General features: G+C 41.2%; 9 protein-coding genes across 10 annotated transcripts in view; 3 read left to right on the top strand and 6 right to left on the bottom strand.

Moving 5' to 3' along the window:
- Window positions 1-15126, bottom strand: part of LOC113149859 — a 15870-nt gene extending 744 nt beyond the window's left edge. Inside the window, exons 1-23 of the mRNA XM_026342201.1 lie at window positions 14877-15126; window positions 14598-14684; window positions 14287-14410; window positions 14096-14198; window positions 13149-13262; window positions 12959-13075; window positions 10659-10819; window positions 10339-10485; window positions 9878-9980; window positions 8550-8678; window positions 8272-8454; window positions 7937-8190; window positions 6645-7604; window positions 5400-5496; window positions 5190-5297; window positions 3094-4410; window positions 2639-2761; window positions 2419-2547; window positions 2051-2243; window positions 1840-1964; window positions 1380-1570; window positions 1109-1242; window positions 1-981 (exon numbers count right to left, since the gene is read on the bottom strand). The exon at window positions 1-981 is cut by the window's left edge and continues 744 nt beyond it. Coding sequence (XP_026197986.1) covers window positions 749-981; window positions 1109-1242; window positions 1380-1570; window positions 1840-1964; window positions 2051-2243; window positions 2419-2547; window positions 2639-2761; window positions 3094-4410; window positions 5190-5297; window positions 5400-5496; window positions 6645-7604; window positions 7937-8190; window positions 8272-8454; window positions 8550-8678; window positions 9878-9980; window positions 10339-10485; window positions 10659-10819; window positions 12959-13075; window positions 13149-13262; window positions 14096-14198; window positions 14287-14410; window positions 14598-14684; window positions 14877-14895 — 5151 coding nt within the window. The 5' untranslated portion in view covers window positions 14896-15126 and the 3' untranslated portion in view covers window positions 1-748. The remainder of the gene's footprint in view (window positions 982-1108; window positions 1243-1379; window positions 1571-1839; window positions 1965-2050; window positions 2244-2418; window positions 2548-2638; window positions 2762-3093; window positions 4411-5189; window positions 5298-5399; window positions 5497-6644; window positions 7605-7936; window positions 8191-8271; window positions 8455-8549; window positions 8679-9877; window positions 9981-10338; window positions 10486-10658; window positions 10820-12958; window positions 13076-13148; window positions 13263-14095; window positions 14199-14286; window positions 14411-14597; window positions 14685-14876) is intronic.
- A 2786-nt stretch (window positions 15127-17912) lies between these two features.
- Window positions 17913-24432, top strand: rmdn3 (regulator of microtubule dynamics 3). The gene is made up of 12 exons (XM_026341985.1): window positions 17913-18552; window positions 19001-19190; window positions 19911-20054; window positions 20464-20806; window positions 21135-21237; window positions 21411-21471; window positions 21556-21631; window positions 21742-21819; window positions 21905-22003; window positions 22425-22478; window positions 22618-22698; window positions 22808-24432. The coding sequence occupies exons 1-12, from the start codon at window positions 18351-18353 to the stop codon at window positions 22865-22867; spliced, it is 1491 nt and encodes a 496-aa protein (XP_026197770.1). The 5' UTR covers window positions 17913-18350; the 3' UTR covers window positions 22868-24432.
- Window positions 24433-24479: 47 nt separating this feature from the next.
- rad51 (RAD51 recombinase) lies at window positions 24480-28971 on the bottom strand. Its single transcript, XM_026340692.1, has 10 exons — window positions 28844-28971; window positions 28229-28315; window positions 27942-28079; window positions 27646-27763; window positions 27454-27545; window positions 27027-27121; window positions 26771-26884; window positions 26219-26348; window positions 25976-26097; window positions 24480-25879 (listed from the first exon to the last, which is right to left on the bottom strand). The coding sequence occupies exons 1-10, from the start codon at window positions 28964-28966 to the stop codon at window positions 25756-25758; spliced, it is 1143 nt and encodes a 380-aa protein (XP_026196477.1). The 5' UTR covers window positions 28967-28971; the 3' UTR covers window positions 24480-25755.
- Window positions 28972-29895: 924 nt separating this feature from the next.
- cenpe (centromere protein E) lies at window positions 29896-49202 on the bottom strand. 2 transcript variants are annotated; one of them, XM_026341560.1, is made up of 56 exons: window positions 49026-49202; window positions 47852-47964; window positions 47655-47744; window positions 47440-47558; window positions 47221-47340; window positions 46849-46930; window positions 46669-46736; window positions 46513-46587; window positions 46342-46393; window positions 46146-46233; window positions 45291-45420; window positions 45017-45136; window positions 44332-44484; window positions 44092-44242; window positions 43864-43960; window positions 43138-43579; window positions 42977-43033; window positions 42665-42832; window positions 42469-42543; window positions 42268-42336; window positions 41771-41902; window positions 41485-41662; window positions 41246-41400; window positions 40862-41155; window positions 40468-40614; window positions 40115-40279; window positions 39865-39981; window positions 39602-39772; window positions 39319-39468; window positions 38823-39044; window positions 38627-38719; window positions 38011-38094; window positions 37784-37900; window positions 37571-37687; window positions 37254-37475; window positions 37056-37136; window positions 36733-36816; window positions 35930-36091; window positions 35585-35806; window positions 35366-35449; window positions 35091-35207; window positions 34769-35002; window positions 34439-34660; window positions 34259-34351; window positions 34083-34163; window positions 33793-33918; window positions 33512-33706; window positions 33214-33423; window positions 32877-33074; window positions 32460-32663; window positions 32098-32274; window positions 31843-31943; window positions 31588-31685; window positions 30911-31046; window positions 30482-30828; window positions 29896-30089 (listed from the first exon to the last, which is right to left on the bottom strand). In XM_026341560.1, the coding sequence occupies exons 1-56, from the start codon at window positions 49079-49081 to the stop codon at window positions 30004-30006; spliced, it is 7947 nt and encodes a 2648-aa protein (XP_026197345.1). In that variant the 5' UTR covers window positions 49082-49202; the 3' UTR covers window positions 29896-30003. The 2 variants fall into 2 exon arrangements, with proteins under 2 accessions (XP_026197345.1, XP_026197347.1); XM_026341562.1 differs by lacking the exons at window positions 34439-34660; window positions 34769-35002; window positions 35091-35207; ... (3 more) ...; window positions 36733-36816; window positions 37056-37136.
- A 290-nt stretch (window positions 49203-49492) lies between these two features.
- ddx51 (DEAD (Asp-Glu-Ala-Asp) box polypeptide 51) lies at window positions 49493-54853 on the top strand. Its single transcript, XM_026342039.1, has 16 exons — window positions 49493-49703; window positions 50031-50368; window positions 50679-50821; window positions 50933-51083; window positions 51190-51335; window positions 51470-51541; window positions 51613-51719; window positions 52320-52428; window positions 52512-52657; window positions 53101-53290; window positions 53402-53517; window positions 53602-53718; window positions 53835-53936; window positions 54040-54103; window positions 54189-54323; window positions 54676-54853. Exons 1-16 carry the CDS (start codon window positions 49681-49683, stop codon window positions 54691-54693), a joined length of 1977 nt encoding a protein of 658 aa, XP_026197824.1. The 5' UTR covers window positions 49493-49680; the 3' UTR covers window positions 54694-54853.
- Window positions 54854-55456: 603 nt separating this feature from the next.
- Window positions 55457-56891, bottom strand: smim8 (small integral membrane protein 8). Its single transcript, XM_026342040.1, has 2 exons — window positions 56639-56891; window positions 55457-55699 (listed from the first exon to the last, which is right to left on the bottom strand). Exons 1-2 carry the CDS (start codon window positions 56765-56767, stop codon window positions 55541-55543), a joined length of 288 nt encoding a protein of 95 aa, XP_026197825.1. The 5' UTR covers window positions 56768-56891; the 3' UTR covers window positions 55457-55540.
- Window positions 56892-58152: 1261 nt separating this feature from the next.
- cx28.8 (connexin 28.8) lies at window positions 58153-62008 on the top strand. The gene is made up of 2 exons (XM_026340906.1): window positions 58153-58467; window positions 59605-62008. The coding sequence occupies exon 2, from the start codon at window positions 59620-59622 to the stop codon at window positions 60424-60426; it is 807 nt and encodes a 268-aa protein (XP_026196691.1). The 5' UTR covers window positions 58153-58467; window positions 59605-59619; the 3' UTR covers window positions 60427-62008.
- A 76-nt stretch (window positions 62009-62084) lies between these two features.
- On the bottom strand, window positions 62085-79440 carry znf292b (zinc finger protein 292b). The gene is made up of 8 exons (XM_026340905.1): window positions 79235-79440; window positions 75252-75406; window positions 75008-75086; window positions 74577-74712; window positions 72294-72496; window positions 70403-70539; window positions 69973-70114; window positions 62085-69161 (listed from the first exon to the last, which is right to left on the bottom strand). The coding sequence occupies exons 1-8, from the start codon at window positions 79397-79399 to the stop codon at window positions 62418-62420; spliced, it is 7761 nt and encodes a 2586-aa protein (XP_026196690.1). The 5' UTR covers window positions 79400-79440; the 3' UTR covers window positions 62085-62417.
- A 2218-nt stretch (window positions 79441-81658) lies between these two features.
- LOC113149575 (5-hydroxytryptamine receptor 1E) lies at window positions 81659-82795 on the bottom strand. The gene has a single exon (XM_026341780.1). The coding sequence runs from the start codon at window positions 82793-82795 to the stop codon at window positions 81659-81661; it is 1137 nt and encodes a 378-aa protein (XP_026197565.1).
- Window positions 82796-139349: the final 56554 nt, after the last annotated feature.

Below are 139349 nucleotides of genomic sequence, written 5' to 3'. Positions count from 1 at the left end.
TGAGGGATGTACAAGAAATACACGACAACCCAAATGCACCAAGCTTAGGTCGAATATGCACCTGAAATGCAGTCTGCTTGTCTGGTCTAGGAACGAAGGTCTCAGGCTCAGGTCCGGTCTGGATAGAAAGGTGGCCCATAGTCTACCTGGAATATAAGCTTCATTTACAAAAAAAAGATCAAAAAAAAAAAAAAAAAAAAAAAAAAAAAAAAAGTTTCACCATGTCTGACACAGAAATCCATTTGTTCGTTAATTTGATATTGATTTATAAATATATATATTTACTTCTGTCAAATGCTTTTTCTGGAACAATGTTGGCAGACGTCAATTAAAGACCAGCTTCAATTCTAGTCTTTTCACCACAAACATTAAAATACTTAGACTTAAATTCTCAGGACATAGAAATACAGCGAACTTAAAACATTTAAAAGATTGAGGGACAATGACGACAACCGACAGGAATTTCATGACAAACACAAATTTCACTTATGCCAGATTGGTGGATCTAAATGCATCAAGTCCTTAAGTAGCAGGTCCTTAGATACCTGCTGGTGCAAGTCAGGATCCACACAGATGACCAGGGCAAAGCTGGCTCATTAAGCTAAACATTTCAAAGGCTTTATCATGGCTCAGGTAATCCATGTCACTGGCATGACGTTTCAAACTGTGCGTTTATTGCACTTAGTGAGATAAATGTAAGTGCTATGTTTTAGTGGAGTCAGGGCTGCAGACTTTACAGCAGTCTGTCTCAGAAGCACTTCCTGAAGACGATCTGTGGCCCGTACTCTTCATATTCTTCCTGACTGATCCATGCACAGCTGAATGTAGGCAGGTTGGCCAGCACTGCTCCTCCGCTCCACACCGAGAAGTCTCGGTCAGCGGGGCTGGTGACACGAACGCTCTCCCCGGTGCTGGCTGGGAGCAGGCCTTTGATCTCTAGCTGGAGCCGCTCGGGCAGCCCAGCAAGCAGAGTGTTCCCGCCTTCAGCAAGAGATAAAACACAAATCATTCAGCAAGGACTGGGAGCAAAATCAAAGCACAGAGCGGGGAGCAGCACAGCTGGAGCGCATCTTTGAGGCTTCAGACTTTAATAGAAAACAACTGTTACCTGACAGCACAATGTTTCCAAGCAAGCAGCGGCGCAGGTCAATGTCTGAGCTGAGGATCGACTTGAAGATGCTCTCGTGCATCCCATAATGGTCCCGTCCAAGCAGCTCTGGTTTAAACAGAATCTCCGGGGCCCTGGGTTGGGGGAATTGAAAAATTCTCTAACAGCAGCCTTTTGTTCAGGAGCCTGGCTCTCATTTAAAAGTTATATTTATGTAGTAGTTCTTATAACACTCCATTTCCTTCTACAGTAGGACATTATGTGCAGTTACCTGAACCGCTCTGTGCTGACGGTGACAATCTGTCCGTCTGGCATGGTGTAATACATCTCTCTGCAGGACGACCCCCCATGAGCGAGCTCAGCTTCATAGTTGAGAGCCACACAGCAGCATTTCTCCTTCATCTCCCTCACTATCTCCATCTCTGCTGTGGTACGCATGCACACCCCCTGTTCCTGCAGAAGCTTCACACACCTCAGTTATTTAGTCTGAGTGACAAGTGGATATTAGCTTACACACACAGTAAAGACTTGGTGCACAAAAACAGTTAGGCTACAGGTTTCTCACACTGCATAATATATTTAAGTTGTTTTGAAGCCATGTCTGCATTACAGGAAGTTACATGTCAGCAACATTCAACAGCATCTTCTGACAACCCAGAACTACTGATGACTGTCACTGTGATGTTCCTGAAGGATAAGTAACAAATGTGCAAAGATATCTGAATATTCACCTTTTTAAGTTGCATTGTAACATCTGCACCAGCCAGAGGGAAGCGTTGCACAGCATGAGGCAGACAGTACCCCTCAAATACAGGTACACTGTGGCTCACTCCGTCTCCAGAGTCAAACACCACACCTACAAGGAAAAGTACTATTTAAAACCTAAGGCACAAAACACATAAAGCTCAAACATGAATAAAACACATCAAATCAGCAAGTTACCAGTTGATCTTCCTGCTGCGTAAAGTGCCAGCACCGCCTGCATAGCCACGTAGGTGAAAGGAACACTGAAAGACTCAAACATAATCTCCACCATGCGCTGCCGGTTCTCCAGGGGGTTCATGGCTGCCTCTGTCAGCAGGACAGGGTGATCCTCTGGTTCCACACACAGCTGCTGGAACACATGATGCCAAATCTGAAATGAGTTTTAAGTTAGTCAAGGAAAAAAGACGCCAGTTGTCACAGTCCAGTAATGGTAAAAACACTCCAGTGACAACTTTAGACATTCAGCATTCGAAGAGCAGGATGCTTTTAAACATACCTAAACAGTGGCATCACATCTTATACTGATCATTTTAATTCCACCTTACCTGTTCCATATCATCCCAGTTGCGAATGATGCCATTTTTTATGGGGTGCTTCAGAGTTAGTACTCCTCTCATGTGTTGAGCATCATGTCCAATATAGGTCTCCCTTTCAAGGTTACCGTTCATTATTTCCTACAAAGACAACCAACAACATGAGGCTACAGGCAAAGCCAAACTTTATTCCTAAATATCTAGACTAATACATAAAACAATACATCCCTACCTCATATTTTGGAATCCCAATTATTGTTGGAAACACAACATTTGGAAGGTCCTGATCTGCAAATCCAGCTTTCATTAAACCAGAGCCAGTGTCCAGTACTATGGGGGTATTAAAATATGAAACCTGCAATTAAAGTGAACAAATTCAAGTGGTCAGCCTGCACAACACTGAACATGGACCAGAGAAAGCAAAGCAGATCTAAAAACAAAATGATAAACTGATATCACAGCAAGAGCCTTTGATTACTTTTACTGTCAAGTTGTTTTTTGTTCGCTAAATTAGCATAGATTATGGGTATGTAGGTTTGGCTACAAAAAAAAAAAAAAAAAAAAAAAAGAAAAAAAAAAAAAAATATATATATATATATATATATATATATATAAAAATAACTTTACTAGCAAGTTTCTATACACAAGTCAAAAATGACATCTGATTTCAGCCTTACAGAACCATACCTCTCTTATATTGCTGTTTAACTGGACTGGAATCCCATGTGACCCAGGGCCTGATACCCTCATGACGTCAAAGCTCTGAACACCATCAGGCAAGTCTTTGTTGAGCTCCTCTTTTCCACCGGGGTCAAACTCTAGAGGCTGATCAGGAGCCAGCTGGAGTTCTGACTGTAGGTGTGTGTGCTCATCTGTATGAGACAAATTCTTTATGTCCATTGTTGGGTGTAAATCTGTATGAGGCAAACTCACAGGTGCTGCTGACGTTTCAGACAACTGGTTCAGTGACTCCATGTGTTTCTCTGGGTGGTTATTGTTATTGTTGTTGATGTGCTCCTTTACATTTGGATTGAGAGTAAAGTTGTGACTCACAGCTGGAGGCTCATTCTCTGGCAGAACCTCAAGTGCTTTATCTAGTAGATCAAGTGACACGAAACCCAAATCCTGAGCAGCTGAGGACAGAGCTGGGTCAAGCAGCTCTGCAGAATGAGGGGTTTGATGTTCTGCGAGTTTGGTCAGAGAAAGTGAAGCTTCTTTTGGACTGGGCACAAGAGGGAGGATGGATTTTCCCCCAGGGTCAAACGCACCATCATCTGGCCCCATTTCAGGGGTTAAAGGTTCTAGTTTGCACTTGGTAGCATTCCCCACCTCTTCAGAAGGTTCTTTCAGTTCCAGGGAACCAGTTATTGGCTTGGCTTCAGAGCCCGTATAATACTGACACTGAGGCACACCGTCATGTGGTGTAGCCTCTTTGACAACATCAGGACCCATTTCTGTCTTAAATGTATCCTGATTCTGGTCCAACGATGCTGAGCGAGTTCTCTGTGAACCGTTACTGGTCTTTGATAAAAGCTCATTACAGAGACATTGGTCCTCTATAGTTTCAGCTCTAGCCTTCTCCATTATAGAACATTTTACAGCCTTTCTGCTTCTCTCATTGGGAGTTTTCTTTGTACCCTCATTGTCCAAACTCTTCTCAAGTTTCTCCACCTCCCTTTTCTCCTTTTCCATCTCCAACCAGAACATCATCCTCTCTTTGCTCACATTTGACTGTTCAGTGCAGGAACTCTCAGGTTTGCTCCCTGAGAGTTCGTCGATAGGGTTTTCTTGAGAGCATTGGAGCTCGTGGATCTTCAAGTTCTCCTTGACGATCAGCTCATCCAGGACACAGATTTTCTTTAGCTCTGTCAGCAACTCCGGCCTGCTGTAAGGTGCTGCTGTATCTGCTTCAAAAGCCTTGATTTCACTTGCAGATCCAGCTGACGAGTCAAGAGAGTCCTCAAGGCCAAAAACACCAGCTTCAGTTAACTCACTGGATGACATCTTTATTAAAGAAGAAGAAAAAACAAAAAAAACGGTGGGTAGCGTTAAAGTAAAATGAACAAACTGCTGATTTACACTGGTGTTCTAAACCACAGTTCAATAAAAGGTAGACATAGAATTCTTAACAGAAGCTGCTATTCCATTAGCTGTTTGGCATCATTGGCTCATGTTTGACAGAAACTCCAAGGATAGGTTTTACAGGTTTCAAGTTTGTGTGTCCACGTGAACATGATAAAGATTCATCTAGTAACTGTTACTCTTGTTCATGGTGATCATTAAAAGATTATATTTTAGTGTATGTGATGGGGACAATATTTACAGCATCATGCTTTGATGCACAATGACATTCTTAAGTTAAAAATGGGTTTCGGCAGCTTAAACTGTGCAGATCACACAGGATTGTTTTACTAAAAATACACAGACAGGCATTTTGGCAGATGGTGGATACAATTTCAGTCTTCCTACTGGGAAGTGACTGTTGCTTTAAGACACGTGAAATATAAGGAACCATGACACTGTTGCAGTTTCCTGGTTATCTGCATCAATTGGTTATGAAATGTGATCTTCACTAGTAACAACAAACAGTACTTGAGTTAAGAAATGTGTGTTGATATTTATGACTTTAGTTTCCTGATGTTTACTTTGATTTCTGAGGAAATTCAAATCATACATGGAAAAATAAACCATCCACATTCTAATAATGAAATCCAATCAAACCAAAGGTCACCAATGAGCAGCATCATAGTTTACATTTCTGATTTGATCTGAGCAGAACGTACTGTGCCCGTTTGGTCTCCACTGTAACACAGCGGCCAGATATTGTGTCCCTCCTCTGACCTCATCAAAGCCTCCAGCACAGCCTCCTGAGCCAAAACATTTTCTTCCTCCTGCACCACAGATTGCAGATGAAATCAAGTAAGAAGAAGAGCCGTCATTAGGCTGTTGTGATTTAAGAATCATCCAAACATAATAGTAATGAAATCTCTTACCTCCAGTATTTCATCAGCCCTGTCCAACATCTTCTCTACCTCCCTCAAACCCTCCTGCTCCTTCACATCCCAGTCCTTCAGGGAGAGATCAATCACACTAGGCAAAAAGGGGGAAAAAAAAAAAAAAAAAAAAAGACAGCAAAAGAATTTGGGTTATTTTAGACAACCTCAAACCACACGTGACATAAATACTGTAAGCTGTAACTTATTACATGCATATTCAACAAATGACTAATGTGACTCGACTGGCATATGAATGCAACACCTGCCGAGTTCCAGTACTTTCCACTGTGCTTGTGGTTTTGTCACCACCTACAGCAGGGAGGTGACAAATACAAATTTGAAAATACACCTATTAAACATGCGCCATCAGATCATATGCGGACAGTGCTAAAATACATGTACACAGCCGCCAAGACAAATTGTGATGTGCTCACTGACACCTCTTGTCCTGGTGGTCTGGGATTCATTTGACCACATCCCTTTTGTATTCTGAACACTAATGCATCACCATGAGTCCCTGACAATGACATTATGATCATCAATGCAGGATGTGGTGGTGTGCAGCAATGGTCCGAATAAACAATAAAGCAGTATGGAGATTAACACTGATGTGCAATGTGGTTGTGTAGGTGAAAGGAGATACCCAATTTCCAGGACACTTGCTGACTGCTATTGTAACTGGGCCGTTTATGAGAACAGAACTGAGAAAATGGGAGAAACAGACTGATGTATGTTTGCGTAGCCTTTCACCTTGACACAGCAGTAGTGAAATCTACTCTCATGAGAATTATTTGACCTAATCTGAATGTTTCAAAAAGTAATCTGTTCCACTCCAATAGTTATGACCAATTTCAGCTGCAAACTAACCTGAAGGTTATTGTTTGATAAAAGCCTGTTTAATGTTAATTGTGAAACTACTTTTGTTAACTCAACAACATTTCCGTATTACCAGCATGATTTTGATTTCTGGTACGGTCTTACTGGACCGTACCAGAAGAGAGAGTGAGTATGTATGAACGCTCCCACAAATGTGACAGACTCCCACATAGGTCTCATCAGCCAAAATGACTGAACTCACTTGTGTGGGTGTAGGATTATTCCAGGATGTATTTTTGGTGATAAAACTGCACGTGCTATACAAGGATGTAAAGACAGGTAACTTAATGCTAAGGGAAAGGTCAACCATCACTTGTGATTACAGAAGCTACTAAGGTTAGATCTGACAGCAGACAGAAGCGTTACCTATCCACAGCATCCTGATTCTGATGATGGAGGTCATATGAGTCCCAGAGAAGAGTAGGAATCCCCTCTGAGGTGCACATGGTCTTTTCCCTTTCATCTGTAATGGTGCTGGACAGTATGTTGCCAATGGGACTAAGTGCTGGATCCTCCAAATTGCTTTGTGAATGAAGCATCCAGTCCCTACTGCGCGGCCCTCTGGGCTCTGCACAGCTCGGCACCTGCGTCTGTGTAGGATCATCTCGATCTGCAGGCCTGGGGGAGTGGTTGATATTAGGACAGAGGTCTGAAGTATCATGCGACTGTGGCTCTCTAGCCTGCAGTGTTGGATTCTGTGTGATGGTGACAGTGTAGGAGTTTTCCAGATTGTCTACAGGCAAGCTAAGCCATGGATTGTTAGGTAGCGCAGCTGAGCGCTTTACTTTGATCTCAAAGTTGAGGGAATCCTCAGTTACTTTAGGGATGATCTGGATGCTAGCCCTGGACGAGTTTCCCGCAGTGCCAACGTCAAACACATCTGCAGGATCTTCATCTGAAACACTGGAGATGTCATCTTTGTAGATTTGCAGCAGGCTAAAGGCAGGTCTTACGGAGTCTCTGGCCCCAGTTGGTCTAGACTGAACCTCCATTCCTCCTCTTCTTCCCCAGGCCTCCAGCTGGCTGCTACCTGCTCCATCAAAGCCTGAGTCGAATGAGCTGAGGGAGGGAGGTTTGCCATCAGCCGACATCCCAGACACCAAAGTAGATGGAGATGTTTCGGGAACACTGGCCTCTTCCTTACTGCGTTCATGTTTGAGGTTTGACTCTGGAGGGCTGTCTTGAAGACGTTTGGCATTTCTGTGTGCAGCAGTCTGATTGACATGGTTCCTCCGTAACAACTCATACTGCCAATGTAAGGCCAGCTGGAGGTGATTGACCCCCACAGGTCCAGAAGACATTAGAAGTTTTCTCAGCATAATGCATCTGTTGAGTTAAAGAAGAAGAAAAAAATAGATGACTAATGCTGTATTACAGTATGAAAACTATTTGTCAGTCCGTCACCACTGTTTCTGCTTAGGCAATCTGTTTCATGCCCGATTCAGTGATTTATAGTGAAAAAAATTAAGTAGATTCATGAGATTAACATGTGTATGACCCTAAACCTATGCAGCTACACCACAATGCCATATGTATTTCACTTTAAAATGTCATCAACAAATGGTTTAATCTTCCACATACCTAAATAAACAATGTTAAGATTTATACAAAGACAATCACTGGCTTCTCTTTATAATCTCTTATAATCTCAAACTCACCGCTGAGACATCTGCTTGCCAGCCTGCTGGATTTCATCCTCTGGAATAACATTAGAGAGATGATCTAGATGAAGCAGCTCCTCCACACTGGGAGGGTGGTTCTTCTTCAGGAAAGTGGACAGTTTGTGCCTCCATGGAGGAATGGACCCCCAGTTCCTCCTCTGCCGCTGTGTGGGAGCACTGTCTGCATTCACACCTGACAGCAGCTCCTGAAGGAAGTTCTTGCAGAGAACCAGAGTGTACCATCTGTTGGCCTGCAAGGAGAACAGTAGGTTCAGGACTTGCACTGTGTACAGCAGTAGTCACACATTCTCAAACTGCAGCAAAGAACTTGCCTTGTTGTAGTACTGATGGTAGTGACAAACTGCCCTGAGGGTTTGGAGAGTGAAGTGCACAGCCGAGTGGAGTTTCTCCTTCAACCTTTCCAGATCCAGAACCCAGTGCTCCCTGCTCTGACCATCAAATGGCAGGATCTCAGCCAAAGTGTGGATCACATCTTCAGCACAACGAACAAGCGCCTGGCAAGTTGGAGGCAAGGGAAACAATTTTGTAGACGTGTCAAACAAACAATCTACATGCTGGACAAAGTAAAGAAACCGAACACGTCAAGTACCATCGCAGGAGTGTGAATGGAAGCCTTAAACTGGGACACCAGCATCACCGCCTTTGCAGCATCCTTGGCGATATCCATTTTGTAAGGATGGAGCTTTTCTTGAAGAAGCGTTTCGATCTGTTCTGTGATCTGTAAGCATGAGCAAACATTTAGTTAATCACAGTTGACCACTGCCACGCAGCTTTTTACAAGATTAATGAGACATTCAAACTGTTGTACTGATGCAATCACGCAGTTTTCAGGAGAAGGACTGAAGGGTACATGTTCCATTTTATTAAGATCTTTCTAATGCTTGTGCATAAGCAGGTTTGTCCTGTAGTATTGACTCCTCTGTTAATGCCTTTCCTCCAAGCTGATGAAAACTCAAATTAGGCTGAGATTACAAACATGTACATCCTTCCAGCCTGTGCCTTGATTCTTTCTGCTCTGCCATATCACATTAGTAATTTATAATATTTTTGAAAATCCAGAAGCTTAACCAGAAACATCACAAAGTAGGTGATGCCAGTAATTATCAACTACCATCTGTCTGCAAAACTGTTCAGCTTAGCAGTTACTCAAAATTATTTTAACAAAAAAAAAAAAAAAAAAAAAAAAAAAAAAAAAAAAAAAAAAAAAAAAAAAAAAAAACCACAATTACAGCCTCAGCTGCTCACGTCATGGTGCACCTCACTGAGCCTGATGTGTGTACTTATCTTCTCAGGCGTAAAGAAAACAACTAATTATGAGCATGATTAGTCAAGATTGTAACTTAACCCCATGTTATGAATTGTTTTTTGGATGAGTTCTGTCTTCAGTTTAGTGGATATTAGGAGTGAGGCTGCTGTTGAGCTGAGTTAGTTACTGTAGCTTGTTCCACCACTGTAATGAAAAACTCTCTGCACAAGGAGCTGGGTAGTATATTCATTGAGAGAGTAATTCTTTGAGATGTTGTGGAGGGCAAATGAAGGAGATGCGCTTAGCGAAGCCTAATTGGTCGTCAGTGACTTTAGCAGACTTTGTGGGTACAGTTGTTGATAAGTTGATGCCAAGCTAAATTAAAGATATGGCCAGGAATTCACTTGAGCTTCTTTTTAATGGAGGCCATCAGGAAAACTCCATATTCATGCACCTCAAATCTAACAAATTGCCAAAGTTAAACAGTCTGCATAAATGCACAGCATGAGGAATACTCCAAGAGGCACTTCCTTGATGCTTCACAGCCAGAGTTCTGATTTAACCATAGCTAACTTTTAAACTGTTGCTAAAAACAAAACACCACATTAATCACATGTTCTACCATCATAAAAACATATGCCATAACAGCAAACAATTGTCAGTTGACTCACTTGCAGTGCATCATCCCGCAGCTGGAACACCTGCAGCTGCACTCGAGCCTTAGAAAATGCCTGCTGCCACAACAGCTCCACCTTTTCCACAGCTGCAGTTATCCTGGACAAAACACACAAGCCCTTTAATAGCTGCCATCATCAATTAATTTTCATTCTAAAATACTGTATGACACTTGGTGGCTCATCCCAAATACCTTAAAATACCCAAGTCTAAGTAAATGTACTAACTGTTAAGTGCAGTGATTTGAGACATAAAAGTGAGTTATGTCCAAGTTTTCTGTAGATTAACATACATTCCTCAACTGAAAAAAAAAAAAAAAAAAAACCTCAGTCAAACTCTTGTGCAACACAGGACCATTGCAACATTGTTGTTTGGCATGCACAAGTAGTTTTACTGCCCTACAGAGGATTAAGATTGGAGTACTCTTTTCTGGGACTGAGCAGGCTGTGTGCAGTACCTGCTGTAATTCTGGAGCATGTCGAAGGTAGTGTAGGTGAAGAGGGCAGTACCGGCCATCGCCTGGTAGCATGGCTCCATCTCAGGGTGACGCAGCTTCTCCACCACACTCTCGCAGTGCTTGAGCAGCTCATCCAGCCCCAGCTCCCTGCACACCAGAACATACGTTTAAACCAGTTTGAAGATGTTGAATATATAAAAGTTAACAATGCTAATATTAGATTGCACTGGTAGTCATATTTGTGGCAAATTGGCTAGAACTGGCCTATAGCAGGAGCAGAGAAAAAAAAAAAAAAAAAAAAAAAAAAGATGTGATCTGACCTCCTGAGCTGTTGAAATTTGGCCTCGTTGGTGGAGCAGAAGTGCTGGAGCTCGCTGAAGGTCGTGGGCAGTGGCAGTCTGGACAGGGCCTGCAGGGTCGAAATGCATGACGGCAGCCGCTGAACCACAGACAGGAATTCCTGGACAAATGAATCCATCTCCTGCAAGTAGCAGCACAGAGAAAGAGCCACTTAACAAAAACAAAAATCATAATATAACAGGGGTCATATTTGCTGCTGCAACTTCTTACTGTTAAGCTGGAGTTATGCATTCAATCTTCAAAGAGACCATCCTATGCAAGTGTGAGCATTTACATCATTGCTTCGCCACTACATCACCAAAACTCTAGTTGGCAGTGGGGCTTCTTGGGCACTGGGTTGAGGTATTTTTCAATGTACTACAAAAAAAGGCAACTGAAACTGCACAGAACATGATGAAGTTGGTGCCAATACATATAGAGCAGCAGTTAGCTTTAATGTAATTACTGCATTGCAGACAAGAGATAGTTTGTTGGGGGAGAAGTTGATACAACCAGTGCATTGCGACCGAGTTGACCAATCAGTTACATGTAACTACATTTCTGGGGAGGGGCATGCCATACTCTACGGAGCAGGGTACACCCTTAAATTTATGCTTCAGGACCAATTAGTTTTCTCCCCAAAATGTAATGCATTTTTTGAGGAGAGGTGTATGTCAGGGTAGAGCATAGATCAGACAAGCATAAATTAAGCTCCCACTTTTAATATCCAATTGCAATTCTTACAATAAAGCAAGCTGATGATGGATAACTTGTACAGTTGCTCTGATCTATGCTCCACAGAGGCTGCCCCATTTGCTCAACAGCCCTAACCTAAATGTAGGTCTAGTGGAGATTATGTAGCTGCATCCTAAACAGGTCTACTATAGGCAGAGAGTTGCCATGGTTAATGAATACTGTCATCATGGATAAATGCCCCCATGGAACATGACTGAATGTATAATCTAATGGAAAGCAGAACTCCTTTCACTTGCTAATGAGGTTACACGAGACATTTGCAAGCTTCACCAAGGTAACAGACAATAGATGCAGGCCACTTGGATGGATCTCATGAATGGATTCACAAATGAAAACATCTCCTGACTGAGTGAGTTGAGCATGCTCTCCATCAGAAAGAGGCAATATTAAGTTGGAATAAATATTTTCGCTGCACTATTGTATGTTAGATAAAGAGTATTTGTGGACTACTACAGACGTAAGCAGAATAGCTGAGCATGTAGTGTCCACACACACGTGCACTACAGCTGCTGAGGAGAGCAGCACAATGTTACTCTGTGTTTAGCTCTGATCATAAGACCAGTTCCTAACTTTGACTCAGACTCAGTTGTCTTTTACAAATTGAGCAGGTCAAAATGCTCATTTATTATATTTTAGCTTATCTATCATTTAAATCCCATTGTGGCTTCTGACTTTTTGTGTCCTTATAGAAATTGACTGTGACAAGTACCTGACAGTCAAGAACAAATCAGTTTATATGTCATATTATAACAAGTTACCTGCATTTTAGCATTTCAGCACAAGTTGCTCATGCTTTGGATAAATATTTGCTACAACACAAACCTATTATACTCTACCTCTTTCTTCCAAAATGCTGAAATGTCAACACTAGCACCATGCAGAGGAGAGTTGAACTGCTCTGACTGGGGCTGTTAGCTTTACCACTGCAGTGTCCACAAAACAACGATTTGTTCATTAGCTCATCTTAGCATCTGGGCAGCCAGCTGTCATCCCCACTGTATTTAATTAAACTTCCATTGAAGATACAGTATGTAACCTTTTTTGAAAGAGAAAATAAAAATGCTGAAGCCTGTAGCAGAGTGTAGCAGAGCAGGGAGACAGAGGGCTTGGAGAAGCACAGTGGATCAATGTTGAATCTCATGCCAAAGCTAGCTGAAGTGGCATATTGTGGTCTAAAAGTAAAATAACTCTTAAAATATACTATTTACTTATTAATCAACTTTTAAAAATGCTAAATGCTTTTTTTTTTTTTTTTTAAGTCAAGTTAATCCCTACTGCTTTGGCTGCTAGTTAGTATCTAAACAATGTCCAGTACTGTTTTAAACAATGGAACAGGTCACACCTGTAGAAAATATTTTTGATCTTACTCCACAACATTATGACATACAGGATCTACCAGGTTGTGATCATTTGCACTCAGTCAGCACTCTACACTTCAAGATTAAAGGTTAGCTGCTACACAGATTTGTGTACGGCTCATGGTTTTGGTAGACAGTAGAAACTACTAACAGAAGTAGCATGTTACCTTAATGAAGGCTACCCAGCTCTGGTGACAGTAAACAAAGTAGCCGCCCAGCGACGCCGTTAGCTGGCTTCGGTCAATGTAGTTGGAGAGCTCAGAGATTTCTTTCAAATAGACTCTCTGCAAAATATGAAAATCAGCGTTACTCACTGAAGTCACATGTAGGCAAATCAGTACACGTCGTTGTAGTCACCTTGAAAGAGGCAGTGTGAGATTTTGATGGTAGTAGTAGCTTCTGCAACAGCTTGACAGCATCCTTCTTTTTGGGCTGAATTATGTACACACTGTGCACTGTCCGCTTATGCTCCTAGAAAAGAAAGGCCAGCAGAAACATTAGAACCAACAAATAATGTTGTAACTTATGCACCAAATAACCAATGCTGCTGAAGTGGTCCCTTTGAGTAGGTCAAGAGCCAATAATGCATTTCTACATTACCCATAATGCAACCAGTATTCATGCTGCTGCATTTGTTCGACTCTCCCTACCTGATAAAGCTATAAATAATATTTAAGACTGTGCACTTTTAATCTGTTACAGAGACTAATGTCTAGACAGACATCTGACACCAACAGGAGACACCCTCATACTGACTGTTCCTGCTTTAATAAATCTGGCATTTGAGAATACCAATGGACCACCACACACATAAATTAAGAAAGAAAAAAAAGGGCAATTATGAGGTTGTTTCCCCTGTCGTAGCAGTTTGTAATTACAAAATAAAATGCAATACATAAACATGCTGGTATGCACGCTGAGAGCAGGCCAATAACTACGACCACAAAAACTAGAAAGAGCAGTATTTTTACTAAGTTGTGGTTGCAAAAGTGCTGGATCTCCATATAATCGTGCTTATATAATGTCATTTCACTGAGGCATTTCTATTAAATAACCAAGCACATGAACAGTCATCCATGTGACACCCACTCCCCCAACCCCCCCCACATCCCTCCCAGTCTTATCTTTTCTGCCTCAATGAAGAATGCTCTCTTCAGGATGGGACATTCTTCTCAGGTCAAACTCGAGTCTGGAGCTGGAGTTTTACTTTTCTGTCTGTATCCCTCCACAAGAAATGACATCGCCTAGGCCACCATCCACAGCAGCAGCACCACCACCACCACCACATGCACCCATGACAATACCTCAAGCAGCAGCAGAGTCTCAGCGATGAATTTGGTCGTAAGGGGGGAGGCTTGCCTCAAATCAGCCACTACTGATGCCAGGCTCTCCTTTTCCTGCCTCTTGCTGTGGAGCAGACAATCCAAACATCAGTGCATCTTACACACACACACACACACACTCACACAGATTGGGCCCGTCTGGCTCCACGTACTTGTGCAGACGCAGAAAGTAATTTATGAAGTCCACCACTTCTGCTTTGCTGAGCTCCAGGGAGAGTCTGGCTTGTGTGTCCACTGGGAACACGATCAAATGGCAGCCATGTTGATCAAAAGCACCTGTGCAGACAGAACCCAACATTCACAGGGTTCATATGAATGGAAAGAAGAAAAAAAGCTGCAGTCTAGACACATAATGTAAAGAGCTGAAAGCTGTGAGCCAATATTTAAATATACAACTCTAAAAAAGGTGTAGAAAAGGCTCAGGCCCCGCTCAGCAGGCTCAGTGTGGTGGACTGAAACCTACCGGGGAACAACACGGCTCCAGAGTCGAGCACATGACCGGCGGGCAGCGGCGGGGAGGGGACGCTCTCCTGCGCCGGGTCCCGCACGTCTGGAAAGTTAAGAGGGGGGAGAAAAAAATAAATGTTTTGAGTGGAAACAGGCCCGGCTGGCATTTCACAGCAACAGGTCCTGTCGGTGCCGTGTGGAGGAGCGGGTCCAGGCAGAGAACCCCCTCACAGGCAGCGTCAAGGTGAGGAACACGGCAGTGACGGCACAGGTGCACCCCTCTCGCCTCACCTACCTGTAGCGTGTCGGCTCATCCCGCTTCCCTCACTCGCGGCTCATGTTCACACGCTTTGTTCTTCTTGGTGTTGGTTGTGTGAAGTGTTTCCTTTCCTGCCTACTCCTCCGGGAGGGAGGGAGGGAAGGGACGTGGCTAACAAAGAGCCCCGCGTCTGTAGGACTGCAGCGCGGGACCGAGTGGAGCGCGGCTGCCTCTCTCCGCCATGTTGACGTCCATTCACCGTCTCTCCGCCGGGACGCTGCTCGGCTCCTTTTTAAACTGGAGAGGCGGAGAAAAGCCGGAGGAGGCCGGACACAAGGCCCGGAGGACCAGAGGAGAGGACATCAGGCCCCTAGACCAGCAAACAAACAAACAAACAGTACAGCCAAGCAAAGTGTATGATTTCATATAGATATTATTTTGAATATACAGCACTTGTAATCATCTTTTGGGGACAGTGGTGTGTTCCACATTCAATTCTACATGTCACAAGAATGATATTTACATTAGCACGGGTGCATCAGTGAAAAGGAGATTTACATTTTGTGAGACAAAAAGATGTAATTCAACTCACTTAATTCATCATGTGTTCAATCTCATTAGCAAAAGTAATGACTAGATCTTTTTAGTTCTAACCATTCTTTTCATAATCTGTCTCTCACGCTTCTCCAGCTTCATGGAAATGCAATACATAATCTCTGCTGTTATGTAAACATTCCCATTCAGTATAGTTTACAAAAGGTAAATAAATAAATACAATAAGGACTTTGAATACGTGACAAACTTATTATTATGACAAATAATAGGGATGGAGCCAGATTTTTCTGAAGCTTGTGGTGGCGTGAGCAGCTGGTCAGGTCCCTTGTGCCTGAAGCATTTCCTGTGTGAGAGCTGCCAAGTGCTTCATTTCAGCTAATACACGAGTCGGACTGCATTCCTCACGGCTGTGGCATTTGCTCTCTTTGTTTAACTTAACTACGAGCTATGAATCAGTTCATTTTAAACTAACACAGGTTGCTGCTCGGTATTAATATTAGGTCGTGGACAGTGCAAAAGAGGGGAAATTGATGTTTTGATGCTCTCGTTTCCACTGTAAGGCTGTGTCTAGTCAGAACTGAATCCAAGCTATGTGGTGTGACTTAACTTTTTAACTTTAAGGAATTACTGCATGTCAATCTTATGATTGTTAAGGTCAACATATTAATTTGACTGCACATTTAGTGGCCTGTTCTGCTTCTTTCTGCCCATCTTCATAGTCTTAAAGGGTCATTTTTAAACGTTCTCTTCATTATAATGGATTCTGCGGCAGCTAATGGTGTAATGTTACTGAGTACATTTACAACGCCAATTCCAAAAAAGACATTTACAGACTGTTGTTGAAATAAGAGGGTTAGGATGCTATACTGGTAAATGTGACCATGCCCCAACTTTTTTGAAGTGTGTTGCTGCCATGAATTTCAAAGTTACCTGATTTTTGTTTCTTCTAAGTTATATAAATTTAAACATTTGATATTTTTTCTATCTATTGTGAATAATATATGGGTTTATGACATTTGCAGATCATTGCATACTGTTTTTATGTAGATTTTACAGTGTCCCACCTTTTTGTACTTAGGTGCAGTTTTGAGGGATTTCTACTTCACTAGATTATTGACATTTACTGCTGCATACTTCACTGCATTTTAGTAGCAAATACCATACTTTTACTCCTCTGTATTTATTTATCTATCACTAGTTTCTTTTCTGAATCTGATTAATAGTACAATTGTATCAAACTATACAATCATAAGGATTCACTCATCAATTTGGTAAAATGTACAACCTACCCAGCAGCATGCAAAGTAATTCACATTTTAAATATTAGATTAAAGCACCAAAACAACATAGTTAATCATTAAGTCAGTTAATATATACTCCTTCAATTCCAGAGGCAACATTAATGTTAAACACAATGATGCATCAGGACTTATAATCCAATACCGCCATCTCCCTGGTTGTGAAATGAAGCCTTTTGCATAAAGTTTCCTTTACTTTTGTTACTCCAAGTATTTTTTGAGGTAATACTTAATACTTTTACTTAATATTTTAAAGACTTTTATTTGTAATCATAATAATAGGCTAATTCTACACTGTATAACCTCTTTTATGTTGCCATAAAATATCTGAGTACTTCTTAAGCCACTGCTAGTGATCCATAGCAATGTCTGAAGCCTCAGTGTGAGAGGATCAATAGAAGCCATGTGCATTGATTGACAGCCAAGCTATGTGGTCTCAAAAACATATGGAAGGGAAAATCTCTGCACTGTTGCCAGACTGTTCACTGAGTCTGGATCACAGAAACCTTAGTCAGCACCTGTCCACACTAACATAAGGTTTTCACTAAAACAAAATATTAAAACAACGTTACATTCTGCAGCTTTAGTTTGGCTGTTTGACCTTCATTGTGCAGACTGCTATTTGTACAGATTTTAATGCTAGATTGTTGTGTTTATATCAGTTTGTTAAAGCCAAAAGATTCCTCTGTGCTCACCTTAAATCTCAAGATTTTATTGATCAATGTGCAACCTGTGTAATTTGAAAGCCTGTAGTCCTTGTACACTGATAAATGTAAAAGAATTTGGTTTCAAATTAGTTTAGATACTTTCCATAGAAATGTGCAAAAGTGATTTGTTTGAAGTGGTGTAGCATTTGCACTATGTCTGTTTCCTCCCTGCAGGTTGTTATCATTGCTCTTTATAGTTAGACACATTCTTGGCACCTGTCACTGGCAGCAAAAAGAAACACAGTGTGATTCATTTTTGTCCATTGTCTATCTTGCTGTATCTGGGTCAGGTTCACAGAACAAGCAGATGTCCCCATTAACTACCAAGCATTCAGGGGGATGTAGTCTTTCCAGCAAGTCTAGGTTCCTTCACCCAGACCAAACTAGTTATTTTCTTTTTAACTCAGAATTTTGAATTGGTATCTGGTAATCTATATCCAGCCTATATTTGATATTCCTGGCCGGAAATGGGTTGTAGCCAGCTTCTCAACGCGTTTTATTTTGTAAGTAGAAACCGGAAGATGCTCCCCATGCGCTGGCCTCGTTGACGTAGATGATGCGTTACGTTATGTTATATATTTTCATAGCATCGTTGCTGCTAGCCGACTAACGTCTTGAAATAATATACACAGTAAGGTCTTTTTTTTTTTAAATATATGTTTAAGCGAGGACCAAAGGGAGCAGTTAAACATTTGCGGCAAGCTCATTAGATTAAAGTCGTCCTTGTGTTATTGGCCAGTGACAGCGAAAGACTAGCCTGTAAGCTAACGTGCTAACAGTAAGCGCAGCGTTACTTCTTGTCAACTTTATTTAATGAAGTGAGATCATAATATTTACGTGAAGAAGCTAAAGTCGTGTCGCTGGCACCTTGAGGTCACTACAGACACTAATGGTTGGACACAAGTGAAAGTAACATCCCTAACTAAGTAACTGACGTTAACGCTGGAGACATGAACATGCCGCTGGGGAGGAATGGGTTAATCGGGCTCGCTGTTGGAGCTACAGCTGGCTTGGGCTTGATCGCCTTCATAATTTACAGAGAGATCAGTAAGAGAAGACCCCAGAGAATGGCCATGGAGAGTCGGCCAGTCCCTCGGCTGTTAGACCAGGCGGATGGTGCAGTACTACTGCGGGCGACGCTGGATGCACAGGGTGGGTTGACTTTGCTCTGCCTGGGACTGATAACTCAATAGATACAGTAAGACAGAGGTAGATGTCATTGGTAGCTAAAAGAGATTTCACGTCATGATCCTTTATCTATTTGTAAAGAACTAGGCATTTTTGCAAGCAAGATTATTGTTGAAGATTTGAGGGGTCTCAATTAAAAACACTGAGAATCCTTAAATACTGTTAAACCCTGAAATGTAATTTAGATTCATATTCTACTAAAGTTGTTGCTGCTTATTGTTTTTTTTTTTTTTTTAAATAATCTGAGACCGGTTTTACTTTGGTGAGCATGTAAACGACTCCAGCGTGTCCTGCGTCTGCCTGGAAACATTTTGGGACCTTGCAGGAGATGCTGGAGGATGTAGATATGGTGAATGGCTAAATTACAAAAAAGTCCAAACCCACACATCTAACATGTTCTGTCCCCCCTCAGAGGAGGAGGCCCAGCAGCAGGCTCTGGCAGCGGTGGAGGCAGTAGTGCAAGGCCTGTCCCCAGAGCAGCAGCTGGAGCTCAGGAACCAGTTGGACCAGGTGTTGAACTGTGTGTCCTCTCTACGCTCAGAGGTGGCTGAGTTGAGGGGCGGCCTACAGGACATTGCCCTGCAGATAATCCAGGATGTCAAGTGAGTGTCAGGGGGGCTGAGCTGGGTATTTTTTGGCTTGTCTGTCAAAACTAAATTCTGGAGATGGTATATGATGGACAGTTTAAACACTGTCTCCATTTTGGGAGGGGACGTAAAGGTGGTGGAGAGGTGCAAATACCTGTGAGTTCATGTGGACAACAGACTGGACTAAAAACGCAACACAGAGGCTGTTTACAGGAAGGGACAGAGGAAAGCCTACTTCTTGAGGAAGCTTAGTTGCCTTAGTTTGTGCAACAAGATGTTGAAAATCTCTTACCAGTCTGTTGTAGCCAGTGTCATTTTCTTTGCTGCTGTCTGCTGGGGCAGCAGCTTCAGATCCGGGGACAACAACAAACTTAATAAACTGATCAGGAAAGTTGTGCTGGGGACTTCAGTGGAACCCGTGGTGCAGGTTGTTGAGAGGAGGTGCTGAACAAACTGCTAAACATCATGGAGTAAGGCTCATATCCTCTCCACAGCCTGCTGGTCAAACAGCAGAGCAGATAAGTGATAAGGAAAGGTACAGGAAGTCATTCTGCCACCAGCCATCACCCTGTACAATGACTATATTCAGACAGTAGAGAGCTCTGCTCCAGCCTAGCCAAACCAGCTAGTGACATATTCATTCATTTATTATATTGTATTATACGCATTTCAGCATTCCCAACCCCACCAGGGTTGTTTAGCTGAGTTTGTGTGTTGCTTCTCCTCCACATTCAGAAAAGGAGTTGAGGACAGTCAGCGGGTGCGTCGGCGCCGTCACTTCATCCACAGAGAACGCACTGACTCCACCAGCTCTAGCTCCATCTACTTCACTGCCAGCCAGGGCGTGGACAGTACTTATGAAGAAACCAGTGAAGGAGGGTATGACATGGGAGTTGGGGGTTTAAAAAAGTAGTATGTTGGCTAGTTTGTCTTTTGGTATATTGTTGGTATTTTGTACTTATTTCCTGTCATTAGTTTTGCTTTAAAGGACCCATTAGGTGTCTATTTCTATCTGTATGTTAGCTCAGTGATACAAGGCAAGAGTGAATCTCTAACAAACCTTTCAAGAGGGCAGTTTTAATTGGCTTCTTAACTGGTTTAAAACATTTAGGGTGGGTTTAATAGCTCTGTTTGGGGCATTAAGTAACACTGAGCAGCTCCACTGGAGCATTTGACTGGCACCTGTCCCACTCACCCAGACTAAATCCTGCTGAACCATGGCACCACTTTTCCATTTACATAATTTTCTCAACTAAATACATGGGATGACTGTCCATGTCTTTCCCAGGTACTCCACAGCCTATGCTGAGTCGGACTACACAGACCGGGACACAGACAGAGAGGAAGGCGAGCCGGAGCCTGAACAGGAGTCTGAGGACGAAGAAGAAGAAGACCGGAGCTGTGCCACAGTCCTCACCCTCAGGCAGGAGGACTCTCAGGACGAGGACGTGGAGGAAGACAGGGGGCTGGAGGAGGAGGAAGAGGAACGTGATGAGGGGAGGTTGCAGGAGGTGACTGAAGTTCCCAGTGGGGAGCTGGCTCTCCTCCTGGCTCAGAGCGACATCCTTCACACAGGAGGAGCCAGCTTGAAGTCAGAGGGCTTTAGACTGCTGCTGGACAACAGAGCAGAGGTGAGGAACACGAATCACTGCTCACATGGCAATAGGCTGGAGCTTAGAACAATAAGACCATTAATTATTGAAGATTAGATATCGCAGCAGTTAAAGGAACATATATCATTAAAGAACCCTGAGATGTCCTGGAAAATAATCAAACATTAAATGTTAATATTTCTACTTCTATCATTAAATAATAAACAATATATTGGCAGAATAATCAGCACCACGCTGTGGGGTGAACATCTAAAATGGGTGGAAAAGTAATGTGATTACAGTAACATGTACTTAACTAATGAATGACTCCGATCACTGATGGGTTTTTATCATCCTGTATCCTCAGTATGGAGACAGCAGGGAGTTTCTATGGCGACTGGCTCGGGCTTACACTGACATGTACAATTGCACCCAAGATAAACAAGAGAAGAAGATGTATGCACAGCAAGGTATTGCACACACACACACACACACACACACACACACACACACACACACACACTCTCCAATATAGTAATCATTAATAAATCATTGTATAAGATAAGCGGACTCACTTGCATTATTTAAAAGGACACGTTTACAAGTGCTGAGCTAGGAAGTAAAGTGTCAGCTGGTGTTGCAGGTCGAGAGGAGGCGGAGCTGGCCCTGAAGAAGAACGGACTGAACGCAGAGTGTCACAAATGGTAAGACGACAGTCACTGAACCTTTAGCTAACGTTTCTGTGGTTGTGGTTCGATGCCACTGATACAGCGTGCTTCTGTCTGCAGGTTTGCTGTGCTGACGGGACTGACCTGCGAGCATGAGAGCATGCATGGCAAACTGAAGAGCAGCCACGTGTTGAAGGTAACTCTGACACATTTAGTATATTTCAAATATACTTTTAGCTCGGTTTGGTTTGGTTCTGATCGTTGGACTCGTGTAGAGAACTTTAATGATGGCTTCTGTCCACTCAGGAGCACCTGGACAGAGCCATCGCCCTCAGAGACGACGATCCCATGTGTTTCTACCTGCTGGGTAAATGGTGTTATGAGGTAAGAAGCTGGTTTAAACATCCAAACATCCAAAGTGTAAATACTGTGAACTAAAGGCAGCCACATCTGCCCCATGTTTCTGCAGGTAGCCACTCTGGACTGGTTGGAGAAGAAGGCGGCTGCTGCCCTGTACCAGAGCCCCCCCTCCTCCACACTACACGACGCCCTGGAATACTTCCTCAAGGTACACTCCCACAGACCTCGACAGTATTTACAACCCTTTATTCTTGCTCTGGTCTTACAGGGTAAATGTAACTACAGATGGAAAAGGGACAATACTAATCAAACAAAGCTCCACCCAAAGTTGGAAATCTGACTTCAGGGAGCATTTCAATTTAGTTTTCTGACTGGGAACTTTGGAAATCTTGCAGCAGTCATTTTCTCATCCGTAAACAGGAAGCACTGCATTGCACTGGATAGATTTATACACTTAACATCAACATTTTATAGGGGTCAGATTGATGTCAGATCCAGTAATGGTGTACAACAGGTTCCTAGCTGGAATCAAACCCGAAACATGGTGGTATGAGTGTTATATAAAGCACTCAGCACTCCTGGGTCGTCACTGTTCATTTTCTATTAAACGTTTTCACTCGTGTGTCCAGGCAGAGGAACTCAGTCCTGGTTTCTCCAAGACAGTGAGACTGTACATCGCAAAGGTAAACATCATCATATCCAGCCAGTCCACCACATACACACAACACATGACCCTCTAAATGACTAAACCATGGCACAATTCATCACATTTGCTGTGACTGTGAACACTGTAACACTTCAATCACGGTGTTTTACTCATAGTGTCACAAGGAGCTCGGAAACTTATCTGAGGCCACAAACTGGACTGAGCTGGCCCTGAAGACGCCCTCAAACACTAATGATGTAAGAGCACATCAAGTCCTTGAGTTTGGAGCGTTGAATACTAAGTTTGAAGGAAAAATATGTGTACATGCAGTTTTATTAGTATTCATTGTTGCTCTTTATTTCCAAGGATGAAGAAACAGCTAAGCTGGAGACTCAGCTCCGTCTCTCAGCTGACAGGAAAATCTGACCACGCTCTACTGGGATCCAGCAGATCTGGTGAGCTGCTCTAGCTAACAGTGATCCTTCAATCAGATGGGATCAAGTGGCAAATTGCTAATTCTGTCTGGGAGTCTCGCGAATGAAAACTGATGAGATGGACTCTGACGACAGCTGGAGACGTCTGAAGGTCTGCAACCTTTGCCTCCCCCTAACCTAACCTAACAAGTTACCTCTGCCTCTTCCTGAGCTCCACGTCGTGTCAGCTCTCAGAGAGCCTTCCTTTCTCCCTCTCTTCATGGATCTGTGTGTTATTCTGTCACTGTGAAATGATATGGAGTTTACTGATGTTTATTTATTTTTTGCTAACTTTATTATGGCCTAATTGAGTCCGCATCACCCAGTAAATATATCTTGTTTTGTATGTGGTTTCTTATCTATGGTGTTTTTAAAGGAGTGGTTCAGGATTTGTCCAACTGGTCTCAATCCAACACTGAGGTGCTTCTGTGTGACAGCTAGAATGTGACTACACAAGAACGTGGGGTGAGCAGGCACCTGCAGTTATTTTCAACAGTTTGACGGCAGAGGGTCGTCTTCTTCTGGCTTTTCACAAACATGTCAGAGTAAATGAGAAACAGCACAGATTAATAGTTGTGCCGGCCTGAGTTAGAGTTTTATTAAATTATTACAACTATAAAAACAGCAGAAATACTCAATCTGCAAGTAGAAATGTTGCAAATTAGCAAGCTGTCGAATAATAAGCTCAACTTTTGTACGGCGTCGTGGTTTTCTGGGCAACTGTTGTAGAGACCTATTGTCATGTAAGTATAAGCACTGTATTAAGACCAGCTTGAACATTTTCAAACCATTGCTTTATGATTTATTTGCCTAATGACTGATTAAACATGAACACATTTGAATTACCATTCAGCACCATTGTCTTAAAACTACAGGAATACTTTAAGGATCACTCTTCCCTTTAGTGATGTGTAGGTCGTTTTGCTTTCTTACAAATCCTGGAACTATCTGCATGGGCAGCTGTTACTGGAGGGACGATAGTTTATAGATTGATGCAGGTGTTTCAGCCTATTCTTTATAGTTATTATTATTCCAACATGCTTCTAACACCTGACCGTGTGATGACCTCTAAGCTGTGGGGGGTATTCCATATTTACTGCTACACTGCAGATGTGACACTGACAAATGTGAGAGTAACATGATAGGGAACCAGTTTGTTCAGGGATGTTTTAAGAGGCAACAAATGCATCTAATGAACTTGTCCAGTGAATGAAAAGTGATTGTTGTTGTTTGTATTGTGCACATTCCATCTCAGCGTCACCCACATTTCCACTGACTGTTGTACCCTAATCTTCCTTTGAGTGCATATTTGCTGCCTTTGAATTTTGTGTGTTCACATTCCTGATAATTCCTGAAAGTAAAAGTGAAGCTGCAGTATTTAATTTTATTGGTGATCTAACATAACTTCAATGGCACTTTGCATTTTCTGCAGTGAGCTCGGTGGATAAGTCATGTTAAATAAAACAATAACACTTATGTGAAACATGGATTATTTAATAAAATTCTTTTTCTTTTGTATTTCTGTCTTGGAAAATTTGTATCTTTAAATGATGTGTAACATCACGATGTGCCTCATACACAGCAAAGTGCACTACACGGCTTGTTCTGGCAGCTGTAAATCATACCCAGTATTAAATCTCAACAGTTTGTGCTACAGTTCCACTTCTGTGGGATCAGATGGGCTGCCCCTCGCTCCCCTCACAGATCTGAGCCTTGGGCCCCATCACCGTGAGCCCTGTCCTTCCTTGAATTACGTTTCTAGGTACTGACCACTACATACTAGAGTACAAGACGAGATGCTCTGACCAGTCATCACTTGTCAAAGTCGCTCAGATCCTTGTTTCTTGTTTCCAGCAAATACACTAAGAACTGACTGCTCACTTGCTGCCTAATATATCCCACCAGAAGCTGTCGGTGGTTTTAATGTGGAGATCAGTGTTTAATACTTCACACAGCATCAAGTCCTGCCATGATGCTGCAGCTGACAACTGAAACAAAGATAAAAATAATAGTAAAAGAAATTTAATTAAGTTATAAAGTTTATATACAGAAAAGTCTGGTAAAGACAAACAGAAAAGGAATAATTGAAGTTGGAAAGTATAACAGCACTGCTTTCATTGCAAAATGTGTTTAGCTGCATCCCCAGAAAACAAAGAAGAAAAAAAAAAGGGGCTGCCAAACGTCAGAAGATAGTTTTTACATTTCTGAACCAGTCCACTGATGAAACTACACAAGAGCACCGCATTCAACAAAGGAACAAACTAGAAAGCTTTTTTATCTTATCACAACTTCTCATAATTATGAGATCTTACACTCTAAATTATGAGATCAAATAATTATGGGATAAACTTGTTAATGTGAGCAGGTGTTTTACTAATTATAAACTAAAGGGCTCATCAGAAGGAAAAGTTTAAAATCTTTTTTTTTTTTTAAGTGGACGTTGAATACAATCTCATATTGAACCTTTCTGGCAGTTATGTAAATTCTGTGTCATAATTCTGAGATACCAATATCACTGTAGTGAAATAGTCTCTCACAAGAGCACAGCACATCTAACAATAGCAAGAAAAGATCTCCTTTCTCCTTTGTTGCAGTGTGACGACAGTAAACACGTCTTTTCATTTCCTCCGTGAGGACAAAGCCAAAGTCCAATATCACATTAACTCCTGACCGTCACCACTCTCCCCGTAGGGATCATCGCAGTTACCCAAGAATCTGTTGTTCTGTGTGAAGGTAGCGATGTGGGTGAAGGCTGCACATTTCAACAGTCCAAGAGTCGAGTTTGCAGGAGTGCATGAAGTCGCCTCTCCACCCCCTGCTGCTTCCTGCCTCTCCGCCCGCTCAGTCCTTAGCGTCGCCCACTCCGTCAGCATTGATGGCGAACATGGCCTCAGCCTCAGGCAGGCAGGGCGAGTCGTAGATCTTACAAATCCTCGTCTCCCCTCGGCCTTTTCTCAGGTACAGTCTGCAACGATGAGACCAATTGAATCAAAGCATCATGTTAGGATGTTACACAAAGTGTCGGCACGCTGTGGAGATGAAGACAAACTGCTTCACTCACCGTGTGGTGGAGGCATGAGCCAGAATGTTGCCCCCAATTGGTTTCTTGGGATCTGCAGAAAACATGGCTGCTCCGTCCACCTGGGCTACAACCTGGTTGGTTATCACCACGGCAACACCGAACTGTTGTGACAAAAAGGTGTGACATAAATATTCATGGTGCATAAATGTCCAATTTAACACGCATTATGTATGTGAGCACAAATCATAAGACCACTAGACTAGACTCTGAGAGGACCCAGACCTCATCTGCCAGTCTGAGCAGCATGCGCAGGAAACGCCCCAGGTGTCCCTGTCTGGCCGACAGCTCTCCTCTGCCTGAGTAGTCTGTTCTGTACAGAGCAGTGGCGCTGTCCACGATGAGCAGAGCGTACCTGACACACAGGGACACAGAGTGAGCAGTGAACAGTGGACAGGATACAGGTGCACTCTGTTTTATTGAGACAAGTGTCAGACAAAAATAAAAGCATCTTGTGTCTGTATATCTCTTAGTCAAATTAGAACTCTGCATTTAGGGAATGGAAGTAGCAAAAAGAATTGTGGGTAATGTAGTTAAGTTTAGCAAAGTAACCCCTTTGGCTGGTCCACAATAGAGTATGGATTGTGAACATATTTCCTGATCCAAGCCCTAGTGCTTGAGTCTGAGGAAGCCAGTGTCCTGAACCTGAACATTGCCTTCTGAACACCACCTGAACCTTTCACTGGTTCGTGCAAAACATTAACATCTAAGGTTATTAGCGAAAGCGTCATAAATTTTATGTATGATTATAAAAAATATCATTCTGTGCTGACTGACCTGGACTCGGCCATCATAGCTGATGCTTGATACAGCAGCTGGGTCTGGTGGTCTGTGTTGAAAGCTCGGGCGTAGGCCACGTTGTCCAGAACATCACTGCCGACCAGCCCATACCTAATAACACAGAGAAGGAACATCAAGTCAAAATCCAAAATGTTTCCCTGAGGAGGGAAAAAACACACCGGCGACCCTCACAGTACAACCAGCAGCTTTGTTGCTGTGGCCGTCCTGGTGCGTCTTCAATTAGCTGACTCACCTCTCAGCTACAGCGAGGAGCCTCTCTGGTCTGAAGGTTCCCTCTGTGTCGATGTACATGGCTTTACCTTCTCCACCCCCCTGATCGATGGGCAGCTGAAGACAGAGTTTAGAGTTTTGAAGTACTTTGTACTTTATTTAGAACAAGAAGTGCACACCTTCGAGACATGTCATAACTAGATGTCATTATAATATTTTAATTGTCTGTATAATCATTTAATATAGTTAACATTAGAAAACCTATTCAGGGACTGTTAGAGTTCAAGGACACATATTATGTGTTGAGTACCACAGAAAGTACAACAGAAAAAGTCCACAGGGTACCTTTTGATTTGAGTTTCAAGAAGTATATTCAGTTTGAATCTTGCTCAGCTCTGCCACTGAGGCTTTCTCAGCAGGAGAACTCAGCGGTCAGTTTAAGACTCTACCTGACAGGTGACTGCGAGCGTGTGGCACAGCTGGGTCTTCCCCGTCCTAAACTCTCCAAACATCTCTGTGATGGAGCCTGTTTCAATCCCCCCTGCAGGGCACACACAAAGTCAAATTTAATTAATACTTTTGTTCCCGTCTTCAAGTCCTGTGTACACCTAACAAGCACAGGTCGGTCCGGTCAAGCTGACCTTGTAGTAGTTTGTCAAGCTCTTTGGAGCCTGTTGAGATCTGGATGATCTCCGCTCTCCTCTGGTGGAACTCGGTAGCAGTGGTGAAGCCCATTGGCACCAGTTTGGCAGCTTCAGCCTGGCAAGGAAGGAAAGAATTACATTTAAAAACGAGCAGCTCAATAAAAATCCCAGCTGAGGAGAAACTCTCCTCTCCTCTTGATAAAACTATTATATCTAAACATTGGTCCAACAGTGGATTTCCTGCAGACAATTTTGGTGAAAGCTTTTGGTGACAATGGAAAACATTTTCTCACTAGGATCTTATCAGCTTTGGCCTCACTAATGCCCTTGATGTTAAGCAGCTCCTTCTTGGGTGCGTACGCCACGGCCTCAATGGTATGGAAACCCGCATCCTCCAGCTTCTTGATGTCGCTGGCACTGACTCCACATTGCTGCAGTAGGAGACAGTGGACAATGTCATATTTGAATCTTCCATCAAAAGTAAACACGCCCAAAGGTGAATCATGAGTCTGTATACTGTACCTCTTATTATCTGTACATCATTTTATTACACACAGAAACTCAAATCAACGACTCATACCTCCAGTCTGTTCAGAGGCTGTGGCCCGTAGTTTTCTTCCTCCTCTACCTCCGCCTCCACCCTGGACTCGCTCCTCATAGCCATGGTCTGAATGGGAAAACATGGAGGAGAGAGGCAAAGAAACCTCAGTGTGATCTGTGTGATAGCTGAGCCATGATGACAATACGTGTTGTCGATATTCCTCCGTTTTTCCTTCCTGATCTTAGACACTGGGTGACAGCTAAGGGAAACCTTTTTTTTTAAACTTCGACCACACTGTTCACCTAATAGTAAAGTTGTGTACTTTACGGTACTTATTTAACCGTGAGAAAAATACAGCAAGTACACCTTTTAGTATCATAATTGGTGTAACGGACATTACAGACCAGCTTTATTTACCGTCTCATTAGCATTTCTACACTTTTAGCTAATAAAGCCATTCACGCTAGCTAATTAGCATTAGCGCTGTTTTGCATCAATTCGCTACTTCAACCGTAGCGCTAACGTTACCCGCCAGCTGACAACGCTTTAACACCCAAGATAACCAAGTTCAACACACGTTAATACACACACCAGCTGTATTCTAGTGATTTGCAATCTAAACTGCTTTTGTTAGTCAGTGGAGGTTTTACCTACTTGATAGTTTAACTTTTCCTCGAACCTCTTGTTGTTCGATAACCAAAGCTCCCGCGCGCAACGCACTAGTGAAACGGAATGACGTTGCACGTAATGACACCGCCTCCTTTGTCTCATCTCCATGCTGATTGGTCGAGGGTCAAACCAGGAAATGAGCCGATCCATCCTTCAGAATAAAAGCTGAGAATGGAATTTTGAAAGCTCAAACAAGTGGTATATTGTGTAATCGACATGTAATACAGTGTAAAACATGTGTTGTGTTTGTTTCATATGCTTATTAAATAGGTTTTGTGTCATTTTTTTTTAAAAAGGAAAGTTGTTCAAGACGTTGATAAGAACAAAAAGACAGGAGCAGAGCTGGAGATGTTGAGACAAAAGACAGGAGCAGAGCTGGAGATGTTGAGACAAAAGACAGGAGCAGAGCTGGAGATATTGAGCTTCTCTTTGGTAATGTGATGACGATGGTCCATCAGAGGGACAGTCCATGTCTGATGTCTTGGAGATAAAGTCAGAGAGGCCACATTGAGGTGGTTTGGACATGTTCAGAGGACAGATTGTGATCATATCAGTAAACTGATGCTGAGGTTGGAGCTGCCAGGCAGGAGGTGGAGAGGAAAACAAAAGAAGAGGTTTATGGATGTAGTGAGAGAGGACATGAAGTTAGTGGGTGTGAGAGAAGAGGATGCAGGTGATTCGCTGTGGTGACACCTGAAAGGAAAAGAAAGAGGCATTTTCTCTTTTATAAGATTGATTAGCATGTTGCTAATTATTTTTGTAGCATTTGAGTTCATTTCTGCAGAGCAGCGCTACTTTAATAATAATGGGGGCAGGTTCTGTATACTGTTTGATACATGTCTAATTACAGAATACTACCATGTTGATTAAACATCAACTGCATGGTTACAGGTATGACAGAGCACAGTTATATGATCAGACCCAAACAAACCCTTCTCATGTCTCTGCTTACAATTTCTAGTTGCCTCATATAAAGGTACTCCACTGGAATGTGACAGGGACAACAGAACCAATAGATTTTTCAAGAAAAGCTTTATTTTTTCAAGTGTAAGAGACAGAACAGAGGAAGAAAAAGACTAGAAAACAATAAAAAGCCACAAATTGAAAGAACATTTAAAACATATAATATTGCACATGTTGACATTTTACTGGGTTTTACACATATCCTCTTGTTTTGGAGACTTAGGCCACCACTGCTCCTTCTTGTCTGCACCTGCAGCTGCATCTGCATCTGCAACACAACAGACTTTCATCAGACAAATGGAAACTCAAGTAACATATGAACATAAGGTAACGAACTGTACTGGTCTGAGTCAGCTTTGTTTCCACAGTTTGCTCTTAATAATGTGCATGAAACAGTAAGTGCTTCAGTGACCCCTCAGTGACCTCAGTGTTTATTTGTAATGAGGCAAGATTGGTAAAATCCCACCAGGTGTGCTTATGTTAGTTAAAACCCAGTGATCCCCAAACAGAGATAATCCAGCAGTTACCCTTCTCTGCATCGGTTCTGTCAGGAACATGGGAAATCTCTGGCAAAACAAAAAGCTTGGATCTTCAAGACGTGAAGAAAACATTTGGGAATGGGACAAACTAGAATGCAGGTGAACTTTGGATGCGACTTACCTGGAATGGTTCCGAGGCAGGAATTGTCAAAGAACTGCTTGGGACAGGTTCTGGACAGCAGCTCCGAGGTTCCACCCACATCGAAGAACCTGCTTTTGGGGGAGTCGAGCAGCGAGACCTTTGGGGAATCCAGCAGCTTTCTGGGAGAGTCCAGGATTTTCTTAGGAGTAACCAAGCACTTCTTAGGAGAGCTGAGGAGGTTGGTGGAGTCTGAGCTCATTGGAAAGGCCCTCTTGGTGGGAGTACATGGTGATGACGGCACATCCATCTCAGCCTTGCCTTTTACTTTCAGCTTGATGGCTCTGTTCTTCCACTTGTTGATCTCTGCCTGCTGACTGGACACCAAGCTGTGGACACAGAGACAGCCATGTCAGAAGTGCACTAAAGGTTGCGATGAATCACATGAACTTTCACACCTGATAATCTTACCTTTCCAGTTCGGTTATTTTGATTTGAAGCTGTCTGACTTCCTCCTCCAGCTTGGTCTTCTCCAGCAGAATGCTGCTCTTGACCATCAAACCCCTGGGGTAAGTCAGTCTGGCATGAAGATCCTCGCCCTGCAGGACTGAATATAACATTACTGCATTAGTCCATCAATCCTTTTGACGTTTCTTTCTCTTTCAATAGCGGCAAAGCAGCTTCATATTAAAGCTGCTTCCATCATCTTTAGGTCATTGAATAGCAATCGGTAGTTTAAAGATACCTTTTGACTCCATTTTCCCCTCACTTTGTGTGGTGTTTTTTTTTGGGGGGGGGGGGGGGGGGGGGGGGGGTTTAGGACCTCTTCAAATAGAGATGACCTACACTCCATACTGTCCCTCAATGCCTCACAACAAGCATGACCTATAATCTGTCTGTCTTAATATGTGGGAGACTCCACTATAAGAGAGGTGGAATGTCTCCGAAAAGCTGGCAGCAGCTTGACTGTGAAAGGGGATCTGTCTTTAAAAACCACAGACGTGTGTCACAGTTTCAGTCTCACAACTGTTCTACATATTGGTAGGGGAACAACATTTCTAATAATAATGTTTTATTTTGTCGTCCAGTTAATGTGTATCTATTATTAAGTCTTTCATAAAGGTCTCAAAAGAAAAGTGCCATCTTACACGACTCCTCTCCTTGCTGCTGTGCTTTCCTCAATGTCTCCTTCAGCTTCCTCAATGAATCTTCCTTTTCGTTTAACACAGTGGTCATCCTCTGGATCCTAGGAAAGGCACAAATGGGTCAGGAGAGGCAGTCTTGGAATAAATAAAATTAAATGTGATTTTTCTAGCAGAAAAAGAAAGATGGAAACTAAGGTGGTTTGTTGAGGAAATCCTGACATGACAAGGTTCAGTTAAATATGAGAAACGAAGTCTTACTCTTCTTGGTGTTTATCAGATGCTGAACTCAACTCCACCTCCATTTTGAACAGTTTCGACTGGAGTTTCTCCAACTCAAGGGCACTGGGAGAAGCTTTTTTCTGATTTTGAAAAGCATAAAAATTAATACAAAAAAAAAAAAAAAAAGAAAAAAGCTAAATCTAAACAAAAACACTAATGACAACAAGAAATAACTCAGATTATGTACAACAGTTCTGTATTATGCGCCCCTGAAGTAGAGCTCTTAAAACCCACCTCAGACTCTCGCAGTTTGCTCTTGAGGGTTTGGATCGTATTCTCCTTCTCTTCCACTTGTGCGCGACTGTCCTGCAGCTCTGTCTGCAGGAGCTGCGTGGCCTGTTTGTGGTTGGACACCCTGCTGTTGGCTTTGACCTGAGCTGCCTCCAGCTGCTCGTTCTGGGCACACAGAGCCTTGCAAACAGACAAATAGCCGTCACCAAATGACAACAGATTTCAAAGTCCCATCATTTTAAGATGAGACACTGGATGCAGCTACAAATTTACAGAGGCTGAAAAACCAACTGAGCTGTACGAGCTGTGCTTCATTATCATAGATAAGATAAGAACCGATATGAAACAGATGTATGCAGACATACTTTGACTTTTTCCTCAGTTTGCCGGAGCTGGAGAATGAGTTGCTGATTGTCCTTCAGCAGGGACAGCTCAGTCTTCAGAGGAGCTCCTTCCAGCGCCTTCAGCAGAGTCAAATTTTTACTTCTCTCTGAGCTGAGCTGAGACGCAGCCCGAGCCTCCAGCTGCTTCAGCTCCTCAAACACACAGTTCTGCTCGTCAATGATGCCCTGCAAATGGTACATGAATATTATGACATTAGAAAGACAAGCAATACCTTTACTAGGAAAAAGTAACAATGGGTTATCAGCTATGTCACATATAAATAGACTAGAAAATACACTGTTAACAAAACTGCATTGCATGGCTCGGAGCCAGCCCTTGGTACAACAGACCAAGCAAGACCAGAAGCTGTTATTAGAGTAGTAACTGTTAGACACTACCTGCAGGGTCATCTTCCTGCTGTTTGCCACTGCAGATCTGTGGTCCAGCTCACAACTCAGGATGCTGTCCATTGTGTTGTAGCTGTCCACGGCCTGCAGCTGCTCCTTGAATCTCTCCCTCTCTTTGAGCTCGGCAGCCAGCTCACTGGAGAAAGAGGTCATGTTGGCTGAGAGCTTCTCCAAAATGCTGGTCATTTTCTACAAAGCAAAGAGAGGCATCGCAGAGTGTCAGTATACGAATGCTGGGCATGAAATATACTCAGAAATAAAACACAATCATACATGATTCATTTTTATAATTCAAACTGCCTTGGTGCTTTTTTATTATTAGGCTTACCTGTAGATAGAGCTGCCTCTTGTCTAGCAGCTCTGTCAGTCTGTGTTCCCACAGTGTGTGGAAGTCCTCATCTTTGACAGAGTAGCTGGGTGCCTGCACCCTACACAGCAGCAGGTCCTGCAGCCTCCTCTCCTCAAAAACAGCCAGGTCTGTCTTCACCAGCTCCTCAAAGAGATTCCTGTAGCCCTGGGCGCGCAGCTGTAGGTGCTCCTGGAGAAGGAGAACGCAATTTCCTGAGTTATCGCCTGATCAAAGGGGTATGACCTTTAGAATTTTAAATTAGAACACGTTTACTCACTGTAATGTTTCCCAGACTCTGAACAGTCTGCAGCTGCAGCTGACAGATAGCTCTGTAGGCGTCCATGGTGGGTTTTGGAAGAGAGGCAAGATTGTGCTGCGTTAGCGTACACTGCACTCTCAGGGCCTTGTCCAAGGATTTGGAGTTATACTTGGAACACATGTCTGTAAAGTGCTGGAATTTTCTGAAGGATTCCTGGAATGATGCCAGTTCAGTTGAGTCACTGTTATAATGACATGTTATGTTAATGAAATGTGTTTGCATTATAGTGGTGAAGTTACCTGAAGCTGTCCAGTGGACTCCTGCAGCCTTGATGACAACGTCTCTTTGACTGGTTCAGTGTTCTGATCCAAACTGCCCAGCTGCTCCCTGAGTGATGAGATGGTTGTGTTCGCTTCACTGAGCAACTGAAAAGAGAAGAGAAAAACAAAACCTCAGTAACATAATATACATTTCTGTGAAGATGACACAATGTTTTAACGTGCATGGCTGTTCCAGGGCAGTCTCACAAATAGACTGGTCAATTAAGAAAGTTGAAATACATAAGCAAAAGGACCAGGTAAGAACAAACCTGCTGCAAAGCATCTGCTTTAACTTCAGCACGAGTTTGTTTCTCCTTGTAAATCTGCAGCTGCTCCTCGATTTGCTGAACCTGAAACAACGTGTGTAAAAGAACATTACACTTGGCAAAAATTCCTACAATGTCATATCCCTCTACAATTTTGATAGTAAATGCTTTGGACATACTTCCTGTCTCAGCTTGGCCTCTTGTTCTCTGTCAGTTTGCTGCTGCATGTTCACCTGTTCCTGCTCTCTCAGCTTCTCGTGGACGGCTGAGATCTGCCGTTGAAAGAAGGCACTCATTAACTGACAACATAGTGCTTCTCTTAGTTACTGGATTTACTGAACGTAAGTGTAGAAATGTACCATCTCCATCTTGTCCTCCAGCTCCTCTCTGAGCAGCTGCTTCTCCTGTCTCACTCCCTCCAGAATCTCCTGCAGCTGATCTCTCTCCTCGCTGAGAGACGTCACTCTGCGCTGCAGCTTGTCCATCTCCTCTGTGGAGCTCTGACTGCTGGCTGTCTTCTCAGCGTGTAGACTGTCTCTCTCTGCTGTAATGCACTCTAGTTTCTCTATTAAAGTAGTCATCTGCAAGGAAGGGAGACACCAGAGGCATAATTCAGTACAATTATAATCTAAATGTAATATAGATGTTTAAAAATGTGTGCAGGAGAAATAAAGCTGTCCTTCACAAACCTGACTCTGTAGTGTTTCCACCCTTTCCTCCAGCTCTGCTTTAATCTGTTTCTTCTCCTGTCTCAGTGCCTCTAGCATCTCCTGCAGCTGATCTCTCTCCTCGCTCAGAGACTTCACCCTGCAGTGCAGCTCCTCCATCTCCTTTGTAATGGTCTGACTGCTGGCTGTCTGCTCAGAGAGCAGGCTGTCTCTCTCTGCTTTAATGCTCTCCAGTTTCTCAGTTAGAGTCTGTATCTGTGAAGAAGGAAGGAGTTAGATGGATAATCCTTCTCTGAAAACACAAATTCATAACAGTTTATAATAATGGTGAGGTGGCACTGACCTGTTGATCTAAAGAGCACTCCCTCTCCTGACTTAGTCTCAGCAGATCTGAGTTTATCTGCTTCTGTTGATGTAGCTCCTCTTGGGCTGAGCTCAGAAGTTCTTCTGTTGTGGAAGTCTTAAAACAAAATGTTCACCTTTGTCAGTCAAATATACAAACATCAGCATAGAAAACCTAAAATGCTTACATCAATTTAATCATATTTACAAAACCAAATGAAAATAAATAAAAATTGGACGTAAGTTGAAATCATTTCTGGTGACCAGTTCTCTCACCGTGTTCATGTTGTGCTGCAGATCATCTTCTACCTGTTTCTTCTGCTCAGTAACAGTCTGTAGAGATGTATTCAGCTGCGTGATCTGTACAAGTAAATTGTTCCCAATACAATCCACATGCATTAGACATTTTACCAGTGTATAACAAAAGAGGTCTAGCCTGTTCAAACTACCTTTTAATCAACATATGCCGTTAGAACAGAAATACAGCATACACACCTGGCTCTGTAGTGTTTCCATCTTGTCCTCCAGCTCCTCTCTGAGCTGCTGCTTCTCCTGTCTCAGTCCCTCCAGCGTCTCCTGCAGCTGATCTCTCTCTTCACTGAGAGATGTCACTCTGCACAGCAGCTTTTCCATCTCCTCTGTGGTGGTCAGACTGCTGGCTGCCAGCCTGTCTCTCTCTGCTCGCAAGCTCTCAAGCTCCTCAGTCAAACTGTGAAGCTGTGAAAAAGAATGGACCAAATTTAAATCCGGGGAATGGTATGAATATTCTTTAAAAATTTATCCAAATCAAAGTCATTTAAATTAGATGGAAGAGCCAAGAGTCATTCTGTGTGATCTGACCTGGTGTTGAAGCTCTTGTGTCTGGAGGCTACTCTCTGCATCACTTCCACCGCTTGGTCTGCGCTCCAGCTCTGCCTTCTGACTCCTCAACATGTTGATCTCATCTTGGAGAACTCGGATCTTCTCCTGAGACACTCTGAGCTCCTCCTGGTTGTCAATCATCTAGAAGATAGTACCACCATCACTTCATCTGTACTTAAGTGAACAGTGAACTAGTTATAGACCTGGTGTACAAGTTCTGTGCACTTTCACTTAGTTTTGCATTTTTAGGTTAAGTCCCTCTGAACCAAATACTGTTCTGCACCATTCTGTGGATCATAGTGGAGCTATGGCTTAAATGTCAGAGTCAGAGTAAAGAAGGAATAATTGCATTTTGTTGTGGATGCACTCAAAAAAAATGCAAATGAAAAAAATGCCTCAGTTTGCATATTAATGAACACAAAGGTGCAAAATCCTCAGTGCGCTATTTTGCTTATTCTAAAGAGGCAGTCGTAGATAGTAGATCAGCTTATGCAGTTTTTATAAGTAAATTAGTTTACATAAACCTTTTGTAAATCAGGGCCTTTGTGTAATAATAGTAGGGGATTAACAATTCTCCAAATTATCTTACTTTCTGTTTTGGCATTTCTCTTTTTTTATGGCCTTTTGAAAAATGACTTTCCTATTGGTAAAGCAAGTGACAAGTCATCACAATATCCAGATTTCCAACATTTTATCTTGAATTGGGGTGTCAGAGAGTGCCTTCAAGGAACCGTTACAACCCCAACTAATTAATACGAAACAAACAACAACCCACAACTCACCAACTCCACATTCTCCTGAAGGTCAGACTTGAGCTGGTTAGCCTCCTCCTTGGACTTCTCCAGATGTTCCTCGAGCTGCTGAATCTGAAGCACAATGCAGGGAAGCTTTCACATTTTCAACATTACTTGATAACAAGGCCCTTATCTTCTGAGGTAAACAGCTTAATTCACAAGCAATATAAACTGTAGACCATGGAGTTAAATGAGCACAATACTGTATATAGTAGTTTGCAGAAAGCTGTGAATAAGAGAACAAGTTGCTTTAAGAGAAAACTCAAAACACAAACTAAAATTGACATAAAAATCTTAGAGATGTAACAAACCCGCACAAGCTGCTGAGCTTCTAGTTCTTCTTTCAGAGACTGTGGTTCAGAGCTGAGTTGCTGCGGAAACTCACACTGCATCTAACCAACAAGGAGAGAAGATGTTAGAGTGTAACTCCAGTTTGGCAAAGTGTTGAGCTGTTTTACCAGTATCTAAACTGCATATAAAACGTCTCATGTGAGGACCCAGGATTTTACCATCTCCATCTTGTCCTCCAGCTCCTCTTTGAGCTGCTGCTTCTCCTGTTTCAGTCCCTCCAGTGTCTCCTGCAGCTTATCTCTCTCCTCGCTGAGAGACGTCACTCTGCACAGCAGATTGTTCATCTCCTCTGCGGAACTCTGACAGCTGTTCTTCTTCTCAAACAACAGTGCGTCCCTCTCTGCTCGTGCACTCTCCAGCTCTTCTGTCAGAGTCTTTGCCTGTTTAAATAAAAGGATTCCCAAACGAGCAGTCAGAATGCTGACACTAAAGGATCAGTTTTTAGGAAACATCCTTATTTAACCTTTTAACATACCTGCTGCTGTGAATCAGAGTCCTTCTGCTCACAGAGTTTCACCAGATCGGAGTTCCTTTCCTTCTGCTCTTGCAGCTCCTCTTGAAGAGAATGTAGAAGAGTCTGAGCCTCTGCAACCTACAAATAGGACAACGTTTTGTAATTCAGAAAACTAGGTTCTAAAAAAGCCCAGTAAAGGAACAGCTTTAGTGAAATATGTTGCAACAAACAAACCTGTTGTTCTAGGCCAGCTTGTCTCTCTTGGCTTAGTCTCTCCAGCTCAGAGTTTCTTTCATTCTGCTCCTGGACTTGCTTTTGAAGTGTCTGGAGACGGTTTTCAGTCTCTGCAACCTTAACATGAGAAATTCAATTTGCAAAGTTTTCATTCATCATAGTCATAGAAGATAGAAACCTTTTACCAGCAATGATACTGAGACCTCAAACTTAGACCTTCCCCTTACCATGTCCATGTTATGCTGCAGATCTGCTTCCATCTGGCTCTTCTGCTCACTGACAACCTGGAGAGTAGCCTGTAGCTGCTCTATCTGTAAAGGACAAGTGTCACATGCCAAAATTCAACTCTCTTCAGGCATGGACCAAGTTTTGAAGACAAACTGCTGTCAATCCATATATTTCTTGTAGTCAATAAATCCCATTAGCATATAAAATCCAATAAGGTGTCAGTCCAGCTCTGAAAGCTTTTTGACTTCCTTAGCCTGTCTATAGCTCACAGACTCAAGATCACTCTATACAATATCATATAATCAACCATTTCCTAAAACATCTGGACACTACTTGTAATGTATTTTTACCAACATTACTCAAAGAAAAAGAAATGAAAACAATAGGGACCATGTTCACTGGCAGATTAATTCACATTTGGTCCCTCGTGAGTTTTGATGGCAGCAGGACAGTGTGTGTGTGAAACGTAAAATAAGCTACAGTGTGTGTGTTCATGATCATAAAGAAACAGCAACAGTGACTTCCTGATGTGTTTCAAATGTTGGTTTGAGTCTTTTTATGGGATTTCTTGACGTTCAGAACAGAGATCATCAGTCTTAACTTTACTGACGTTACCTCTTGCTGAAGTTTGGTTGTTCCCTCATCATGTGCTTGCAGTTCTGATGCCAGCATTTCAGGTTGGTGAAAGCCACTCTGGGCTTGTACAACCTGTGAATGAAAGTACATCACTTTTACATTTTCTTTTCTGGGAAGTCTTGGATTTAGTTGATATAGCAAGCAATTAAATGAGCAGCTAAGAATGTTGACATACCATCTCTATCCTGTCCTCCAGCTCTGCTCTGAGCTGCTGCTTCTCCTGTCTCAGACCCTCTAGAATCTCCTGCAGCTGATCTCTCTCCTCACTGAGAGACGTCACCCTGCACTGCAGCTTCTCCATCTCCTCTGTGGAGCTTTGAGAGCAGGTTGACCTCTCGGAGAGCAGACTTTCCCTCTCTGCTCGCACACTCTCAAGCTCCTTAGTCAAAGTCTTCACCTGTAAAATTGTGAAATTTTCAGTTAGGATTATTTATACAGGACATGGGCAGGAAATCATTTATTGTACTTGTGTGCAGCAGTGGACGTAGCCCTCTGAAGGAGGGGCAAACTGCTAAAAATGCCTAATTGTAGGGATGTCACTGGATACTGGATTCTCAAGAGTTTTGCGTTTCAGCGTGTAGGGTAGAGTGTACGGGTGCCTTTGGCTGAGATTCCTCAGACATCTAAAACTACCTTTATCGCCTTTCACACCAACACAGTTTTCCTCTTACATGCGTTTGTAGCTCCTCCAGCTGTGCACTCAGCTCACTGGGAGAATTCTCTGGTTTGGATGCTTGTGCCGCCTCTAGCTGTTTGATTCGTTCCCGCTGCTCACGATTCTTTTCCAGGGCTGTCCTAAGCTCTTCTTGATTTTCAATCATCTGTTTGGTTAAAAAAAAAAAAAAAAAAAAAAAAAAAAAAAAAAAAAAAAACAGACTGGGATTATTACACGCAGACAAAAAAATACACCCTAAAATAACCTCTAACTGATACAGCAGTTGCATGATAACTAACCATCTCCACGTTTTCCTGCATGTCCATCTTGAGCTGGTCTCTCTCTGCACTGAGAGAAGCGACAGTCGAAAGCAGCTTCTCCACTTCTTCTGCAGAACTCTGAGCACTGGCCATCAGGAGAGTCTCCTTCTCATCCCTCAAACACTGAAGCTCCTCAGACAGTCTCAGCATCTGTTTATACATGAAGAAATGTAACTAATAGTCACAACTCCTGACAGTGAAGGCATCGTTAAGATGAGCTGCTTTCATTACAGTTCACTCACTTGTTCCGCAAAGTCTGATTCCTTCTGCTCATGGAGCTTTTCCAGATCTAAGTTCTTTTGCTTCTGTTCTTGGATCTCCTCTTGAAGGCTCTGTAGAAGAATTTGTGTCTCTGCAGCCTAAAGAAAAGAGACCACAGCGTTAATCAAAAACAGTAAAAGAGGGTTAAATATGTTTTAAATAGAGGTTATTTAGAAAAAGCATTAAATAATAGAAGTCTAAGAGGTGAAGGGAAAAAGCAAAGTCACTTGCCATCTCTGTGTTTTGCTGTAGGGTGAGGCTGAGCTGCTCTCTCTCTGCAGTAGCTGTAGAAAGCAGCTTCTTCATCTCCTCTGCAGAAGTGTCAGCATTCTGCTCAGACAGGAGAGCTTCTTTCTGCATTCGCACACACTGAAGCTCTTCAGTCAGCTGGTTCACCTACAAATGTACACATGAAAAAAAAAGAAAGAAAGATTGAGATTGAGGTTACTTTATGGTTTTACTACATAACTGATTCACCCTTTTCATTCCAGGAACAACATTGGGGTAAAGACAGAATGGAACATTAAGAGGTTGTTCACAATTCACAAAGTATTTAACTTAGGCCACCATCATCAATGTCATACTTGTTCTTGAAGTTCTTTGCTGATTTCCTCCTCTGTGGCTCTGGAAACTTCACTGTCATCCAGCTTCTCTTCCAGATCCTTCACCAGCTGCTGCATCTCCTTCAGTTTGTCTTCCAGTGCTGCTCTGTGCTGCTCATGCTCCTTGAGCTGAAAAGAAAGAACGACTGTGTTGTAAAGAACACTTTAATTACAGCAATGATGCAATCTATTCCAAAAAAAAAAAAAAAAAAAAAAAAAAAAAAACTTGTTAAGAGAATGCATTAAAATACAGCAAGGGATAACGCTGCAACAAAACCTGTGTGTGATAATGCTGTATCAAGGCTATTGTGGCATAATTTTTCAGCTTTCAGCTCTGCAGTAGCATCTGTCCTGTTATCTCGATTTAGTAGCTTACTTTTGAGGCTGTCTCTTCAATGGTAGCCATCAGCTGACTCCTCTCAGCATTGCAGCACTCCAGCTCTAGACGAAGTGAATCCAGCTGCTGAGTTACATCGCAACACTGCTGGCTCAGTTCCTCCTCCCTCAGAGCAGCAGCACTAAGGCCTGCTTGGATTTTTAGAATCTCATCCTGTGACGTCTGCAGGGACCCTCTGAGCTGCTGAGCCTCCTCCTGAAATTGAGCCTGGGCTGTGAGCATGCTGTCCCTCTGAGTCTGAACAGCGTCTAACTCCTCCGTCAACTCATTAACCTGAGACACAGAATGAAGTCATTTTATTGTAATACTGTAGCGTTTCTCTGGATCTGATGCCATCCCCATTGGATTGCTTAGAAGACCTACCTGCTTCATCAAGCTGTCCACCTTCTCTGGAAGAGTCTGGAATGAAGCCTGCTCCTCCAGCTGAGCTCTGAGAGCCCCTTCAGTTTCATGAGATGCTGCGAGCTCTTTATTCAGATTGGCCACCATTCTCTCAAGTTCAACGCTGTCTATAAGATCTAGAGACAAAGAACACTATAACACTAAGAACACTAGAAACCCGATTAACACAGTCAGTTATTTAAACCTGAGTGAAAACCTACTTTTTGGAACTTTGCCATCTAGCAGAGTGGTGAGTTTGGTGTTCTCATCAAATGCAACATTCAGCTCTTTCTGGAGATCACTTTGCATCTTTCTGTAGCGTGACCTCTCAGTCTCAAGTTGAAACCTCAGGCTGTTCACCTCAGCCTCCATTTTCTCATGGTTGGCAGTCAGAGTCACCTGGAATGCATAACATGATTTAAAAAAAAGTATTATTAGTACCCCAATGACAATAAACATCAAACTAGCAGAAAAGAATGGCTGAAACAACACCGATTGTCCACTTACATTCATCTTCTCCAGAGAGAGGTTTTGACTGCGGAGGATAGCCCATTCCTTCTTCGTGTCTCTGCTGACACCCTCTGCATCATCCAGGGAGCGACGAAGCTTTGCCACCTCCTGCACCAAGTCCTTACCATTCTGAAAGGAGGCAAACCGAAAGAGAATTTGACAGTCTGCTATTGTTCCACTTTACTGATGTTAAACAAATTTAGGATGCTAATAATAGAATGAGTACAGCCAGGTTCTCAAGATTACAATAATTTAACGGTATTTCATCTTAATGTTTCTTATGTTTGTAGGACTTTAAGTTGTAGTCATGTACTTGTTGCTTGCTTCAGTGCAAAACCACAGGAAAGGAAAACTGAAGCCCCTCTGTGCCCTCATTTAATAGTACACAAAGCTCGGCTGTAAATCTCTGGTTTCCCCAGAGTAGTTATTTATTATGTTATTTATTGTTGTGTTGCAAGTGATAAGAAAAAAGAAAGAAAGAAAGAAACACATACCATACTCTGAAGCTGCTCTGCAAATTGAGTTTTCCTCTTCAGCTCCTCAGACAAAGTTTCAAGCTCGTTCTGGAAAAGAAAACATTTTCTCAAAAATCACAATTGTAGCTTGTAACAATTCTAAGAATGATTAAAAAATTCACACTGTCGCCCACATTTATTAAACCTTATTACGACCTCTCTCTCTACTTATCATCTTACCTGAAGTTCCTGATATTGAAGGTTAGAAGATTCAAGAGCCTTCTTCAAGCTCGATATCTCATCTTGCAACTCATTCTGAAAGATTCCAGGAGTGTACATAAAAAAACTCATATTACAAAACCATTTAGTGGTGGGGAACCATTTCCGAACAAGGTGCAACCCATTAGGCTGCATTTAAATGAAAAAACATGAATACCTCGTGTTCCTTCCTGAACTCCTCCTCCAGACTTTTGAACTCGTCTGTCTCTTTCTTCTCCTCCAGCTCCTGTGACAGACCAGCTTTCTCTTTCTCCAGTCTTTCAGTCTGCTCCAAGAACATCCCGAGCTCCTGCTTCAGATAGTCTCGCTCTGCAACCACGATGTCCTGCAGACATACCATCAGTCAGTTAAAATATCAAATTAACTATGCTTCCATTCTTTTCCATTATGGGAGTTAACATGTAAAATAGCTGATAACGGCTCTGTTTTCAGCACTTGTCACAAGAAGATGCTCTGCACTTTGTACTACCTTCTCTGAAGCCAGAGTTTCACACAGCTGGATGGTCTCTGCAAACTCTCTTCTCATCTGGAAAACACAATGTAAAAAGCGGTGCTTAAACCATGTGACACACAGTGCAGTCTCTTAACTCTGCTAAAGGCAGAAAGCAGGTACGTTTAAACACAACATACATCAGTTTCGTTGTTCGTGTGGCTCTGTTCCTCCAGCTGTCTCTCCAGGTCTGCAACTCGGATCTCTAACATGTCAACCTTCTCCATGGCCTCAAGCTTCTGCTGAGCTTCTGTTTGTAGCTGCAGCTCCAGCTCTGCTACCCTCTGCCCTGTTTCAAGTATTTTCTCCACCGCTTCCTGTTTCTGTTGAACCTCTGTTAGCAGCTGCAGCTCCAGCTCTGACACTCGGTTATCTAAAGTTTCAACTTTTGCATTGGCTTCTTCTTTCTCTTGACTCTTCACCTCCAACTGCAGTTGCAGCTCCGATACTCTGTTATCTAAAATTTCCACTTTTGCCATAGCCTCTTCTTTTTGTTGACCTTCCACTTCTAGCTGCAGCTCCAGGTTAGACACTTTTCCTGAGAGCTCATGCATCCGGTCTGGAGACACAAAGTCTTTGGGACTAGAAAAGACAAGACATGTATAACTGTCATCTTTGAAGTTACACACAAAGACCAGGTTTTCAAGTTCCATTGGAGACAATGTATACTGACATTGGGGTATAAGATTACATATACCAATATGAATATAATAATATAAAGATTTATAGAATCTAACTCTATAAATCCTAATAGATGTTAATGAAACAGAGGAAAGCAAAGTCTAACTTAGGTAATCCAGTTGTCACACCATGCTACACTGGAATACTAAAGGTGTTACATTTACTGTTAGTAGAAAGACATTCACCTGTCTCCAAAGCTTCGAACGCTCACTGAGCACTGACTAATCTCCATTTCATCGGATGGCTCATCAGGAATCTCCCACTGAGAGTCAAACTCATCTTCTGTTAAAAGATAGAACGTAGGCATTGAATCATCCTTTAGTTAATCAGATCATGCAGTTCATTTGTGGAATTTGAATAATGAATTATTGACTGGCAGGGTAATTTTCACAATTTTATGCTCTTCTTCCCACCTTCACCCAGCTCCATCAGACAGGAGCGGTCAGCTTTTCTCTTCCGAGTGAAAGACTCAGCAAAGCTCAGGTCTGATGAATCACCCCCACAGAGAGAGGGACGGGCAAGTCTCAGCATCTTTCCTCCCCACGTCACCCTGCGTTTAGGCATCTTAAGAACAAGAACAACAAAGGTTAGGAGGACTGATGATAAGAAAGAAAAAGTTGTGCTGTAACTTTAACTTGACTTTGCATAGTTGCCTTTTTAACAGGAACGAGATTGGAGCTAGTGACGAGCAGCTTGGTCAGGTTTCTGATCCTGTCCTCTTGTTCTCTCTGGAGCTGATCCTTTTCTTGGAGCAACTGGGAGAGAACCTCCTTCTCTGTTGCTGTGGTCTGTGTGACTGAAGAAACCTGTAGGTCACAAATAGGTCAGCAGATACAAAGTGCATCGACACTACCCATGACAAAATAAAAAAGTTACCATCTGCATTTAACTAAGCAAATAGGTAAGAACCTCCCATTGGATAATTACTGCATGGATGATTATTTGTCAGCTGGCAACAAGTTATTTAACACTAATTGATGCAGTGGGTAGCTTCTTATTTCTTAACAACCATGTCTGAAAACACATCCTGTGGTTGTAGAAAATATGTTAATCTGTTTCAGAAGAGTCAAATTATTGGCATGAATCAAGCAAAGAAAACACCTAAGGAGATTGATAAAACTACTAAAACTGGGTTAAGAACTGTCCAATGGAAGAAGGTCATGAGGTCTGAGTCCAGATTTACCCTGTTCCAGAGTGATGGACATATCAGGGTAAGAAGACAAGCAGGTGAAGTGATTTTTGGATTTTTGGGACTTTTTTTTTTGGAAAGGCAGTCTATAATGGAACTTGCAAAGAGTTGGGACAAACAACATTACTGAAGAAGCTGGTGACACTTACCTCGTGAAGTCGACGCTTTAGGTCAACAATTTCATTGCGATATCTTTTGAGGAGAGCACCATCATCAGACACCTCTGTCACATGGGGGTCATTCTTCATTTTCTTTGCAGTGCTAGCAAACTGAAATAAATGGCACATTTTGTGAGACATCATCTGCCTGGATAAGTCTTGTGTTGTGTTAACTGTTTGGGTTTTCAGTTCAGTTATTGTACATCTGTACAGTTCTTCAGATATTGAGAGCTGTGCAGGACACAAGTCTGAATGTTGCACCAACCTGCAAAGTGCTGAGAGTTTCATCTAGAGTGACAGGAGTGATGGTGCAGATGATGACTGTTTTAGCATTCCCACCCAAGGAGTTCTGCAGGATGCGGGTCAGCTTACTGTCTCTGTAATTGGTAAAACCCCTGAAGACAAAGAATGATATTTAGCAGGTGCCCACAGACTGAATATATATAACTCTATGCGCATGCGAGAACGCAAATATCTGAGTTATTCATCCCTCATGTGGGAACACAGCAGGTAAGAATGAGGGAGCTTTGCATTCTAGCCAGCTTTCAGTTGTTAGATATTGCTTCTTTTCTGTGAGAAACTGGATTTATATAAGTGTTGTTTCTAATCATAGGCCTTGATACACTGACGCACAGTAAACTAAATTTATTTCAATACTCTACACAGTGACTGATCCCCCATCTCGAAATCAAACAAACAATTTCTCAGAGTGGGAACGTCCTGTATGTCACCTGGACTTTTTTCTGCTGTGTCCTGCAACGAACAACTCCGCTTAATGTCTGGGCTGAACACTCTAGAGACAGTCCAGAGTGCATATGTGAAAGCGGCTTTAGTAATGTGTCATATTTCACATTAAAAATGTGTGCTTCCTACATCATCATCATCATCATCATCATCAGGTTATTAAGATTTGGGAGAAACTAACAAACACTCCGACAAGACATTTCATTGCAAACTAAATGATATCCTATTGCTAAGGAGTAAAGCTTAAACATTTACTGGATTTATCAGTAGTATAACAGAAGAAAATGGCCAAAAGCATAAGTTACATTAATCCCAACAATATAGGCTAAAAACATTGCATTGAAACATATGCATTGGATGTTTACTGTTTACTCACTTCTGGCTTTCATCAGTCAGTTTCTTGATCACTTGTCCGAGTGTGAACAGGCTGCGATTGATATTACAACCTTCTTTGAAACGGGCCCCTTAGATATTGAAAATAGAAAGCTTAATGTACACTCATTTGTAGTGTAGAGTAGTGTCTACTCTACATTTCACACAGCACCATTCAATAACTTAAATTTCCACCCTACCTTCGGCTCCTGTTTGACTTGCTCTCTCAGATCCAGCCAGATCAACTAAATTCTAGAAGATGAGGCAAAAATGCTAGTGAGCAAATAAATATGACACTACGAACTGTAACTGGGATGTGATTAGTTAACAGAAAGACAGAACAGCCCAATGATAAAAAGGAGCTAGCTTACCAAGTGAGACACGATAATGGCTCCGTCAGCATTTTCACCCGATACTGGATCACTCCTTTCTCTGCTCTCCAAAATCTAAGAAATACTCAGTTCATGAAAAAAAATCCACATTCACTCTGAATCCTACACATCACTGAGTGTTGTGATGCTGCTTACCATTCGGAAAATGGTGTGTGAGCGGCTGCTCCGCTGGTTCATTTTTGTCTTTCCATAGTGACGGTTCTCTACAGGGGCAAATTAGAGACAAAACACCAATTGTTAAACAGACTCTGCTATACACACTGTGTAGATAATAACTCTCAGTAGTATATGTTCAGTAGTGAGCTCAGATCTAACTTTCTCCTTTCCGAATCCAGGCCAGGGCTTGTGCAGGAGATGTAACCAGCTCCTCAGTCAGGTCAGCAACGTAGATGTTTTTCTGCACATTGTGGAAAGGACAGTTTTTTGACTTCAATATATTTTTTGTTTTTTAAGCATACTGCAACACCATATCACTTGAGTAAAAGGACATGAAGCCCCCACCAGTTTATAACATGGGCTGTCCATGAAACATTAGGGTTGGACAACTTTAGTGTTTTACAAGCTACAAATACAATTTAATACAAACAAAGTTCAGAGGAAGAAAGCTGAAAGCTGCTGTGAATAGTGAACTGAGCTTGTATCACCACTTAAAATAGGTAAGCATAAGACATGTCTAGGAGAACTTACATTGATGGTTTCTCGAACTTCCAGGGGTTTCCGCTTCCAGCTGTCAACAAGCAGGTCAGTCACAGTCTCGTTGTAAATTTCCATGTAAGACACTCTGAGAAGGAACTCCTTCTTTGGACACTTTGGAGGAAAAAAAAAGTAAGAATATGCTGTGATTACACAAAGAAACTGAAGCATGTTTCAAACCTGTAATGTTATTATTAATATTTATCCATTTACATTTTTAATGGTTTGGAAGACATCTTCTACAGCCAGTGGTATCACTCCAGGAATGTGATTACTACCCATCATGGTAAAAGTCTTTCCAGAAGAAGTTTGCCCATACGCAAATATAGTTCCTGTGGATCAAACACAGAATATCTAAATGTAATCCAAGTGGGAAGGAAGCACATGGTATCACAAGACAGGTCTCATAATGATGTTAAAGTCTGTACCATTATATCCCTCAACAGTGGAAACAACCAGAGGTTTAGCAATGTCCTGGTAGAGCTGATTGGTCGTTTCTTCAGCAGTGAACACTCGGTCTGTAAACAACAGAGGTTAAAAGTGAATGTAAACTGTACAACATTTCTATTACTATGACTCAAACCACAAATTCCAGAAAACATTTAGTGCATGTTGTAAAACATACCAAAACTAAAACTCTTAGTGGAGTTCCCATCATCAATCTGATGTATTGATTTCTTATCAGCTTTCCAAAACAGCTGGATAGGCTCTGCATCTTCTGATGCAGCACTTTCCTCCCTGTAAGAAAGAGGCATGTTCAAGATAGCTAAATGTGGAGATATTAACAGACCTTCTCAGCATCTTCCAGAGAAAAGTTTTTGTTGTTCTATGAAATTAATTAGGAGCTGCCTTGTCAAACACCGTTTACGTTTTCTCTTGTGTACTGTATCTAATGTTTACATCAAGATTCAAAGCGTATTTGTAAAAAAGACGAAGATTGGTCGTTTTAGCTGTGCATTTATTTTCGTTATGAATTATAAAATGTAGCTACAGTACATAATTGAAAAATCATGTTTCTTTTATTATGAGAAACAAAACTATACAATGTCCAATTAATAATAATAATAATAATAATAATAATAATACAATTTACATTTAGCTGTTATTAAAGTTGCTGTTGCACCAAAAATGTTTCACAAGGGAGTAGATTAAACGTAACGTTACAACGATATCTGCAGATATGCGACGATAAGGGCTGTAAAAAAAAACAAAACAAAAACCGATGAATTGCTCATTATCGCCTGAGGCTCAGTTCCAATAAAGTTTACTTAATCCGCAAATGTGATCGTCAGCTTCAGTGTCGTACTAGATCAAGTCAACCAGTGACACTCTTTTAACAGCAACTTGCTCCAGTTTGTGCTTAAGTAGCCAGTAAGAGACAATAAACTAGGGCTTAACAGCGCCATCTTTAGAGATGCTTACTACTACACATCTACGTCTTACAGTCACTGCAACTCAGAAACAAAACGAAAAGCCTAAGTTTTTTTTCTTGATACTGAAACTGTCACTGAAATGTATGAAACACAACTAGCATTAGAGTTAACGCTCCACCTGACTGCAAACTTCCTTTGCAATAACAATACAATGAATTCACTAATACACAATTAAGTAACGCTATTGTTTGCTAAAACTATCTCATTGGTGAGACATTGTTGTATTGTTGCAATAGCTGAAACAATATATCACCAGTGGTTTCTACATTTTAGCTAAGCGCACATATTAACTACTACTACTATTCCTTTAGTTAGCAACGGTAAGAGTTAGCATCTTAACTTGCTAGCTGTTGGCTCAAAACTTACCTCGCAATAAGCGGGCGTACTCGCACACAGACTTTAACAGCCGACTCTTCTGTCATTTTCTTTTTGATAATAACCCTTCAAAGATAGACTTACAATGAAAACCAATACATTTTAATAAATGATAATAAATACGCCTAACCAACTGGTTCGAGCGCAGTTCGACTAACTCCCTTTGCTATGTTTGAATTCTACCACTGACATTTGATTGGTGAACGTCATCGGCTGGGCGGTTCCACATAGGACCGCGGAGAAAACGGTTGTCTTTCGTTTGGTTTGCGATCGTGATTTTAAAAAACAATGTTAAAAACTTCTTATAATATGCCACGTGTGGAATAATTGTTAAAAGCGATATTTGGTTTGCTGTACATTAAAATTTAGCAACGTCAAATACAGTTACTGTGGGCGCGCCCGACTGTTGTCAGAAAAATGCGACTGGCTTATGTGGCGTCATCAAGTGGCGTCTGCTACAGTATGGGAAAGCAACACATGAGAGAGTGTTTTCACGTTTTTTAGTTTAGTTAAGTACAAGTTACCAGTTTACAGGGCTTTAAAGGAGCTGAGTTAAATTTCGGAACAGGAATAAATAACATCCAGCGCAACATCTGCTTAATGCAGAGACCTGAAACGAGTGAAAACACGTTTTTCTGCCTTAGAAATGTCTCTATTTCATGTGAACAGGTAGGCTTGTTTTATGTATTGTCTTACATTGTCTGCCTTTTTCATAGGTCACATTCTACGTTTCTATTTGGCTTTGTTGACTATAAGCATTTGCACAGTCCCTAAATCAAAAACCTGTTGTATTAGATAGGAGGTAAAGCAGTTTCTGACATTTAAAAGCTGTCATTACTGTGTGTCTGCGGCAAAACACAAGTTAAAATTTGAAAAATCTGAAAAATGTTTTAGTTCAGTTTTGTAGCATCAGATCACCAAAATGAACAGTTTGTCTGAGATCCCTACATATGTATATTTTGCAATCTGTATTGACTTGTGTCATGCTGCTCACAGGTATTTTGGAGAGGAGGAAGATGGAAGTGCCTCAAAGGAGTCTCGCTCTCAGTTGTTACTGGCTAAACTGCAGCAGAAGGCAAAAGAGAAGCAGAAGCAAAGTTTGATAGAGCAGAGACAACGCCAGCCTGAAGAACAGACACCACAGCAGGAGGTCAAAAAGAAAAGAAAAGCAGAAGAGGACAGCAGTGAAGAGACTCCACGGCACAAAAAGAAGAACTCAGAAGCGGCGCCTCTGAATATTTCGGACTCGGATAACCATGATGAGCCCGTCGAGGAGAAAAAGACAAAGAAGAAAGTTGTAAATGACAAAAAAAAGAAGAAGAAAGATCAGTCAGGTGTGTATTATCACCAGCTCTGCTTTTCAGTTCACTGAGCATCATACAAGAACCAGTTGCACAAATAGATTTGCTCTCAAGTGGCACATAGCAGAGACATAAGAGAATTTGTGGCACTGGATCATGTGATGGTCAATCAAGGTTTTATCCAAGGATGAAAAGAAACTAGTTCCTGCAGGCATACATAGCTACAATATGAAACCTTTAGGATGGTAGCATAAGAATAAAAACAACTGTGATGTGTCTTCATAGCACCTGTATAATACAAATCTGTCTGAGATTATGTAGCCTGTCTGTTTTTGGATTTCAGGCAGTCCATCTGAAGGAAGAGATGGGCGGGGGAACACGACAGGAGGTGAAGAGGCAGAGACAGAGAACGACACACCAAAGCAACCCTCTGCTCCAACAGGATTTACAGTTCTGGGTGGATTTGAGAACAAACCTGTCCAAAAGGTGCAGTGATTTGTCAGCAATGCTAAAGAAAGTGTCATGAGTCATCAGCATCGCTCGTTTTCCTCCTGTGGGGATCATAAATAACCAAAGTGTTTATTTCTGTGTTCACAGGTACATAGAGTCCTGCCTCAGTGGCTCGCTCAGCCTGATGTGATTCACAGCGACATTAAAAGCAACCTTGTCCCCATCTCTGACGTCCCAGGACTCTCTGCTCAGCTTATGAAAAAACTACAAAATAATGGAATTCAACACTTCTTCCCAGGTGATTACACACATTGAATTTATTTTTGTATTCAGCAGCAGGTTTTTACATTTCAAAGATACCAAACAACAGTCTAACGTGAACGGTTACTTTGTTCTTTTCGCAGTGCAAGCAGAGGTGATTCCGGCCATCTTGGAGAGCACACAGCAGGGGCTGCTGATCGGACGTGGAGGCTATAAGCCCAGAGATATCTGCGTGTCTGCGCCAACAGGCAGTGGCAAGACTCTTTCATTTGTCATACCTGTCATACAGGTGAGCTTCCTGCTAACTCTCTGAAGCTCCTTCAAGCATCTAATGCACACAGTCATTACTACATGTGCAAAACTGCACAAGGTAGACTATGTAAAGTGACTCTCCAGGTTTAAGACAGTTGTTTGTATCCCCAGGCGCTGATGGAGCGAGTGGTGTGTGAAGTCCGTGCTTTGGCTGTGCTGCCAACCAAAGAGCTAGCTCAGCAGGTGGGAATGTTTTCAAAATGTACTTATGTGAAAAAGAAAGCTCAGCTGACATCTGATATTCTCCTGTACAGGTCAGCAAAGTCTTCATGTCGTACGCAGAGGGAACTACTCTGAAAGTGGTGATGCTGGCAGGTCAGAAGTCCTTTGCTGCAGAGCAGGCTTCACTCTCAGAACTCAGGTGAGTGATGAGAAGAAGAGTGTGAAAGCTGTAATACCTATATAAGATATGCAGGTTTATGGATTTATTTACTGTAGCAAGCTTTAAAGTTTCATTTAACAAAGTGCATTTACTAAAAAGCAACTCTGAGGTAGTTGGTTTCCAAAGTGTGTCCATGTTTCAGTAGGAAATTTAGTTTTTATTTAGTTTGTGTTGTTCATTGTTGTCATATGTTCATTATCTTATAAAATCCAGCGTACAGTTCAAGACTTCAGTGCAAGTAGTTAAAATTAACTCTACTTCAAATACATTAAAACGTTAATACAAACATTACAATTCTGGGAACTACTTTCTAATAAGACATTTTATATAAAGGGCTAAAATACATTTTAAGATTTTAATATTACTAAAACTGTAGCATGTCAATGAATGAATTATTTATATATCTAAAATGAAAAGTAAAAAAATATAATTCCTGGGTTGTATTAATTTTCTTTAACATTAAAAGAACATCAATTCTCTTAAAGTGCCTGAAAACTACTGTTTAGAAAAAGTGCAAACCTTATTAAAAAGTGTCCTACACATTAATCTTCATGTAAGTTTTCTAATTTTCATTTCCAGAGGTGGCAAGAGGCGCAGTTTAGCAGACATTGTTGTGGCCACGCCCGGTCGACTGGTAGATCACATCAACAAGAACTCAGGCCTATGTCTGGAACACCTCAGGTTTCTTGTGAGTCCTGATTAATTAAAAATCATATTTACTACCAACAAGAGCAAGTAAAATATAATAACAATGTTTTCTGTTCGACCCAGATCATCGACGAAGCGGACAGGATGGTTGACAGCATGCACCAGTCTTGGCTCAGCCAGGTGGTGAAGGCGGTGTACAGTTCAGGAAGTGGACCCGAAGCCATGTCTATCTTCAGGAGGACTGAGCCAGCGCATGTCACAGCAGCCAGGTGAGTCACCTGATGTCTCCAAGTGTATTTTCAATGGGTACTGCTGGAAAGAAGATTTCCAACACTACCAACTAGTGTTAGTCTTGATTTTAAAGCTGCAATAAGATTTGAAGGGTGAGCATCACTCAAAGAAGGGAACATTGAATGGAGCATAATTCTGCTAGAAGCAAAAAAAAACCTATTTACTTCATCTTTAAGGTGACATTTTCAGCAATTTAACAGGTCAAAGACAAAGAACACATCCTTTGATGAGTAAAGTCCCTCTAAAGCGTCACTCAGATTTTTGCACCACTACATTAAACTAGAGCAAACACAATACATCTGACCCTTTTAATAAATACATAATAATTCAGTCCAATATTGAACTCGAACTTGAATTTGGTCTCTACCGTCTCTTTAGCTGCTCTCTTGACTGACCACGTCTGTGTGTTTCTCCCCCTCAGTCTGTCTCCGCCTCAGATGCCGCTGCAGAAGCTGCTGTTTTCTGCCACGCTCACACAGAACCCGGAGAAGCTGCAGCAGCTGGGCCTCCATCAGCCCCGACTTTTCAGCTCCGTCCACTCTCACCCTGACAGCACACCAGCAGCCCCCACGCAGACACGAGACCGCTTTGACTTCCCCCAAGGTCTGACGGTAAGAAGACGACTTTTTACATCCAGAAAGAAGCGAAACAGAGGAAGCAGCAAGAAATGGCAAAGAATGCACCACCATCTGCACTTTGTGAACTTATATTTGTCTTTTTAGGAGTACTATGTTCCCTGCACGTTAAGCAAAAAGCCCCTCCTCATCCTCCACTTTATCCTGCGTATGAAGCTTAGCCCAATCCTCTGTTTCACCAACTCCAGAGAGACTGCACACAGGTAGGAGAGAGAGCTTTAATGTTTTTTAAAGTGTCAATCACTGTGTGGATCTATATTTGTCTGACTTCTTCCCTCCTTCCTTAGGCTTTTTCTGCTAGTGCAGCTCTTCGGTGGAGTTCATGCCGCTGAATTCTCCTCCAGACTCTCTCCTGGAGACAGAAAGAAGACGCTGAAGGAATTCGAACGAGGAAAGATTCAACTGTGAGTCTGCCTGTGTGTGTGAAGTAAAATGCAAAGTGATTAAAAAAGAAATGACAAGATTCTGACAAACAAATCTTTCTGTAACTAATGTGTTCAAGTCTTTTTGAATCCTGAAGGTTGATCAGCACAGACGCAGCTGCCAGAGGCATCGACATCAACGGGGTCAAATGTGTTGTGAATTACGACGCACCACAGTATGTCAGGACGTACATTCACAGGTGAGACCTGTATTTAACTATGTGAATGAATGCTGTCTAATCACTGTAGTGTTTGAAGTCATTCTGAATGAAGCTGACTCCTGGCTTCTGTGTCCCTGTTCAGAATTGGAAGAACAGCAAGAGCAGGAAAAGCAGGCCTGGCCTTTACCTTCCTCCTTGGAGTACAGGTAAAAGGTCTGCATGTGTGTAAACAGTGTAAAGAGCATTCTACAAAGAAAGTATAAAGCAAATGTTCCTCCTTGGCTCACTCAGGAGAAGAACTTCCTTCAGATGGTGGTGGAGGCAGGAAGCCCCGGGATTCAGAAGCAGATTGTTAAACCTGAGAATCTGAAGAGTATGGAAGAGAGATATGAGCACACACTGCAGGAGCTGGCTAATGTTATCAAGGTACCACCTCTAACACCTTTACTACATGTTAGAAAGATAAAATATCCTCTTTTTAATAGGTTACCGTGCAAAAATGCAATAAAAAGTAAGTTAGTTTGTTTCATGCTCTTAAGCATACAAACTCTGTGTCTGCAAAGTCAAAGCTCCAATGTTAAATCCACCTGGTGTTATTAATGTTGAGGTGGACAGGGGTCAGCGTGGGAAAAAAATGAATCCTGACTGTGACCAGCAGGCGTCAGCATTCAATTACAGCTAATCCTGTCCAGCACCAGGTGGTGCTAATGTTGTGGCTAAATATTGTATACAAAAGATTCATTACTACAAATCTCTCAAGTCTCTTGTTTCTCTGCAGGATGAAAACGCCAAATGATGGACCAACGCTGATACTCCCCTCTGAGAAGATGTCTGAGCCTTCTAAAGATCACACTGCATTTTTCTCCACTGTATTTAACAGTCAAGACTGTACATCGATGTAGATGATCCATCTAGCTATATGGGGGAAAAGACTCATTAAAGACAGATTCATTTGCTATCAGTCTGTCTGGTTTACAGTACAGAAGAATCAAGAAATCATGTTGTTTTATCCCTGGAGACTTCAGCTGACCATGATCCTAGTACTGTTTTATAAGAGTCTTGGAGAGCCTTCATGTTTCAATAATCTGTTTTGATTAACAGGTGTTATAAAGGTTTTATGTCTTTAAAAAAGTCCTTTTACCACTGAGCAGCATCTTTGGGATAACATGACATGGAAGATTGAGAATCTCCACAGACAGCCATCTCAAGATGATGTTTCTAAATGTGCTGTTTTGTTTGCCAAATGGTTGAAAACACAAAAATATTCAGTTTAAAGTAATAACAAAACAGATAAAAGCAGCAAATACTGGAAGGTAGGTATTTTACCATAATCCCAAGCAGTGGACTCCTGTTCAAAAGTGTGTGTTCACTTAGAAAAACAGATTTTATAACGTCAAATTGAATAATTTGATAATGAATGTGTGAATATTGTAAACTACCATAGCTGTTAACATCTGTTTTGTTAATGTAATATCAACACAGATGTACAGAGGACCACCATCAGCAAAGAGTAGTAGTGTGGTGAGATTAATAGAACCACCGAATAGAATCCTGGGACGTTTCCTTTGTTTAAATCCAGTCAAGCTTTAATTCACTCAGTCACCCACACATACACACACAGTATTATACACCATATTGTGGCATCAGTCCCATTTGGAAGATTTCCTCCTCATGTATCGCTCTCCTTCACTGTCTACGGCCTCATACAGCTGCTGGTCGTTCTCTTTCATGGCGTGCATGTAGCCCAGGTATCCCACACACAGAGTGATGGTCACCAGTCCAAACGCCATCACTGGTTTATTCTGCAAAACAACACAGCTTGTTGTTAGAGTCGGGCACTTGATCTGTCAGTCTGATGAACGGTGGGGTTCTGTGAGCATGAAACAATACATCAGTTAAAGAATAAGGTTGAAGGGAAGTAGACCTTCATATAACATCAACTACTGCCACTGTCAGTATTCACCTTTTCAAATAGTAAAGATACACAAAGCTCAACATACACAGGTACAAGTCCAAGTATTAAAAGAAAAAAGTATTGCTTCAAATTGGTCAGTCAAGCTTAAGTAATAAGTCATTTCAACAGTACTTCACCTAGAAAACAATGTATTTTAAACAGTATTGACTTTGATCAAAGTAAAGTAAAGTAAGGCAAAGAAACATTTCTGCTAAATATTATAGTACTAATTACTAATAAGTAAAGCTGACAGATAAATGTAGTAGAGTAAAAAGTACAATGTTTGTCTGTGAACTGTAGTACAGTAAAAGCAACATCAATTTAAAATACTGCAATAAAGTACATGTACTCAAGTAGTAACATTGACACTGGTACAGTAATGAGTAAAACTGGAGTGAATAAGAATTACCTGGACATAACATTAGACCTGTACACTTTAATATGAACTAAACTTTAAAGATAAAAATATATATTTGAGAAGTGAATTAAAGAGTTAAATTTTCGTTTTAAAACACAGTGTTAACTGTGTTGCTAACTTGTTAACGTCTTAGTAGCATTAGCACTCTTAGCTCGGAGCTAACTGCCAGAGCAGCGGAGCGGGGCTCGGCTCTGCGGGCCTCGGCCATGCGGGGCTCGGCTCTGCGGGGCTCGGCCCTGCGGGGCTCGGCCCTGCGGGGCTCGGCTCTGCGGGGCTCGGCCCTGCGGGGCTCGGCTCTGCGGGGCTCGGCTCTGCGGGGCTCGGCCCTGCGGGGCTCGGCTCTGCGGGGCTCGGCTCTGCGGGTCTTACGGGTTTGATGAAGAGTTCGGGGTTGACAGCTCGGAACAGAGTGGTGGTCTGTGCTCCCCTCAGCCCGGGAGTCCTGAAACCTTTCTCCGCGGGTCTCTCCTTTCCTTTATCGGCCTCTTTATCTGACATGTCTGGAAAATCCGTGGTAACGCAGTTCGTTGATGTTAGTTACACCGCTGCCACTGGTGATTGTGTTTTTCGAAGAGCAGCCATGTTTCAAAGTCAAAGACGGCACTGAAGAAGAAGAAGAAGAAGACGAAGACGAAGAAGAAGACAGTGCAGGTTTTGTTCACAGCGCCCCTAGTGGTCATAATCCAAACAGTCGCTCATGCTCGTTAGTGGGTCTCCTCTGTGTGTCACATATTCAAATCACTGCTCCCAGCTGAAAAACCCCTCCACATGACATCATCTCATTCCAGATGATGTCATCTGTCTGCTCATTCTATGGAGGAAGCAGTTTGCTTTGCCCTGAAGGCCGTGGCCTGTGAATTGACAATTGAGCGTATATGTATCATCCTGCTGTTTTAGCTCACACGTGATGTCACAGTCTGCTTCTCAGTTAATTCCCCTGTTAAGGTGACCTCATCATGATGTCACCAGGTTAAATAATTAGGTCACAAACAGACCCTGACAAGCCATGCAGTGAGGGTTGACTTAGGTCCTGTAGGATGATGCTGTAGACCTGCCCTACACCTACAGAGTGCTGAGCGTCTCCACACTTGGGGGATGAGATGTGTGGAGTCAGCGTACAGACACTGGGCTGCACAAGTCACTGTGCAGTGTAGGACCCTTATTACTAGAACTAGTTACTGTTAAAAGCACACACTCACTTTTCACGTTTAACATCTGCATGACAATGATATGCAGAGCTACCAACCGGACTCATCTTCAACTTATATTTGTCAAATCTTGTGACTGTGCACTTCTGTAAGATACACTTGTCGCCTTCTGACACTGTCATTTAGGCTGAGTTCTGGCAGTCTTCACAGTGTTTGTATTAGTGCTACAACTTCTTAATCCTTTATGGACATAACCCACATTAAAGTGGATCCATTTTACCTTGTTGAAATATGAAATTTCTGACTTGAAACTCATAAACACAATTCTGTGATTAAAGTTAAATAATGTTTTAATGTGCACAGAGCCATGCCTCTGTAGAAGTTGTGGAAGAGCGCCCCCAAGTGTTTGGAAGTCCCCCCTGCAGGGTTCCTACTAAACAGTGATTGATAAATTGCAGCTTTGTACTCTACAGATAGAACAACCACAGATAAGCAGAGTGTACTTTAGGATCTGAACAGTGCAGGTGTACACCTGACACCCACAGTAGTGCCACAGTGAGCTCACCTGTGTGCGCGCACCTGTATTATTCAACAGCAGCGTGATGTGATCTGACTCTCATCAAAGTTACATGTGCGCGTCCAGGTGAGAGAATAGAGCGTGTCCATCTCCTCCTTCCACACACACACACACACACACACACACACACACACACACACACACACACACACACACACACGCAGCCCGAGGACAGGCAGCAGTTATTATTGAGAAGCTCCATGGTGATGTCTGCGTGTTTACGCACGCACGCTCCACCTCGCTCAAAAAGTAATGTAAGCTTTTCGTGTCCCGCGCGCGATAGAGGTCACACCATTTCTAGCCATTCATAACAAAACAGAAAGCATGTGACACATGAAGACTGCTAAAGGGAGCCGGCTGTCGTCCGTGCGGCGGGATAAGGTGTGGCACGGAGCGGTTCCACCCGCAGGTGCGCAGGACGCGCAGACGCCGACTGCTGGTAAACAGAGGAGAAGTCCCCCCGGGTACCACCGGTAAGTGTCTCTCACTTCTGTTTGGAAAAGGCTGCACACATTTGTACCCTTTTAAAAACATATCGGTAGAATATCAGCGTCTTAGAAATAGAAAGCGCCCCTTTTATAAGGCCTGCTAATGTGCGGACGCGCTGTCTCCGTAGAAACTGCGCACTGTTAACGCCGCATTCAGCCAAACTAATCCCAACTGAGATAGATAAACGTCACATGCTAAACATACATATAAATATGAAGCAATCAAGGCGTTTGGTAATGAAAAGAAAAGGAGGACAGTGACAGCCGCGCTGCTGTTGCTGATCATTTGAATATTTGCAAATGAAATCATGGAGGCTGTGGTGCAGGATTTGTTCCTGCTTTGTTACCTGCTGGGTTAAAGAGATCCACTTTGGTTGGACCACTTAGAACCACTTTTAGTTTGACTGGCGGCCAACCCTGGGAAGAAACCTGGTGGGTCCAAACTTTTTTAAGGCCACTGAGCTCCTGGGAACAGTCAAAGCGTTAGAGCTCGTTTTATTCCCTCAACCTGACCCTGTTCTCACCATTTTTAGTTTTTGTTTTAGAAAAAGTTCTAATAAGCACCGTTTTTTCTTACAATTATTATATTATATTTTGTATAGACTGGTGAAAAAGCAAACAGGCTTATTTTATCCACTGCAAATTCAACATAATAAAATACATGAGATTTTATATCATGAAAAATCCATTTGGAGGTCGACCGTGAAAAAGCATTTGCCTCCTTCCTGATTTGTCAAACTTATATGATTCAGGTGATCACACTAATTAATAAATATTACATTACTGTAAGATAAGCTGAGTAAATACAAAATGCAGTTTTAAGTGATGATTTCATTCATTGAGGGAAAAAAGCTGCTCAAACCTGCCTCACACCGTGTAGAACTAAATAATGTCACCCTTAGTGAGTTTTTTTTTTAAAATTAATATTATTTTAAGCCATCAGTTCCAAACTGCATTCTGTATTTACTCAGGACGGGGGAAATCATTCTCATAATGATCAAGTCCAATCACATAATAACGCAGATACTACAGTGCAGTGAATGGAAGTCAATGGGACCCAGGGAGGTGGTCACCAGTGTTTCCATGGATGTTCATCTCCATCTGGTCTTTTTACCCCAACAGGAGACTTGGAGGAAGATGAACTGGGGCTTTCTGGAGAACGTCCTGAGCGGGGTGAACAGGTACTCTACTGTGATCGGGCGCATTTGGCTCTCTGTAGTGTTTCTCTTCAGGATCTTGGTGTACGTGGCGGCGGCCGAGCAGGTGTGGAAGGATGAGCAGAAGGATTTTGTGTGCAACACTCAGCAGCCTGGCTGTGAGAACGCCTGCTTCGACCACTTGTACCCCATCTCCCAGGTGCGCCTTTGGGCCCTGCAGCTCATCATGGTGTCCACTCCGTCCTTGCTGGTTGCCCTGCATGTGGCTTACAGGGAGCACCGGGAGACCAAGCACAAGCGGAAGCTGTACAAGGATAAAGGGAGCATCGATGGGGGGCTGTTCTGCACCTACATAATCAGCCTGGTCTTCAAGACGACATTCGAGGTGGGCTCACTGCTCGCTTTCTACTACCTGTACAACGGCTTCGACGTGCCCATACTGCACCTCTGCAGCCAGAGCCCGTGTCCCAACACAGTGGACTGTTACATCGCCAAAGCCAAAGAGAAGAAGATCTTCCTCTACATCATGGGCTGCACCTCTATCCTGTGCATCGCTCTGAATTTCACAGAGCTCATGTACATCGTGTGGAAGCAGCTGTGGAGACGTTTCACCAGGCGGTACGTGCGCAGAGAGCACAAGGCTTTCAACTACAGCCGGCCATCTGTTTCTAATGTCAACACGTTTGCGTCGGGCGGGCCCACAGCAAACACAGAGGCCGGCAGCGCGCAGCCTGTGTCAGCTGCTGAAAACCAGCCTGTCCAGTCCCAGAGGGCTGGGACTGACTGACAGACACATCGTGTTCCCATCTCCAAATGAAACCATTGTGAAAAACGTTGTTTACATTGCTCACACTAACCTTTTACCCGCTGTGCTGCTCAACAATGACCTATTTTACACACGGCTATAATGAGGAATGAGGAATTCACCTGTAAAAGAGTGGAAATATTTGCATTGAGTCATCTGGAAGAGCTCTGAGAAATCTGATTAGAATGATGTCATAGTGATGTCATGTCACATTGGGGTTACCACTACATTATGGGAAATGTATTTTTTGGGGGGATTCGAACCCTATTGGACTAGACTGAATATCTTAGTCTCTATTTAATCAATTTTGACTGTTATTTTTTGAAAGGTTGTGTGTTGTGAGAGTTCATAGACGTGTGAAATCCTTGACTTGATTTTGAGTTCAGTGGTTTTAATTGATTTTTCACTGCATTCGATGGTGAGTTAGTGTTATCAGTGACTCAGTTCAGCAGCAGTAAGTTGTGACACTGAGCCAGCACGCATTCAGTAGCTGACCAAAGTGGAACGCAGCCATTTTTTATTTTATCTATTGCAACTGTGCTTTTGCTGTTATGTCAAGCCTAAATATCTGCTGTGAAAAACTAAGCTGTCTACTAAACTAAGTTATTTTCATTATTTATTTTTCCTGTCTTCACTGACATTTGAAATAACATCTTTATTCTTTCATCTTTCATTACTGTATTATGCTGCATGTGTCAGATTATTTCTTTATTACACATTAGATTAAATGAAACACTGTACCTACATTTCTACATACGTATCCCGACTGTTTCGTTGTCAGATGTATCCGGAGACTAACTGTCAAACACATTTTCATCACAAGAACTTTCCAGTTAAACTTAATTTGTTAAAGTCCTCATATTGTAATTTTCACCTATGACTCAATATTGATCCAGTTAGAGTTTGGTTTAAAACCTGTTCCCCACAGTAGATAAAAACAAACTTGAAGTGTGTCACTAACCCATATCAGCTTTTATTTATTATTGTGAACATCAGCCTAGTTTGAAAATGTATTCTAGAGATTCAACATTAGCACTGATGATAATGATAAATGCTGGAGAAAGTAACAAGGTAATTGTTATCATGTGTAGGTTTGTCTACTGCAGAATTGTGACTTACATACACATTAAGTGCAATAATACATCGTTTACATCCAACCTCAACTAAACCAGTTTTTTTCCTTCTCAGTTAAACGGTTAACAGTTTTCATAAAGGAATAATCAAACACTCAAAGTGGGATGTACACCTTACCACAGTGAGGGACATTTTGCATTGTCTTTCCATTTTGTGTGTTGGTTAATGGAACTTGAGGTGTGGACAGATTTTTTTTACCTTTAGTCCTTAAAGTAAGCTAAGGCAAGAAAGCAAAAAAAAGTTGCACTATCCCTTTAGTGGTAGATTAACAGGTGATAAGGGAAAAAAAAAAAAAAAAGGCTTAGACAAAAATGTTCTAGTGCAGTCTCACGCCTCAGCACACCTCACGACAGCAATGCTTCATGCTCCTTAACATCTGAGAAATGTCCACAACTCTTTTTCAGTGTGGACGTAGCAGCTCCACAGTTTGCAGCATAAACCAGAATTCCTAATCGGCAGTGTGGATCTAAACAAAACGGGGAATGATGAACAACAACTCAAAGTGGTTGTACAAAAAAACGTCTTTAATAACAGGACTGCTGGTGGCAGTGGCTGATTTCAAATTATCTACACAATGCACAATAATCAACATTTCAGATCACAAACTACACACAACAACACAGTCCACTTCAAATCATTTTTGACTCCAAGTCCCACGGGGATAATTAAGACATCAAAACCTGATGTCACGTTTCATTTTTCAGTTAACGTTTCGACTCCATAAATAAAAACATGCTATACACATTTGTGTTTAAAAAAGACAAATTGTACATTTCTGAACTGTAGTAATTGGGTGTGTAAGGGCACTGGTCTGCAGCAGATTTGACTCGAGGCCTGAGTTACTCATTTTTTTCCAATACTACTGTGGCCTGCATGTCCTGCAGCTGTTTCAGCATGAGGGTCGTGATGCCAGAAAAAGTCCCATCTATAATTATTTTCACCTTGCTGAGTGATTTTAAATTCTGACGGTTGCTGAACCTGACGCATGTGTCTCTGCTGTTCACACTGGACAGTTTTCTACACGTTTCTGGCACCTCCACTTTCCTTGTGAAGGTGTAATCCGATTTATTTGATTGTTCCAGGAATTTCAAGAAAGACATTTCAAATCCCATTGGTTTGAAGGAGGCCAGAGGAGCGCTCTGCTCGGTCACATCCTCCCGCAGTGCTGTAGGGCAGGAGGTGTCCGATTCATCATCCCTGTTGTAGATCACGTCCATCTTGGTTGTGCGTGGGATTTTCTTGCGTTTCACTATCTTTTCAATCAGTTTTCGCGGGCGCCCTCGTTTGCGTTTCAGCACCACAGAGCCATCTGAGCTTTCGTCGTTAGATAGTTTGCTGTCGAACAGCATGGCAGAGATTTCTCCTGCGCCTCTCCTGCGCAGTACAGGCTTGGAAAACCCATATTCCTCTCCTTCGAGAGCAGCGTCGGCCATCAGCTCGGTGTCTGACAGGTCGGATGTGTTGTCCGATTTGGAATCATCGCTCCTGATGGATCGGCACCTCTGCCTCGGCAACTTCTTGCAGAATATGAAGTGGCTCCTTTGTAGTTCTAAGTATTTCTCTGACAGTCCATGCCCCATGTAATGTTTTAATATGCTTCGCTCTGATTTCATGACTGACTCACAGCCTTTGATCATACAGGGGTATTGTAGAGAGAATTTCTTAGTGCACATTGCAGCTGCCTCCACTTTAGACTTCAGGGATGGTTTTCCATATTTAGTCCAGTGATTGTTTTTTGTCTTGCCAACTCTCTTGGCGTCATTTCCCCTCTGCAGGATCTTTTTGTTGCTCTCGATATTTTCCTTCCCATTACTTGTCTTTGTGATTTGGTAATGCAGGGCCTTAGAGTTTTGTTTTACCCCTTCATCTTTTACCAACTGATTCTTTAGTTTAGGCTGGTACAAGTCATGATGCTTTTTCATTACGTGTCTGAGCAGATTTGACTTTGTGGCATACGAGCGGTCACAGCCTTCAAATTCACACACGAATGAGCCATTTAACTGCTCGGGTTTGGCTACTTTTATGTCTTTATGCTGGTCTTTGATGTGCGCTATATACTTCCAGGCAGTGGTGAAGAACGCCATACATCCTTGTTGGCCACAAGCAAACTTGCCAAGTTTGATACTGGATAAGAGACCACCAATGTTTTCAAGGTTGAATTCATGCAACTGAATATAGTGCTGCAAAAGGTTGGGAACATCTTGGAAAACTCGGGAGCAGTCTTTGACTTGGCATCTGAATTCAGAAATTTGGGGGATTTCTCTCTCTGATTCCTCCTCTTCCTCCGCCTCCTCGTGTTCCATTAATTCATCCACTCCCTCAATCTGGTCCTGCTCTTTGTTCACTTCCAGAGCTGACAAAGCAGACTGGTGGACAGCCCTGTAATGGAGGATCAGATTATGCTGGATGGTGAAGGCTGCCACACAGCCTTGATGAACGCAGCGATACGGTCTGTACGGACTCATTGAATCAGCAGAGTGGGACTTCTTCTCTTTTGCCTTCTTATTAACGTCTATGCTTGGTTTAACTATAGGCTGCTTCCTCATAGCTGACTGTTTGTTCATAGAAAGAGACCCATTAACCTGGGAAGTGGCAGACAGAGCCTGGCTGAGAGGTGGTGACAATTTGGCCACATGGCCTTCAATTTGTTCACCACTTATGTCTTGAGTGGGCAGCTTGGGCAAGTGTCTTGGCTGTCCATGTGTGTGCTTTTCTGCTGCTGTGCAGGACTGGAAGGCTGATGTCGAGATCTGAGGCTCTGCTGGTAGAGTCATTTGATTAAACATGGTTGCTGTTTGCAAAGGTTGAATGACTGTGGAGCGACTGTCATCTTGAAATTCCATATTGGTTATGTCATTGTTCTTATGTGGTCCTGTGGCCTGCTCACGTTTTAGTGCATCTTGAAGCGAATGTGGCAGTTTCCTGTTCTCCAATAATGGATGGGTAGGTCCTGTGGTTTGAGGTGCTGGAGCCTGGCTCGTACCATTAGGCAGACTTTGAATGGCACTGCAGACGGCGGTGGATGCAGCAGCTTTGGCCAGCCTGCGCTTCACATCCAGATCTGCAATTTCTTCAGCTGATAATTTGTGAGCTGACTGGTAGTGAGTGCGAAGGTTTGAATTTCGAGTAAATGTTTTACTGCATGTTTGACACTTGAAGGGAGCATACTGGCCATATCTCTTTTTAACCACATTCACCATGTCAAGCGTGTAGTTGTGAGTTTTGGACAGATGTCTCCAGAGTGCCTCACTTGACATGGAACTAAACGTGCAGTTCTCACACTCACAAGCAAACGGCTTGATTAAGGTTGATGACACCAGGCGACGCGAGTCAATTTTTGCAGATCCTATCTGAATGTTTGTTGCATTGCTTTTCTCTTTCACAGAATGCAACACCTTATCAGATATTTCTCTGACTAAGTTGAGCTTTCCAAACGCAGTTTGAATTTCTGTCATCCATTGTTGCTGGATGGCAGATAACTGAGTGGGTTCAGGATCTGCATCGTTTGCTGCAGTGACACCTGTGGGGCTCTGTACTTCTTGGTGTGGGGTAGAAGTCTCTCTGAAACAAGTAAAGCTCTCGGTGTTAAGCAGGCACTCAATTTCACCAGAGGTTCCTGGAAGGATTACAGAGTTTTCTTGAACAACTTGTCCTTGACTAACTGAGTTGCTCTTTGCATCACAAGACATGTGATTAAGTGCAACACTATTGGAAGGACTACACACTGGGCCATAAGACATGGGGTTCTTTAAACTGGCATTAAGATCAGTGTTACCTGAAAGACACAAGCTGTTTCTACGTTGAAAGTCGCCAGCCAAAATCTGCTCCCGTAGTCTCTTTTTAATATCTTGTTCAGTCGTCTTCTTTTGCATCTCAACTTGCTTGCCACTTGTTGCTGAACTATCAGGTAACACGGTTTGTGTATCTCGTGTCTGAGTAGTCTTCTCAGAGTGATACCCTTCACTGTGAATTTCCCCTGGAGTCACGTGGTTTGTGGGAACATTGCCAGGAACAGAGGTGGAAGGATTTTCTGTGAATATCTGAGAAAGAAGAGGGTCAGAAAACTCACTTCCAAAAGTATCAGCGCTTGGCTGTGGATAATGGGCTGTACTGTACGAGTTATCCTCTCGCCTCTCCCCTCTCTTCAGCTGGATGTGTTCTGTATGCTGTATGACTGAGCTCCCAGGCAAACGCTCACCAGCTCCATAGGGAACACAACAGTTTTGGAACAATGAGTGGGGAGCAGGGGTGTGCACAAAAAGATCAGACATATTGGATTCAGCCATGATTTGTTTAAGGATGTCATCATGCGACTCACCATTCCCATATTTTGGTGGATTATTTTGTGGATAATCAGGAGTGGGGTAATCTTTTGCCACCGCTGAAGCACTTGTTATTGACTGTTGAGGTTTTTCTGGGTACACTGCACGATTATAAGAAACCTGTGGCTGAGCGGGGTTAGCTGTGTTCTCCGAATTAAGTAGGTCAAGAAATGATGCTGGCAGGTCTGTGTTTAGTTCTGACTCATCATATGGTTTGCAGATGGTACGCTTGGACAAATGGCCTCCAAGAGATTTCGGACTATTAAATTGTCTAAAACACCTACAACAAATAAATTTGCCATCTCTAAGAATAGCTGGCCATTTGGTCCTTTTGCTTCTCCTGGTTCGCTTTTGATTTTCAGAATTAGTTTTAGAAACTACTGGGTCATTTTGGGGTCGGGTGTTGTTTTCACTGTCTGGAGGGCGAAAATGGGACTGCATGTGATTTTGCATTGACTGTGTTTTTTCAGGTGCTCTGGAACTTGACACAACAGGTTGAGCCTGAGAGGTATATGGCGGATGAAGGTCTACTGGTTGTTGTGACACCTTTGCACCTTCTGCATATGTGGGGAAAACTGATTGGGACCCATCATTCGTAAGAGTTGACTGCAAGCACTCTGCTGGTCTGTTCATTGTTGATCCTAGCATAGAGCAAGATGGATAGACTGGAGACGTGCCACAGTTACGAATTTGTTCACCTCCAGTGGCTGTGTGCCAATTTTGACTTCCTGAAACTTCAGACTGCGGAGTTAGTGGATTTGTATCACTTTTTAACTGAGAGAGAACAATGGGATTTAAAACATTTTCCATTCTAAGTGATGCTTTCTGGTTGTGGGCAGATGAAGAATTTGAAGGCAGAGTAGTAGGGTGGTTTGAACTTGAACCGAAATTAGTATAGGGAGGCGACTGGATAATGTTCTGCCGCTGAACTGCAAGTACTGGTCCTCTGTGCTGGTTCTGGAGTGAGGTGAGTAAACTGAGGTGTTCAGTTGATGAGGTACTTGGTGCTGGAGCGTAGGTTATCTTGATTTTAGTTCTAGCAACTTTCCATTGCTCGTAAAAATCTGGGTGAACTGTTTTCATGTGCTTAGTAACACTTCTGTATGAGCTGTAATGTCTTGTACATGTCTCAAATGCACAGTGAAATCGTTCTCTCTGTCCAGGAGGGGGACATGTGTTTGTAGAAGACGTCACAGAGTTCTCTGGTCTGTTCCCAGAAAGTGGATGAGAGGTTACTGTTGGAGGAAGTGGTTGTGACATTGCTGGCTCTATGGAGTTTGTTGGTGGTGGTGCTGTTAATAGGTTGCTACTACACGTTGACTGGTGCTGTCCTGGCAAGGATAAGTTGCAGTCAGAGTTGTAACTCATTGGTCCACCATTTACATTACTAGGGAACCTTTGTGGCTGGCCCTGTAAGACAGCAGTATTACAGCTAAGTGACATGTTAGCTAAATGAAGTCCAAATGGAGGTACTGGTTGATTCTGCTGAGGTGTTATATAATCCAAAGAATGACCACTTGATCCATCTCTTTGTCTATCAGAATCAGACAAGTTTGAAATTACAGGCTGAATCACAGAATTATTTAAATGATGTGTTGGACTGGTTGAGAAAGGCATGTTCTGAGGTTCCTGTTTGATTCCATACTGTCCTAAGGTTTCCACAGGTGCTTCTGAAGAGTTACCCAAACTCTCAATGGACATGGACTGTGTTCCATTTGGTAGATTAACAGCATTTTCACTGTCCCAGTTCTCTTGTTTAAGGGGTGTGTGGTTGGAAAGCATTTGTTCTACGAGTGAAGGAACATGTTGCGTATTTTGTGTAGTCTGCTCAGAAGGTGGGCTTTCCTCCTGAGTGACATGCTTCTCCTGGTGCAAATCTAGTTGTTGCTGTGAATGGAATACCTTTCCACAGTCTCTAACTTTGCAAGTGAAAGTCTTATAATGTTGTGCCTCATGATCATAGAGTTTGAAGGCTGCATTGAAAATCTTTCCGCAATTTGGAAACATGCATCTAGCCTTAAAAACAGAATGTGTTTTTCTGTGGATAAGGAGTTCAGTGTTGGACAGGAAACTTGCCTTGCAGTTCAACTGTATACAGATGTAGGGCTTCACACCACAGTGAACTTGTAAATGATCATTAAGATGGGTGACATTAACAAAGTGGCGACGGCAGTACTGGCAAACAACCTTTTTGCTCTGCATTTCTAGAAAAGTCTTTGCTTCCTCGTTATCTCCATGAGCTTTAACATGTGCAATAAGGTTTTTGAAAAATTTAAAACCCCTCCTACATTTTCCAACAGGGCATATATTATCCTCACTACTCTCTGTGTTACGCATTTCAACTCTAGCATGAGCATTACAATCCAACCCCCCATTTTGCCTTAGGGAATCACCATTTTTATATGGTTCATTTTCTGTTTTGGCCTGTAATGCTGCAATAACGGGGGCAGCAGTTTTAGGATTAGCTAATTTCTTGTTGGTTTTCATTGCTGTCAGCCTTTCCTTGCAGGACTGTTTAACATGTGATGTTACATGAGGAATCAATGTATCTTTTGAGGTAAAGGTTTGAGTACATATGGGGCAGCTGTATACTCCATCACTCAGATGAGTTTGTGCATGGCGCACAATTCTGTGGCCAAGAAACTCTTTGTCACACAGCACACAGTACTGCATATATGCCTGCCAGTTTCTGAACCTGGCGGATATGAAACCTTTTTCTCTCAGTTTCTTCATTTCTCTGTTTTTCTGTCTCTTGTCCATAATATCTGTTAGTTCATAGGTGCCACTAATTAAATGATCGGGGAAATTATTAAAATCTTCCTGACCAAGGAAGTCTTCTTCTTCTTCGGGGCTTTCTGCATCATTCAGCAAGTCAATGGATGACACTATTGAAGCTTCTTCGCCCATTAGTGCTAGACAGTGACGCTTAAGTGTTTTCCAGTCCCAGAACTCCGGGTCGAAAGGCCACTGAGTTTTAAGAACCAGCAAGAGCTCGCAGCGCAGTGAGTTAGGAGTAGGCATATTCTCCTCCTCTAATTTTTGATCTGGTTCATTGTAAAGAGTCTCCACAGCATAGTATGAATCCACTGTGGGTTCCAGGAGGAACTCAGTCAGCTGACAGGCTCGCTTGACTTCCAGGTCAGTGGGAAGCAAACAGGAAATAGTCTTACACACAGTGGGCTTGGTGTTTCCATCTTCTGATTCCATCTGCAGAGCCCTTATGCACATTTCAATGCAAACTGGCAGCCCAACACTGTCAATCTGTGAAAAGAAGAAGCCAAATCATTTAAAGCTACCACACACAGGAATTTTTTACCCCAACTTACTTTCATTTTAAGAAAAGACTCAACCTTCAAGAAAAGACACAACCTGTGTTGCAATTGTTACTGTTCAGCAAAACAAACAACCACAAACAACACAGAATTACCTATATTTGGGTGCTGCTAGATCTAAATTCAATAAAAAATAAATCTTTAAAAAAAATTTAAATTAATAATTAATAGCAATGTCACAATCCTTTTGAGTGCAATAAAGAATAAGCACCAGGAAAAAGCTATTTTGGATAATAAATCCCAACTCCCACAGACCTAAAACGTGGCTTTGAAAAACGTAAAAAATGGTGGCCAGCAGCAGAGGTGGTCTGCTTTATCCACTTTTCATCTACAGGCTCTGTATGTCTCTAATATGGAAAAGTTATTGCTGATACCTTGAGCTTTGTCACTTACGACCAATGTAAGCGACCTCACTGCATACAAAATGCTTATGATTGGCATGAAGCATAAAAGTCAATTACGATGTGGGAAAGGTATAGAATTTTCTCTTCATATGTTGGAACTCATTAACTAACATATGGTTAGCTTATGAATCCACTGTAAATCAATGGGTTGCTTTTGTCTATCCATGCAAAACTTCATGGTTTGCATGCAGTTATCATTTGTAACTAAAGAGATTGCTTTAAATTGAAGCAAACATTGACTATGTATAGTATACACTAGATGAAAGGTTAATTATGATAGCCTCTGTTTTCAGTTAGCTCACACTTTGAAAATACCACAACTGACTGTTTACTGACCTCTGACTGGATGACCTTAATGAGGAACAGTATATGGTACACTGTTTTGGATAGTAAGGACATCTGGCGACATCTGTCGAGGAAGGTCTGCTCTAATGGCTCCAATCGCTTCAGCAGCTTGCTCCAAAACAGGGTGAGCTCCCTATTTAAAGAATTAAAAGCATATTTAATGTCTGTTCATTTAATGTAACTGTTGTTAAGAGGCCCATAGTCTCTTAACACTATTAGGCCATGAGCATTTATTAATTGACATACAATGACATCACTGTGTAGCAGAAGAGCCATATTAGCCACTGTATTTTAATTTAATCCAAATACACATGCCACATTCAAAATCTATTCTAGACTATTTAATCTGCTTTCCTGTAAATTAACTAATGAGGGAATAAAACAAACACACACACTGGCAGCTTAGCATGGGTGCTCTTACCAAGCACAGTATGTGTCTCCTTGGAGAAGCTGTCTTGTGAGGAAGGCTGAGCACAAGCTGAAAGCTGCCCTGTCATCTCCATCTGACTCCAGGTTGCAGATCATCTCTAATGCATTGCGGCAGTCCTCTTTTGAAAGCTGCACAGATAGATGCCATGTATACAGTAGATAAGTTTCACAGGAAACAATAAATATCCATTTAAAGATAATCATCATCTTGGAATGTTTTGTAAAATACATTATAAACAGAGACATCATAAAATGATGACAGTTTCAAAAACTGCTTTTAGGTGTAGTCTGCCATCTTGTGGTTATGAAAAACATTAAAAGTAAGACAATATTAGACTCAGCAGAAGACATAGCACAGAGTCATGTTGATGCATCTGCTGCCTAAAGAAACATCCGCGATGGCAGCGATTCAATTTCACATCATTTTTGTTTTTTGATGTCACTGTAACTCTTTAAAGACACATCATGCAGAACAAGACAGCTGGGACTCCACTGATTTTCCTTCATGTTGTTTAAAGCAGTATAACTCTATAGTTAGTAAGTGGTAAACCATTTGTTTTCTGTTTGTGCTTGAATGAACATGACTGCCTTTGGATCTCATTTGGCTGCAGCTTACACTGCATCAGAAGATATTTGCATGAAGTGGGCCTTACTTAACTTCCCCCTGTAGTGTCAGTGGTGGAAGGGAGAATGAAGGTGCCAACAACAACACAGTGTTTTTGGAAAAAGGTTTGATCACATTCAACTGTTTTCTGCAGTGCACCATTATCTGCCAAGCCACTGCAATGACCTTGTGTGTACAAGCACGCACTCTTGTTTGTGTTCTATTTACCATAAATACCGTCTCGGCTGTTAACCTCAGGATAAGGTAATTTCTTAAGTATTCTCTAAGGGCAGTCCATTTATCCTTTACCATAATGAACATGAATCTGTTTGTACTCTCTCTCTTCAATTTTTTTTATATAGGGAAAATGTGGATGTGAATACAGACTAAGGTTTGGGGTAAAGTGCAATGCCATCAACTGTCCTAACATTTTCATGTTAGGACATTTCAAGGCATTTGAAAATCTCAGCAAACATCATTAAAATGACAACATTTTCAATACTGCTTAAATGATGTGAACAAATAACTGCTCTTATTTGTTTCACCCAGTTGGTGTAAAGTGTCACAGTATGGCTTAAGTTGAAGAAGCAAGTCAACAGGGCCTCTTGGCCAAACACATACACACACTGAAGGAATAGTCCACTACCTAAAAAAATACACCACAGGTTCTGTGTTGCCATCAACACCACATGCTGTCGTTCAGTATCAATAGTCAAAAAAAGATACATTTCTTTAAAGAGTACAACGGTTTGAACAGAGAAGCTAACAAATATATAGTGACAACATTTAACATTTGACTTTAACAGTCAATGAGATAAGACATAGAGAGACATATTAGACATATTAGTGGTGTAAATTGTACAGTTCACATGTGTAACATGACATGGAAATGTACTTCTAAGCAAGGCTTAGTACAGGTTTGTAATTTTCACAATCAGTATACCCCAGACTAATACGGTTGTCATTTGACCACATTTTACATTTTGACCACAGCCTGGAAGAACCTGTTAATCACCTGAACAATCTCTGACCTCTCTTCCAGTAACTGGGCTGGATTTTCGTGTCTATGTTTATTGTTACCTGATTAAAGTATGAACAGATGAACTGCGCAGGAAGGTCAATTACAGCGATTAAGGTGTGAGATAACATATAGCGTAACACTTCACAGTGGTAGTTAGAATATATTCTACTATATATCCTCAAAGCTCTACTAAGCAGAATCACATCCTTTATCGATATTCTATTGCATGACAATACACCCAGCTTTAGTTAGGCTTACCTCGTCCATGAGCCGATCCTTTTCTGAGGTAGCACAGAGACAAACAAGGTACATCTGCTTGAAAGATCCCTTCCCTTGGAAGGTGGGACATTCACAGCATGTCCTTGCCAGCAGTGCAGCCTTTCCCAGCTGCTTCTCCTTCATCAGCTGCTTTACTCTCATCTCCAACAGGACCATCCCCTCATGTGCCAGGAACTCCTCAACTGAAAAACAAGTGGCATTATTGATGTAACATTTTCCTCTTACCTTGCGTTATGTATTTTTAAACAGCTTTTACATAGGCAACAATAGTGCACACAACACTTTTGGAATGGTAGATATATGCTGGATTCTGCCTTCATTACTACCCATGCTAACCCCTATATTTTTACGTGATTTAAAAAAAAAGTGTTTTTTTGTGATATAATTGATTTAGCACGTAAATATATAGAACATTTACGTACCCTAGGGAAAACAACAACAGCCAAATGATAATGTCTGACAGCAAGAGTAGCATGTCAGCCTCCAGTGACTAGGTGCCTTAAGTGCACGTAAACTCTATTCCACAAGTACTCGAAAAAGCTACTTTCTTTGAGTTACCCGTTTGTTTTCAAGTAAACACAGTCAAACAACAGCTTACTGTTTGCACTAATAAATGCTGCTGCCTACAAGGTGCAATAACCAATCAAATGTTATGCAATTTTCCACTCTATATCGTCATAAATATCATTGCTGCAAAATTCCTTGAAATATAATGATATAATTTTGTTTTATCTTCAATACATTTGACCATAATTTGGAGTGCCACAGATGATGAAGTTTCATTTCATCATTAATAGTGTAGACAATCTAAACACCATTTCAAATTAAATTTACAATACAATATAAAATATGATTTGAAACTACTCTATATGAAGACAGATGGCAAATACATTTCCAATGTTAAAAATAAGACCAAGACCATGTCACCCAAGCACAGAATAGTTGATAATGCTACACTACTATTGCACATATGAAGAACAAACATACATATTCCCCCCTCATTTCTTTCAGCGTATTGGTGGATCTGTAAAGTCATCTAGGAGCCTTGATAACTCCCAACCCATCAACATGTCTCTTAGACCTCATCCCAACTAGACTGCTCAGATGTTTTAAGATGTTTTATCTTTAATCAACACGTCCATATTAGATCAGATCAATCTATTTCTACTAACAGGCTATGTAACACAGACTTTTAAGGTTGCTGCAGTCAAAGCTCTACTTAAAAAGCCTACTCTTGACTCAGGGGTTTTAGCGATTTATGGACCAATATCCAATCCTCTCTTTATCTCTAAAATCCTTATAAAAGTAGTTTCAAAGCAATTATGTAACCACCTGTGCAGAAGTAAGCTAGATCACTAATGATCTTTTTTTGCATCAGACAACAGTCTTCTCTCTATACTCATTTTATTAGATGTTAGTGCTGCATTCGACACTATAGATCACAACAGTTTATTAGACAGACTGGAACATGTCATTGGGGTTTAAGGCAAAGCACTAGGCTGGTTTAAATCTTATCTGTCAGATAGATTCCAGTTTGTTCATGTTAATGATGAGTTTTCAATGCACACAAAAGCTATATGGAGTTCCACAGGGTTCTGTGCCTGGACCGATTCTTGTCATTCTATATATGTTCCTCTTAGGCAATATTATTAGGAAACACTAAATCTCCATTGCTATGCAGATGATATATTTATCTATGAAACCAGAAGAAACTAATCAATTAATCAGACATATGCCTGGACTCCTAAATTCAGAAAAAAAGGCTATTTTATTAGGTCCTAAGAATCTCAGAGATGTCTAATGATATTGTTACCTTAGATGGCATAGCACTGGCCTAAAGTAATGTGTTTCCTCCTCCCTGACTCTCTTCTCTGTACTTTTCTGCAGGTATCCTCTGCCTTTAAATGGTCTATTTCCTGAGTGCAGTTACTGGTCCTAAAAACCTCCTGGTTGTTTTTTGTTGCCTGCTCTTCTTCTCTCTCTCCTCTTTCCACTCACCCCAGGCAGATCGAGGCAGATAGCAGCCCAACCTGAGCCTGGTTCTGCTGGAGGTTTCTTCTGTTAAAGAGTTTTTCCTCTCCACTGTCACCTAGTTCTTGCTCAAGTGGGGCTGTTGGGTTTTCTATACAATTCTGTATACAATAATATTTGGTAAGGTCTAAACTGTAAACACTGTAAAGTGCCTTGAGATTATATCCTTTGATGTTTTTGCACTATACAAACAAAATTTAACTGAATTGAAAAATCAGCACAGCAACTCACCTTGTTCGGTCTGCAGAGTTTCGTTGGACAGAAGGCCTTGAAGCACTCTGTTGGTCCAAACACCATCATACTGGCCCAATGCGGAAAGTAGGGAAAGCTGAGTGAGTCCATTGTCACACAGCTTATTGTGAGCAAACTGTACAAAACAGAAAAAACACTGTCACTTGACGTCACAAAGTAAATCAATCTGAACTGGTTAGTTAAACTAGAAACTTTTTTATTGGACTAAATTCAGTGTGAAGTCTCAGCTCAGATTTGAGACAGTTTAAAAGTTGAAACATTTCTTCTCTGTACTTTTAGAAATGTCAGTGCAGCATTTACACAGTGTAAACCTTTACAGTGTGCAAGTGACTGAGGGTGTGTGTGTGGACTGCAATAAGGTGCAACATTTAGATTTTATTACGTCTTTAAATTAAAATCTGCATATTCACCTGCACAGATGACTTGAATTCTTTCCATAAGCCAGTTGGAACGTCATCCTTCAGTGAGAGCAAGAGCTCCACAAAACTCCTTTAGAACAAAATTGAACAACAAAAACAGGATGATCCGTGTTGATCAACTTAACAAGAAAGCTTAACTTTTATTACTGCTTTGCATCCAACATTATCATTATTAACTTTGACGGTAAATAGTAACCCCCATCTTTAGTTATTCAGATTTTTAAATGGTACTTACAATGAGAGCCTCTCAACCACCAGAGGAACATTCTCACACTGCAGGGAGAGGTATGGGGAGGCCTGGGCGTAACTCAACAGGGCGACTATGTACACTTCCACCAACGGCAAAGGCTCTTCCTCTATCTTCCAACGGCTTGCATATTCGAGCAATGTCTGCAGAGAGAGGACGGTTATTCACTTACTAAAGAGCAGGTCATTATCTGATTATTGGTGTAGCTCATTCTCCCATTTTTTCTCACATAAGCAAAAAAGGCTGATAACTTTCCTTTGATGCAACATCATCAACCACTGGCACTGGGTTCTCCATCAGTGGCTTGTAAAGTTTGGAATAGGACTGAAAGAAGACATCCTTTCATTCAGAAGCCCTTCTTTAGTACTGTTCTTGTTCTCTGCTCTTCTTGTTTTGATGTTTTTTCTCCTTGACTTAGCTTTTGTTTGCTTGCCTTGTTCCTCACTTGTAAGTCACTTTGGATAAAAGTGTCTGCTAAATGACTAAATGTAAATGTAAAATTATTGTAGTGTAGAATACTGACAGAACTGAAAAAGCTTCAATGCACACACAGTGCTGTGACTAACATTTGATCAGCCTGTTCTGGAACTGACTGTCAGGGTGGACCAGCCAGCTGCTTGGTTTTGCCAAAATTAATAAAATAGTTTTCTAGGTTTAACACTTAATTATTAAAGTGATAACAATTTTGTGCTGTATTGTATTTCATATATCCTGTAAAAACATTGATATTAGTGATGTTTCCTGGCTTTATCTCAAAATACACACAAATTAATTTTACTAAAAACAAGTGGCTTGCCTGTGCAAATCAAATTCTCTTTCTCTCCTAACTACACTTTGTTTCCACCTCACTCTGCTGCTCTCCTTTATGGTAGCCTACACAGAAGCATTTCACTTTACATGTGAATGAAAAGGTGAGTGCATGAACCAGTGCAGCGGATTCTGTAGTCAACAAAATACAACGATTTCACTCCTCTTATTTTTCCCTTAGATCAGCTAAAAGCAGTGTGTAAGAAATACATGTAGCAGTTTCTGCTTTGTAGCTCATGCTGGTTAAAATTACTATCACCAGCAGCAGGTCTGTTTATCAGATGTCGGTTAATATTAATTCCGTAAATACACTGCCTGTCCAAAAAAACAAACAAACAATGATTATGTTTTAGCTGGCAACAAGTTATTTAACCCAAACTGATGCAGTGAGTAGTTCAGCCATGTTGCAAAACACATCATGTGGTCGTGAAAAAAAGATGTTAATCTGTTTCAGAAGGATCGAATTATTGGCATGCATTTAGCAAAGAAACTACTAAAACTGGGTTAAGAACTGGCCAATGGAAGAAGGTCATGTGGTCTGATGAGTCCAGATTTACCCTGTTCCAGAGTGATGGATACATCAGGTTAAACAGAGAGGCGAAGTGGTGCATCCATCATACCTAGTGCTTACTGTACAAGCATATGGGGGCAATGCTATAATCTGGGGTTGCTGCAGTTGGTCAGGTCTAGGTTCTAGGTTATGTGTTCAAAGAATGAGGTCAGCTGACTACCTGAATATACTGAATGACCAGGTTATTCCATCAATGGATTTTTTCTTCCCTGATGGGATGGACATATTCCAAAATGATAATGCCAGGAATCATCAGGCTCAAATTGTGAAAGAGTGGTTCAGAAAGCATGACACACCATTTTCACACTTGGTGGCCCCCACTGAGAATCTTAGGGATGTGCTGGAGAAGACTTTGTGCAGTTGTCCAACTCTCCCATCATCAATACAAAATGTTGGCAAAAAATTAATGCAACTCTAAACGAAATAAATGTTGTGACATTGCAGAAGCTTATTGAAACGATGCCACGGTGAATGTGTGCTGTAATCAAACTAAAGACGGTCCAACGAAATATTAGAGTGTGTGACTTTTTTTTTTGGACGGGCAGTGTAACTCGATGACGGGCTAGAGGTCAATTTCACAGCTGTTGGTTTTGTGTCCTTTCTGCAGTAGGTGTTGGTACATGACTGGTGATCATTTGAACATACTTCACTCTTTGACACCTTTCTGTACAACTTTCATGCAAACTCCTTACTATATAAGGGGGGCCTCAATACATTTATTTTGTTATCCTTATTACAGAAGTTACAGCACCTCACTCTAAGTCTGACTACAGTCAAAGGTCTGACTTCCTTCTATGAAGTTGCAAAAAGATGCTATATAACCTTTGTTCTTGTTGCCTGGTAGTTTGAAAGCCTGTCTCAGTCTCCAGTGACTTGCACCAAATGTAGCAGTTTCAGATGGCGTAGGAACCTTTGACATTTAAGCATGTTGTTTAATTTGCATGTCTAATGTCTACTTTAAGCTAGACAGGAACCTCGTGTTATTAGACATGCATTATCTCTAGCTGGTTAACATGACAGTGAGCTCAGTTACTCCAGTGGCTTTCACGGTCTCTGGATCTCAGCCTGGTTGAGCACCTGTGGGGTGTGGTGGAACCAAAAATGCAACTAAATAGTCACGTTAACTTGGACCAAAGTGTCTCAGTTAAACGCAGTATCTAATATATATATATCTACTAAAGTTCTCAATGAATGCAGGACATTAGGTTTAACGGGGATTATCTAGATATAAAAGGTGGGAGAAGTCAGTAAACCCAACAGCCAGAGTTAATCTATGTCCCAGAAAACAGAACAAAACAAAAGAAGAAAAGGAGAAAAATATAAAAGCTACAGAAACTTTTACTTTTCCGGGTTATTAATACATGTTGTGGAGCTCTTTCTTATGCGTGTATTGAAATGTTGACTGACTGAGAACTAATACCCCCTTTGTTTGATTATAACTTACTACAGACGTTACATGTTTTGTGAATACATACATCACCTTTAACAATGCCTCTTTAGCCTTTCACATCGCCCTATAACCTATCACTAATACGACTGTGTTATAATGACACTGTCTCCTCATCATGTTCTACAGTTAATTCAGATAACACAGTGATGCTACGTTTCTGGAGCCAGTAAACACATATACCCATCTCCAAACAACCAAGACAACCGCTACAAGGGCAAGTCCAGATGCTTGGTGCAGATCCGCCCTCCCGTAATCTCAGATGCTCATACAACAAAGCTAATGTGCCCCTACGTTTGTGCAGGTGGCTGTACTTAATGCTACTCCACGGGTCTCCGGTTTCTTTATGTTGAATTGGTTTTAACACGCCGCTGTGGAGGAAAACGGCGTGTATCTTCGCCAAAAGCGTGCGTTCAGTTCGGCACGTACACATCTATCGCGAGAAAACCCCATAACTCCTTACCACTGTATTTCAGGCACAGCAGTTCATTTAAAAGGCAGCGCTGTTGTAAGCTAAACAGCTACATTTGGGGAAGTTACTCATCGAAACACGATTTAAAAGCAAGACAACTTCCTTTCGCTACCTTGGGAACTAGGTTACCACTACACACGATCAGCGAAATTCTTCTCACGTGCACGCGCGTGTAGCCAAACATACACGGCTAAAAGCTAACGTTTGGCTAGCTGCAGATAGAACTGCTTTGCTGATATGACAACGGTCACCACGCTCAATGAAACACAGAGACAATCGGCTATTTGCTTGTTAAAGCCAGTGTACGATATATAACTACCCCAATCAATTTTTAAACCACAACAACACAAGGCTCACCCTTCTCCAGACACAGCTGTGTGTTAGCGTGTGCTAGTGGCTAGGTAGCTGAGCTAGCCCTGACTGCAGTTGGGGTTAGTTTCAGTTCTAAGTCTGTGCTGTTTTTCAACGATTAACGTTAGTTGCTAACCGTAACATTAGCCCTTTAATTGAGCAACTGCAGGGTAAAACGCAACCATCAACTGCCGAGCCCATGCAAGCATAGTTCAGCTTTGAATTTAAACATTTACCTGGATTATCCAGGATTTAGGTTGCCGATATTATTATTGCTAGCTTGACGGCTAGCAGATCAATATGTAAGGGGAAAAACAACTCACCCTACAAAACTCTTGGCAGTACTCAGAAGAGTACTGGCCTGAAGGGTCGCCGCTTTCTCTGACCACGATTTCTTGAAGTTCTTGCAACCGCCGTCTGAGCTCCGCAGTCGTTTCTCTGATACTCTTCTCAGGACTAACGTCCTGCTCGGCCTCCTCGTCCGCCATCTTCACACCCAGCTCCAGCGCGTACCACTACCGCGTAGCTACGTTGTTGCGATGTTTACGTCGTGATGGCCACGCCGTCGTGACAGCTGAGCTCGTGTCGGGACAGTTCACCGTCTTTGTTCCGTTCACAACATAACAAACAACAGAGAGATCCGTTTACAGCAGCGATCCTGACATTTCCCACTTACTTCGGCTGACAGCTGGCATCTCGCCCCAGACAGGATTTTATCACATATAATGCAGAACTCTGCACATGAATCTCCTTTCTGTGTTAGAAATGCATCCTGCTGTGTGACTTGCTTAAAACACTAATCCTTTAATTTATGTTTTCTAATAATGGACGCATGTGTAGATATATATATATATATATATAAAACACCCGTTAGAGACTATTGTACCAATGTCGGCACTGAATTTGTGATCAATTTGATGTTTTAAACCCCTCTTTTATTTATATATAACATTGATGTACTTTTCCATCACTTGGGGGCAGCAAATCAACGTGAATAACAACCTCTCAAGTTGATGTGGTGGATTTATCCTAAAGCAGCTGCCAGTAATTTATCATGATTATTTTCTATTAAATAAAGAAATATTATTTACCTTTATTTGGGGAAAATCATCTGTGGTAAAAGCATTGCCACTTGTGTTAACACACCAAAAGCTGTATCATGAGAAAAAGCTGAAGGAACTTACTGTTTGGATGAATGATATGCTGTACCATGCATCAGGATGCTGTCTCTTACATCAGACCAGAAACTACACACAGCATAGTTGTTAGATATTGCTGTAATACAATATCTGACAAATCCTATTCCACGGTCACATCAGAGCTTCAGTTTCAGGCGACAGCTGAATCTAATACAAAATCTGTCAGAACCCTAAACCGTTAGAGATTATTGAACTGTGCTTGTCTCTAATACAAAATATCACAAAACTCAAACTAAAAAGCTAATTCTTCCATAGGAAATTCTGAATGATTTCTATATAACTTGTTTTGTATGTGGTAAACAAGGATCAGCATGGAAAAATATAATCGATAGGTCAAAATAATAATTGCCATACTCAACAATTTATTAATTTAACACTGACAATGTCTGTATTTTTATTGTTTCTTTAAAGAAGTTGCATCAAACGGAGTCAATCCCATAGTCATGACTATTATCTAGTACTATTATACAGCTACTTCTTGTCCTTTTCTTCCATTCATACTAAATGTATGGCTGTTTAGAGACTACTGCCTTCAGTCAAAAAAGGAAACCTTAAAAGGAAACCTTAACAAAATTAATTTAAGTCATGAAAGTTCCATGAAATTGAATTGTGTCAGATGAAAGCAAAACATTCGCTTTAACTGGAATATATATGCAAAAATTAAACTCAAATATGCAAAAAGCAAATAGTTTGCTTTCAACTGACATTGAACTTTGTAGAAACCAAAACCTTGACTTTAATTAATAAAATTACCTCATGTCAAGGTTTCGTTTTTTTTTTTTGAGTGTTGGAAAAGCAGCTTCTTGGGCTGGTACTTTAGATTTAAATGAACAGAAATGTGCTCTTCCTGGAACTGTGCAATAATCACCTAGTCCCTGAGCAGTGGTCTTATCCACTACTCTTTCTGCTGCAAAGGCTGATTCATGCTTCCTATAGAAGGTGGCACAAAACCCTGCGCTCTCAAGTTATGTCACCATAGCCAAGGACACCATGTGGGTGTGGCATGTGCCTCAATTTTTTAAACACTCTTATTAGGCAACCCTGGTCTCAGGGAGCTGTAGCCCTGCTTGTTTTCCAACTATCTCTCCCCTAATAATCTACCCAGGCAGCCAGAGGTCAATCATCTGGATCAGGTGTGTTCAGCCAATCAGCAGCTGTAAGTGCAGGGATGGTTGGGATGGTTCCTAACCATGCTATTGGTCCTACATGGTTTTCCATAGGAAGCATGTTCCAAGACTTAACTGCTATAATGCTACCCTATGTCTCACATGTCACATCAACAACATTGATTAGTGCGGTTTTCTAAAATAAGTAATAAAACTATATAAAAAATAACACATGCATTGTTCTAATTTATCATTTGGAGCATTAATGGATATGTAAATATAATGAGAATAGAGTAGTTACAAAAAATCCTTTAATTAGAAACCAGGGAATACACTTTGTGGAGATGCAAAAACCTTTTTCGTGCACAATGTCAAACTCGTCACTGCCAGCTGACTGCATGTAGATAAAGGTGTACCCCGTGTTTGGTAGCGCACCTCACACCTACACATGATCTTTTCTTTTGAATAGTTTTTTAAAAGCCAGCTTGAAATCGTCATTGAAGCTGGTGTACAGCAGGGGATTGATAAGAGAATTGATATATCCCAACCAAGTCAGGAAGTCTGAGATCAGCTGAGAGGGCTGTAAAACCTGCAGACCCACCAGGAGCTCCTTTAAAAAGAAAGGCAGCCAGCAGAATATAAAGGCCCCGAGGATGAGGCCCAGGATTCGCGCTGCTTTTCTCTCACGTGACGTACATATCTGGTTCTTCTCATCCTGCCCGTCCACGTCCGTTTCAAAGGATGGGATGCGGATGGTGGCGTTGAGTTTTTCAGTAGCCAGTGTGGGATCCGAGTTGGACAAGTCGGACACACAAAAAGTGTGGGAGACACGGCAATGGTCTACAGAGTTCTGACTCCCCATGCTGCGGCTGCTGAGGTGCCGAGAAGAGCCGCGCTTTTGGTAAAGTGTCTTGGCAGCATTATAGATCCTGTAGTATAAAATAAGAATTATGATCATGGGGATGTAAAACGCTCCCAGTGTAGAGTATATAGTGTATCCGAGGTGCTCGTGCTCTATGACACACTGTTGAAGGCCATTGCTGCTAGGCCTTTGCCTCCAGAATAAAGGAGGCATGGATATGAAAACGGAGAGGACCCACACTATTCCCACCATGCTGGCGGCACGGCGGGCCGACCTCTTACGAGCGTATTCAATGGCTTTGGTGATTGCCCAGTACCGGTCCAGGGCTATAACACACAAATGCAGGATGGAACAGGTGCAGCAGGTCATGTCCACGCTCAACCACATCTCACACACCACCTGACCTAGAGACCAGGTCTCCATAGTGATGTAAAGGATGCTGATGGGCATCACGAGGAGAGCCACCAGGAAGTCTGTGATGGCCAGAGAACAGATGAGGTAGTTGGCGGGCAAGTGGAGCTTCTTGGTGGTGCAGATTGCGACAATGACAGCACCATTGACGAGCGCCGTGAGGAGGGTGAGGAGACCAAGTACAACCACCACCACTGCCATTCCGTCTGTGAATTGGACGTCATGCAGGCTGCTGGCAGGTGGGTCAGTACAGTTTGTGATGTTGGGTCCTGTGGTGCTGCCCCCTGGGTGATTCTCCATGTCCATCCGTCAACGTGGGCTGGCTACTTCCTCTGTAGATCACTCACAGGCTGACTGCATTCTCTTGATATCAGGTAAGTCTGAAACATGACAGCCAAATTGTACATTAGAGAAAGCAAAGTACATCCTGCATGGTCTTTCTGCCTTCCAAACACAGAATGCTAGGATACTCTCCAAACTACAGTGTCCCTGACTAAGGACCTGCTGATAAAGAGAAATAAACGATGCTCTTAAAAGCTAATGTAAACACACTGCGAGCCAGAGTGAGGAGACTAAAACAGACATGATGGTTCTAGTCAGTAGGCTGATATCACAAACTGATTTGTTGAGCTGACACTAATGATTCCATGACCTTTTTTTCTAGCGGTATTTCTAGCACCTCTTAGCCCCACAAGGTGTGTGCAAAAAGGGCAGGAAACTGGGGGTTTAAGCCCCTGTCCATATGTTTTAATACATCTTATTTATCTTATCCCTGCTCCCCTTGTGAAGAGGCAACTACATTTATGGCACCATTGGTTCAGAGTTTAGTGTCTTGTCTTTTGCCGATTAGAGATGTGGCCGGGGAAACTGACCCTGTGGTTCAATGGACAACTGCTATACTGATTTGCAGTTGTCAAATCAATGGTGCCCCCTCAGTATTTATACTCTGGGGTATTAGCCAATTATTTAGTAGTTATTAAACACCAATCAGAATAAAAACAACATTTTTTAAAATTTCTACTATAACGTTAATCCTAAATCTAAATGACACTGTATTGATACTGTACCCCCCCTATTTCAGGTTTGTGCTCTGCATGTCCCTCAGTCCCACTATTAGTAAAGCTATAGAAGCTTTAAGGCTTTTCAGTTCATCATTTTATATTTTCATTAAACACTTTGTGAGTGAAAGTAAGTGCCATATATGCATGCTGGTTCTTCTTCTCAGAGTAAGTGACAGATATGATTAATAAGTAATAATAGCTGGCTCACATAGAGTCTCTGAAAAAGCAATAAAGTCATAACAGGGAAACAAGAAGGAAATGATCCAGATCATATTCCTTTATTCCTGATATTTAAAGCTCCCTCCTGATCTCTAATCTTTTTGTGTATATCTCAGACTGAACTGTTTCAGATCTTTGAACACAATCTAACACAAAACAAAGGCGACCTGAGCAAACACCAAATACAAGCTTTAAACCAGAACTTTATTCAAACAAAACACCACCACGACCTGAACTTAACAGCTAGTTCAGGTCTGGACATTGACTAGGTCACGCCAAAAAATGTGTTTTTTCCTGCTGATCCTTTCAGAGGTTGACTTAATCTTTGCTAAGGATAATTGTCTTGCAGAATAAAGCAGTTGTGCTTGAGCTTCAGCTCACAGACTGATGACATGGGAGCTGAATTCATGTAGCAGCAACAACATCACACTGCAACCTTCATTCTTGACCGTCAGTTTGATGTTTTGTGGACGTCTTTGTCTGGTTGATCCTGTCCAGGGTGTACCCTGACTCTTGCCCAATGACAGCTGGGGTAGGCACCAGCACTCCTGTGGGAGGAAAGGTGGTTAGGATAATGGATAGGTGGATGAATGGGTTGGTAATAGGACGCCTATTGTCTACTTTTGACTCATCAATACGCTGAATATTCTAACAAAAGATTTGAGGGTCATTGAGGTGTGTTGGAGCAGGATTCAGATACTGTTTTTTGGGGTTTTTACCTCACCACTCTCCCATGGATGCCATTTCTACCCAGTTTCAGATAGTGGAAGTGAGAGTGGTCTGCAGTTGTTTGGAGGTTTTCCTTGAATTATTTGTGTTTTCCAGGACGTGCCAATGCCCCTGGGCTAATGTTGGAAGGTCGGCCGCCACTGGGAAGGTTGTTCCAAGTCTTCTCTGTTTGTAGATAACGTCTGTCACTGAGGGTCTGTGGAGTCGCAGAGCCATAGAAACAGCTCTTTAACCCTTCCCAGACTGATCAATGCACTGTGCTAGTTTTTTGGATGTACTGTACTTTTTCACAGAGGCCTAGTTGGTATTACATCAGCTTTGACCTTGTATTCGATGTTTGCTCAGGTTGCCTTTGTTTTATGTTAGATTTTGTCTGAATTAACTACTTTATTAAAATAATACAATACAAATCTAAAGTAATATTGGTGAAGCCATCTATATTACAAAATATAAATATACATGACATTTTATAAAATACTAAATCATCTTGAACCTTTTAGCTTTTTCCGTCCGATGCCTAAGAATTTAAATGTCCTTTTAAGTCGACCCTAAGTTTATTTATATTTGTGAAATAATTCTTCCCTGGAGTGGGAATGTTCAATTAAATAGTTTGCCAGCAGAACATGGCTAATAAAGCCCCACTACAGATGTCTTTTAATGGCTTTCTGTTATCGTTTCCACAGTGGCCTACAGTGGCACGTTCATATTTGTATACTGCCAGTGTAGTGAGTTAGATGGCCTCTCCTTATGTCCTGAATTACTGCTGAAATTCAGGTGCAGTTTTCACAAACTACAGCTACAAAATATGGTGGGTTATGTTCCTGTGCACTCAATATATTATATTATTTTTCTGCATTAAGAGCCCTGCCTTAGCTTTTCACACTCATCCAGTAGCAGTTTCTCAACATTGTTATACAAGAAAATAGCAATTTTACTCTTCGACTTAAACTGTTTTTTTAGTTAATTCGATGCCAGATTCATCTCCACCTTCCCGCAAACACAATGCACCAAATGCTGCTGTTGTAAAGTGTGTGGAGCCTTAACATACTGCTCAAGCACGTGCATGTTAGAGCAGTTTAGTGGCAACTGTCACTGGCAAAGGAAGCTCAGTGGGAGCTGGCACCATGGACATGGTTGACTGCTGCTCCTGTGCAACCTCTCAACACCCATCAGCTGAACCAACAATCACAGACAGGTGGGTCAGAGCAGCGGCATGCAGTAAATGCATCAAGATCTCCAGGAAAAAGGACACTCAGAACAAGTATTTGGACATCAATAGCTGGTATAAGGATGTTTTCCACTAAAGGATGGATGCTCTGGAGATATTATGAATCCACCTGATGCAAATGTGTGATTTGGGGTTATATAAATAACATAAGGTCAGCCTTGACTTGTAGACATCCTAGCAGTTTAAAGTAATGGAAGAAGTGATCCTCCACTCACTGGTTATGTGCTGGTGTGGTAACATGAGGTCATTTCCGTTGTAGTGTTCAGAGCACTATTTCTTTCTCTGTTAATAGAATTTCACACTTTTGTGTATTTTTTGGATAAAGATGTATTTTGGGATTTTCAGCATGGCTGGCAGTAGGAGCTGCGATAACTGGGGATGGACAATGTGCATTAATGGATTTCATGCAAGTTGATGTTGCGATTACGTTGACATGTTGTTCCAGTCCAAGATTTGACAAAGATCCAAACTGGACTGAAATCATCATATCATATCATCTTATTCTGTCGTCATATAGACTACTACAACTTCTGTTTATAATTATCTGCACACTATCACTTCCAAACCTTGTAAAATTCTTGTAACATTTTTGCAAACAACACCAGTTACCCAGATAGAGCAGTTCAACTCTGGCCCATGTCCACATTCAAACTGGCAGATCTGCAGCACTGCCCTGTTCCAGATGCCACCCGAGTACAGGCTGTGTACTCTAAGCAGTGGGTGGTATCATTTGGACCTCACTGTCAGCAGCGTAATCGAAATGGATGTGGGCCCGGCTTGTAGGAAAGAGTAGAAACTAATCAGCATCTAGATCAAACCGGATTGACACTACAGAGATTTTTTTCATACATGGCAGTGAAAGATCTGTCCTCATCACAAAATAAGTTTGAAATTATAATAACATTCTTCCAGACCTTAACCATTGTACATTGGAAAACTGCCTTTAAAAGTAAATTATCACTTCACCTATATGGGACTGACTGATGGTAGAGAGCCAAAAATCAAAAGTTCCACACTAAAGTTAAGGCTGTTTTCACAAACAACAAACCCCGATGTTGCACTCCACATAGTACCTGCATGACACACACAGTCTTCCTTTCATGTGGGTCATGATGAGCAGAATTGGGCGAAAGAAGTGAAAAAAGCCACTTCTCCGCTGAGTCCAAGATGACTCACGAGTGACTTATCTCTCAGAGGACAATTCAGCAGGAGAGCAGTGTGGAGGTGTGCGCTTCCTGCTGTCTCACTGCTACGAGGACTCTCATTATACAGCAGTTTAAGACCTGAGCTCTGTTCTCCAGAGGTCTTTCACCGCTCTTCCTTCTCTTATTTCTGCACCCCTAGTTTCTAACTTTGAAGGCAGCGAATGGAGAGTAGAGGGCGTTGGACAATGTGACACACACTGGGGCAGATTCGAACAAACTGAATTGGACACTTCTTATATGATGATGCACTGTCTGTAAACAAAGAAGCCCAAGCCCACAGCGTAACTCATCAAAACCAAATGAAGTTTTACTCTCTGTGTGAGGGAAAGTGGTGTTTAGTAAGCAGGAAGGTTGGAAGGAGTAAAGGAAATGTGCAGATAGACAGGAGAGGAAGCTGAGGAAGAATAAAATGAGGACGTACAGTCAGTCAAATTTACATCATTACAGTATGGAAGGTGTATGAATTATAGAGTTGTTTAAACATAGCCTCAAAAAAATCACCTGGTTCTTAAAAAGACAACAGAAGTAAATGCTAAAAAGAATAGTAATCCTTAAAAATACGACGAGGGAACAAACTAGGCAGAGAGCGAGGTTAAATCAATGAAGCACTGCGAGAGCGAGAAGTCGTTCAAAACAAGAGCAAACTTTAGTAAGTCACCAGAGTTAGAGTAGGTGGATAGCGAGGCATTGTCCACACACACACACACACACACACACACACACACACACACACACACATATGTACACACGCACATATGTACACACACACGCACAGTGTAGCAGGAGATGCAGTACAGGAGGGTCTGAAGTAGTCGTCAACAAATGAATGGGACTGACATTTATATTTAATCTGCATTAGCCAATGTCTACGCTCTTACACCTGCTGATCAAAAAAGAAATTGTCAGCCACACTGGGAGCATTTCACACACAAATGTGATGGAAAATTACAGTGTATTAATGTGAAAAATGATTTGGGTGCACCAGTGCAAATGACTCACCAGCGTGTATTTTATTAGTACTTCAAAAAAAAAAAAAAAGAAGCAAAGAGCGACTTCACCAAATCTGAAATGACAGTTCCGGCGTCTGTGCTGCAGCCTCTTATCTCTGTGTCTGTGTCCCTGCGACCGAGGGTAGATCTCAGCTCCTCCACAATAAGAAGCCCGCAGCATGGATGATTATGTTTATATTATGTTGTGAGCCTATTGCACACAGGAGTACACTGCATAGCATGAATGATGATCTCTTATAGCAGCAGCACTGCTGAGGCCTTCTGGGACAGTGCATAGTGTAGGTCATCTGTGTTTCTGACCTTGTGCAGAACTTGTGCTTATCCAAAATTGTGCAGATTTAAAATGCACAACATGAGCAAACCTTCCAGACGTCGATGATCTAAGCAGTTCACTCTTGCAGCATGCCTATCATCACCTGTTCCTCATCTTCTCCTGCAGAGTGTGAAATAGTATTTCTCATACAGCAGTTAAAATGACAATTCATATGGATCAGAGAATGTTTTGCAGAAAACACTTGCAACCTTCAAGTGAAGCCTGATCTATATTAATAGTGGGGGTGGACTATACCCGCTTTAGGCCAGGCCATAAGCTTGCTTCTGTCATGGACATGGCTAATCCCATGTGATCACCAGGGCTGCAGAAACCTCATATCCTCAAGTGAAAGACGCTGTATAATAGTCAGCAACAAGAGAGAGAAGTGCACTCTAAGACTAACAAAAACCAAAACAATGTTTTGAAGCAAATTACATCACTGAGTATGGATAAAACCATTTATTGATTTGCACCAAAGTGCCATGAGGCTCTTGTAAAGCAGGGAACTGGTACAGTGAATACAAATGAAACGTGGAGAAATCTTTAGTCAGTGAAAAGCAGCATGCTATAACACTGAGATATGTCACAATGGCACATATAAACTGATCACAGTACACATTATAGAAGCTTATGTACATTTTAATTACTTAATTTTTTATTGTTTTTAACAAGGTAGATCCAGTTGAGGTTAGCAACCAGACAGCAGCTTTACTTTTTGAACTCAACAACTGCAGTGATACCACCCCACTACCTTGTACATCCACCATTGCCTACCATTCATCCTAGAACTGTTGTATATGGTATATAACCAAAAAAGTCCTTTTTTTACCTTGTCCCTGAGTGGTCCATTCAAATCCCTGCTCAGGCTCTGTCCAAACACCTCCCACAATGACCAAGGCCGAACACTTGCTGTCTGAGGTTAGTTTACCTGGCTACAAGAGACTCCCTCTGAAAACAGTAAAGCAGCAAAACCGGGCACGTCTGCAGTGTAATGAGGTGAACAATCACAACCGTTATTGAAATGAAGTCAAAGAGATGTCCACGTAGACTTCATTGTTAGTTTTTCATTTCTTATGAGATGGTTCCAGTCAGCTCAATTTTTTGTAAGAAGTCAAAGGTTTTTCCCTTTGTCAATCCCAGAATGCAATGCAAAGTAGGGCAATTGGATCAGCTGATTTAACTATCACACCTTCTGTTCTCAGCTTTGTCGCCTTTTGGTCATTCAGCCCAACATCATGATCCAAGCTTAAAGGTTCAGAAACAATTGTAAAAAGTTTAGTGACCACGAACAAAACAATATCTAGATTTTTTTTAAGCAAATTGCTGCAAAACTAATGACCTTCTCAACTGCACTAACAATTCTGAAATAACTTTGCAATGTGCTAAGATGGTAAAAAGGTTAGTTAACATAAGATTTGTAATAAATCTGCATATCAGTATTGGCTTTGATCATGTTAGCATGCAGATGTTGGCATCTAGCTCAAATCACAGTTGTGCCCAACAACAGCCTGCTCACAGTTGTCTGTCTCTGGCACCACTGAAAAACACACACCCTGCCTCTTATGCAACGATGTGCACATCAGTGACAACTTGCTCCCTATAAAACATAGGCAACCGAAGTCATTCATAGTAATCATGACAGTAGCAACACTCAGATATTTTTGGTGACTCATTAAGATTAAATCAGAACAGGAGGAGGAGGTCAGAGGGGACGGTTGGGACAACGTGACACAGCGGATCAAGGCAGAGCTCATCTAGATCTTAATGTGCTTTATTAAATCTACTAACTACAGTAAACTGTTCTTTGAATATCCATTTACTTTATTAATGGCCCATGGCACCAATATGAGCAAGTAAAATGAAAATAAAACTTTAGTGTGAGGTTAGCCTGTGAGCTAGAAGTAGATAAAAATATTTTGGCTCATGAACCTCTGTCTCTCATAGTTCACACAGTTTCCCATAGCAACAGATACAAACCAGATGCTGAGTAGTAACAGTGTGATTGTACGGGTAGGATTTAGAATATGGATGGCAATGACACTGAACATACTAAATCTACACCGGCAGTTTAAAGAGAGACGCTTTTAAGTAGGCAGTCAGAACATCATTAATGTCCGTTTCGCCATTGGTCTGCAAAAGTGCCGCTGCACCACCGGTGAAGGAAGCAATAAACATGAAGCAAGAGCCCCTTAGCAGACAAGTTCCGGTAGTTCAGCTGCAACTTTAGTGGTCATAACAATAAAGAGGTTTGGAGCAGGAAGAGTTTGGGAAAAAAGAAGGACTTATATTTATCCTCAAAAAGATTCTGGCTGTCTAACCGTTCAATGACTCAGCAACAGGAGGCACAGCTAAACCCAGGCTGTTTTCACCAGGGGAAGAGAGTCGCTGATCTAGACTGAGGATATTGTCACACGGTGGAAGGAACACTTTAGGGAGCTGCTAAACGCGACAGACACATTCTCTAGAAGTGAGACAGAGTTCTCTCTAATTATGTTGGAGAATTGATGAGGTCTGTCAGCGGTGACTCAGTTGTTTTTTATTGCCTGTTAAAGATGAGACAATAGCAGAATTTTGCTGCCATAAAGTCGTTTATTATTCATAACCAGACTTCAGCATAACTGTAACCATAATCAGTTCACTCTGCTTATAATATGATATGATCCACTTATCATATGCACCTGTTTTTCTCTGATATGTGTATTATTGCAACAACATGCTGCTTATGTGTAGTGTACTGTAAAAGTTTGCGGGTGAAAAGTAAATTGGTTGGGCTCACAATCAGCACCTTCAAGTCTGAGGCCAGCACATTTTGCTGGAAGATGGACTCCTTCCCTCTTGGTTGAGATACAGTAAAATAATTCAAGTGTCTTTAGGTGTGTGAACAAATTGAAGAGTCCTGATATGTGACAGTGGTATCAACTGGAAAATGTCCAACAGAACTGAGTTCAAAAGGTGTGACAGTTAATAGGAACAGGACACTTGAATGTGAGCTGAGTTGGAACTTCAATCTCTCAGCATTAAAAGTGCTTTTGAGAGCATGATCAATCTTCCAACTGAGCCCAAAATAGCCAATTCCCCTTCTACTAAGACAGAAAGTTGATATTAGAAACAACCTTCACGACTTCAGTTTCAATGTTTAAAACAATGCACTATTTTGTTTAAACTATGTATTAGTGAAATGAGACATTATGTCTAATAGCTGATCCTAGAATGTACCTGCTGGCTAACTTCACACATTTAAACCTTGGCATTACTAGGAAGGTCAAAGCCATCTAACAACTCTGAATTAAAGTGAAGACACTGTATCAGATGAAATATGGATTACTTGTTATATACAACTAGAATACACCGCAAAACAGACACATTTTGCCAGTGTTTGTTGCAACCCTGATAATCTTAATATTGTTCGATAGTATTGTTTCTAGAGCAGTATGGATATGACTTGTAACTTATAAGTCCAGTCAATCACAGCAAACAAACAGCCTGTGATTGAGATGACTTTTGTTGTGGTTGTGTATATAAATGAACGGAAATTGAAAAAATAAAAACAAAAAACATATTAGCACTGACTTTTTAAATGAACCGCACCTGGAGTTTATTTATTGTATATAATTTCATGTGTTTATCATTGCCCTTTACTAAAATAAATATAGAATAACATAAATTAAATATAAAAATGAAGTTGGTCTACATGATTTTACAGTTGTAAATTAAGTTAAATACATTAAGGTCGGTCCAATGGAATTGTTTTATAATGGAAGAAAACTAGTAACTAATGTGAAAATACTTGACAAAAAATCAACAAATATAATTAATATGCTTTATTTCTACAAGAAGGGGGAATATTTAGAGCGCTTAAATTATCCGCGTCCAATATAACTCTGCTGCCTTACAATATGTACCCAGGTTTGCAAACAAAGAGGAGCTATAGAGTAAAACATAATCCTCTCTACAGAGGATGTAATTCAGAGTCTGATAAGACACTGACTTTTACAACAGTACATTCAGAGTGATACCGAAAGGACCTTAGCTCTAAATCATTCAGAGAGTAGGGAGTCATGCCTGGGGAGCCTGCTAGTGAGGGCTATTAATCAGCTGTCATCTTACCTGGAAAATGGATGACCTTTCAAGAATGGAGATTGCAGAGGTGATTTTGCGTCATCATAAAAGTGCCGACATTCAGGCATGTCTGCAATATAAGCATCGGGGTTCCATTCAGCCCACATGCATATCTGATTTCATCTTTGAAATCACTAGTGACTGAATTTCACTCCACTCTGTGGAGAAGTGACCATCCCAAACTAAATTGACAATTAAAATAGATGAAAGGGCGGGTTGCGTATAGCTCCATCTCATTTCACATCACTTAGATATTTTGACTAGCAGGTATTACTGACAGTCCATCTTTATAATGAAAAGATCAACTTTAAGGCACAACAGATCATTAGAGGAAGCCACCCTGCACAATATAGACAGACAGGTGAGAAATCATATGGCAAAGAGGGCAGAGGGAGGTCTTTTCTCAAAAGCAGACAAATACTCTCCTTCAAAAGCTAAATAATAAAAGTTCTAAAAAAGTGACCCTTTTCTTTATTGAGATTACACAGAAAATCTCAAAATCTCAAGGGCTGATTGTGGAAAGTCTCTGAATACAGCATTATTTTACATTTTGGATACTTTATTAGTCTTTCTTTACTCATTGAGATCAAAATCAACTTGTACAGAATCAATGAATTCATTTTTAAACTATCAATTCAATTCGATTTTATTTATATAGCACCTAATAACAACAGTAATTTCAAGACACTTTACAGTGGAAGATTTAAGACCTTACACAATATCACTGTATACAAAATTATGTAGAAAACTCAACAATCCCACAGAGAGAGAACAGAATAGCAGCCAACAAAAGAACAACAAGAAGCTGCACTATTCACTCTTCATTTAAACATAACTGTTATAATATATATTGTATATTATTATTACTCATTCTGGTAATGAAATGCATGGTACTATTTTGCTGATTTAGAAAATGAGGCCTTATTAATGACTAGTTACAATAATCAAACTAATGGCATTGTGGTCACAGCATCTAGTAGTTTGAGAGTAGTACAAGCAGTAAGAATATACAGGATATTCTAATCTAATAATAATAATCTAGTATAGACAGTATAGTGGATTGTATGATGTTTACTCTGAATTAGAAATTTTCAAGAAAGTGGTTGAACAGGGGATTTGAAGAAAAACTGCCAGCTAACCTAATAAATGTTACTGTAGGTGCCACCTATCAATTATGTTTCAATGGTGAATGGATCAAAATGGGAACATCAGTGGTTCATGCTCTTGTGAAATACACACATTTTACAGTGATAAAGAGCTCTGCAGGTCATCAAAAGCAGCCTCTAATCTAAAGAATGTCCGATGGCATACAACATGGTATCATCAGCATATAAATGCACACTACAATGCTGCAATGAGTTGGAAAATGTATTTCATGTATGTACTGCTTTTTCCACTGTCAAGTGGCAAAAATAATCAGCTTTAAAATGTAGAATCTGTGATATTACAGTTGCACATAATACAAGAAGCCAGGAATAATCAAAATTTTCTCCAAACTACAATCAAAATCCAAAAAGAAAAACACTTGATGATTTAATATATACATAAAATATTCTCTACTCAAGCTGAAAACACTATAATTAGAAATCAAGTGTCTCTGTTTTAGTTAACAAAAATAAACATGATCTGCTTTGTCTCTCTATGTTGTTCATGTGGTGGATTTCTAAATCTGGCCTCTTTGGTTCATCATATTGTTGTCTGGGGATGAGCACTCTGCTGAGGGCTCATGTCACAGACAGCTTGTTCACTCAGTCACTGACTGACAGTTGCTTTCAGGATGTAATTCACACTGTGATGCATGGGTCAAAGCATGGATTCCTCTCAGCACAGAGAGCTGCAGAGGCAATGGTATATGTACCTTATATTTTGTTTAAAGATTTTAAAGATCTTTTATTTATGCTCAATCGATGAGTGAAGGATTCTTTGTTGCCTCACCTTGTGTGGCGTAACAGCGAAATGAGCAACGTTTCATTTGTGCATAGGTGCATTTTGGTTTTAGACAATATATCGCACACAAACATTACACATTGGTGCTTTCGACGACAGCGGTGCAGATAAACAGAGATAGAGAGGGGCACGGGGTGTGACATGGCTGTGAAAGCTTTTACTACTTGCAAGCATAATGACTCTACTTCCTGCTGTCCTTAACCGTCGCTACAAAATGACTTGGCATCAGAACAAGCCTCACACAGGTTGCAGCGTTTATCATGTGGAGAATCAACAGCACTCCTTCACTGATTTGTTATTGCAGCGTTTCCTCTCTTGTTTGATGGAACCATGGCGTGCAGGGGACTAATTTTAGATTTGATTCCACAGCCATTTCTTGTTTCGGCCCAGCATGTTAAGTATACAGGCCTAAATTGGCTGTATTTGGATAATTGTTTCACTGATTCTGTGAAAGTATTTGAAACTTGTTTTAAATTTTGTACATTATATACATTTTGTTAAAGGACAGCTCTGGATTGAAGTTAATTCAGTGTAAATCCTTGATACGGACACAGCCTGCATCCAAAAATACACTAATGCCTCTAAACCTCACTAATTAACATCTCATTTGTTTAATACACAAACACAATGTAAAATGACAGCTTGTGGTTTTGGGGGGCTATGTGCCAGAACTACTTTTTGGCAATAGTCAGCTGCAGTGACTGCACACAGCCTTTTGAACTTCTTGCAACCTCACAATGATGTGTGGTGGCCCGCTGCCTGTTTTGGTACCATGGTGAGATGCTGCACAGAAGATACCTGAATAGGTTCCAGCAAGTCAAGCTTGCTGTTTCCCTCTGTCTGCAGTCTTTATGCTAAGTTAGACAAACCACCACCCCAACTGCACAAGCCATAGAAAGCACCCCAGTTCCCGCAAGTTGGGTCGCAGTGTAAGGGTCTCCTCTGGGATGATGCAAGGTATTCTGGAGCCACAAGCAACAATGTACATAAAAGCAGAGAGCCATGTCAAAGTCATCTTCACTGTCATCATATGACGACCTTCTGGGCATGTTTTGTTATTACTGCCAGCTGACAGCGAATGCAATAGAAAATTACACATGATGTGTTGTTTCTGAAGGGGGTTAAAGCTTAAAGCACTTCATATCTTTTACTAATTTTAACTTCAACCACACTGTTCATCCCTTTCTATCACTGGCCTGCAGTTCTCATGAACATCTTCTTGAAGACTGTTTGCATACTGATTCTCGATCTGTAAAATGAGTGGCTGTTCAGTGTATTAATGAGCCGACACCCTAAAGGATTTCCGGTCACAAGTTGCCATGGCTCAACTTCCAAATGAGTTCAACTGGATGACTGAGCATATTCACCAGCATTAACAGATAGGTTTACAATTTCAAGTCTGTCTTAAAAACAATAGGCAGGTGCCCATATAAGCATGGAAATGCATGTTTTCTCTTTAAGTGATGGGGAAAAGGCAAAGGGACAAAGATATTGTTAAACCTGTATGAAGCTGCAGCATTAGTGGTGGCTTTAGGTGTTCATGTATTGAAATGTTCTTCAGAAGCACGGTGTAAATCTGTATTCTCGTGACTTCTTTGTCAAGCTTTTAAACACTTCAGGTGCATTTGTTTTGCCGTTTTCTTTGACCTAATTTGTTTGATTGCAGAGCGAGTTGTAAGCGGCTCTATTTTGAAGCAGCTGATGACATTTTGGACAGTGTAGGATGGAATCAAGCCTGCATCCAGGGTGGTAATGGAGTTTTATCATGACCCCCTGCCCAGTACACAAACACACCCACAGGAATGCACAAATGCATTGCTGGTGGAATATTTTTATTATCAAGTGTTTAGTCTGCATTTGCACAATAACTTCCCTGCAACATAAAGTATAATTGCTTTAGCAGTACAGCAAAAAAAGAGACACATACAACATCCTACTGCCACTAGTCAAAAGAACACAAAATAGGCCCGATGCCTATTTTGTTCCATTTTGATTTTAGCCCTTTCATTAAATGTATCAACACTAAGAAAAACTAGAGTACAGTCTAATCCTTTAAAGCCCTGAAAAGGCTAGTATTAACAGACATGAGTTAACGTTGTACATGCTTGCAACATACATGGGTCCTTTCTGATATTTGCTCAGGGAAGTGCTGAGTTAAAAGGCGAGCACACAAAAGGTGTAAAAACATGTGTTCAGAGTATTCCTGAAGGGACAAGCTGTCAGTTCTGTTCACAGCCATGTCTGTGCTGATTGATGTAAGAAGGCCACCTTAGTCTACACTGAGGAAGCAGTCATGGTTTCTTCTTATGCAGCTCTCAGCATGCATGGTGTCTGAAACAATTCAGCCCGTACTTAGGATCTGGAATTTATATGATCACATACATCAGGTAACATCTACAAACAGCGCAATAAAAGGATTTTGAACTTTACTAACCACATTAGTGTTAAATGCAGATTTGATTAATCAGTATAAATGTATGAATATATACATTTTTAATGATTACTCCAAAGTAAATATAAATGACAACAAAAATAAATCCACCTGTGCAACAATTATATTTCTCTGTGAACGGTTCCTTTAGTTCCTGGAATTACAGCCAGTAATCAGCCTCGTAAGTATTGTAAGATTTACTGTGGTGCAGGAACCTTGACACAAAACAGTGTTCCTGCTGTTTGATTCACATAGTTTATTCGTTAACTAGCGAGCCTCAAAAACTAATGTTGTCTTGACTTCCTGTGCAATTCAATTAGCAGGAAACAGTGTGTTAAGTAAGAAGAGTGACTCCTGGGAAGTAAGCAGGAGTCAAAGAGCTACGTTGCTCTTGTGGAGGCTGACAAGAAGCATGCAAGGCCATCGTCTGTCTGCCTACAATGCAGTGCTCAGTGGCGCCTTGTAAAAGAGAAGCGCACCATTGATTTGTTGTCCTTGATTGCAAAGAGGAAAAGATAGGTAGTCATGGTGGAGGGGCCAAGCCTGTGGGTAACACAACATCACTCACTTTAACAACTGCCCAGGAGCACTGTGCACTTGTTTTTGCACCGACAGTTAGTTAAACCAATGCCAAACAGATTAAATAGTAATGATCTTCTATTTATGGTACTTACCGGAACTAAGCTCGTACTGAAATGGAGTTTGAACTGACTGGACAGCACTGAAAGAGATGAAAAAGTGGAACACGCCAAATTTCAAAGATGACACACTAGACTGTTATCTTAATCTGGACAATTCTACTTTAATGTCTTTTGTTTTGCCTTATAGTTAATGTCATCCACAAGTACAACATTTACTGTCATTTTATGCAGACAAAGCACCATTGTACATTTGTTTTAATCCTTATGCTATTAGCAGTTTGATGCCTCCTTTATGACTTCCAGAAATGGACTCACCCAAGTTAATGACAAAACTGAGACATCAATTATCCTTATTCCACCTGCTGAATCAGCACAACTATCAACCTCCAGCTCAAAAATGTTGTGAATGGTGTAAGGTGTAACAAAATGGAAACCAGAAAGCTGTCTATGGGTGAAAAACAAGCAGTTGTGTTGGCTGTTCTGGCAGCAAGTACAACCATTTGGAATGTCTTGAAAAAGAGAGAAACCACTGGTGTACTAAGTAAAGGACATTGAACAGGTAGACTAAGGAAGACTACAGAAATTGACGATAGAAACATGTGAGAGCTGTACAGAAAGACGCTCAAACAACTGTTAGTGACATCACCAACAACCTCCAGAGGGCAGGAGTGAAGGTATCGGTGTATCCAGACGTACACCTGCAAATGAAAGCTGAAATGTTCATCTTTTGTCTCATAATTATCTTTTGATGTCAAACCCACTTATGTATCTTTTTAAGTCTACAGCAAAAAAAAAGAAAGAAAAAAAGAACTGGCCTCACGGTTCCAATATTTTTGGAGGGGAGTGTATAAGATGTGTCTAGTGCCCTGATTTACCAAGATCCCAAATAGCCAGTACTAGATTGCATGCAAAATATAAAAAATTGTATGTTTTGTTCGTAGTTTCACTGGTGTCCACCATGTTGAGTTTAGAGAGTGACCAGCGTAAACACAAGATTAAGTTCCATCTAGAGAAATGAAGCTGTTAGTGGGAGATAGTTTGGTTTCATTCAGTTTGTCCTGGGTGCAAAGTGGAGTCAGCTGATTATATGGTGGCATAATGTGCACTCACGTTTGTAGACATGCTCTCTAGCTTTAAGTGAATTAAACACGTCTTCGTCTTACTTTTTTAAGCGAACAAAACCCAGTGTCCTTCAACCCTGTTGTGTGTCCAAATATTACATGAACATGAACATGAGATTAAAGCTTATTTCTTCCAGAACAAAATATCACCTTTTCTCAACAATTGTGCCTTGTTTCTTATCTCAGGCAGAGAAATCAGTGCTCTCTTTCTCTATGAACTATACCCATTCTCATCCCAGTGTGATTCAGTCTCATACTGAACTCAGAGAAAATAAAGAACTCACTGGTTTCTCATCCAGACCTCCACTCTGAGGACAATCTTACAAAACTGCTCATCTGCTGCTCTGAGACACAATTATGATTCTCAGTTGAGAATCAGCTTAGTGTCTATGTTGTTATGTATGTTTCTAAAATTCTCTAGGAGAAAAAACAGAAATAGGAGTCACTCTGAGACGTAACAGAGATTCTTTTAAGAGCTCCTCTTTGACGGGCCCTGCACAGTGAGAGGGGCGAGTAGAAGAGTGGTTGACTACCAATCAAAGGAGTTGGCAGTTCTATCTTCCAAGTGTCCTTGGGAAAGACACTTGATTCCAAGTAGCTCTTGATGGGTCAGGCATGGCAGCTCCTCCATCATACATGTGCAAATGTGAATGGGTGAATGAAATTAGTTGTACGTACATAGTGAAGTGGGAAGTAATACACTGTCTCTACTTACTTAGACACTTTGCTCCATTGTAGCTCTAGCATTGCTCATTCAGGTATGTCCCTTACACCTAAAAGGATGGCTCCTGTCTCACCTATTCTCTTCCCACCTAGTGAATTGTAAGATGAACACATCAGACAAAACAGAAACTAAAAAGAGGCTGAAGTGAGAATCACCACTTTGTCTCCGGAGCTGTCGAAGAACAACCTTTGAGCTGGAAATCTTTCCTCTGAGATTGCTGGCAGATCACAAATCACTGTTTTACTACCTTTTTTTTTTTTAGTGGATGTGTTGCCTTCCCACCTAAATAAATGCCTTGTGTGCATGCGCTTGATAATTGATGTGTCTGACATGTATTACATAATGACTAACTGCACATCTGGCTCTTGACTGTATTGCCACATCAAACTGTACAGCCCTGTTCCAGTCCTGACTTCAGGGTTTCAGTCTGGGTTAGGTCTAAAGCCCATGTCCAGACATGGCTTGTGAAACATTTCTGCACAAACTCTCCACAAACGTACATGTCACTTTAAAAGCCATGCCAGCTCTGGTTTTCGCTATATAATAGGTTTGTTGTGTTGTATATTCACACCTCGCCTCGCAGACAACAGTACTTTCCCCATATGACAATGATTTGCTGTGCCACCTTCACGAAGCTCTCCTGTGTGTCGAAGAGCTGAATAAAGGTTTTAAAATGAGTAATGTGACAGACTGAGGGGATAATGACTGATTACCACATGCTCTGATTTATATTCCACTCTGCCTACTTTTGCATAAAATGTGCTGCTCTGCTTGAAAAAGCCCCGATAGCACGAACACAAGGACAACAAGAGCGGCACACTTCAGCTTCCCCTGTAGCGTGAAAGATTCCCGGTCTGACAAGAAGTCGTCCGTCTGATCGGTCGGCAATGCCATCAAATATGTTCACATGCAACTAATAGGTTTGTGCGCTCATGCTCATTGGATTATAGAAATCGCAGCTCTGCTTTTATCTCAGCAGGTGCTATTTTATTTTCTCTTGTCCCCTCTTTGTCTTTCTGCTCTGTCTGTCTCAGCCTCTCTAAGCCAAGCCAACAGTAACGCTGTCATTATGCCACAGTTCATCTAAACATCCAACAGCATGAAATGGGAATCAGTTGATTAAGGTTAACTAATGTTATCTCAATGGTTTCAAATGATGACTGGCCAAAATGAACGTAGCTTTTGTAACTTTTCTTGAAAGCTGATGGTGAAACAGACTTTGCAAGGTTCAACTTTTTGTTTGTTTTGTTACAATTTAGAATCAAGGTCAATTTAATTAGGCTTTTTTTGACAAAACATTTCCAAAAAATACTCTTTACAAACACAGTGTGTTGTCAAAACACAGTTGATATGCATCAAGTGCAACATTATTATGAATGATTATGGTCATAGATTCAGTTTCCTGCAGCAATGTGTGGGTGATGAGACGCTGGAGGAGAAACGCTACTGCACATGTGCAGCAGGAAGGAATTAGTGTACAAAGTTTGTGCTGGAATAGGACTGGGGTGGTTGGGTTATGTCACCTTCTTCTGCTGCGTTCATACAACTACTTGCACATTGCACAGCGCTTTGAGTCTTCCCACCACGTTGCTTGAACAAAGCCGCATGCAAAAGTAATAATTAACATACTGAATGACAACTCTGCTTGAGTTCAAATCATGTCATAAACTGTGTTTCTCGCTTTGCCTCTGATGCTACCTCTTAAGGCCAGAAATGACACCATGAAGACAAAGGAACCCTCTAAGCAGCACTTCTGGAGGTGGCTACACGAATATTTATGAATCTCACAGTAACAAATGTCATGTTATCATGCAAAGAAATCAAGCAGATCAACTTTGAATTCAGAATCAGTTCCTTCAGTTAAATCAGGCAGCTAAAGGGAACGAGCTGGGCCACAGTTGTTCATGTGTTTATTTGTAAAGGCGTATTTATTCAAGCTTCTGATGCCTTTTGCTGCTGTATATACACTGCTGATTTATTGTTACTGTGTATGCTGAGCACCTGAGTCACACACTTTGCTTTGAGAATGAATTAAATTTAGTATTTTTCAATTTACAGGTTTTAGCTGAAGGTTGTGAATAATATTGAGCTACCACTCATGTTATTATTTGTATATATCAATACAATACAATAAACATAAAGCCAATTCAATACTTCATTTAGGGTGGAGAAGTTACTGTCAGTCGTAATGTTTTCATTTATATGATCACCAGTGCTGTTCAAAATAGATTTCAGTAGAGTTCTGTCCCTATTTTACTGATTTATTCTCTTAATGACTTTCAGTGCCTGTGACTGTCTGTAGGATCTTGAAACATTTAAAGTGGCTTGAGATGAATTTTGTTATGATTTGGCACAACATAAATAAATATATTATAAATAAATTGAATTGAACTGATATAGTTTACAGGGACACACTCTGGGGGTAAACTATTGGTTGTTTTATTTGCTTCATTCTGCTGCTGCTGCTCTCCCACATACTGAAGACAGACAGTGAAGCCTGTCGGATGCAGCAGTGATGGGAACACTCAGCTTGAGAGATGTGACCTAATCCTAGAGGGCCATTAGTGAGCTATGAGGGGGTCGGCACATCCTTAGCGTTCTGGATTTCATCTTGTGTTCCTGACACTGCCAGGATCTGGATGGTTCTGGATTTTGAATCACTGAATAAGCCAATTTGTCACTGCGAGTGATATCAGGAAGTAGAAGGCACCTTGCCTAAAATAAAGAACTGAGACCTCTGTTAATGTCAGATGAGAAGTATTTGTAGAAGCAACCATTAAAAGCTAAGTGGTGGTGATATTTTTCATTCACATGATGGCATGTACAAGCGCATTACTGGAAATGGAGTCTAGCAAATACGTAATGCCAATTTCCTCCTGTGAAAAACTAGTGTTTTAAAAAATTACTGAATATTTGAAAAGATGGAAATGTATCTAACTTCAGTAAATCTGTGCCGTCAATTCAATGTAAATCTAAAGTATGTAGAAATCCTTAAATGTGTTTTCAGAAACAGAAACACTGCAAACAGCAGGCACATAAAGCTTTTGGAAAGGTATGTACACACACACACACACACACACACACACACACACACACACACACACACACACACACACACACACATGCAGTACTGACATATTAATTTCTGAACTTCATTTCCTAAATTGGGAATGCAATTTTCTCTCACATTATTACATATAAGCTCCGTCATTTTCATTAATGTTTTAATTTACCCAAAGAGGAATGGCTGTGGAATTGCAAATCTATACTGGCCAGAGCTGTTTGCATAGTTGATGGTAATATTCATTAAAAAACAACTTAATTAAAAATGAAGCCACTTTAGTTTAACTGGTGGCCTGCCAATTCAGATTTACCTCGGCAGTTCAAATGACATCTGAATCCAGGGCACTTCCCACGTGCAAGTCAAAATTAAGATCAGAGCAGCAACAAGTCATCATTGGTTGGTTGAAGTCCTCAACAACAACACATGGATTTTCTGATCTGTCACCACTACTGATAAAATACATAACATACACTGTGAAAAAATGAAAGGTGCTGTCACATTCCTCCAAACTGACTTCCTTTTCTTTTGACTTGTTGATTTCTTGGCCTGTCATCTCTTTTGTTTTTAAGCAGTACCCACAGCTCAGGTTGTGCTACTCTGATGTCAGCTCTAACTCCCGTGACAACTCTCAAGCCTTTACCTGATCATCTGAAACCTGTTCATGTGGATCTGAGCCCGACTATGACCTGGACGTGCCTCTGGACCCTGCAACTCGTGAGTTTGAGTCCGATTGACTGGTTTATAACTAGTTCTGGACTCTATCTCTCCTCTCTGGAACACGTTATCTCTGGCTATCTCTAGACCCTGGATCTCCCCGTCACTTTGTTTTTCAGACATGACTGTGTTACTGGACTTTTGAATTGTTTTTGGATTGTGGATTTCAGACTAAATAACTATTCTGTGCACACAAAAAAGATCTGGGCTAGGGTCAGTGTCTCTACTGGTAATATGAGGTGATACCTGGACCCTACAGAGGTTGAACAGACAGTCCAACTCCACCAGGATGGCACATCAATGGGTGCCATTGTCAGAAGGTTTGCTGTGTCTCCCAGCACAGTGTCAAGAGTGTGGAGGACATTCCAGGAGACAGGCAATTACTCTAGGAGAGCAGGACGTGGCTGTAGAAGGTCGTTAACCCATCAGCAGAACCAGTTCAGTTCCTTTGTTCAAGAAGCACTTTTCTTTCTGTTCCTAACACATTACCCTGTCCTTATCAGTATAGATATCCAGCACAATTTTCCCCCATTGAGATCTGATGTGTTTTCCAAGTGTTCCATAATATTTCTGAGAAGTGTAAATGAGTTTTATTAAACTACAATGGTTACTATTGGTTGGTTCACTTGGTTAAGATGGAGAAAACATTGTTTCTTAGGTTAAAATTACAGTTATGTATTTTGTTGAGGTCCACATTTCACATTTTCCCTAACCATGTTTATCCAGTGCCTAAACCTAACCCAGGTGAGCCTAATCCCAACTAAATTGCTTTGTTAAACCATTGCCTAGTGCTTCTGACAGTTTTTGACAGCCAACACATGAGGTAAACACACATGCCTGCCTCTAAACATGAGGGAGGTAGGCATGTGTGTTTCCATTTAATTCCAAAATGGGTTTTATGAGAAGGCTGAAAAAAGGGCATTAAGGTTCGAGGACATGTTGCATCATTTACAGTGCATCCAGGAAGTATTCTCTTAATGTTTTACACATTTTGTTATGTTACAGCCTTATTCCATATAAGGTCCCACAGTTGACAGTTGACAGTGCATGTCAGAGCACAAACAAAGCCACAAAGGCATTGCCTGTAGACCTCGGAGAAAGGTTTGTATTGAGGCACTGAACTGGGGAAGAGTACAGAAAATGTTCTGCACAGTGGCCTCCGTCACCTGTAAATGGAAAAAGCTTTAAACCACCAGGACTCTTCCTAGGGCAGCCAAACTGAGTGATGGAGAGAAAAGGGCCAAGGACCTGATGGTCACTCTGGAAGAGCTCCAACATTTCTCTATGGAGAGAGAAGCGCGTTCCAGAAGAACAACCATCTCTACAGAGGGTTTTTCCAGAGCACTCTGGACCTCAGACGGCGATGGTTCATCTCTTAACAGGACGACCCTTAGCACACCTTCAAGAAATCAAAGGAGTGGCTACAAGAGAACTCTGTGAATGTCTTCGAGTTACCCAGCCAGAGCCCAGACTTAAACATTTATTAAACATTTATGAAAATGGCTGTGCAACCACGCTCCCCAACCAACTGCAACTGTGAGGTACTGCAAAGGAGAATGGGGGAAACTGCCTTGAAATAGGTGTCTCAAGCTTGTGGAATCATACTCAAAAGGACTTGAAGCTTTAGTTGGTGCTCAAGTTTCTTCACCAAAGTATTGAGCAAAGGCTGTGAGTAATACATTTAATCAATTTTGGAATAAGGCTGTAACATAATAAAATGTGATGAATGTTAAGCGCAGAGAATACTTTCTGGATGCAATGTATATCATTAACACAAAAACCCTGTAAAGCATTTTAATCACTGCCCACTTTGATTGCCTACAGCTAGGGAAGAGGTCAGGTGGACAGTAACACTACAACCTTTCCCCAACATAACCAAGTACTTTTAGAGCCTAAACTGAGCTGAGTGAGAGGCAGCGGACAGTGGCTGGCCCACATTTGTGTTGTCAACAGGAAACAAACAGCAGTTTCTGACATGTTGATGACCCATCTGTCCACCTTTCTGCAGTTTTAAACCACTACAGAGCTTTGCTACCTAAACAAAAACAGATGTAGTATGATCATTTCATACTCACTTGACTTACTTTTATTGACTACACTGGTTAAATAACAAAATATACAGTATTAGTAGCCTTATGTACTAACTCACTCTCTTTGTTCCATCTCCCTCACACATACACACTGCATTTTTCAATTGTTGAGTATATACTTATTGATATAATGCATTCCCTAGACCCTTAGCCATCACTAAATAAATGCCTAATCCCAACCAACATCCTAACCCTAAGTGTTAACTCCTAACTGCTCTTTGAGGTTTTAAGGAACTACTGGCTAAAATGTCCTCACAATGATGGTATCAACATATAATTTCTCCACACAATGTAATTTGCACACTCACGTATAATGACTCAACGCACTCACCCTCCACTTGAGTCAATTCGGGCAGCACTTCTTAATCCACCACATCACGAGAGTTACCATTCAGCTTTACTTCTTAACTTCCTGGCCCGAGTCTGACATGATCCACACAGAACCACAGAAACTCATCATGACTAATCAGTGCTTGGCTGGACAACACGCTGATACTACCTACATACTTTTTAATCCAAAGGATATTCTTTTGATGGAGCATGCATCACAAATGTCAGCTGCAGAAACAACAACAATACTTGATTTTTCCTAAATTAAACGCTAATTGCTCCCAGAAAAGCTGCAGCAGTGTTGGTTTTTGAGTTGTTGAAAGACTTAATGCATGTTAAGTAATGTTTGACATGCATTCTTGCCAAATGTCGACAACATGTAATGCTACATGTATCTGTCCAGCCACACTATACCTGTTATCAGTAACTCGTGTGTCATTGGGTGTTTCTCTTAATACATCCATGTCTGTACTTGTCAAAGTTCACAAGCATGACCCTAAGATGGGATGTGAAGTCAGTCTGACCTTGACCTTTTAACCTCTGGCCACCAGAATCTTATCAGTTCATCATTGCATCCAAGTTGACAGTTGTGCCAAATTTAAAGAAATTCCCTCCAAGAGTTCCTCAACATTTCCTAGATATTGTTTTTGCAATAATTTGGTGTCTCGACAGATAAAAAAACCCGACCTGAGGTGATCCAACATGGACTTAGGCAAAGTGGATCAGTTCATGTTTCAAAAGCCTGCTTCAGTGATGACATGGTGGTGCATTAGTGCACACAGAATGGGTATCTATATAACCATATCAACAGGGGTTGCAGCGACATACTGTATGCTGCCATGCTGACGAGTCCAGGGGAGGCCTTGTTTATTTCAGAATGGACAGTGCTAAACTACATTCTGGATGCATTATAATGACATGGCTCAGTAGTAAAAGAGTCCAAGTGCTTAGCTGACATGCCTGCAGTCAAGACCTGTTACACATCTGGTGCCTTATGTAGTGAAAAATATGACAGTAGAAGCCCAGAACTGCAGCTGTAATCTGGACATATTGAGCAAGAACAGCAACATTTTTACTTTTCAAACTGAATCAGCAGGTGTCCTCAGCTCCCATACACTCAGAATGTTGTTAAAAGAAAACGTGATGGAGCAGTGGTCTGGGGAGTTTTCTGAAACGTGTCCCTGGCATCAAATTTAAAATGAGAAGATTTAAAAAAACAAACAAACAAACAAACAAACAAAAAAAAAAACAAGCAAAATTCAACATTTAATATCTTGTAAATCAAGATGAATGAATCCATAATCCTCATTTTGTGTTTTGATTTCCACAGGATCGCAAATGTTGCCGCACGCTGAAATACAAGAATCACAGATTCTGTGTTTTTTCCCCCTCGACCAGTTTAAACTCTGAATAAATATCTGTGAGTGAGAGAGCAGCAAAAACTTTAGCACCGATTCTGCTTCTTAAACATGATTCTTTGTGTAGCTGAGAAGACAGCAGGTGGTGAATTAAAGTCTTAGAGTCTTTAACCACAGAATGTCAGGTCCTCTTGGCTGATAAATTATTAGATGGTAGTGATTCATTGCGCGTTGATTAACTCATTTATTAAGTTGTCATCAAATTGTTTCAGTCGTAGATTACTCTGTTGCCAAAGAAATTATAAATGGTTGCAGTTTCCACAGCCTGCAAATGTCCTGAAAACTACCGGAGCACTTCTCGGCTCAGTTTGCCATTTAGCTATATGAGATGTTAGAAAAGAATAAATGTGATCGTCACCTGACTTAAATACTCACTCACTGCAACTCTTGGTTAGTATTAAGTTGATGCATGTCCGGTCTCATTTCATTTGAAGTTTTAAAAAGCCAACAGAGAATATCACCTGAGTGAGTGAGGAACAGCTGCAGCAGGGACTGACAGCATCAGCTTAGTTTCCATCAAGCACAGAGGAGGCAGCAGCATCAGCAGCAGCATCTGCAGCCTGTGTGCTGACAGACAGACACGCAGGGAGGGAGGGAGGGCCACCTGTAGCACCAACACTATCACAACCACAGCAGCACCCAGCTCCAAGTTTACTTCTCTTACCATTCCGCGTTTCCCAGCTCCTCCGGCCCCGCGTGTTTTTAAGTGACAATTGCAAAAATGTAATGTTGAGGTCCGCGATGAGCTCCTGTTGCACTGAACTGCAGCATCACTCCCTCAGCTGTCTTCACATGATCAACAAACACTGAGACAAAAAAAAAAAAAAAAAAGAGAGAGAGAGAACTTGTGATGGCCGCGCGTTATTACGCGCAAACCGTCAGCTGTCAGTCATCGCCTGTGGATGGAGAGCCGACAGGAGGAGTTCCTGAGCCAGCGTCTCTCAGCGCTCTGTGGATGCTGCTCTGGTCCTCTCCTCTCCTGCCGGAGCTGTCGTCACACTCCGCTGCTGCTTTCGGGTCCTGTCGGAAATATTGTCACTGCGCCCGAGCCGTGCACACGTTAATTACACCGCATGACGTTTTGCTTTTTAAAAATAGACAGGCCACGATGGACGATTTCTATTCAGCACTTATGTGAGAGGTTATTCGTTTATTCACAATCCCACCAATGTCGTGCAAACGAGCTGAGCATGCTTTTCTGAGGTCAGGACACATCATTTGCACACACGCGTTGACGTGGATTGTTTGGACTCATTCACACATGTAGCATGTGACAAGGAAGTTGTCTGTGTCAGATGTGTTCTCACTTGGGGGAAATTGTTCTTTCTTTACAGGACATCAAAGCAGCACCGGTCACATGGTTTAAAGCATGTGTCCACAACTCCCCTTACAATTGTGCCTGCTGTATTTCTTTAACAATATTCATAGCTGGAAATTGAGCCTTTGAATGCAGCCTATTAGAAAATGTATTGTATAACTTATCATTTACACTCACTTATCATCAAAAATAATCTAATAGCATTTGTTTTCATAAAGAATGACGAAAGAAACGTTCACTGCATCCGGTTGCTGGTGATAATGCAGCGCTCTATACTGAACTGGACTTAGTTGCTGCTGGTACTTCTACTACTTCCTGTATGTGCCAAAGAACAACTCATACATCAGACAATGCTCATGGTCCAACTGAAAATGAATCCATGCATCTTGATCATTCTCCTATTTCCTCGTGATTATGACATTAATCTCTCTTTAACTGCACAACACATTAGAAACTGACGTGGCTGAAATGATGATGTTCTCAGTGGACCGTGACGATCCATTGATGTCAGATTGATCTCGTCACTGAACTTGCACTGAAAAGGTTAAGTGTTTCAGGGTCACATCAGTCTACTTTACCACGTTGATCAAAGGCCAAGACTCCAACCTTCAGGTTGCTTCAACCCTTCTGAATCTAAATGATTGTGTGATCAATAATGGATGATGTCTTAGTAGTATGTAGCAGCCGTATTAAGAAGAGGCGTGGTACAGCAGTGGATCAGTCAGGTCACTGAAGGGGCACCTGTCACCTTTTACACTTTCCTCCTCACCATAGAGTAAATATAGAAAGTGGCAGCCAAAGGTTTGTATGTGAGAGCTGGGATAAACACACACACACACACACACACACACACACACACACACACACACACACACACACACACACACACACACACACACACACACACACACACACACTATCTGCAGGTGAGACAGGTGTCAAGGTGTATGGCTGTGTATGTAGAGCTTCCTCCTAGGACCCTATTCTCCAGATAACTCTGATTCTGTGCAACTAAATTGCTACCGCCATTACGTCTTTTTGTTAAATGTAATCAAATAATAATTAGACTGGAAACGTTTTTTTTTTTTTGAATCAATGAAGCACCACATTCATCGAGGGAAAGCAAATTAAAGAAGGTAGTTGGCTGCAGACAGGAGTTTGAGTGTGAATGTTAAGTTGGGTTTAGGCAAGAAAAGGTTCATTTCTAGAAAGAACATGTTTTTGTAAAATAAATTTAAACAAGACTTGACGTGTGGAGTAACTATTTTTCTTCTCTATTTGTATGATTTGTACTACCAATCAAGCTTTAGAATATGTTCTCAGGTTGCAATACATTCTTCTTCTGTGCTATGTATTGTAAAACCGCACATTTCTATTTGTCAGTGGTGTGATTGAAATTCATGACAAAATCTCTGAATGATGATTTCGTTCCAACAGCAACTGGGATATTTTGTTGAATAAAACAATGCTACATCCATTCTCGTAATTCTCCGCTCAGTCTGTGAAAACAACAGAAGCCCAGCTCTGCTTTTTCCATACCCACCGTGACACATTAATCACTGGTGCAGTAATTCGTATTGATGTGTTTCATGAGTAACATGCCAGTTTAAATGAGGAGGTGTGTTGCATGTCATCGCCCCGTCCCATTCCACACATTCCACTTCCTATTCCTCGTCATGTGCCGAACTCAACAGACTGAGAGACATATCACAAGATACAAATCCCTGACCAGCAGAGATGATGAGAAAGCCAGGTAATAATTTAAAAAACTGTACAGGCATGAGCCACAAAACTTCAAAACAGTTTGAAAGTAGATTCCCATACTCATGATGTGAGGGTTCTTTACCATGGACAGAATTTTGTGGTCATCCGCTTTAGTTGTCATCCCTGGCTCTTCAAGTTCTTTTGCTGAGCTGAGCTCCCTTGTTTTTAAGAATGTACTAATTATATTAATTAGGTGCTGATCACACCCAATGATTTTGCTAACTCTCTGATGGGTTTTTTTCGGCCAAATGAAGGCCTCCCTCTTTTAAACTCATGCTGAGAGAGTTCCACACAGCTACAGTTGAGTCGTTACATCAACCAGTTGTCCTATTATATGTCTATACAGTGGCAAGAAAAACTTTTCTGTTTTCTGCATTAATTTGTCATAAAATGTGCTCCGATCTTCATCCAACTCACAACAATACAAAAACACAGTCTGCTGAAAATAATAGTAACAACTCAAATTTTGGTTTCATCTGTCCACAGAATATTTTGCCAGTAGTGCTGTGGAACATCCAGGTGCTTTTTTGCAAACTTCAAACGTGCTGCAATATTTTTTTTGGACAGCAATGGCTTCCTCCGTGGTGTCCTCCCATGTACTCCATTCTTGTTTGATGTTTTCCTTATTGTAGATGTGTCAACAAAAATGTTAGCATGTGCCAGAGATTTCTGTAAGTCTTTAGCTGACACTCTAGGATTCTTCTTTACCTCATTCAGGATTCTGCGCTGTGCTCTTGCACCCATCTTTACAGGACGACCACGCCGAGGGAGAGTAGCAACAGTGCTGCTACAGTAAACCCAAAACAGGGTTAGGGTTAGGGTGTGTTTTTAAAGGGCAGGACAGCTTTCAGCAACACATCCAATATCACCACACTGATTGGACTCAAGGTTGGCTTACTCCTGGCTCCAATTAGCTCTTGGATAAGTCATTAGGCCAGGGGTTCACATACATTTTTTACCCTGCACTGTGAATGTTTACATGTTATGTTCAATAAAAACATGAAAACATATAATATTTGTGTGCTATTATTTTCAGCAGACTGTTTTTTTGTATTGTTGTGAGTTAGATGAAGATCAGAGAACATTTTATGACAAATTCATGCAGAAAACCATGAAATTCCAAAAGGTTCACAAAGTTTTTCTTGCCACTGTATGCACTATGGGAGTCTAATCCATGGTGGCCCCATCTTGTAACATGAAGGACTTAAAGGATATGCTGCTGATGTCTAGACACCTTCAGAGGTCTTGTACATTGTACAACAAGAGAAAAAGAGGACTGTCTGAGAAGATAAGGACAAAAAAAACAAAAAAACAAGCATGGTCGAGATAAAGGCTGTGAGACCATCTGCAAGCCTGTGACCAGAGTTGCTGCTATGGACTGTTGCCAACGTCCCCAGAGACGGCTCTAAGAAAATCTGACCTCAGACTGAACAGAAAATTTGTCTGAATTGTGAAGAAGGAGCCAAGGAAATGTTCAGAGCTACAAGAGCATGGTCCCAGCACTGACAGCCAGAAAGAGCCCACTTTTGAAAGAGAACTATGAAGCTGAGTGCTCAGAAAGTGGCTGCTAGGAGTCTTGATCTTGAATTACAGCATTACATTATATCTGTATGTCTTCGCTGTCTTTCATTGACAACCTATAATTTCCAGGAGCTCTGTAATCTAAACAGCAAACGCACTGTTAAGTTGAGTGATTTGAACCTGTTTTAATGGCTTGTGGGTAATGTACAGAAGTAGGCTGAAGAAATGCATCAACACCCTCAGTGCAGAAACCCAGCAGGATGCTCTGCAAAACAAAGATGAGTTGATCTCATTCCAAAAAAAAAGAGCTAGCCAGCATTTAACAATAGTTACACACTAATGTCTCATGCCATGACAACAGCATTATTATTCTGAAACCCAACTTTATTAAAGGCTTCGTTTGAAGCTGTTCTTTCAAAACGTGATTTATCGTTTTGATTCCAATGTATTAAATCCCTTCCTGATTTGCCTAGCAACACCATGAGGCTCACACACATAAATTAAAACCTAACAGACAAACTTCCATCAAATTCACATACAACGGTTAAAGAATAATATCGAAATAGCAACCTAACACAGGTGCTTCATAAAATTAACTTCATGCCTCACTAACCAGCCAGGTTGAGGTTTATATGTCTGTCCAGATTCTTACTCCAATCAGCTCATCCATGATTCCAAGTGGACATGTTTGTGTCACATGTAACGTTCCTCCCTGTCGTTCCTGAGATTTTGCATTGACAAGAATGGAATCAAGGGAGTAACTTCACCCTATGTGCCAATTTGAATTTGAAGAAATTGCCCCAAGGCAGTAATGAGACATGGAAATGGCTGCTGCCTGAGCTGGGACATACAAATAGTCTCTATTGCTAAAATACACAATCACACAGAAAAGCTTTGAATTTAAAGTTACGTGTCAGCATCACAACTTATTGTCTTTAGGTGACAATGTCATGATGTTGGATGAGTGTTCCTATCTTGGTCAAATGGACAGTGTGGAAGAAATGGGATTAGAATCTAATGATTCAAACATGACAGTACATTTAATTTATTACATTCTCTTTAGAAATAGATTATCAGAATGTTTATTCAGTTTAATCCTTACATAGTGTGTGGTGTGATGAACCAAAACCAGTTTCTGGGCCTGTCGACTTTTTGTCATTTAGGGAATAAAATGATACATGTTCAGTATGTTTTACAGTATATTTTATAATTCACAGGATATGAAAACTACCACTGTCCTGCAGCAGAAAATACAATACATGTGCTAAAGAAGAGAACAACAAACAAACAAAAGCAAAAAAAAATACAAATAAGCGAAGGCCATCTTGTTAAAGCGCAGTGAGTGATGAACTGGCCATCTGGTAGAAGAGCAGGACAGGACAAGCAGTATGTGAACGTGCTATTGTAGGGGAGTAAAGAGAAATATACTTTCAATGAATACATCACAAAGCTCTGGGATCCGGAGGTATAAAGTGTGAAAAATACTGGTGGTAAAAGTAGCAGTACAAAGCTTAGTATAGGTTAGGAAATAGCATTTGAACTTGGTCGGAAATCAGGCTGCCAGCCCGATAGAGAGTGGAAAAGAAGTATGTCTCATAACAATATGTCAGTCACTTCTCTGCAGGTCAAAGGAAGTCGGGTACGGCTTTAAAATAATAAAAACAGAGAAATGACCTTTAAAGACCAGCAAGAATGAAGCCGTCTGCGACACGTGGCTGGCAGTATTACGCAGGCTGTGTAAGTGGGAAGCGTGGGTTTCTTAATCTGTCCTCTCACAAAGAGCAAACCATTATGCAGAGAAATTGAAAATATATAACACTTTCTACTGCCAAGGCCACCGAGGACCGCTTGGGGAAAATGTTGACAACATTTGCATCTTGTCTCAGTCAGAATGAGACCATTTTAATATGCAGTAAATATTATTTGTTAGCAGCCTCTCTTCTTAACGTATAGTAAATACTGGCTGCTGTCATTTGTGTGTTTTACTGGAACTAAATGCTGATCATGTGATTTCTAGTAGTAGAAGTTACTGTCTGTACCACAATAGTTAATATCAGACAGATTCTCGATTAGCAGTGAAGTATATACCATAAACTAAAATCTGTGGCGAGACCAGTATGATAATAAAAAGCTAATATTAGATTTCCAGCAGCTGTTTGTTTGTTTTATGCAGTCCTACAGCAGGTGTACCTCTTCTTCTGCATTCCCTTTTTAAAGGATGAATCCAGATTATCGCCATCTGCTGATATAGAGAGCTGTTGTGTAGAACCACTTTGTAGACAAGAAGAAGTGGATGGAAAGTCTCCCTTTGGTTCTTTTCATAATGGCTTATTCTGTCATTGCTCTAAAGCCATGGGAGGAATTTAACCTCTCTTTAAATGACTTATATTTGCTATTTGGTACTGTAGCTCCATTCACTGACAAATAGCTGCTAAGGCTGAAAAGCCCCATAAAAGATTCACAGAAATGAACGAAGCATTAGACGACAACAGACGACAACAGCTCAAGCGTTCCTTCCATACATATTCATGTAATAGGTGATGGATGATATGTCAGTATTGTCACTACTTGTTTCTGTCCATGTGACCAAAGGGGTCGATCATCGCAGGCTTAGCTGCACAGACATCATTGCAATGCTTTTGTGCACACTTAAACTTGTATAACACCATGATGTGACGGCACCATATCGTTAAGGCCTGATAACGAGATGATGAAATTGTTGAAATCTTCACAGAAATTGAGAACGCCGTTTCTTGCCTTTGTTTTCCCAGAACCCTTTTGGTACGATAATGTCATTTTCTCCAACCGGGTGGTCAGAGGGGCCTTTTATCCTTTTATCTGCACTGTTCCTATAGCCCCAACGTACTCTAATCATTTTCAAGGCAGGTTAGGTGTGCAGTTACCATGGTGATGTAACCGCTTGAAAGAGAGCCACTGTTGAGACACAGAAATGCCAGAGTTAAGCCAACAAATGTGGGCTCATGGGACTGGCTTGTGGCCAAGTAATCAGTGCTGACTGCTATTGATCAACAGTGCCATCAGTTACCCACAGATATGTAATTATGATCAGCTGAACACAAGCCTTCCTCATTGAGTCTTTAGCCCCACGTACAGCAGGCAGCATGGCTTCCTGCTAAAGATGAATGACATTTCCCAACCATAAACAAATTCATTAGGACAGTGTCTCGCTGTGAGCGGCACACCGAGCGCTCAGGCTCTGTGGAGACACACTGTGTGATGGTTAGCCGCACAGAGTAAGGGGGCCCATTAATTGGAAGCAGGTGCACTGATTGAGCTGGGTGGCTGAGGGACTCCTGCTGCTGGTTGATACAAGGATTTGACTCATTCTTACATTAAGCCATAAACAGTAACAACACAATGCAAGCTGTCTAACTCTTTACTTTAATAAAACAATAGACAATGATGGTCGGTATAATTCTGCTTAACAATGAACAAACCATTTCTACTGGTACGTGTTTGTATTCTTACAGCAGCGTGACTGTGCTTCTAGGTGTCAAAGTGAGGAAACTGAAGGAAGTGAAATCAATGACACTCAGACTGAGGAGTCTCTGCCATCCCCTTTGCCAAAACACGGACGGACCACACGGATACGCACACAAAAACAAGTCATCCTCTCCTAGTCATTCTTTCTCTATTGATTGCACAGTCGTGGATGCAGACAGATGGTCAAACTGTCTATGAGAAGATGACTGGAACTCACAGTCAGACGGAGACACACTCACAGACTGCTGCTATGAGTGCAGGACATTCCCGTCCTGGTTCCTGGGCCCTTGCTAGTTCATTTGGTTCTACTTGTACAGTTTGCACGAGCAAATTGCTTTTGCTTATAATTGTGAAAAGGGGTTTAAGTTAGGAAGTGACATGTTTTGGAGTAAACAACAGTTATTTGTCTTTAATTAACTGAGTTTTTTGAGCTGTTGGTCAAGTTTTCAACTGTGTTTCCGGTGGCATGGGAGGAGTCACAGCAGTTCATCTGGATGCTGAAAGTGAGCAGAGATCTGTATGAGAAACAAAATGTCACACCTATTGTACGCTTCTTTGGGTCCTCTGGATCAGCTATTGCTAAATATCCACCCATGAGAATCCAGATAGCCCATTGCTCCTAGAAGTTCAGCTCCCTCCCACTCACTGAAAAGACATTTTTACAGTAGGAGTGACTACTGTGCCAGTCCCTGAGATTTGCTAAATGGCTTGAACAGCCTAATGTTGGGATAAATGGCACACTATCCGCTGTTTTGTAGCTGTCATAGGTGATTTGTGTCCCTGGCTGACACACTGAACCCCAAGTTGCCTCACTTGTCAGTCACATTGCATAAAAGTGTGTGAAATGACTAAATGTTAATCTCTTAATGGCCAGAATTTTAGACAAGGATGGAAGTCCATGGACCAGAGGAATGAGAATTGTAAGGTTTTGGTTATATGACATGTCCCACTGCTTTGCAGCCACTGTATTCCCACCGGTTTTGTTCTTTGTCTGTCTCTATATCTTCTGCTGCAGGAGGTCAGTGTTTTTCTACACAAGCAAACTCTAAAACTAAATCTGTCTCAGGGCAAAAATTGTTTTCTGTCTGGCACTGTCGATTGATTGATTGCAAGGCTTATCTCAGTGCCCATATAATATCATCTTTCTTCCCCCAGGAATAGATTTTGTGGAGTAAACATATTACAGAGGGATTTTGGGGGATATGCCAGGTATTATTCTGTGATAAAGTAATGGAACAGATAAGATACTGATACAAAATGCTAGATCTATTTGATTAAGAGAACTTTACCTTGTGTTTTTTATTCTGTTTTTATAATGAATAATGTGTCACCTTGGGTAACCTTTATTTGTTTGCAAATCATAAACAGGCATTGGTTATTATTTTGGAAAACAATATTCCTTTAATGTTGTTTTAAAGCGGTGCAGAAAAAATTGAAGAAAATGAAAGAGTCAGGATATACTTACTGTAAGCAGGACTCATGTAGTGTATTTGTATTAAGTCCAGTTACCAACCTACTGGGAATGTCACAGTGAACTCAATCAAACAAACAGGTTTCAATGAACGTGAGTCTATAATCCAAGATAAGTTGCAAAGCTGGAAGGAACTATGTTGATAATTCTGTGGCTTTCTGTGACCAGTTTCATGTTACACTTAAACATTTTAACATTTGTTGTGTAGCTTAGCATGAAAAATTGTAAGAGAGTGACACATACCTTGGTTTGCTGAGTGTAAAATAGCTCATCTGCATAGTCAATACATTTGGGTGTGTTGTCAGTATAATGTAATATTGATTTGTGTTTGTACACAGTCAGGTCCATAAATATGGACAGTGATACTATTTTTATCATGTGTGCCAACATAGTGCTTTTTTTAACAATAATACCAACATCTTTTATTTATCCCCTTGAAGATTTTGTTATTTAGATAGTTGCAGTAGATGACGGCGCCACTGTGGGGTTTTGGTGTCTTGTCCAACGACACCTCGACATATAACCAGTAGGAACCAGGAATCGAATGAGTTAACCTGGAGTTTATAGATGACTGCTCTACTAACTGAGCTAACTGCCCCAACAGAAGTGGAGATGCTGGGAATTGAACCCTGGGCCTCATACATTATAATGACACAATCAAAACTGTGGACAAAGTGTGGACAGTTAGCTTTAACTAACGAGTTTGGCCAAAAATATTGTATGAACCATGTGAGAATTACAAACAGACTCAAAAATAATTGGACCTGGATAAACACCTTATGGGTAGCACGGTGCTGTAGTGGTTAGCATTGTTAACTCATAACAAGGAGGACCTGAGTTTGAATCCATAGATCAGCAGGGTGCCTTTCTGTGTGAAGTTTCCTACCACCATCCAAAAAAAATACAAACCTAAACATACATGTTACCTCCCTACAAGTGTGCTGCAGGGCTTCTCTTATCATTGCTGTGCTGATGGCGAACAGCTCCTTTTCTCCTTCTTCTCTGAATAGTCAACCCAACTCTTCATGCAGGCACTTGTCACCTTTTGCCTGGACTGCTGCAGTGCCCTGCTGACGGGGCTACCAGCACGTGCAATTAAACAATCCAAAATGTAGCAGCATGAGTCATTTTTGATCATCCAGAAAGGTCGCATCAAACAACCCTTCATAGCTATGAGGGGTTTTAACCAGAGAAGAAGAGAGGAGGCTAAAGACTGAAGTTTATTGTGCTCAGAGAAGTAGGGGTTATAGTGGTAAGGGAGGAAGGTTTACAGGAGAGGAGTGGAATCAGCTGAGAATGGAACAGGAGCCTGAGAAGAAAGAGACTAGAACCCTGAGAGCTGGGTAGAGATTTAGTAGATTTAGTTTGTAATGAGAGACAGAGAAAAAAGTACAGGTCCCATCAGGGCTAGGCAGGTTTAAGGGTCCGGTTCCTTTCGAGGATTACTGGAGCTGATAACGAGTTGAGAACAAGGCTGAAGCGTGGCTTCACATAAAGGTGACACCTGCTTCTTTATTTTTACTGTGCTCAGCGTGTCATTAGACAGTTTGAAAAAGATCTATGATCCAGATGATGGATCTGAAAACAAAGAAAAGAGAAATGAGATTGTCTTACATTGGTTGTGTTTTAATGTTTTCCAGTACACTTCAGAATAGAAATTGCTGGTGTTGTGATGCTGTTTCAGATCAGTGAGATCAGCTGCAGCCAATCACCAAGAAGTGTCAGTCTGGTAATAGACTGTCACAAACAATGGTCTTTTGTATTTTTGCTTATTTCTCCTTTAACATTAACACTTTAATGCTGTTAATTCCCAGACTTTCTAAGAAGCAAATTTAAGCAAGAACAGTCCAACTTTCCAATGCTGCTATGTCCTGTCGAATATCTATTTAGTTCACCATTCTCACCAAAGGAGAGTCTCTAGTCACACTAATTCTCATCTTCTAAACGCAGTGTCTGTCTGGTGTTTGCCAGAATCATTTCTTTTTATTGTCTAGTTTGAGATTTGACTTTTCTAGGCAGCTTTACCTTGTAGACCAGCATCACAGGGTATATTCTGTACTGTTGCTGGTGAGTCTGGATATTTGCAGACACTTCTTATTGAAGGTGCCAGTTGAGGACATGTGAGGCATCTGCTTCTCAAACTAGACACTAATGTGTCTATTTGTCCTCTTGCTCAGTTGTGCACCAGGGCCTCCCACTCCTCTTTTAATTCTGGTTTGTGCTGCTCTGTGGAGGGGGGGGGGGGGGGGGGTACAGAGTGTTGACATTGAAACAAATTACTAATGTATGTCTATTCCATAAATAAAACACCTACAGTACATGTTCCAGCTATGATAGTCATAAACAACATCAATGTCTACACTGATTTCTGATCACTTTCATGTTATGGACATTTCTAAGTGACTTTTAAACAGTACTGTACTTAATGTTTCTGACAGTGGACATTTCATTCTTTGTGTTTTGATCCAACAGATTCAGTGACCAGACATTTATTATCAGCAGGCCACTGGATAGTGTGTCCAGTGTGTTTCCATGGAGACTCATATCACTTTCACACAGAAACAATTACAGTCCTACTGTCTGCAGCAGTAGCATCGCCAAAAGACGGGTCAAATTAACACCCTTACCATGTGCAAAATGCCACGACTCTGTTGGTGCAGATGCACGTACAGCACTAATACATCTCACTGAGAAAAGCTCATTTTATCAGCTGAGTGGTTCATTAAATGTCATCATGACCATCACTAAAAGCAGCTGAAGGCCTGAACAAAAGATAATACACATAAACACACACTTCTTCTTTGAACCCTTTCTGTCAAGTTCAACATACCAGATAACATCTGATACTTACAGTGGCCCCTGGGAACCAGTGCAAATACGACATGAGCAGACAGTTTGGCTTGACAGTAGCTATGACGTAAAAGTGGGCTCTTGATTTCCTCCTGAATGCTGCTGATCAACAACTGCAATATGAACACCTGAGTGTAATGTGTAAATTGCTTCAGATAAAGTATCTGGAAAATGATTATTATAAATTATAAATGAAACCCACATCCTCTTTCCACCTTTGTGCTGGTCACCCCTTTCAGGGGGATAATTACATTCAGGTGAAATGCTGATTTGTGAAGGTTGAAGTATACACCACAGGATTATTCTAGTCCAGGGGTTGCCAACCTTTAGCCCCGCTCTAGTAGCTCCCTGGCTTTGTCAAGAATATGGGTATGAATAAAAATGTTGGACAAAATAAGGTCAAATGGTGGAAACCACTGACAGTTCTGTGCACTGCTAGATGAGGTCAGGAGAACAGCACTGCTCCATAACATGTCCGGTAGCTATTCAGAGGGCAGGTCCTGAAAGGAATCTCTGCTTCTGTAGAACACGTGAAAGCCTTCCTGCAAAGGTCAAACCTATCCAGACTGGAAGATCCTGACTGGCTGCGGAGTTTGCACTTTGTCATGTACATGACCAGGGGTTAAATTGGGCTGGAGCCAAGCTTCACCTCCTGACATCCACAAGGCACACGGCTGCAGTTCATTCAGCACCACAGAGTTACTGTGTTTCATATTCACCCAAAAAATGTAGAATGTAGTTCAGGTTTTTTGACTTTAGTCACTGTGGGTGTCAAACCATCGACGAGTCATTAAGTTTCTGCAGTGATGTAGTATGTTACTGCTGTTAGTATACAGTTTACAGTACTATGTTATTATATTAGTAATAGGCTGTGGTACCTGTACACAAAGGGTTCAATGAGTGTTTGTGGCTTCAGACAGATTATTTTTCCTCTTTCTGGCTAAGAAGACAGTAAAGGTTGCTGAGACCAGATCTAGTGTTTAAAATTAGAAGATAAACAGAATATTCCTTTAAATGCTTTATTCTATGGAGCTTTGGTTCAGTTAGCACAGTAAAGAACAGGTGGAAATAAACCATATTCAGGCCTAAAACCTGAGACTGCTGAGAGTTCATTGTACCATGATTCAAAGATGATGCTACACGAATTAACAAGACTGCTAAAATGAACAATTCTGTCTTTTTAAACATTGACTGCCAACATTTTCCTAATGTTTTTTTAACAATATGTTCACAAGACAGCTACACTGTGTGATTAGTGGTACACCAACTACGATTAATGTGTGTTTAGAGCTAGTCAACTAACACTAAGGTTGGAATAGATCACTTTGGTAGAAAAGACCTAAATGTAAATGTACATCAACTTGATCAATGTTAAACTATTTGCTGAATAACTCAAAGCGGACGCTGCAATCGTTCATATGTGGTTCAAACTTTTCCATTTTGAAAATTAGAGCTCTTTGCTGGGAACAGAAGACGGCTAAGAAGAGCCACATACGCCCCTCGAAATGACCTTGTGTTTATTGTGGTTTTGGTATAAAGGGCTGGTGGGGGAGTAATGTGTGGGGTCTGTTTCCAGGAAACAGAAGAAAAACATTCAGGCTGCTGTGCTCTAGAAGTGGTGAGCGTAGCGATGAATAAGAGAAGAACATCTCATAAAACTGTGATTGCAATTTGTATGAATGAATGAATGAATGCTTTATTTATAGTATACAGTATGTTATACACCGCAAAGTGTCGAGCCCGTGTGCACATACGTCACTTTCATCACTCGACATCACCTTCAGAAGAAAATGAAAACTAAATAAATTCCAAAACATAATATAACATACATGCACATAATCCAAATGCAACCAGAATCATTTAAACATACCGATCTTTCATATGTTGATACATAAGACAAAAAATGCAGCATGTCAAAAGTGTAAACAAATACTGTACTTCTGGGCTCTGATCAGGTTAAAGGTGACATACTGCTCATCTGTATGAATGTTGATCAGTCTTGCCATTTGCCGCCTGGCTGTTGATTACATGCTTTTTGGTTTCCTTCTCATTATAAACCACCAAGAGCCCTAAAATCTGCATCCTGCATCCAACTTTATCAACAGGCTGAGAAGTATGCTGTCCATGTTAGTGAACTGTAACAGTACACATCATTTATTCTTCTTCCTTTTGACCTAATTTATTAATCCACAGTCTCCTTTTCTCTCTTGGTATTGTTTCTCTGTATATGCACATTATAAAGTATTTTCAAATCCCAGACTTTATTATGGGAATCAATAACAGACCAGACATAGACATGTATTGATCATGCCTTATTCACTTGGAAATGCAGGACTATTCACTGGAGATCCATCACAGCTGTGGACTGAACAAGTTATTGAAGTCTTGACACAAACACCTTTAAATTAATAATATCTTTGTATAACATTATGCTGTTGCTGCTTTATGTGTTCTCAGTAAGGACGTTGTCATGTGGCTGCAGTTAAATTCCCTCCAAAAAAGGACATGCAGCTGTGTATTTTTAGCAGAGAGGGTTGTCGCTTGATGTTCAATATATTCAGCTGGACTGAGCCTCACTGTGCGGATGAGCAACTTGTTGTTGTTAGATGAAGTAATTACCCTAAAAATTCTCCAGCACCGGTAATTATACCATCTTCAGCTACTGCAATTACTCTCCCCAGTAAGGACAACTGCTGTTGTTTTTCATGCCTTGCCCTTTGTCAAATGGACTAATTTGTCACTTCAAGGGAAATACAGGTCTCGCATTTTACCAGTACAAAGGACACGTCCTGCTCGCTGTGGTTAAAGATATTTAAGACCCTAACATCTTTTTATGGTAGACGCATTCAGACCCACAAACACAGTGAATTTAAAGAAATATGACCATATTTATTTGATTCCTCTGCATGAGTGACATAAGAAAAGGGAGGGCACAATCTCACGACTATAGCCATGTGTCTGGAGGTCTGTGTGTTGTCTGTTTCTGGTTTCACAGTTGTGAAGATGCAGCAACTCTGATTGTGTCCAGTAGACAATGACTTTGTCTGACTTGCTCGGCTGCTGGAAAAGTTTCAGCCTTTAAATTTTTGTAAAACCACATTTAATATTATATATTATATATATAGGAAGGATATGACATTGATATAACAACAACCAGAATTACATTACATTATTCCTTCAAATATGCAAACAGAAAAAAGTGTCAGCACAACTGCAGTTTGCAATGTTTTTAATTTCAAGAGGCTTGTGCTGGGAGCTGTTGAATCCATAAAAGCACTTTCTTTGTTCTTAGTAGGCTTGAAATGAGCGTCCTTGACTCTTCTTGCTGCACGTTGTTTAACGCTACTGTAGGATCTTCCCCAAGCAACGAAGTCGCATGTGAGTTTCAGTAGAACCATATCGAGGTGTTTTTTTTTTTAATGGGTCGACTCAACAGAGCAGCTCCGCATCTTTTGAAGCTCATTAGTGAAAAGGACACATGTGAACCTGCAGTACTGTACAAGTTGCAGTTACCCCACTGCACTAACTGAGCGCCTGCCTCCTGCTTCTCATGTCTGTCCAGGGCTAATGAGCCCTGTAGGGTCATGGAACAGGTGGCAACATGCCCGCAGGCATTTTTAATGAGCTCTCCCAACACCACTGCATGTAGCGTATTATGAAAGAAGAAAGTCATTTAAAAAATGGCCCCCAAGTGAACTTTGCCTCCTTCTAAGAGGATTAGGACATATTTTTCCCCCACTAAACGATCTATTCAAGTGAAAAAAAGATTTGCACATAGGAATTATAAAATGAATCTCAGCTGATGCTATGAAAGTGACATTTTTTTCCTACTATAATGCTGCTAAGAGAAAAGCAGAGTGGCAGCTCAACATTAACCCTGTACACACAGATTTCTCCGTCTTGATTGATTAGTCCCTGCTTACAGAGTATACTGGGAAAAAAAAGTGAGTATGGATATTTGTCAGGATGTTGACCAGTTCCTTGAAGAAAGATCAACTAACAGTGGAATGTACAGCCATCAGAATAACATCCACTGGAAACCTTTGAAGAAAACACTACTGAGGTCTGGACCTGATCATAAGTTTCCCTCTGCTGTTTCTTTTGCTGTTTGTGGACCAATAATGAGAACCGTTGTGTTTCCAGAACTCTGCTGAAGGCATTTGTACATAACTCTGTATGCAGTTATATTCTGTAAGGTCTTAAGCTTTACACTGTAAAGCGCCTTGAGATAATAGGGATGTTACCTTACAGAATTGCATTGAAAACATGTATACCTACACAGAATTAACTCAAAAAGCCAACAACCTCCCCTTGACCAAGCACTAGGCAACAGTGGAGAGGAAAAACGTCCTTTAAGTGAGGAAACCTCCAGCAGAACTTCGACTGGTTGGGGTAAGTGGAAGGAGGAGATAGAAACAAACATCCACCAAGAGGCAAAACCCTGCACACTGTACATCACTGACTATGGTGGGACAGAGGAAATGAAATGATTTTCTATCACTCTGTAATTAGGTAATTAGGACTTTTATAGCATTTTATACTTTTTGGATCTGAATCCACTTATCAAATCAGGTTTCCCAACCCTGGTTCTTGAGGACTCCTTTCCTTCTTTTACTCAACTATCGCTCCTCCACCTGCTGCTAAAGTGTTTTTTTAACCTTCTGTATTTCCCTGAAAGTAGACATTTTTTTCCATAGTGCTAATTCACACCTATCATTACCTCTGCTGTGTTAAACAGCAGTCATCAGGACGACTGTTTAGCCTCCGAGAGAGCTCCGAATAATTATGATTTCAGTGATTTCACAGTCATCTCTGGATCAGATGGAAAGCAAATAGTAGTGAGTGATCGTCTCAGCTGGCAAATTACCAGAGAAGGTCAAATTAACTGACTAATAAAGTCATAGGAAATATCCCACAGCCATCAGCAGGCTGTAACCACATCTCTGATCATTTTATTAATTTCACTAAAACTATTAGTTGACTTCAGCATAGGTTGCTGTACATCAATGAGTGAGTCCACGTGTGTCTAGATCCCTCATTGAATGGTATATATAGAAAGCCTGGTAGGGATAACGCCAACCAACATCATTATGGTGCTTTCAAGACAAAAAAAAAAAAAAGAAAAAAAGCCTGAGATGGGGGGGGGTTTGCTGTTTGTTTCTCATTTTAAACTAATTCTTGTTTCTTTTAACCTGTGTACTGTGTTTATTAGCATCATAAAATGTGACGCGGAAGGTCCACCAACCTTAGTACTGTATTATTTTAACCCAAAGCGCAGGGCCATTTTTCAGGCATCAGCTGGATTCTTATTGTAAGCCTGGTACTCATGGTCCTTAATTAGTTCTTCTTAGCTCTGCAGCAAACACCTGGAGACTAGGAGACTGCTGACAGATTGTGGAAGGACACTCTGCTGGGGGCTGACTCTCCTACAATCTTTCCGTACCCTGCAGTAGATTTGCTCACTGAGCCACAGACTCAAACATGAGTAACCAAGTTATATGTTCCATTTTACCATTTAAGCCATAATATTACCTGCACCAGTGGAAATCATGATCCGGATACGGATAATACTGCATGTGAGCAGGCGTGTCTCATGTCTTGTTGTTCATGACTCGTCAGGTTAAACAGTAGAAAACCTGGATGATCAAAGTAAGATGTTTGCTCCTGTTTAAATCGAAGAAACACCTTTCACCTCGCCATTCTATAACAGCAGCAGTTTATTTTGCATCTCTATCCGTGATATTTAGCAGGTGAGCCTCCACACCTCCACAGAGCTGCTATTAGTTTGGCATTTTGTTCATGCTGAGGTTAATGAATGTCTGTCGACATCCTGTCCAGACCTTTCCGCTACAAAACATTCACGGTGACATCTGTTCTCTTGGTGTTTGCACTGAACGTTGCATAATAATAATAATAAAAAAGAATTAAAATGTGTATAATGACATATAGTCAGGGGAGCAGTGAGGGAAAGGCTCATGTTAAATACAAAAATGAAACAGACCAGTAACCTGGTTATGTTTGTGTTGTATATCATATCCTGTATGGAGTTATCTGGTTAATGGCCCCACAATAACACATAACAGGAACTCTGTGTGATGCGAATGATGTTTATCTATCATCTCGCCTCCAGCATATTTGGCGTGAAATCAGTTATTAGTTATTCAGGTAAGGCCTCGCTTGTGCCAAACCCCACTCTGCACATAAACTTTCATGTTACGCAGCATCAGTACTTCTTTGGAAATGAGGTCGTGCTCCTGCAACAGAAACCTGTTAACTGTAGTTTGACTTTTGTATCACGTCTATCAACCTGATATCACATAGACGGATGGTTTGAGAGTGGAATTGCTGTACATGAGTTGATCTCATGTTGGTGGAGGCCCTGCAGAGATCACTCTGCCCTCAAGGCTCTGTTGATTTTTCTTACACCAACCCCATCACCTCCATCATCTATAAATGGACCAATTCTGTGGACTGCATAGACTCAGACAGCCTACGAAATGATGTGTGTTCAAGTGTTCACCTTGTCATTTACCTTTTCTCCTGAGGAACCGGTCCTCAGAGAGCACACCAACCTCTCCAGTCTCTGCATGAGCTGCCTAATTTTAGCATTATGCAAATGAAGCCTCTATCTCAGCACGCATAAAAGCAGAGCCCTTGGACCAAACGACCTTTTCAAAGTGCGGACTTTCAGCTTTTTACCTTTCAGCTTCACCAACAGGCATCCCCTGGCTCACTGTGCGTCCCGGCACAGTAAATAGTGGTAAACGCCAGCGTTAGACCGGCCTCACACTGCAGACAGAGCTGTTATCTAATGTGAGAATGTGTACAGTGTAACTACTTCAGACAGCGGCTCAGCGCAGCCTCAACACCCACAGCTTATTAAAGGTGTTAGGCTAATATCCAGGAAACTGACAAACAGAGCTGCATCCTCACTGGAGACATTATTAACTGAATATCTGTGCTTTTGTCTTGTTTACACTGAAAGTTAACTTCTGTTTTCAGGAAACAACAAGATCTATGAACTATTGATTATAAATGACTTTGCTTTCTGTATTTTTGCTTTGCAGCTAATTGCATCACTGAGGACAGGTCCTGTCCAGCAAGTTCAACTTATTTGTTAACTCCCTTTGTAAGTTAGATGACGTTACAAACTGTTTCCACAAATGCAAGATTTCTGACTTTGTGCTGAAATAAATCCACATAGCAAAGTGTAGGGGGTGTTTGAGTGTCCGACACTCTGACAGTTTCCTGTCACGCACTGGTGTCTGGGTGAAAACATAAATCAAAGCAGAAGGTACAAACCCACTCCTACGCAGTGCAGCACGTCTGTTCATTTGCATTTAAAAGCAACAACAAAAGCAGCCTTGAATGAAAACTGCTGCTGATTGCAACTTCGATTTGACTTCTTACTTAGCTCGGACCAGTGGTTTTGTCATTTGACTTACTTTATTCATCAGTTCTGTTGTGGAGTAAAGCACCAATATTGGAAATAAATCTTCAGATTAATCAGATTAGTTATTTGGAAGTAAAAAAAGAAATGCTTAATGTAAAATAATGACCAGTGAACATCCACCACCACTTGCAAAATCACTTCCTGTCTAAAATATTCTCTTCTAACTTCCACTGTTGTTTCTAAATACTGCAGCTGCTTTAAGCAAAACGTGGGACTTGAACACTTCTAACAGCCATCAGCCAGCTAAGTCTTATGTTCTGTACCTGCACGAGAACAAACAAATGTCTGTACCAGCAGGTGGCAGTGGTCTGTATTTGTCATTCAATTAACAAAAGCAGACCTGGGACTGTGGATATACACAGTAAACAAACAGCATTTAGTTCCCATATTCCTCACCACTGATGGTTTTAGGTTCTTTTTTCCAGATGACTATGTTGTTGTTAAAGATGAAAAATGGGAGGAGCCTTTCGTTCATGCGACAGGTCAACTGGGCTTGACCCTAGAGGGAATTAGAGTCACTGCCAGTAAATAAAAAGCAGATCTAAGTGATCACCTTTGTAGGCGTGGTCGCTTCCAAGATGTCAATACCCTCATTCACAGTCCACAAAGAGATCTCAGTGGAATCAAACACTCCAATAGAGAAGATTTGGACACCACCATCATCAAAACACAGCATAACTGACTGTGATTTGCACTACCGTCACGCCACTGCTTGTGTAGACACTAATTTAGCTCCACTGGTAGTTGGGGATAAGCCAATACTATGTATTGTGTAAAATCATAACTGACAGATGGGGTTAAACTTAAAATCTCATACAGTTAATGTTAGCATTAAACTAAGTAACTCAAATACCTGCAGTGAAAGCAGTCTTCAGCTTTGCTCCTCAGAAACTAGATCATTATTATTGATCTGATAAAGGATCAGGAAATGTCACTCTACGCCAATTCAAGTTTTTTCCCTCTGGAATATTATAGATTTTCCATCGCTCTCCTCAGCTGTTTCCCTAAACAACACTCGTAACGTGACACACATGCCAAACACAGAACTTGTGCAGTGAAGTTATTCATTAAACGGCATTAAACATGCAGTCCCAGTTTGTCGCTGTGAGCTGTCTTACCTTAAACAGCTCTGATCATGTACCTCTGAGCTAAGCGAAGGCTTTTCCACATGCCCTCTCTGCTGACATGCAAGACATGTTCGTCTTTGACAAAAAAACAACCAAACACACAGGGAAAAGAATAAGAATAATCATAATTTTATTGATGAAATGATCTGAGAACGGAGATGTGACTGAAAGTTCTACAGCGCAGGTAAGTGGCATTGATTACAGACCGGCATCTCATGATCTCTGAAGGTTTCATATGAGAAGGTGTTTTCATCTCATTTTTCTATCATGAGCTGATTATAGTATGTAAAATGGGGATGGTAGGGGACTCTAATTACAGCATGCTGCAGTAATAGCAGCTTTCAGTGATAACAAAGCTTCCATCTCCATCCTGCTCAGTTTGATGATTTGTCTTCTTTTTGGTTTGTATTAAAGTTTTTTTCCTGGCACAGGGACAAAAACAGACTGCAGGCATGGTGTTTAAAGTCAGGCTGCAATATCATATAATGTTGGTGCCCATCAAAGTTACAATGTATTCAAGACAAATGTAACTCTGCCCGTGACTGTAAGCTACTGTTACCCTCTAACTCTGAAAGACTTTATGCATTAAAAATCTCAGTGTATGTATGTAGGACTGACACCAAATGTTTAAAGGTGGTATTGCCATCCAAAGGACTCACTTGTCATGCCACACTCCTCCCCAGCACACGTGAGATGCCAGTTAGGGGACACTGAACATGCACACAAAAACTTTGCTCTACTTTGCTTTACAATGGCAAGACAAGTCCTAAACTGCACGTGAAGTTGCTCACAGCTTATTTGTGGAGTAGGTGTGTTTGAAATGTAAAAACCAGCTTAGGTGGATGTTAGACTACTGAAATAACTTGAAACTAAGATTACTGAAATTAACTGATGACAAGCAGACTTTGAGTTGTAGTAGAACAGAAGTCAATTTACAGAACAAAGTAATGAAACTGGCCTGGACAAAAATGAAGTAATTTATTATATAGGGATAGAGTTGTCGGAAAATTAAAGAAACATGTTAAAGGTAAAGGCTGTAAGACCTTCTCCAAGCAGCTTGATGTTCCTGTGACTACAGTTGCACATATTACTCAGACATTTAAGCTCCACAGGACTGTAGCCAACCTTCCTGGATGTGGCCGAAAGAGGACAGTTGATGACAAATTGAAGAGACAGATAATACAAATGATAACTAAAGAACCCAGAATAGCTTCCATAGAGATTAGAGGTGAACTCCAATGTCAAGGTACATCAGTGTCAGATCACACCATCAGCACTCCACTGATGAAAACACATCATAAATAAACAAGAAAACACATGTCAACAAGCCACAAAGCTTCTGGGAGAATTTCCTCTGGACAGATAAGACAAATCTGGAACTCATCACCCAGTTTCTAGCCTTTTACTATCATTGCTATGCTGACGACACACAGCTCTTCCTGTCATTACCGGACAACTCTACTGTATCAATACGCATCTCTGTATGCCTCACTGACATCGCCTGGATGAGAGAGGAATCTTCAGCTCAACCTCTATTTTGAACATTGTATGTGACTCCAAAGGATGTTCCAAAGCATTGGTATCTGATATCTGGGCTAACATTATTTAATACAAAGAAAACCTAGCTTGGTATGAAAGCGTGTCACTGTCAACACAAGGCTTAAAGAAGCTCAGCAGCAAAATGAAAACATTACTGCTCACTGTTTCATTCACAAGTTTTGAAAATCTCTTAAATTGGTCTCTTATCTCTGTACCAGTTACCTTTTGGGATGCATTTAAACAACATGTAACACATTTAACATTTCGCATAAGAATATTTACAAAGAAATGTGCAGATAATAATCACATTTCATCTTTTTTGAAATAGTGTGAAACTAATCTCTGGAACTCTTAACTTAACAGAGCCAGGACTCTACACAACCATGAGGTTTTCACAGCTGCTTTTACCATTTAGCTTCTTGTCCTTCTAATAACAGTAAGATCACAGAGATAAAAAAAAAGAGTGGTGAGTACAGCGGAGAAGATCATCATATCTCTCCTGCCATCTGCCCGTGACCTGTACTTGTCCAGCTGCAGCAACAAAACCAAAGATCCCACCCACCGAGCACACGGGCTGTTTACCCGCCTTCCTATTCATGTAATCACTTGCGCCTATCTCCAGTATTTATTGTATCTCCAGTGTATCTTAGCTGGTATGTGTATTTTATTTTGGATCCACTCTATGTCTAATACTCTGCATACATATCTTCTGTGCAATTTTCACTTTGTCTCTGAATGTCAGTCTGTGTGCACTTCATGGTTATCACTGTTTACATTGCACATTGGATATTTATGGAGATAATGCAGTTTCATCCAGCTTTGTACTCCCGGTGCATTTTCTGTTTGACAATAAAGCTGCCTTTAACTTTGACCCTATCCAGATACACCTGTTAAAGTATCATGATGTGACCAGAAATAATGGAAGAGGGCATTTTAAACCAAACCATTTTGTGATGATAATCTAAGATGTGTGATGAAGAAACAAACCTATCATTCATGGATACATTCTATTTACATTGTCCGTTTTCCTGTATTTTCCATCATGATTATGTATAAACCTCTTTCCATAACAAAGGTGACCTACACTTTGTTACATACACACATCACTGGAGCTGCTGCTGTTGCTGCTAACTGTGTGCTGCGTGTGTGTGATATCACACACACAAACAGGGGAGATAATTACATGAAAAATATCAGTAAACAATATAGAAAATAGCAGCATGCAACCATGGAGACTGTAATGCATAGATAAGCTTTGCTTTGGTTAAGGAGTTTGTACAGTGGCTCCAGAAGGCAACTTTATTATACACAAAACCTTACAGAATGTGGCAACAGACAGGAGGCAAAATAAGTCACTGTTCACACTTGGTTTGGGCGATCAGATCCCAAGTGACAGTGTTAAAAACCAATGTAAACAACATTGGGATTTCATCACTCAAACCACCTGCTGAGGTGGTCTGGGATGTGTTTGACAACCAATCTTATGTAATGTCCTAGTGACTAAGGCATCCAGACGCATCCTAGAAAAAAATGCATCCTAATTAAAGTTAAAATGAATGCCCCGCATTCTCCTGGTCACTCAGCTTCTTATCCCTATGCTCACCAGTACCACTGCTGATGTCGCACACTGCAGCACATCCATTTTGCCCCATCCACTGCTGTTGCCCTGTCTGATCATCTCTTCATCTTTGTCATCTCTTCAGTTCCAGTCTTTCAAGAATATAGCTGAATATGTAGAGTTTGATCTTATAGCAGAAACAATGCAGTGATAATAAAAAAAAGCAGTCAAGTGGTCTGCTGGACACCTCGGAGACGCACAAGTGTACAGGTGGGATCGGTGGGTGATGTGTCCTGGCTCTCCACTTGTGATCTGACCACCTGAGACACATAGTAATACCATGTGTTAACAGGGTCTACTAGTTGTAAAACATGAACCGATCAATAACAGTTCATGAAGAACGAGTCCTGTAAGAAGGCCCCCAAGAGGAAACAGGTGAGTAGCTAGAACTCGAAAGCATTGAAAAACAACTGGCAAACTGGTAACCGACTGCGTAACTGCCTCTCAGTCCTGGACAAACCCTCCAACTCACCACACAGTGTGCTGCTGGACAGAGGAGCACGTTCAGTCAGACAATGATCAACATTAAGTGCTCCGCAGAATGCCACAGGAGGTCCTTTCTATCTGTGACCATCAACCTTTACAATTCCTTCCTCCTCTGTATAGGGAGGGGAAACTGACAATGTCTTGTCATATAGTGTACGTGTTGTCATTCCACCCTGGACTACAATTATTGCTCTGTTTTTATTTATCTTTTTTTATCCATCTCACATATTCTGTATATATATATATTACGTTTTCTGTACTGATGTTATTCTGTATTTGCGTTGGTGTGGATCTTTTTCTGGTTGTGGTTCCTTTCTGTCTGAGTTGAGAACAACTGTAACAAGGCGAAACAATTTCCCTCAGGGATGAAAGTTTTTTGAATCTTGAATAAATTCTGGATTACACAAGTTTAGGAAGCATACTTTTAAGTTTAATGTTAAAGTGGAAGAGAAACACTTTCTGATTTCATTTGTCAAGACACTAAGAGAAGAATTTGGTATTTGACACCTCAACCAACTCTGGTCCGTGATAAATGCCATGAGACACAACATTTTAGTTTTGCTTGGCAGACACATTAGATACACTTTATTTGTTTTGACTTTCCACTGCTGCTCATTAGGCTTAAAACCACATCCACTGTATTAAAATCACTGACAGTATTCTTGACTGTGGTTTGGGGTCAGTCCTTTATTTATCTTTGCTCCACTGAACCTTTTTGTTTTGTTTTGGCTCATTACCGCCTTTAAAGGAAAATAATGACATTACTGCAAATTGACTAGAGTTTCACACAGCTTTATCTGTGATTCAGAGAAAAGGCTATTGCAGTTAATCACTAGTCAGGTTCTCAACTAGACATTTAGTTTTGTGTAATTGGATAACATCGTATATTGCTCGGCAGGTTTGCAGTCTCTGAGGTTTAAGAACTCAAGTTGAGCACTCCATCTCCACATCACATTGCAATTATGAATTTGGCTTCCAGAATTCCCCTAAGACACAAACGATGGCTTGTGTTTCACTAGAGTGGAAGCTGAGAGCAGTCAGCGCCTCTGGAGCAGATAGTGTCTTTCACATTATTACACTATGCCTGGGTGGGGACTCTCTAATGTAATTACAGATATGCATTTAAAGAGGCAGTAGTGAGAAGGATATTCACTGACTTTACCACATTAACTCCTTTAAAGTTACTTTAGCCTAATAGTAGCAAATTCATCTCAATGAATTTGAAGCTTCTTTAAGATGTAGAAATTTTTTTAATTAAAACTATGAGTAGAAAAACCACAGTGCACTATTACAATTCCTGTATAGTATGTTACTTAAATACAAAACTGCTTAGTACTAAAATGGTTGATTTCACATAGATGAATATTATATTATTATCACAATTATTGAGACATGAATGTGTCAACACTACTAATGTTGTTGCTAGTAAGGGTGGATCTAATATAGTATGTGCACAACCCGTTGGCAAATTGATAGAAATACACCAGAATTTCCTACTGTATGCTGTAAAGGTTTCCACCCTAATATGTCATTGATCTTTGTACACTTGAATATCTAAAGAGGCAGGGCAAAAACTGCAAGCAGTAAGGCAAAGAGAAGTGGAAAACAGACTGTTATAAAGTTGATCTAAACCTTACATAAAAGGTTAAATGGGTGACTGCACCATACTGGACACTATTACCACTCCATCATTATGCATTTAAAATGTCAAGCCCATCATTTGTTAAGCTTTAAGTATGTTGTTAATTGGTCACTGCAGGCAGGAGTCAGGCAGCATCATAAGTACAGAATTTCAGTTGAATCACTGCCAGTGTAGTGTTTGAAAGTGGTCCATCATTAACATAATGATATTCTGTCTGTAATTAGCGTGGTCAGATTCGATCATGAGCTATCCTGTTACTAGCATGGTCCTTTGTAGTGCTTCAAATGCGCGACCATAATGACACTAACCCCATAAAAGTTTATTTGATGTTGAATATGCTTAGTAGCATAGCAGTAGCAACAGCCTCTTAGCCATCCTTTGGCATTTCTGCCCCCAGACCAACGGAGCAAACAGGGAGTATGAATATTACATAGGACATGTCATTAAATTTAGAATCAAACATAAATTGAGTAGCCTCTTCACAACATCTGTCTGCACTCTAAGAAAAGCTGCTCCGTTCAGAACAATCAGACCAAGACACTGGATGTTGCTTTGTAGTTTGTAGCAGAAAAAAAAAAGACACTAAAAGGTGGACCTTGGTTCGAATTGTTGCTTTTGTTACTTTTGTCATTTGAGATTTCCCTTGTTAAAGCTGTGTCAAGCGGACAAGCCAGACGTTGGAGAATTTGTGAACCCTTTAGAATGAATGAAGCAAATGACACAGACACATTACAGTGATTTAAAAATAACCAAACCTTCTACAGTGGCAAAAAAAATAGTATGCGAACCTTTTGGAATTAAATGGTTTTCTGTGTTAATTTGTCTCACTAGCGCTATGAGGTTTTTATTGTTGTTTTTCAAATCATCATACTGCTACCACTGTGTTTCATGATGATGCTTCTTAAACAAACATAATGAATACTTTATTGATCCCCTTGGGGAAATTGTGGTTGAACAAGACAGTGCATATCGGCGTTAACCTGGAGGACCTGGGAATTAAACCACTAACCCTGGGGTAACTGCGCTTCCACCTGAGATACTGCTGCCCCACAATAGCACATCACAGTCCCCCTATTTCTCTGTGAAATAACCTCACAAACGAAAAACAGCCTCACTGTCTCATTTCCCTCATGTCTATTTGTCTAATGATTTGTTAGCATCTGTCACACCCAGTTGCCTATCAGTGTATATAACACTGTAACAACAAACTTCACATACTCTTCTTCACAGTTTCATTTTTTTGTTTTGTCTCTGCACTGTGCATCATAAAATATAATATGGCTGATAGGATGCCAAAGCTGGCTGAGTCCAACAGGACATCACAAGAAGACACGGGTGTTATATTTTTGAAGTCAGGAGCCAACAGCTAATTAACTAACCTGGAGGTTTGTTTTTAACTCGTCTGATTGTGTCACTGCAATTATACTGATGAGTACAAAGTTTTCATAGCTGTTGTAACCAATGACCAGCGCTGTGAAAACTGAGCCCAATTTAATAAAGTAATGAAGTATAGTTTTTGAAGTAAACTTCAAAGGTAGCGCCACCAATTTATTCCAGCAGTATAAAGCCTTTAGTGTGTCTAGAAGGAGGCGTGTGAAATCTGAAAGGTCATCAGTGTTGGCTGTCGTGGAGTTGTGCTGTGTCTACACAGAAAGTGCTGCCGAGCAGCTCAGCAGTGGTTATGTGCCCAAATGCATACAATTATAGTTCAGATTATGAAAGCTGGATACTGGACGCAACTACGTTGCCCATGGTGGTAAACTTTTCTAGGCTCTGGAAAGACTGCCCCACGTGTGAAACCTCCATTGATTTAAAATATCACAATAGAAGTGAGTGAGAAATGATCTTGTTCTTGTTGCATTGTGGGGAGTGGCCCCTGGGAAGCCATTGGCTGAAAGGCTGAGAGATGGCGTCATATTCAGTACTAATCACTACTGGCTTAAGTCGCCCCAATCTCTGACTGAACTCTGTGGTCAAGTCACACACATGAAATGTCATAAATACACATGGACTGGTCTTATGCAATGGGAACAATAAAAAGTGTTTTGACTCCAGCAATAAGCTGTGAGCACGCTGACACAGGGTAGAGGCTGAGCTCAAACTAACTGCCAGCACACATTGAGATCACACTGGTGTCAGAGTTCACGTGACTAATACCGAGGTTAAAATAACAACACATCATGTAGCAGGAAGATCCACTGTAATGCATCAGAATTCATAGGCAACACAACCAGGAAGCCTCTGTTGCACATGAATCTCCCACTCGACACCTAACAGAAAGATGCGTCTTGCGTTTTGTGCTTATTTCCTCTCTGACACAAGCGCTTGTGATTCGGCCTTGAAAGGTCAAGCCATCAACACCAGACTGCACTTACAGCAGTCTTTCCCCTGCTCACAGTGAAATCCGATCGCCACTGATGTGATAAATATGCTAGTTTATGATGCTCATTTAAATATAAATCATCAGTATTTAATTATCCCGCTGACTTTTCTCATTACAACTTGTCAGGAGAGGGGCCACTGATTAACTCTCCTTTCTCCATGTTTGGAAAGCCTTCCAAATAATCCATCACATGCTCGTCCTTGAGCGGCTACCTTCCTCGTCAAACAAATAAATCTTAAGTGCTGTGTTGTTCCTAACCTCCCACGTACAACGCATAAAGAAAAACAGAGAGCAGAGAAATTAAATATTTCTGTGATGCTCAAAAAGCAGTTTCTGCACTTCTCAACACTGCTTATTTTATGTGTGTGGTTTTAAGTCATGCAGAGAGAAAAGTACAGTGCACTACAATGACGATCAGCATTTATGAAGTAAATTACATTTATTATGTTTTGTCAATAATAAGTTATTTTAGGAAATATATCAGAACAAAGAAAATATACAAATTATTTTTATTATAATTATAATATTATTATACAGCTGTCAAATAAATACAGTGTTAAAGTAACATAACATGTAATTAAGGGCACTACACTTTCTTTTGCACACTTTTATCAGTTAATTCCAAAATAATCCTTCAGTTTCCAAATTTCTTCGAGTTTTACATCACCTCCCATTCTCGTAGTGTACGATCCCGTCGTTCCCGCCTGAAGGAGCTCATGGAAAGTGTTCCAAAGTCTGTGTTCAGAAATTGGCCTCACACTGCGCTCTGGATTTGCCTTGAGCGTCTCAGTTAGCAGCTCTGATTAAATTTCCAGCAGCACCAACAGCTGCATGTCCCTGTACTTTCCTTTTCTTTTCATCTCACAACCTCATCAGGTATTTAGTGTGACGGGGGAGGCGACGCTCCGAACAACAAAGGGGCTCATAAATCATTTAGAGGGAGGATGGGGGAGAACCATAGGGATGGGAAGCTATTTAAGTGGAACATGTCAAAAGCACACTGCTGCAACACTTCATGAGAGCGAGGGCCAAGCAGGAACACCACCTGAAGGCTCGAAAGCTGTACGATATTATAGTTAGTGATCAACCGCAGGTTCGGTGAACATAAGAAGGATGATGCAAACGATGGAAGAAGGCTCTATACGCTGGCATGTCGTAGTCTGAGGCACACAGAGCGTGGGTTTAGTGCAGTTTGAAGCTGCACTAATGTATGTTTTAATCTTTTTGTGTAGGTGAATGGTTATATGAAATTTGACTTTAATTGAATTTGTAGCCAACTATTCACGATTGTGTTAGTTTGGCCCCCAAAACATGGCCCGTAGCTCATACACAGAACACACTCTTAAAGCTAAGTGTGCTGTAAAGTGATGTGAACTTTGAACACATCTCAATTACTTAATTGTGCTGTTGTACAGATCCAAAAAGATGAAAACTGTGTCACTATCCAAATACTGCATTCTGAATAGAGCTCATTCATTTTAGTGTTAATCAATAAATAAATGCTACACATGCACCTGACTATACACAAGAGACCACTGGTCTTTTTTACACACTGCAGATGGAAAAATCGGTCTGTTTAGCAGCTAAACGCTCCTTTGACCTTGATTTTGAATAGTGGATATGTTTTCTTCTCTTTTTTTGAAAACAGCTGCCTGTGGCTGCTGGAAATGATCAGATCAAAGTATAAAAGACAAACAATGAGCCGCGATATACTACAGAACTCTTTCGAGCTGAGGGCTACAGCAGAGATGTTGAGCAAAAAGAAAAGTCCAATTATTTCAATGTGAGTTAAGCAGGTAAGAGTAAAACCTAAATCTATGTTTAATATTACACTTTCCCTCCCAGAGGAAATCAAAGAGATGTTTGGTTTATTGGTTGAGAGCCATGAATTAGTGTTTTGGAAATGTTTTCTATGGGTTCAGATCGGCGACCTGTCCGGGATGTACCCTGCCTCTCTCCCAAAGACAGCTGGACTAGGCTCCAGCACTCCTATGACCCTTAAGAGGAAAAGTGGTTAAGATAATGGATGGATGGATGAGTTCACTTTTTCACTTTAGGAGTATTGATCTGTAACTTCAGCATCCTAAATGAATCATCTGACTCTGTTTGCACTGCTTGTTTTATGTTTCACTGAAATCATTAGTCAAACTTCTCAGTGTAGAAGAAACAAGACAAACACGAGTCCGATAAGCAAATTATTAAATGTGTTAAATGATGCATGTGAATCTTTGCACTGCATGAGGGCCGAGCTGCTCTGATGAGAACTGGAGGTGAAAGCAGATGAGCTGCTGTGTGCTTGAACGGTGCCACCTAGAGGCCAGAGGTGGATTACTAGCATGGAGGCAGGAAATGGTGGCAATTGACTTCATATCCACCACCTACAGTGTACCATCCGCCTCCTTCATCATAATCAGCGGAAACATTGTCTCCACTGCATTGTTCTCAAGTAACAAATGTAAGGGGTGCATTTTAGAATTTACCCACACTCACACTGACGCCTCCATCTGATGAGACTCTGTCTGATAAGATTCAGGCCCTTTACCGGTTGATTGAGTTGCAAAACAGTGCTGTCTCTACTAGATAAAAGATAATTTGGGTGCCAGAGAGGAGAGGATTTGTAATTTATTGTGGCTGAAATGACTGAAATTAGAACGCCTCCTCATTTTGCTAAGGACCTCTCAGAACACTTCTTAGGAATGATTGTCTTTCTAAGGAATGGACTTATTCTATTATTTTAAAATACACTGATGACAGGAGTAGCTGGGGCTCAGCTGGCGTCCGGGGTTCTTCCATGATTTAGACAGTCTGCGCTTTAAGTACATCTTGATTGTTTCATTTCACATCCACAGTGGTAGAGTTTGAATTCTAGAAAATATCACAGCCACTTCCTCAAAATCAGCAAAAGTGAATATCAAACAGTCTGAATTGTCTGATATACTGCTATACAGGCTGCTTCCTTGAACATCACCTTAAACACTAAACACACAAAGAAAATGAAACACTGACTGTGGGCAGGATTTATTTCTTTTATTGGGAGACAGTCGAGGTAGAAAACATGGTGACCATACTGTCAATAGAAAGCTACTACAAACATATCCAAACACAAAATATACACTACAAGTGTGTCTGTTTGGAGTTCTTTCTCACCAAACTCAACATGTATTTTATTATAGCTTCAGGATTCAGCATAGATTAAGTATGTCTCTAAAACTCATACAGACAAATTCAGATAGTGTTTGCTGAAGGCAATCACAGAAAGGAAACATCAGGCCTTATAGTAGAGTCAAAATATCTAAAACCCATTCTTGGAACTAATATCTTTAATTAGAAAAGGAATGAAAAGAGAAAGGGGCTAAACTGGCTAATCCTGCTAATCCATAATCTCCTTTCCCTTCCCACCTTGTATTTCACTTTAGAAACTCTAACCAATCACAGACGTACTCTAGGCTGTTGTTACAGTGGCACTTGGATCCAATTGGGAGTCGTTACCTGTCATCAGAGGGCCGCCCGACCTATAGGAGAGCGATAGAGGAGAGGAAAAAAAGTTTTTAACAGTCTTAACAGCTCATCTAACTATAGCGAAGGAGTGGAGTGGGGTAGGAGGGTTAATCCAACCTGGATTACGCCAGGCGGCTCCGTGGGATGTGAGCTGGTAACATACAAGTGAGCACTGTACTGTAGGTGAGCATGAGAGTGAAATAGTTTTAAAAGGGGTTATTGTGCAGGTCTCTAAACACTTCCTAATAAATGATAAGTGACTAAAAGTGACTGATCCCCACTGCTCTAGCGATTGTAATTATAATCATTTTCAAATCTTCCC

The sequence above is a fragment of the Anabas testudineus genome, chromosome 24, assembly GCF_900324465.2.
Source record: "Anabas testudineus chromosome 24, fAnaTes1.2, whole genome shotgun sequence".
Classification (NCBI taxonomy): domain Eukaryota; kingdom Metazoa; phylum Chordata; class Actinopteri; order Anabantiformes; family Anabantidae; genus Anabas; species Anabas testudineus.
This window is presented reverse-complemented; position numbering and strand designations above follow the sequence as displayed.

Bases quoted from the DNA above. Each gene is read 5' to 3' on its own strand.
- znf292b (XM_026340905.1), bottom strand. From the start codon at position 79,399: ATGGCGGACGAGGAGGCCGAGCAGGACGTTAGTCCTGAGAAGAGTATC. The intron at 75,087-75,251 runs GTAAGTACCATT...TTTGTTCTAAAG, and splicing joins GTGGTTGAGAGGCTCTCATT to GAGTTTTGTGGAGCTCTTGC. The intron at 72,497-74,576 runs GTGAGTTGCTGT...CTTGTTTTTCAG, and splicing joins AACTCTGCAGACCGAACAAG to TTGAGGAGTTCCTGGCACAT.
- LOC113149575 (XM_026341780.1), bottom strand. From the start codon at position 82,795: ATGGACATGGAGAATCACCCAGGGGGCAGCACCACAGGACCCAACATC.
- cx28.8 (XM_026340906.1), top strand. From the start codon at position 59,620: ATGAACTGGGGCTTTCTGGAGAACGTCCTGAGCGGGGTGAACAGGTAC.
- smim8 (XM_026342040.1), bottom strand. From the start codon at position 56,767: ATGTCAGATAAAGAGGCCGATAAAGGAAAGGAGAGACCCGCGGAGAAA. The intron at 55,700-56,638 runs GTAAGACCCGCA...GTTGTTTTGCAG, and splicing joins CCGAACTCTTCATCAAACCC to AATAAACCAGTGATGGCGTT.
- cenpe (XM_026341560.1), bottom strand. From the start codon at position 49,081: ATGACAGAAGAGTCGGCTGTTAAAGTCTGTGTGCGAGTACGCCCGCTT. The intron at 47,745-47,851 runs GTATGTTTTACA...TGTTGTTTACAG, and splicing joins CACTAAGAGTTTTAGTTTTG to ACCGAGTGTTCACTGCTGAA. The intron at 40,280-40,467 runs GTATGACATTGA...GTACATTTGTAG, and splicing joins GCAAAGAACTTCAAGAACAA to GTGAACCAGCTGACTGAAGA.
- rad51 (XM_026340692.1), bottom strand. From the start codon at position 28,966: ATGGAGATGAGACAAAGGAGGCGGTGTCATTACGTGCAACGTCATTCC. The intron at 27,764-27,941 runs GTGAGAAAATGT...CTTCCTTGCCAG, and splicing joins CCAAAGCTGATAAGATCCTA to GCTGAAGCTGCCAAACTGGT. The intron at 27,546-27,645 runs GTCAGCTTGACC...TGTGCCCTGCAG, and splicing joins GCTTGACAAACTACTACAAG to GGGGGATTGAAACAGGCTCC.
- rmdn3 (XM_026341985.1), top strand. From the start codon at position 18,351: ATGAACATGCCGCTGGGGAGGAATGGGTTAATCGGGCTCGCTGTTGGA. The intron at 21,820-21,904 runs GTAAGAAGCTGG...ATGTTTCTGCAG, and splicing joins TGGGTAAATGGTGTTATGAG to GTAGCCACTCTGGACTGGTT. The intron at 22,479-22,617 runs GTAAACATCATC...TTTTACTCATAG, and splicing joins TGAGACTGTACATCGCAAAG to TGTCACAAGGAGCTCGGAAA.
- ddx51 (XM_026342039.1), top strand. From the start codon at position 49,681: ATGTCTCTATTTCATGTGAACAG. The intron at 49,704-50,030 runs GTAGGCTTGTTT...TGCTGCTCACAG, and splicing joins TCTCTATTTCATGTGAACAG to GTATTTTGGAGAGGAGGAAG. The intron at 53,937-54,039 runs GTGAGACCTGTA...GTCCCTGTTCAG, and splicing joins GTCAGGACGTACATTCACAG to AATTGGAAGAACAGCAAGAG.